This window comes from Haliotis rufescens, unplaced genomic scaffold, assembly GCF_023055435.1.
Source record: "Haliotis rufescens isolate VD_foot unplaced genomic scaffold, xgHalRufe1.0.p SCAF_23, whole genome shotgun sequence".
NCBI classification, from domain to species: Eukaryota; Metazoa; Mollusca; class Gastropoda; order Lepetellida; family Haliotidae; genus Haliotis; species Haliotis rufescens.
In genome coordinates, this window is record NW_025963924.1 from 842,076 (window position 1) to 957,790 (window position 115,715).

Genomic DNA, 115,715 nt, shown 5'->3' on the forward strand with positions numbered 1-115,715 from the left:
CAATGCTTGTCATACTGACTATAGGACTGATTATCATACTGATCGTGGGAACTTGTCGCACTGATTGTCTTACTGATCAAACTGATCGTGGGGCTGGTTGTCGCACTGATTGTCATGCTGATCGTGGGACTGGTTGTCGCAATGATTGTCATACTGATCATAGGACTGATTGTCGCAATGATTGTCCTACTGATCGTTGGACTGGTTGTCGCAATGATTATCATACTGATCATAGGACTGGTTGTCGCAATGATTGTCATACTGATCATAGGACTGATTGTCGCACTGATTATCATACTGATCGTGGGACTGGTTGTCATACTGATCATAGGACTGGTTGTCGCACTGATTGTCATACTGATCATAGGACAGATTGTTGCACTGATTGTAATACTGATCGTGGGACTGGTTGTCATACTGATCATAGGACTGATTGTCATACTGATCGTGCGACTGATTGTCGCACTGATTATGATACTGATCGTGGGACTGGTTGTCGCAATGATTGTAATACTGATTGTGGGACTGGTTGTCATACTGATCATATGACTGATTGTCGCACTGATTGTCATACTGATCGTGGGACTGGTTGTCATACTGATCATAGGACTGATTGTCATACTGATCGTGCGACTGATTGTCTCATATTGATTGTTTTCGGACCGATGTTTTTCTTTTGAGAAATACTTGTACCAGTATGTTTACATTTAATAGATTTATATAGTCATAACACATACACAAATCACCCAACAACTACAGAGACAATCAACATGCTCCCCGTCACTGCTGAGAGTCACTTCTCTTACCCTAGCACAGTCTCGGATGAAATGGCTGGATGATCTGGGTTTTGTAAGTTGCAAGATTGTGGCACATTATCAGTACCCGTTTTAAAGTTCTTGCGATGACTCGCTGAGAAGTGGGCACACAGCAATATACATCAATGATCTTAGTTCTAATTACATATATTGACAGGAAAGTGACTATGACTATTTTGAAGATTACACCAGAAGCACAAACAAATGTAAAGGCTAGTCTATTGTTAACCTGAACAAAGACGGTATGGTCAAAACAGAGAATTGTATTGGACATATAATAATTGTCACTGATGCTTCAAATTTGTGAATGTCCCCAACAAGTCTATCATAAAACATTTTCAAAGCTTTACCTAGGCTTTGGGTGCTCTAACCCTGATCAAACAATGTTTGGGCAAGAGTCGTTCAGAGCTCTAAGATATCTTCGTACAAAGATCATACTCGATTGTTCCTTAAGAGTTGTGAATACAGACACAAAAGCCTGGGGCTGCTGGAATAGAGCTCGACATGAAGGGAAAGCTTACTTTTGGAAAGCATAAGTCATCCCTCCTGTCGCTCCGTTACGTGCATACGGTATTGTCACTCTGAATCTCACTGAATAGATCTACATTTGAAACAGGTTGTCTGGGCTCTTTTATTTCTAGTTCCGGTGAATAAGTCTGCGGAAGGGAATTGGCTATTTTAACATTATTGAACAATATCAGATTATCGATATACCCGAAGCTTGAGTTAAACTTCTTGGCCAAATACCCTTGTTTTGATTTTGCCAATCCCAGCGGAATTCTGATATCTATGCATACAGATCATACAGATCATACAGAAACAGACCAGCAAGAAGGGGGAGCACAGTTGGAGCCCATGGGGATCCCTACTTCTTACCTCCCTTATCCCCTAATTACACAATTTCACATAAATGTACGATTGGTTGTATTAACCTTAATGAAATATTATAACCGTATGTGTATTTAAAGTTTATCCATAAGAAAACACTCTAATGTGCACCCGATATTCCACTGATAATGTGACTAAACGAGATTACAATTCACTGACGTCAGAGCTTAAAGAACAACTTTGGGCTTCCATCATTCACTTTTGCGGCAAACAGTATGCGACCTGTGGTAAAATGGGAATTAATAAAGCTCCAACAAATAATCCCCCAAACTAGTGATCTGTTAAATGTATTGTGACTGTGGGGACTCGTACATTGATGAAACCTCCCGCCCAGGTATTTCCCCGCATCAAAAGCCATCAGACGGTCGGATTTTGACGGAATTACTCGTGCTGCCCGTAACTGTCAGGAGATCACAAGTCAGCGGTCGGAAATGTCCTTCCGTAATTTTACATAAATCAGAGGTAAGGAAAACTGGTCTATACGATGCCCACAGTGAGGGATCTTTCACCTGGTTGTGGTACAGGTATAATTAAGGCATGTCTCTGAGTGTTTGGAACAGATCAACCTCAGAAGCTTATATTTGAAGAAAGGAACTTCTTTCCCAGTCGTTAACTTTGTTAGACATTTTGAAATAATGATAATTTTTTTAAATATAATTTTCACTGCTATGGTCTATGAACTCTGTTTCGGCGGATAATCTAGACTGGTTATTCTCTTGCATTGCCAATTTATACGTTTAATTATTGATAAGAAACTGCAGAGTGACGGATACTACAATGTTCAAAGTATGTGTGGCAATAGTTTTAGGGACAGAAATCGACTTAGAGAGGTTATTTCAAGTTTATTGGACGACATTGAGCTTCAAAATTTGCGCCTTTCTGTATCCGGCAGTGAGGACACAACTTGCGGTACAATGAAACAGTTTACAGTGTGACGTCATAATAGTGACGCGCGGTGCAGAGCTAAACCTATCAAGGCTTGCTTCACTTTTGGGGTGCCCATTTATGTTGGATTACGAAGTAGCTATATGCTTTCAATGTCTGTAATATATGCGAGTGAATATAATACGTCAACGCCAGGTAATTATCAGTTTCACTTATCCAGCGAAACAAAATCCATTGGAAGGCAAAATAGTTTTGAAAATTAAATGAATGGATCAATGAAAATAAGTGATGACACCAGGTATTCGCGAAAGGGGTAAGCATGTCCTGTCCTACCGGAAGCACCTGCCACTCACACAATTAGCAAAAAAAAGAATTGTTTTTTAATAATATAAAAATACACAATGCTTGAGCATACAGCGTCATTTTTTGTTTTAAGGCTGGTATCGGTGCTTCCTTAATTCGGATAGAAAACCATCTATCAAAACTTTGAACTCAATGGGACATCCATCCAATGCCGGGTCACTCATTGTCAGCACCAAAGAGTTCATGTTTTTTTTTTTAGGGTAAAATGGAGATAAAACTGAACTTTTGAAACCTCACGCTGCGTGTTCCTTTGAGTATGCACTTTTATAGAGTGAGGGGCAGCTTTATGAACTTTATCAACACCAATAAACTCATGCAAAGTGAAAATCAATGTTATATTTTTTATATCTCTTTGATGTATGTACACACGTTTATTCAGTATGTGTGGCATCATGTTTACACAGACAGTCGTACAACAACCAGCTGTATTGCGGAAAAGGAGTTCCTAGAAACGAGAAATGTATGAGTCTATGAAATTATTCTGAGGGACCGATCATTTGATCTTCTGCCTAAAGCAAACAATTATGCTTCAGACTGTTCGAAAAGAAGAAATTGCTCTGCCTGACTTGTTTTTTTCAAAAGAAAATTTAGTCTCATAGTCTCAATTAAAAAACAACAACATGTATCTGGTTTTGCAGCTGTAGCTAAATATCCAGTCCTCATATAATGGGCAATTGGAAGCCAACACTTAACAGTTAATTAGCGCTGATGGGGATGGACATCTGGAGGCCAGGACTTACACATCACTGGTTGGCAAAAAGGAAGTTGACGATGGACAGACGGGAAACAGGGGGTATTCAGCACTGATAGGTAATAGCAGTTGACAATGGACAGACGGGAAACAGGGGGTACTCAGCACTGATAGGTAATAGCAGTTGAAATGGAAGCCAGTTGGAATCAAAGTAATCAAAGTAATAAGATCCAAGCATTGGGCAGATAGGTTCCCTGGTCACGGTTCATGGATGGCTGGTGTCTCCTTATGTCATCATAAGGAAATGGATCTCAAGCTGCCAGTGTTGCAAGACAAGAAACCAAATCGTGGAAACAAGAAGTCTTTCAGGCCTAGGAAGCCTTATTGGTGTGAGGAGCTTCAGCAACAGTGGGACATTATGTCAAAGTGTGAACGGGACTGGCTGCAGTGCAAATACAGTACAAATGCCAAGGCCAAATTGAAGCAAACGTATTGTGCTGAGAGGAAAGTTTTTGACAGACTGAATAGAAAGCTGAAGCGGCGTCACCAAGTGGATAAACAGCAAAGCTTACTTGACAAGCTTAATCAAGCCGATGCAAACTTTTGGAAGGTCATTGGTAATATTGGAATAGTGAATGAGAGAAAGCCTAAGATTCCTATGGAAGTAGAACTACACGATAGCACGATTGTCAGTGATATAAACTCTGTACTGGATAGATGGCAAAGTGACTTCGAGGAACTATACTCGGGAACAAATGCTGCTCATTATGATCGCGGCTACCTTCCTGACGTTCAGCGTGAGCTAACACTGTTAACTAACGGTAACGCCATGCAGCACGAGGCGAGTGTGCTTAACAGTCCAATTACACAAGAGGAGGTTGTACGCGGTGTATAGAGCTAAAAACCGTAAGGCGGGGGGAATTGACAATATAAAAGCTGAAGTTTTAAAAAATGACTCATATCACTCATTTCAGTCCCTTCTAAGATCTACTGTGATGTACTGAATCATCGAATCTCTTCATGGTTGGACTCCAGAAATATTTTAGTAGATTCGCAGAATGGATTCCGTAAGAAGAGGAGTTGCTTTGACCACATATATAGTTTGAAAGGAAGGCGTGACTCCAAAAGCTCAACTTATGCCTGTTTCATTGATCTGAAGAAAGCCTTCGATAACGTTGACCGAAGTTGTCTCTGGCTGAAAATGTTAAAAGCTGGGATCAACGGGAAAATGTTTTCCACTATACAGTCCTTGTATGATAATACTACTAGCGCAGTACGTATTGATAACTGCCTAACACCATTCTTTAAAGTATCAACAGGCGTCAGGCAAGGGTGCGCACTGTCTCCGACTTTGTTTTCGTTATATATTAACAACCTGGCAAATGAACTTAACGAGTTGAATGATAGAGTTACAATTGACGCGATGTGCGTTTCTGTTTTACTCTTCGCTGACGACATAGTTCTGATTGCCCCTACTGAGGGGAAACTACAAAATATGCTGGATGTTGTATCAAGTTGGTGTAGTAGATGGCGTCTCAGCATTAACAGAGGAAAGTCCAAAACAGTGCATTTTAGACCGAATAGTGTTGGCCGTTCAGCCTTCCAGTTCAACTGCTGCAACGTGCTATTAGATTATACTCACTCATACAAGTACTTGGGATTGTGGTTTGAAGAACTTTTGAATTTGAAGTATACTATCAAGGAAATAGCTAAATGTGCTAGCAGGGCCTTGTCCCTTCTTATCACCAAGTACAGGCAGTTTGGAGACATGGCTTATGATGTTTTAAAAAAACTGTACGAGTCAACTGTACAGCCTATGTTATTGTATGGTGCGCCTATCTGGGGACTGTATGGACACAGGGAAATAAGTAATGTACAGCAAAGAGCATGTCGTTTCTTCCTAGGTGTACCTCGAACTACATCAAACATCGCAGTACAAGGTGAAATGGGATGGAAATCTTGCCTTACCTATCAGAGAGTTGAAGCCTTCAGATATTTAGTCAAACTATCTCGAACACCAAGTGACAGACTTACTTTTAAACTTTTTAACTGGTCTAAAGGTAGGAAAGGTTCCTTTGCCAGTAGTGTTCTCAAGCTGGGTAGCAATTACAGATAATGGATATTCTGATATCACCCGCATCCATCAAGAGAATTGTGTCCCAAATTAAACAGCGCCTCTACAGACTGGATGAAGAAAAATGGTTTACAGAATTGTGGAATGACCGGAGAAATGTTAATGGTAACAAACACCGCACTTACAGTCTGTTTAAGAAGGATTGTCGACCGGAGCCCTATCTACAAACCATTATATCAAGAAATAAGCGACGAAATATCACTAAATTACGTTGTGGTAATCTACCCCTCCACATTGAGACTGGTCGCTATAACAAACCTCCCACGCCACTTAATGAGAGACTGTGCCCTTTTTGTAATCATCTAGAATCTGAAGTTCATTTTTTTTTTTATTGTATCTTTTATGATGATCTTAGGTTTGAACTTGTTAATCTTTTAGATTTTAAATCATCTGATAAGAGTTTTACTATGTTAACTGATAAGACTTTTACTGTGTTAACTGACGTCATGTCAAGCTCTGACGCCTCTTTAATCCAACTTTTAATATCAACTATTAATGAAATGTTTAACAGGAGACAGCGTTTTACATAATATATGTCTTAGCCGATCGATATCTGTATATTTTAATACATTTTAATCTATTTTATTTTTCTATTAGGTAAGGAATTACTAGTTGAATCTGTTTTAAAATAGTGTCTCATAAGCCTAGTTAGGCTGGATGGTATGATAAATTTAATAGATGTACTCTAATTGTTTCATGCCATGTGACACTTAATAAACTATGTCTGTCTGTCTGTCTTTCTGTCTGTCAATGGCTTCACCAGGAGACACCAGCCAGCCATGAACCGTGAATCCCTGGAGTGGACGTTAAACACCTAAATGAGGATGATTATCAATCATTCATTCACCTATTTTATTTCGAATTTTGATTGGTGATCAGAAAGCCAAAGACGCACATTGTTTATTTCATACATGTTTGTGATCTTTACAAACAAAATAGGTTATTGCAACCGTAGTTATGGAGTAGCGGAGCAGACGATTCCGAACGCAGGTAGGTCTGATTATCGTAGTGCTTGTAGAAAGATTTCACAGCTAAAGTACAAGTCATGAGTGATAAACATGAAACCACACTTCTGTCACGAGAGTTTTCTGAAACTGAAATCAATGAAATAAAATCCATTCAGACAAAAAATCCAAGAACGCTTTGGAGGGATGTATTCAATAAAAGAAGTAATTGAGAAATCAATAATAAAAAGCCATTTGTATAAATAATATCTTTTATGGCGTCTAATACCCAATTCTGACTCAAATAAGAGATAACTCTTTGAATATCCTATTAGGAGTATTAAGTTAATACGAACCAACGCGTTTCAGTTGAGAATAAACACGTAACAAAAGACACACACACACACACACACACACACACACACACACACACACACTCACTCACTCACTCACTCACTCACACACAGTGATCAACTCATTAAATTGTACCATGTGTACTTGTAGTGAATATATTCTTCAATGTAATTTAATTTCCCAAAGGGAGAGCCTGTATTACAACAAACGAAGAAAAACTAGCCATATGGAAGCAGGTAGTGATTTGAGGACTGAGTGTGGGTTCTGGCTTGGATGTGCCGTCACATGAATGGTTTTACCATGAAACTAACACCTTGAGCTTCATTTAAAGTTAAGATAACCATAATACCCTCATAAGAATGTGTGAGTTTGGTTTACAGGTTTAACACATCATGTCAGTTTGATGTGTGTGTGTGTGTGTGTGTGTGTGTGTGTGTGTGTGTGTGTGTGTGTGTGTGTTTATGTGTGTGCGTGCGTGCATGTGTGCACGTGTGTTTGAAATAGCTTCCTGATTTCTCGTGAAATGAGAATTAACTAGGGCCCAATATGTGACCAAAGGGGACACTTATCTCAAAAAGTATGTTCGTACCACATAATCAGCAGTGATATGACCCTCGGAAGAAAGGAATACCAAGGGAAAATGTTTCTGCGTTTTTGATGAGAAACTTTGCTATTTGTTTCTCTTTAATTCATTTTGCATAGTAGGGTTCTGTTGTATGCATACGTTAGCATCCCTCTCAAAGCTGTGTTTAAATACTCGAGGCTTTGAAGCTATATCAACCGCAGATGAGTGTGCTAACCTACTAACACCACGTTGGATAAGAACATGATGCATTTTTAGTAGTGCTCATCACAAATGTTCTGTTTTCGCTATATTTAAAATGTTTACTATCTGACCTTTGCTCTTTGATCTTACTGGAAGCTGAAACTTAATATGGCCATTACTAAGCCATTTTAAAATGTAAATTTGACAATTTGACCATGCGCCTAAATTTGCTCGAAATGGACTTCCTCGCACTGTAAACATCGTTTCCCCAGAAAGCACTGGACTAATAAAGCTGAAACTTCACACGCCTGTTCCCACTAACCATGACACCTGATTTTGTCCCGGAAATTCGCATCCGATTTTGAATATGCCCGCCACTGCACGGTTGAATGTATTATACTTTGTAGGATGTATTGTTCTTCAACACCCGTGAAGATTCCGGGGTAGAATAGGTCTTCAGCAACCCATGCTTGCCGTAAAAGGTGACAATGCTTGTCGTAAAAGGCGACTAACGGGATCGGGTGGTCAGGCTCGCTGACTTGGTTGATGCATGTCATCGATCCCAATTGCGTGGATCGATGCTCATAATACCAATCACTGGATTGTCTGGTCCAGACTCGATTATTTACAGACCGCCGTCATATAGCTGGAATATTGCTGAGTGCGGCGTTAAACAACAAACCAACCAACCAACCAATCATTGTTTCACAGAAACCGTGACCAATGATGAATATTCGTGTAAACATGCATTCTATGTATTTCGGCCGACCCTGTAAAGGCCTAACAAGCAATAAACATAATACGTCCACGACAACGGTGATTATAATATAAGCTTTATATTTAGCCACTGTGGCCTCGGTTGCTTGATGTATTTGGGAGACATATGTTCCGTCCGTCGCGAAATTATATTATGCATACCTCTTTTAATTCACTCAAAATGGATTGCTGTGCGCTGTAAACATCTCCTCAGAAGAAAACTGTACCAATGAAGCTGAGGTTTCACATGCTTTTCTTCACAAATGGTGACGCCATAGTACCAGATGTTCAAGTCACAGGTCTCCTGTTTAGTATGATAGAAGGACACATTGTCCTTTGCACGGACTTCTTTGATTTAGGAAAAGCTATAATTGATTTAACCTCTGATCATATTTAGGCGGGGTGAATTATATTTGATTTTGGATGTATTTTCAGCAAACAATAACAATAAACATGAGTTCTAAAATGTCAGCATTTACCAATGACAAGAACTCTATTTCTTAGGTCAACATTTTAGGATTTCATCACGGAAAATTATCATTTCCATTGTCAATTATTAAAGACGTGCAAAGGACAATGTGTCTTAAAGTTTAAAAAAAATATTTTATTCTCAATTAAGGTGCATGACTGGCTGCATGTTTAATGTACACTGGATAAAAGAAATACAGAAAAATTCACAGTGATGGCGTGAGTCTTTTGTTTAACGCCGCAATCCGGTGATTGACATCATGAGCATCGATCAACGCAACTGGAATCGATGACATGCATCAACCAAGTCAGCGAGCCTGACAACCCGATCCCATTAGTCGCCTCATACGGCAAGCATAGTCGCCTTTTACGGCAAACATGGGTTGCTGAACATCTATTCTACCTCGGATCTTCACGGCTTGCTTCGTTGGACTGATCGTTAGTGTATTTATTCTTTACTGGGCATGTGTATGTTATGATTGTGACAGATTTAACGTCAGTTATCCGTTACATTAACGTACGCTTGACATTGAGCTGAAACATTACGAAATGTACGAAATTTACGGATCCATTAGTTTCAAATTCAAATGTAGAAGGGAAATCACGTGCACTGATCCACTGACCGGGGTAATGAAATGATCCGAGCACATTTGAGCAGATATAAATTGGAAAGTGCGCTGTGCAAATTAATTAGAATATATTTTATTAAATGTATGTTTATCCGTGATCGCAGGTTTCCAAAACTGAATATTAAATGATTTTCTGGATTGGTAACCTTTAACATTTTCCAGTGTACATTAAACATGAAGCCACGCATCTTGTTTGAGAATAAAATATTTTATTTTTAATTGATTCACAAACGGAACTTGAAACTGCACAAAAACTTTGCAAATTCTAAAAGTATTACCACTTAATTGTTATTCCAATAATGTTTAGTGGAAGCAAACAAATTATATTTAATAATTGATCAACTGGAACTGATTAATGTCATTGATGAAATCCGAACATGCTGACTTAAGAAATTAAGTTCTTGTCATTAATAAAAGCTGACATTTTAGAACTCATGTTTATTGTTATCATTCTTAAAGACATCACAATCACGATTAATTCATCCCTGCCAAACCAGCGGATCATATTAGTCGCCTCTCACGACAAGCATAGGTTGCTGAAGATCAATTCTTACCCGAGTCTTCACGGGTCTCTCAATCACTTATGTACTTTAGAGCATGTACATTTAATTCGAATTTCGAGGAATAACTAATTTCCCTTACAATTTTTCAATCAAGGTTTCACCATCAAATGCCTCGTCACGTCATTACGGAAATGTTATAGAGAAATTAATTAAATATGACAAGTCGCTTTTCTACATGATGCGCGATGCTATCCCATGCTATGCCTGGAGTTTCCACACCTCCTTTACCACTGCACTTACTTCTTAATTGAAAATTGCATGAGTGACGGGAGCTTACCCTTTCTGCACACTCATGGTGTCATCACTAATTTCTAGTCATCCATTCATATAATTTGTATCATTCTTTTGCTCTGTTTGCACGATGAAGTCTCTGTCGGCAGATATCAGAAAATGATTGATATCTGGCGTTGAAAGTTGGAATTTACGACGGACCGTAAATACTTGATTCTGGTCTGGACAAACCAGTGTTGAAAGCATGAACAACGTTGGTTGGTTTGTTGTTTTACGCCGCACTCAGCATATTCCAGCTTTATGACGGCGGTCTGTAAATGACAACGAAATCCTGGACGTCCCTGTACGCTGACACACAAAAAGCCAGAGTACATGTATTTACAAAACCCTTTCCGTATTCAGTAGAAAACTCTGCATAAAGCAGAGTCAATTGTACGATTCCGACTATATCATGAGCATGTGTTTATGAATCATTATCAAATAGTGATAATACCAGGCGTTCGCAAAAAGGTGAGCGTATCCTGCCCCACCGGTGGCACCCGTCACAAACACATGCAAAGGCAAGTCAATTGTTCACCTGAAAAACACTGCATCCTCATTGCAATAGGCAAGCACAATTGCAGAGAATCTTTTATCTGATATCTGCTCAGGGTACGGTAGCTTATGAAATCACATTTGAATATAACCTGGACCATTTTGACATGAAAGAGCTTCGATCACTTCGGGAATTATGAAAACGGAATACAATCATACACAATCTACTTTAATCTCTCATCAGAAGCTACAACACATCCATCTTCTATTGAGCAAGAACAATTGAACACTGCTACAGTGGCAATGTATTTTTTACAATGCATAGTACATATGCCTTTCGAAACAAAACACGTTTTGTCCCTCTGACATAAGCGTGCCCTCATACAAAACAAGAAATATTGCAACATATACGTACGAGGTGTCAACATGGGCACCTTATAGTTATATATACTAGTTTGTTGTTTTTCCCCGCACTCAGAAATATTTCAGCAATATGACGACGGTCTGTAAATAATCATCACTGGACCAGACAATCCAGTGACTAACATCATAAACATCGATGTACACAAAACCAAAAACAAGTACAAAAACGTTGTCCTCAAAACGATATCCCTTGTATAGCACCTACTGTCAGTCTCGCTCTCGTGCATGCAGGTAACATTCTCATATTCGATGCAGCTCCCGCACGTATTTCAGGAAATGGTGCCTAAACGTATGAAGTGAATGAACGCTATAGTACACTGAGTGAAAGCGAACTTATTGGGTTGGTTGGGATGGTTTGTTGTTTAACGCAGCACTCCATATTTCAGCTATATGACGGCGGTCTGTAAATGATCGAGTCTGGACCAGACAATCCAGTGATTAATATACTGAACCGAAAAAGAAACGTCATAATGGATAGATATATAAAGTGAAACACAACACTAGTCTCTGAGAAAATTGCATCACAAGTCAGTATCTCGTGTGTCCGCCATGTGCATTGATGACTGCCGTGCAATGTCGATACATGGAATGGATGAGGCGGTTGATGAAGGCCATAGGCACGTGAGCCCACACTCTGAGGAACGCCCGACGCAGTTCAGCTGCAGTTTTCGACCTTGGTCAGACGTCATTCAGTCGTCTTTGAATCTCGTCCCACAGATGCTCAATGGGATTTAAATCGGGACTGGGGGCAGGCCACTGCATGGTTCTGATGCCATTCTGCTGGAGGAAGTCTCTTGTTGCTCTCGCAGTGTGGGCACGGGCGATATCAAGCTAAAACTCGTGGTTACGGCGACGTGCCAATTGAGGTATGGCGAATAGTTTCAAGACTTGATCAATATACCGAGCTGCTGTGACACCATTGCCTCTCCCTGGACCGATGTTCTGGAAGACCACAGGGCCGACCCTCTGTGCAAGACCAATTCCACCCCACACCATGATGCTCAGACCACCCAACGAGTCGCTCTCAACAACACAAGCATCCGAATAACGTTCCCCACAGCATCTGCTGTTGAGATACAATAACGGCTCTCGTCTGAGAAGAGAACTCTTCTCCACTGCTGGTGGCGCCAATGCTGGTGCTGTTTTGCCCACTGAAGACGGTCCCGGCGATGGCGTGGTGTCAGAATGGGTCCTCGGTGGCCTGTGCCAGTGGCGGTGTTTCTTGTTTCGACTCGTCAATCGTTGACGCAAGGTGTCCGCACCAATGTGTCGCTGGTGTGTCCCGATGGTCTGACGAACAGTTTCCGCACCAGTAACAAAGCGATCTCGAAGATTCTGTCGCACAATCTAACGTTCCTGACGTCAGTTGGTGACCCTTGGTCTTCCACTACGTGGTCGTATGTAGTGTTGGTGGTCTCGTACCGTTGCCGCAGCCTGTATATGGTCCTTGCGTGGACTTGAAATACATTTGCTACTTGCCGGGCGGTTTGTCCAGCTTGGTTTCGCTGATTTCTTGTCAATCTTGGCATGTGGTGGCAATTCAATAACAAATAAATGTTATCCGATCTTGGTGGATTTTTATAGGGCAAGAAATGGGGCGACGCATGTGCATTTCAATTTGCACGGAACTCACGTGCATCGGGTTACCATGGCCATTGCTGTGATGCGTTTGGGCGATCGGTTTTATTGTCATCTGCTTTGTTTTTTCATCATCAAATTATTTTTTTTCCGGACAAGGTAATGTTAAATTTTAGAAACTTTGACAAAAATTCCCAAGATATTTAAATGACAGTTTTAAATGCAATGTGACTTGGGGTGACGTTTATTTTGCGGTTCAGTATATTATGAGCATCGATCCACGCAATTGGGATCGGTGACATGTATCAACCCAGTCAGCGAGCCTGACAACCCGATCCCGTTAGTCGCCTTTTACGACAAGCATAGTCGCCATGTTTGTCGTAAAAGGCGACTATGCTTGTCGTAAGAGGCGACTGACGGGATCGGATGGTCAGGCTCGCTGACTTCGTTGGTGCATGTCATCGTATCTCAATTGCGTGGATCGATGCTCATGATGCCAATCACTGGATTGTCTGGTCTGGTCTTGATCATTTACATACCACCGTCATATAGCTGGAATATTGCTGAGTGCGGCGTGAAACAACAAACAAACAAGCACTCCCTCTCTCGCTTTGTTTGATCGACTGAAAGTGACGCCTGAAGCGAATACTACAACCACAAGAATACCTACCCTATTGCCTAATACTGAGAATGCACCTGGTCAGCAACAGGGCCCTGGAGCATAGTTTCTTATCTTTATTTCTTCAGGCTTGACATTCCTGTGCATCTTATTCACACTGATCATGTATGGCCCTGTCCGTGGAAATGTGTCCCTGGTCTTTAAGAGAAGCCTGCCATCAATCAAAACCTGAAACCACATTCGAAATACAGTTTGTGATTAATCTGAAGAATGATAGAGTCTGTTCATTGCGTGAGATTGTCGCGTTGACAAATGGAAGTTGTACGACACATACTGACGTTTTAGTGAGTGAGTGAGTTGGTTTTAAGGCCGCTTTTAACAGCATTCCAGTTATATCACGGCGTGTCAGCTTAATGTGGGAGGAGAGCTCGAAGTGATGCAGGTCTTAAACGTTTACCACTTCGGTGAAACATAATCGGGACGAACCGGGATTCGAACCCACGATCAAAGGTTTCTTGCGTGTCCAAGGGACGCAACTCTGCATAGCGAATCGCGGTGCCACCCGTGCCCCCCCTACTGACGTTTTAGATTATACTGGTGTTATTTAACACATTCGAGTTAATAACCGAGTGTCATGTACAGACGTTGTGAACTCCGAAATCTACCACTCATGAAACCGATTGAACTTGAATTGTTGTTCTGATCTACTAGTCTCTCTTGAAGGTATATTTCTGTACAAAAACAGTTTTGATTTACCTAAATGAAAAACTAAACATCATGTTGTTAGGTGCCATCAGATAGCACACCACATCTACATGTCATGTATTTGCATATAATTTACTTCACCTGCTTGACCAAGATTGACTAAATCATATTTTCTTTGCGGCATAGCTCGAATTCCACATTTGAGAAGATTGGTTGGTTGGTTTGTTGTTAACGCCGAGCTCAGCAATATTCCAGCTATATGACGGCGGTCTGCAAATAATCGAGTCTGGACCAGACAATCCAGTGATTAGTATCATAAGCATCGATCCATGCAATTGGGATACAATGACATGCATCAACCAAGTTAGCGAGCCTGACCACCCGATCCCGTAAGTTGCCTCTTACGACAACCATAGTCGCCTTTGACGGCAAGCATGGGTTGCTGAAGACTTATTCTAACGCGGGTCTTGTGGGTCACGACAAGCATGGGTTGCTGAAGACGTATTCTACCGCGGATCTTCACGGGTCACGGCAAGCATGGGTTGCTGAAGACTTATTCTACCGCGGATCTTTACGGGTCACGGCAAGCATGGGTTGCTGAAGACTTATTCTACCGCGGATCTTTACGGGTCACGGCAAGCATGGGTTGCTGAAGACATTCTACCGCGGATCTTCACGGGTCACGGCAAGCATGCCTTTGGGTTGCTGAAGACTTATTCTACCGCGGATCTTCACGGGTCACGGCAAGCATGGGTTGCTGAAGACCAATTCTACCCCGGATCTTCACGGGTCACGGCAAGCATGGGTTGCTGAAGACATTCTACCGCGGATCTTCACGGGTCACGGCAAGCATGGGTTGCTGAAGACCAATTCTACCCCGGATCTTCACGGGTCACGGCAAGCATGGGTTGCTGAAGACCAATTCTACCCCGGATCTTCACGGGTCACGGCAAGCATGGGTTGCTGAAGACATTCTACCCCGGATCTTCACGGGTCACGGCAAGCATGGGTTGCTGAAGACCAATTCTACCCCGGATCTTCAGGGGTCACGGCAAGCATGGGTTGCTGAAGACCAATTCTACCCCGGATCTTCACGGGTCACGGCAAGCATGGGTTGCTGAAGACCAATTCTACCCCGGATCTTCAGGGGTCACGGCAAGCATGGGTTGCTGAAGACCAATTCTACCGCGGATCTTCACGGGTCACGGCAAGCATGGGTTGCTGAAGACATTCTACCGCGGATCTTCACGGGTCTTGAGAAGATGGAGTACATGTGTGCATGTCACGTTTGTGGATGGAAGTGCAGTTACCTTGCGTTTTAATAAAATAGAATTATTAAAACATTGTTATCAATACATAATTACAGACCTTGTATGCAGCGTTCTCTTTGATGATGTCAGTATTAAACTTTCTGTTATTCCTAGAGGGGAAGAATGTTGCTACTTTAAGAACTCTTCGCATACGGTGGTTATAGAACAGTGCCAACACTGTCTTTCTTTGTGATATGTCGACACCAAAGTGAAGAGTAGAATCGTCTCTGAAGTCCAGATTTACCGATTGTCTGAAAAGACAAGTGTGCTTTATGGACCGTATAGATGCAGAGTGGCTATGAATACAGCACTAGTTAAGCACTCAGTCGCTTTGTGCTGCTGTGACGTGTATGCTAATAAAATGAGGCCATGTATAACTCACCAAATTCTGATAAGCCTTAGCGCGTGCCATTACTGACATTGAAGCAATGTAATGGTCGTAGGGATGTGGCCTCTGTTCCCTTTTATTGTTTATACGATGTATATTGTTCAACACTTGCTAGCATCCTTCTCGCTGGACGCAGACTGAGACTTAATTCGTCGGGAGAACTTTGTACGTATACTGCACCACATGGTAAACCCATGTAATAACGGCTAAAGAAGGAACGTAAGGATTACAAGCCAGTGAAAAGTAATGAAGGGGTTACCGAGATGGTCATTACAATAATTACCTTCCTCGACCCCTTACGAAACCTTGATGGTCGCGAGGAGGTGGCCCATGTCATTTTCACGATGTATCTTGTTCAACAACACTTGCAAGCATCCCTCTCGCAGAGTGAGGCTTAAGTCGTTGGTTGAAACTTGTACTGCACTACACAACGCCTCGTGAAGTATTGGCTAAGGGAGGAACGTAATGTTTACAAACCCGTGAAAAGTACTGAAGATGTAAGCGAGATGCATATTCTTAACAATATTTACCTGCCTCGACCGCTCATAAACGTAGCCGTCATAGATAGTCGGAATTCTTCTTTTAGGTTTCGACGTGGTGGTTGATGAACTTTCCCATTCTATCAACAATATGAAATATCCAATAATTAATGTCAACACATGGAGAATATGCAAAAAACGATCATGTGAATATGATACGCGTGGAGAGACTTGCCGAAGTATAATACTGCTAAATATTTTTTTATGTCCAAGGTAACAACATTAGAAATATATATTACTACAAGTTCAAACTCTTCATTATGCAGACTGTGATTGAATCTTATCTATCAGCAATTTAGCAATTTCAGATCCCAAACCGGGATCGAATAGAGGTGAACACAGAGCTTGCAATCCCAATACCATATTTTAGGAAAATAAAATACAGACTATCCCTTGCCTCAGTCAGTCAATTATTATTATTATTAGTAGTATGTGTTTGTTTGTTGTTTTACGCCACACTCAGCGATATTCCAACTATATGACGGCTGTCTGTATATAATCAACTCTGGACCTGACGATCTAGTGATTGACATCATGAGGGTCTATCCACACAATTGGGAAACGATGACGCGCATCAACAAAGTCAGCCAGCCTGACCACCCGATCCCGTTAGATAGTAAAATAACTTTGATATCACAGACTATTATTAAAAACTAGAACGTAATCATAAAAACATACTACTCTATATAACAATACGAAGATCCGGGAAGAATAGGTCTTCAGCAACCCATGCTTGCCGTAAAAGGCGACTATGCTTGTCGTAAAAGGCGACTAACGGGATCGCGTGGTCAGGCTCGCTGACTTGGTTGATGCATGTCATCGATATATACTCAACAACAAAAGTTCCTGTGACACCAATATTTTAGTGTATTTTTCAAACGAGTAAAGTTTGGTTTTAACATTGTAGTATATGTATGAAATCAAGTCACAAAAACGCAACTGCTACAGAAAAGCATGCATTCCATGCAAAAGTTGACTTTTATGCAAGCCCCATGCATTTCTCTACCCAAGAATGGGTATAAAAACATGTGCGTTAACGGGATTCCATATGCATTGTTTAGCATCGTGCTGACAACAACCACTCAGAAAAACGACAAAGTTAAGCAATTATTCAACATTACGAAATGCCACGCCTGTCCGAAAATGAGCGTCTGCGATCCATTGGTATGCCTGAAGCAGGATCGAGTTAACGTGATGTTGCAAGACAATTTAACGTCCACATGGCAACGTTGGCAACAGACGAATGCAGTCAGAGACCATCCTCGGAGTGGCAGGCCACGCGTAACCAATAATCGACAAGACAACTGGATTCGAACAACACACCTACGAAATCGATTCCAGCCAGCAACAGTGACTGCAAGAAGCATCCCTGGCCTTCGACGAATATCTTCACAAACCGTACGTCGTCGCCTCAGATGTGCAGGGATTGGCGCCAGAAGACCCGCCAGACGTCCCATTTTGACAGGAAACCACCGTCAAGCACGTCTACAGTGGTGCAGGCAGCGTCTACGCTGGACGGCCATGCAGTGGGGACAAGTTCTATTCACTGACGAGTCTCGTTTTCACCTCAGCCACAGCGATGGACGGATTCGAGTGAACCGACGTCGAGGTGAACGTTACGTCAATCATTGTGTCATGGAAGAAGATCGGTTCGGGGGCGGCAGCATTATGGTATGGAGTGGGATTACAGAAAGACAGAGGACAGAGGTTTGATAGTGGTAGAGGGAAATCTCAATGGACAGCGCTACTGCGTCGAGATCATTGGCCCTGTTGTTCTACCGTTTTTGCGTCGTCATGGCCAAGGCATTACCTTTCAACATGACAACTCCCGGCCTCATATTGCTCGACTTGTTCAGGATTCTCTTCAACAAAACAACGTGAATGTCATCCCCTGGCCGGCTCGCTCCCCTGATCTCTCACCAATCAAGCACATGTGGGATGAGATTGACCGGTATGGAGATATGGACAGATATCCCACAGGACTTTCTGCGACGCCTGGTCCATTCCATGAGACGAAGATGTGTTGCTTGCATCGCAACCAGAGGTGGACACACAGGCTAATGATTTGTAAATTGACATTTTTGGCATGTTCATGTGTTTTTTTATGAAATCACACATTTTCTGAAGTCAGTATGGCGAATTAAACCATTTGAACACTAACGGGAGTCTTTTATCTGTTGCAAACCGAAATTGTTTCAGATTTGGTAAAAAAACTTAACTTTGCATTAAATCTTATTCAATGTCACAGGAACTTTTGTTGTTCAGTATATATGAGTCTTCAGCAACCCAAGGCGACTATGCTTGTCGTAAGATGCGACTAACAGGATCGGGTGGTCAGGCTCGCGGACTTGGTTAATGCATGGCATCATATCCCAATTGCGTGGATCGATGCTCATGATATCCATCACTGGGTTGTCTGGTCCAGACTCGATTATTTACAGATCGTTGTCATATAGCTGGAATATTGCTGAGTGCAACAATAAACAACAAACATACAAACGATATATGAATGATAATTAGACTTAATTTGTTCTTTTCAACAATTGCATGTTTCAAATTAATAACAACTCAGAATGAAAAATGCGTCGAAACGCGGGTGTTAATGTATTACGGGATAAATATTGTCGAATATGTGAACATGAAGCTAATTGTTTAGCAAAGGGAAAGAGCTTATGTACAAACTATGAATGGATGTATCTCTGGTCATGAAGTTTGTTTGTTGTTTAACGCCGCACAGAGCAATATTCCAGCTATATGACGGCGGTCTGTAAATAATCGAGAGTGGACCAGACAATCCAGTGATTGACATCATGAACATCGATCCACGCAATTGGGATACGATGACATGCATCAACCTGACCACCGTTAGTTGCCTCTTACGGCAAGCATGGGTTGCTGAAGGGTCATGAAGTTCAAGAAATCTCCCCCATATTTCGTTGATATTTTCTTACTGTAGAAATCTGCCATTTTATTCCTACCTCGACCAATAACTGTCACTCTACATTTACAAAGTGCAATGATGCAGTATTACTGTTATTTTCCAAGTCGTCCTGAAACACGTTTTCCCAGGTCTGGTCCATTTCCAAGAGTGGCAACACTGTGGTTTTGATTTAGATCCACACAGGAACTTTCCAGTTTTGCAGCTGTCATCACTGCCTTTTTCCTTTGCTGTAACACTGCTTGGACGAGTAGATTTCACGCCAGGTGGCGTAACGTCCTCTCGGTTATCTGGAACATAGGGTATTAGTGCAAGTTCAAATCCCGTTACGTGGTAGTTAAGGAATAACACACCCATTATACTAGACTCACCTAACATGTGTGAGTTTGATTAAACACCATTACGTTATTATGATTAGTTGTTGTTTAACGCCGCACATTGTTTGAATCCGACGTATCGGTTCAGGTGATAGTTTTGTTTGTTTGTTTGCTTTTGTTTCCTCAACACCGCACTTAGCAATATTCCAGCTATATGACGGTGGTCTGTAAATAATCGAGTTTGGACCAGACAATCCAGTGATTGACATCATGAGCATCGATCCACGCAATAGGGATACGATGACATGCATCAACCTGACCACCGGATCCCGTTAGTCGTCTCTTCCGACAACAATAGTCGCCTTTACGGCAAGTATTGGTTACTGAAGACCTATTCTACGTTATCATGTGTTAACAAACAAAGGTACTTGCAAAAACAGAATCAGCCCTAACCAAACCATTTCCCGAATGCCCAACTTTCCAACCAGTTACATGTAACATGAACCATTTTGACATTACACCTGTTGACCTGACACATGCCCCAAGCTACCTCATCAACGTCCGGTTTAATTATATCACTTCTGGTTTGGTAAAACAGACGCCAAACATGATGAAATTTTCCTCAATAACTAACAAAGTGTACGAGTCCATATCAAATTCCGCCCAAATCTCAAAACTCAAAACAAGACAAATTCCTGTTTAAAATATAATAACTTTATGAAGTACTTTGGAATAGTTTTTGTTACTGGGTTGACATTATTTCTTTACGATGCAGCTTCGCTGTTCAGAGTTGCCTCCCCTATGGGCACATCAGAAACCTATGTTCCTGGGTTCGAATCCTGGTTCGCCATGATTTTGTTTCTAGGTTTTACAGCACCAAGCCTGAGCTCATGGGCTTCGCCGAAGTGATAAATGTCTCAAACTTCGGGCTCTCCTCCCACACTAAGCTGACACGCCTTGATATAACTTGAAAACTGTTCAAAGCGACGTTAAACCGATACCACCCAACCACCTACTCACTTACTGGCGACATTCTCTTGGACCGAGGCATATTTTCCAGATCGCGTCTTCAGACATCTCATTATCGGACCACCAGCCTCCGAGGAACAGGTGCCATTTCGGACCTTTGGGGGAAACGTGCACATGGCGTGAGTATTGAGATATATTGAGATAGAAATTGATGCCAAATAATTTATAAAGGTAATTGAAAGAGTAGGTTCTCGTCAAGCAGGATGAGTGCCTACATTACTTTCATGTTTACGGTAGACTGTACAGCTACATGCAACGCATCACAGTATGCATATAAATGAGAAACAAAATTTTCAAGTTTTTCAGTCACAATATCAAATTCCACTTTAAACTGAAAAATCAAATACATAAAATATTAGACGCTGATTATAATCAAATATTCAGTTGGAACAAAACTAATTATATTCACTTGGATCAGTTTCATAACATAACTTTTGACATTAAAAAAGGCTGACATTTTAGACCCCGTCTGAATTGATCAGACGTTAAATTAGGAAGGGAAAGTTGGAAGTGACTACGAACTTTTTTAACTTTCCTGGAACGCAGAATGACTGATCACAAACGTGATTAGCTCTTTCCACCTGGACATATTGGTCTAATGTTCACACTCCCATTGCGACTAAAGGGATGTATTTTTTATTACGTACCACCTAAGTCAATTTGGCTCCATTCAACAAATTGTACGTTGCAGGTTATGGTGTTGAAGTTGGAAACTGTTTGTAAATTATAGTGATATCAAGTATTGTCTCAACAGAATTTTTGAAACTTTGAAAGACCTTGGTTATCAATTATAAGGAAGCGCTATCTTCAGAAACAATATGTACACACTCAATCAGTTACAGGAAGTATCAGACTGTGAGTTTCTGCTGTTAGGTAATAACCCTATTATATTGTTGGTGTACAGACGTAACAAGTGGGGAGAACGATTCACAAGTTTTTTAACCTTTTTTCAACAGATGATGTATTAATCTAGTATCATATTAGATAGTCACGCGTATTTACACATATTTAATATTGTCGTTATATAGCAAAAACATGGATACGTTTCATTGATACCAATGTTGTGATTTTCCAGTGTTGTGTTTTGACAATAGAAAACGTTTAAACTAAAGTTCACAAGCTACAAAGGCTTTTTTTTGGTGAAATTATTTCGTAATTCTGTGACAATGATACCTTACCTTTACTGCCCTCAAAGTTCTAAAAACAATTATAGTATACTTTTCCTATTCTAAAATATTTCTTTTTTCCGAAAGTAGTATTAAAGAGGTAATTAGTTGTCCATAAATCAAACACATAAATCATAAATATTATATTTCAATAAAACCATGTAATTTAACATAAAACAAAATAGTGGATAATAATTTTATTTTGGTCTGTTTGAACAAGCACCTTATAAAACAATTTGTTAAATTAAGAATCATCCTAAGCTTTATTGAAGTGCACACTCGCGATATTCTCAGATCAACAATCTCGTGTCTACAACACGTATTTTGAAGCTTCAAATATACTCTCAATGAACTGTCAAACCGCAAGAAGCTCATATGGTCACACTGATAATGTTAAAATAAGTTATTTGGACTCAATATCCGTTTAAAAAAACCATTTGACACTCGTAAACATTAAGGTGGTTGTGTTTTGATCCGATTCTGTAGTTAAAAACCATACTGCTAGAACATTCATTTACAATGTATCTTATATGTCATTTACATCTCATATCATGGTGGATGCATGTCATCGATCCCAATTGCGTGGATCGATGCTCATGATATTAATCACTGGATTGTCTGGTCCAGACTCGATTATTTACAGACCGCCGTCATATAGCTGGAATATTGCCGAGTGCGGCGTTAAACAACAAACCAACCCACCAATCATATCATGTAATGTGTTTCATACAATGATTTCATGAAACACAAATGCACAACTTACGTCATAACCCACACGAAGGACGGTGAATCCATTCCTCTTCCCTAACTTACGAACTTCACTTGATAAATGACAGGTTAAATTATCTCCATTATACGCAATACTCCTGCAGAAACCATACTCCATACATTTGGTTTGGCTCATGCTGATGCCAATGTTATGCATCGCGAGCTGCTTGGGTTCTTTCACCGTTACCAATACAAACATCAAATGAAGTGTAAATGCAAGACAAAGGTTTTGGAAGTACTTCAGCTGCTTCATGTTTTCAACCAAATTCTCCGTTTCTACCAGGTACTTTCAGATAGACCGCGACACTGCACAAACAGACGCTAGTAACTCAGTGGCGGAGATTTCTGACGAGGAGGCGTCTGTGTCCATACATGCACCAAGATCAATAATGCCAGGCATCACCAAGACTTAGTATTTTGTTGCAAATGAGTGTTGTCACCTGAATTAAAAGTTATACTTCGTTTGCTATTAATTGTGTATATACTAACATATATTTCAGAATTTTACACGTATAAATTAGAAAAGTATTATGAAATATATGTAATATAACAGCAACAGCACCACCTCCAAGCCTAGTGGTTAAAGCGTTCGCTCGTCACGCCGAAGACCCGGGTTCGATTCCCGACATGGGTCCAATGTGTGAAGCCCATTTCTGGTGTCCCCCGCCGTGATATTGCTGGAATATTGCTTAAAGCGGCATAAAACCATATTCACTCACTCACCACATCCATGATGCCATTTCGCCTTCAACCAGTTGCCAACAATGTTTTACCGTAGAAGTCATTATCATTCTGGGTTATTGGTTGGTTGTTGGTTGGTTTGTTGTTTAACGCCGCACTCAGCAATATTTGCCCTTTGCCATCATATGTGTTTCACATGTCAGGAAAATATAAAGGTTTGGAAAAAAAAATTGTTGCAAGAAGCTTTTTAGGCTCATAGTTTTATTTATTAAAAGTATCTGTTTTTACAGATTTGGCTGACATCCCTATCTTCATACACAATTCCAGGTCCCGCCCGGTGTATCAAATGGTCGACCTCAAAAGAGTGGTCAAAAGGCTATTAGTTGTTTAACGCCGCACTCAGCAATATTCCAGCTATATGACGGCGGTCTGTAAATAATTGAGTCTGGACCAGACAATCCAGTGATTAATATCATGAGCATCGATCCACGCAATTGGGATCGATGACATGCATCAACCAAGTCAGCGAGCCTGACCACCCGATCCCGTTAGTCGCCTTTTACGACAAGCACAGTCACCTTTTACAGCAAGCATGGGTTGCTGAAGACCTATTCTACCCCGGAATCTTCATGGAAATACAACCCAGAATGACCCGTGAAGATTCCGGGGTAGAATAGGACATAACAATTGATAGGTTTATAGTGTCGAATACGACATTTTTTTCCTTTGGACAAGTGTTACAAGATGAAATGTAAAATTAATGTAACTGCAACATGTACGTATTTCTTGTGATGTGTAATAGTTCATATGACCAATGTCCATGAATAGCCGTTTCATTTTATTTTATATCTAAAACTAAATATATAACTTTAACAATATGGATATTATCTTTCGTTAAAATGTATGCACACATTGCTGGAAGAATTGTCTTGGTCTTGGAATTGTTTTTTATGTCGTTTGATACACAGAAAAGTGATATCCAACGATTCACCAGGTGCGCGTTAGTCACAAACAATTTACGAATTATTCCTCTCGTTTTGCATTATATAATCAATGGGTTCATTCTTTTTTCAATATTGTGATCACAGGATCTTAAACTGTTAACTTTTTTCTCTCCAGGAATTGTAAAAAGTATAAAAACAAAACCCATGCCAGGTACTCCGTTGGTTCAACCTTAAACGATTATCCTGATAATTCTATACCAATAGAGCTTTCTTCGCATCTTTTATTGTGTGATTCTTGAGTCGAGATGAAGAGAAATAATAACATAATAATGAACAAATATATGTCTAATATTGAATATAATTTTGGTTGTTTTGAAATATTCTTTTGGGTTTTTCATTACGTAAATTGATGCCAAACAGGTGCGTGTCTTGTCCAATTAAGATACACGATAAACTATCTAATTTTTTACATATTCAAGACATTATTTACTAAGTGAAAGCAGTCATTTTATGTTGTGTCGAAAAAGCGTCAAATTCCGTTTTTCCACATCGAGTTTTCCATACCATGAACGAAGATTAGGGGAGATATATATTAATCAAAATACCAGTGTCGTCTTTCTCCGACGTTATCAAAGACATAAAACCAGCCATGACGTCAAAAGGAATGGTGTTATTTTTTGGGGTATTTCTTTACATTTGATAAGGCTGGTGTTCCATTAATAATGGTGCAACATTAGTCAAATTACACTTACACAATCAGGAGAATGTTGGAATCTAAGGACTAAGTTATAGGTTAGATATCGTCGCGCAGTACTTTTATTGGTGTACGATAAAAAAGCGGAACAATTTACAGCTTTTCAAAGCAAGATAAATTCTCGGACAACACTTAGAAGTGTCTTTTTTTTAAACCAGTTTAATATTTGCCGTTACATTTACACCGTCAAATAGGAAATTCAATATCCTAACTTACTTATATTGGAGATTTAACGTGCGCTTTCCGACTGCAAGCGTATGTCGCACACGGTCAATATTCTCCACCTCTGCGTAATTTTAAAGCCAGAGGTAGATCCAGTGTCGCGTGAGCGCAATTCTCACACAACCTTCACTTTTCCAATCTTCGGAATATGTGCGTCAGAAAAAATACTCGGCATCCAGAGGGTTAAAGAAACTAACTGGACAATAGCCACGTATATTCAGAAAAGTAGTTTTACCCTAGGGTGAATTTAGTTAAAATAAACAACTTCTTTAAGAAAAAAGCATTCATATCTTGAGTGGAATATATATTTTCATCACCTAATTTCGAAAATAAGTTATAACATGTTAATCCTTCTTTACTTTTACACCTCTAAATTGAAAACACAATATGTCTGTGGTGGCACGGGTGACCTCGTCTAAGGTGCCGCGATTAGCTGTGCACAGTTGCACGCCAGAAACCTATGATTGTGGGTACGAATCCCGGTTCGCCCCGATTATGTTTCTAGGTTTGTCAGCACCATACCCGTGTTCTTGGATTTCACCGAATTGGTAAACGTCTGAGACCTGCATCACTTCGGGCTTTCCTCCCACATTAAGCTGACACGCCGTGATATGACTGGAATTAAGTTAAAAGCGGCGTTAAACCCAACTCACTCACTCACTCACTCAATAGGTCTGTGTGCACCAAGGATTTAGAAGTTTTGCCAATTTCAATAGCCCAATCTGATTAAAAATCTGATTTGGCGGATGAATCACTGCAGAAGCTAATACATATGTATGACACTTTGAAACAAATGATATCTACATTTATAGGTCACGAAATGTAGTGTTGTGGTTACTACAACGGTCAAAGTGTGTGTTGTGATACATGTTGGACAGAAAACATCATAGAAATAGATTAGGATTGTCTATTGCAAGTTCTGAAGGGCAAGTTCACACGAAAATGAGCCAACATTTCTTGTACCTTTTACGAGATGAACTATACACTTCATTTTATCAATTCATTAATCTGTAAGGTTAAATGGTGTCGGGGTGGTACTGTGACTCAATGCCTATCACAATACGTGTGAAGATGCAAAAAGTATAAATGAAAGAACTGGATTAAAAAGGCTGCTCACATGGTCCGTACTAGATTCGTTCATATACGAGGCTTTGCCTTGGAACCTTAGAACTTCGAAGACCTCTATAGCCAAAAATCATCACTTATTCCACCACTTGGCCTAAGAATACAATCTTCTATTTCGGCTGCTAAAATAAATCTTGCAAATATAGCCCCTACTTAACTTTTGACTTCCCCTCCATGGCAGTTAGTGAAACCAGAGGTGGATCTAACCGTAACTAAATTTAAAAAATCTGAAACAGATCAACTAATTTGATTATAATCAGTTAAGAAACAAATATGATACTTATAAATCTATATTTACCGATGGATCAAAGGATGGTGACGCAGTTGCCAGCGCCACTATCATTTGATCCAGGACTATATCGTCTAGAATACCAGATAACTGTTCCATTTTTACAGCCCAACAAAGCCATATTAACAGCACTAGAATACATTCGTAAACAATCAAAGCATAAACAATTTATTATATTTTCCGACTCTCTTTCCTGTCTTCAGGCAATTACAAATCAATCTACCAAACATCCACTTTTAATCGAAATTCTTGAATTATATAATGAACTTGCTACTGGCCAATACGACATCGTTTTGTCCTGGTTACCAAGCCATGTTGGCATCCAAGGTAACACAATGGCCACTTCTTGTTCCATGCACTGATTACAGGCCTGTGATTGGATCATATATACGCGATCTGATGCAAAAGAAGTGGAACACCCAAGTAGGTATCAATAAATGACATGACATTAAACCAAATATCGGTTACTCCTACTTGGGTTGTCAGTCCAGATTTGAAGAGGTCATTTTACGACGATGTCGCATTGGCCATTCGCGTTACACCAATGAATATTTATTGAAAGGTGAGGATCCTCCGTTCTGCATCCCTTGTGATGAGAGAATCACGGTCAAGCAGGTCCTGCTTGACTGTGTTGATTTTTCCATCACAAGGGATAAATATTTCAAGGTTAAATCTATGAAGGATCTTTTCAACACTATTAGTTTTCATTTAATGATTGGCTTTTTAAAAGAGTTGTTTAATAAATTTTGTTTAATTGCTTTGTATATAATGAGTGACTTTTTAGCATTAGTCGAATAAATCAATATCTGTGATTGATCGTGGCTGTTTCCTCAAAGGGGGTTAAAGTAGTGTAAAATTATTGTCCCCCAGAGAGGTTATCGTAAGTCCTTATCATTCAAAGTATGTTATTCCAACTCCAGTTTTAATCGTAGAATATGTGTTCTGTTAAGTTGGCTAAATTTGTCAATAATCGCCAACACCTGAAGGAATGATGTAAATCCGGCGGGGGTCCATGCAGGCAGCAAAAGTACTGTAAGTCCCCATGGACCCTAGCATGGTGAGCTACCTTCAGATGCTGGCGATCTATAGCCCTTTTTTATATTGTATTGTAACAGATAGTGATTTCTTTTTATGGTTATATGCTAGTTTTAATTGATATTCTAGTAATTTTACTGTCCATCGATGACAGGTTTTTATTTAGTTTAAAGATATGTATTCATAATGAATAACTTCTCGTCACGATATGGCGGAAATATTTCCGATGTGACGTAAAGCATAAACTCACTCACTCACTCGCTTTGATTAGATAGACGATACATATCAATAATATTTTGCTTATGACTAGTATATCCTGGCTACTCTTGCATTGAATTCATCTGAGATGGAAGTTATCATACTGAAATATAAAAGCAAGGTACTAATACATTTCATGGACAAATAGATTGTCAACTAAACGATGATGAGGTTCAAGGTACAAAAACATCATGTGTAAGAACATTATGAATTATACCATGAAGATCCAGGGTAGAATAGGTCTTCAGCAACCCATACTTGCCGTAAAAGGCGACTATGCTTGTCGTAAATGGCGACTAACAGGATCGGGTGGTCAGGCTCGCTGACTTGGTTGATGCAAGTCGTCGTATCCCAATTGCGTGGATCGATGTTCATGATGTACAGACAAACAATCAAATGTTATGAATTGACTATGCGGGTTTCTGACTTGTGCTCCTATGTTAAGTTGAGGCAAGGGTCATGGGTCATCCACCAGGTCATAGCATGAAAAAGCGTTGTTTACCGCCTGTAATTCAAGGAGGATTCCTTGTACATGTACATGCCACATCCTCCTTGAAGTATAGGCGGTAAACAACGCTTTTTCATGCATTCTACCATGACATTGATGAATGCTTGATTCTGATTGGTTAAAAACAGGTTTACTTTCAGCTACGGAAACCCCTTTCAGATATATTAAGCCTTTTCACAAAAAAAACGTGCGCAAGTATACATAGAACGCCTACATATCGATTCATAAAAAATGGCGATCACCCCCATATAAACTGTAAAACGAATCTTTATTTCCTTTAATACCAGCCAGGGCCCTGGGCCCCGTTCCACAAAGCGATCTTATAATTAGGGCTAAGTTGATTGTAACTCACTAAGTATGCGATCTTAAATTTTTGTTACGATCAGCCGCCCGTTCCACAAAGCAATCTTAACTAAGAGAGTTGTAAGTTAAGATCAAAATGCTAAGTTGCCCCGGACCAACTTAGGATTGCTAAAATCGATCTTAAATATTGTACCATAACAACAAAGATGGCGACTTTTATTATGGTGTGCAAGGAAATGCGTCGTCTGCTAAACATGACCAAGGGAGGCCACTCCAAGGGAAAATTTCGTATCTTTATGGCTGAAGATTCCGATCTTTGTTAAGATCGGCTACTTAAGAACTTGTAAAGTTACAATCACCCTAAGATCGCTTTGTGGAACGGTTGTAAGCTTTAGCTAAGACAATATTAAAATCGACGTAAGTCTCTAAGATTGATTGTAGTTATGATCGCTTTGTGGAACACAAAGCGATCTTAGCGCTAAGTCGATCGTAACTCCCTTTCTTTAACACTGACTTACGACACGCCGAGTCAAGGGCTCTCGCGAAGTTATTGGACGGCGTAGCGGTAAATAGAGGAAATACGGTAGTTTGATATCGGATGTTTGGGGCGTTCTTGGCCGCAACCCTGACTGCTTCGATGATGACATTAAAAGATTTAACGAAAGCATATCTTTTGCATACAAATGAACTGTTTATGAAACTGTTAGAAAAATGTTCTATGGTGGTCAGAATCAGAACAATTTAAGCTATTTCCTCATTGAAACAACCGACAATGAAAGTAAAATATAACATTATAAAAATTGTTTGAAAAAACTTTGTTCATGACAACGTGTTGTTTACAAACCTTTTTCTGATCGATATTGGTTGCCATCTCCGTGAACCACCACCGTTAGAATTTGGCAGAAGGGGATTTGGATGTACCAGCAGGCTCGATCTATCCCAGATAATCTACATGTTTATGTTGAACCACATCATAGATCGGGGTTGTTATCTTGCTTCATTCTATAACTCGTTACGGAGAATGTAAACACAAGATTGTCAGCCATTGACAGCTGTGAGGTGTGAGTAACCGTGATGTAGGTCAAGTTCTGCCACATCCATGTTCGGGGTGGAGAGGTATTTATTTTGATTTTATTATTGTTTACTGGGGGTAATTGCCAACTACCTAATAACACTTACACATGTTAAATGTATAATAGAATGTTAATTCATAAAGTTTGGTGCAGAAATGTATTCGTTTAGCATTTTAAAACATTTTTCTATAACCCGCCATCCCTACAATAGAAATGATGGCATGTTCGATTTCCAAGAAATGACCTCTCTCGCAAAATTCCGAGAAATGACAGTCAGTCCACTGTGTACAACATTTTGGTAGAAATTAAAACATCTCTCTTTGGACTAAGTTTGGAGTGTTATTTGTCAACTTCTTTTGATGGTTGGTTGGTTGGTTGGTTGGTTGTTTTACGCCGCACTCAGCAATATTCCAGCTATTCTAGTGATTAATATCATGAGCATCAATTCAGGCAATTGGGATCGATGACATGCATCAACCAAGTCAGCGAGCCTGACCACCCGATCCCGTTAGTCGTCTTTTACCACAAGCCTTTTCGCAAGAGAGCACCGTTTTCAAAGCGTTGTTGCCGTCATGGTAGAATGGAGATAAACCTACTGTGTTTTGAAATTTGATGTAGTCCCACTCTAGAGTAGATACCTCTTTAATAAAATTTGGAACATCGCGCTAAAGCGCTCGGTTCAAAATTATAATATAGAGGTATCTACTTAATACGTTTCGTATTAATACCTTTAGTTGAAACATGTGCCAGCAAACACTATTGCAAACTATTCAGATGACAACACTCACTGGCAAGAGAATAAGTCAATCTTAACGTGCATGGTATTATTGATCTTGGTGCATGCATATATACAGACGCCTCCTCGTCAGAAATCTCTGCCACTGAATCACTGGTGCCTGTAGTGTAACGATCCACCTGAAATTGAAAGAGAACATGAAGCAGCTGAAGTACTTCCAAAACCTGTGTCTTGCATTTACACTTCATTTGATGTTTGTATTGGTAAGGATGAAAAAACAACAGCAGCTCACTATACACACCATTGGTATCAACATGTGCCAAATTAAATGTATGGAGTATGGTTTCTGCAAAAGTATTGCTTATAAAGGAAATAAGTTAACCTGTCATTTATCAAGTCAAGTTCGTAAGTCAAAGAAGAGGAATGGATTCACCGTTATTCGTGTTGGTTATCAAGTAAGTTGTGCATTTATTTTGTATGAAATCACTGTTTGAAACGTATTACATGATATTAGATACATTGTATATGATTGTTCTAGAAGCCTTGTTTTCAGGACAGATCTGAAAACACAGCTGGACCGCCTCCGGGTGTAGTGGTAGAGCGTCCGGGGTTCGATCCCCGGCCGCGTCACACCAAAGGATGTTAAAAGATGGTACTTGTTGTACCCTGTCTGGCGGTAAAGACTGGTCGGCTCTGAGTCTTTGTCTGCGTGGGGTATTCTTGTTAATCTGCGGCATGGTATCTCAGTGGACCATCTCTATAAAATCGGTATTAGCCCGGACTAGCACGCACACACACACACACACACACACACACACACACACACACACACACACATGCACGCACGCACGCACCAATGCACGTCGCCATATAAGTACAATTATCTTTGAGGCGACATTAAACCCAATTTCACCTCACCTCAACTCAAACTCAACCGCCGTAATGTTTACGAGTGGCAAGTGTTTTTTTAAACGGAGGTTGAGTTGTCTCAATTCTCATTTTCACATCACCAATGTGAGCGTGTGACGTTTTTGTAGTTTGACAGTTCATTAGCAATACGTTTAAAGCTTCGAAAAAGGTTCAGCATTCTTGAATTAAGCGACTCAAAGTCAAATCTCTGCTGAGTATGTAGTGATCCTACAGTCAAAATTCAGCTCATAGTGAATCTTATATCACTATCTGTTTTATAAGGTGCTGGTTCGAAAATACCAAAAACTAAGTAACCTTTGTTTTATTATAGTTTTTTTGTGATAAAATATTTAGGATTTATTCATTTTATTGTGAAGAAACTAATTACTGCTTATTATTACTTTCGTATAAATATATAAAAAAAATCAAAGGAAAAGCACATGTATGCCATAATCGTTTATAAACTACCTTGGTAACGAATTGAAAGAACTTTGCAATTCACACAAATAAATACATATTTTGAGTAAGGTTTAACGGCTACTTAGACATTTGTTATATATTTGAAGGCCATCAATTTGAAACTTTGAATATATTATCGGTTGTGTCATTGTTGGATTATAATAATAAGGATTTGGGGTACACAAGGCACCAGTGTAGGGTGAGGGTGTGGTGCAGGACAGGCAGCTAGATGTAGGTAGGGTATCATTGTCAAAGAACTATGAAATATTCTCATCAAATTTTAGTCATTGTAACTTGCGAACTTTAGTTTAAACATTTTCTGTTGACAAAACACAATAGAATTGGGCAAACGTGATCTACTTACGAGATCCTATCCTTATTTGAAAATCAAGATATTGACATCCATAAAATTTATCCATGTTTGGCTCTATAACAACAATGTTTAATATGTGCAAATATGTACAGTGTGCAGTGGAACTAACATTTAGCAATCTGATAGCTGTAGCAGTGATAATGTACATAAGGGCGTTACTATCGAATATGATAAAATGAATACAGTATCTGTTGAAAATGGTCATACAATCTTCTGAATCTTAGTCCCCGATAGTTAGACCTACCATAAACAATAGGGTTATTGCCGAACAGCAAGGGCTCCCATTCAAGTACTTCCTGTAACTCATTCCATCTTAGGAGAGAGTTTCTTATCATAGCTCATCCTTAAAATTTATTACCACAGATGCCAGTCTTTGAAAGTTTCAATAAGTCTGTTGAGACAATGTGTGAAGTCACTATAATGAACATACAGTTTCCAACAATTACACGGTAACTGCTATGTACCATTTGTTGGAAGCAGCCAAATTTGACTAAATTGAGTACGTAAAAAAATAAATCCCTATTTTCGGAAGAAATGTCTAAACATTTCACCAATACGTCAAAGTCGAAAGAGCTAACCACATCAGTCCTTCTGTGTTCCAGGAAATCGAAAATGTTTAGCCTCTTTCAACTTTCCCTTCCTTTTTTATCGTCTGATCAATTCAGGTGAGGTCTGACATGTGAACATTTTTCAATTTCAAAAGTTAACATGTTAAGTTGTTATAAATGAAATTGATAAGATCCAACAGAAACAATATAATTGGCTTTGTTCCAAATGAATAATTGATTACATTCAGTTTGTAATATTATATTTATTTGATTTTTTTCTGTTTGAAGTGGAATTTCATATTGTGATTGACATAGTTGAAAACTTTAGTTTGTTTTGTTAAGATGCATGATTGGTTGCATGTAAATGTTAATCTACCATGGATTTGGAAAATGCTCTTTCCTGATTGGTCACTCTGAGGTTTCAATTAAACCCCTCTGACCAATTTGAGGCCGATGAGGCGGCCTCAACACAGAAGCTAATTTTGCAGAAAATAACGCAGTTATTTGGAAGGCATTTTGAACATAAACAAAACTGTTTTGAGATAGATTCCATTGGGCGTATAAGGCAAAATAGTGTTATAAATTATATGAATGGATCATTGAAAATAAGTGATGCGGCTAGCATATCCTGCCCTAGCAGTTACAAGTTACACCTGTCACTCAATAGTGAGAAAGTGAGTTTGGTTTTACGCCGCTTTTAGCAATATTCCAGCAATATCACGGCGGGGGACACCAGACATGGGCTTCACACATTGTACCCATGTCTGGAATCGAACCCGAGTCTTCAGCGTGACGAGCGAACGCTGTAACCACTAGGCCACCCGATCGCCGCTTCACTTAAAAAAATGCACTTGCACCTGCATTAAAAAAAGGAAATGTTTGTTTGTTGCCTGTCGCCACACGGCAGATTATGATGTACAAAACAATGCTTAAGCGTATGTTTTTAGACTGGTATCGGTGCTTCCTTAATTCAGATAGAAAACACGATCAAAATATTGAATCAAAACAACAGCCAATGTTGCTTAATTTACTATCTTCGCTAACACTAAAGAGTTCATGTTTCATATTTTCCACATGGGAATGTACTTGAACATGAAATTTTGAAACCACCCGATTCATTTGAGTGTTCATTTGAGCATCAGCTTGTAGAGTCAGGGCCAATTTTATGAACGCTGGAGTTGGCGGCCATCGTATGGTAAAGGTAGATACCCTAATGAACAGAAAGTAACAGAAAACGTATATAGTTCACATCATACATGTTTGGGATCTAGACAAGCATTAAGGAAGAATCGTTTTTAAGAAGTATGTGATCAGGGTGATTCCAGGCACTGTTACGCCTTACTCCCAGTGCTTGTTGAAAGAATGCGCAGATAATGTCGTTAGAGATAAATAAAAAAATAAAAAAAGACAATACTTCAATAATTAGTTTTCAGAACGTGACATCAATGAAATAACATCCATTCAGACAATAAAATCAAGAAGAGTGTTAAATTCAATAAAGTAGCAGGTGAATCAGAGAAATATATACCATTTGTATACAAAAATAGCTTTTAAACTTATACCGAAATGTGACTGCTTTTTGAACGACCTATGTGGATTCGAATCTTTGGTATAAAAGATTTGGTTTCTATTTCTGTTTGGATTTTATACTCACATGTTGTGCACGTGTTCTCAAAATTGATGATCTTGTTGAAGACCACGTCAAACCACCAGCCTGCATTTTCTACGTTTCTTACTTCTGACCAAAGGTCCGAAATGGCACCTGTTCCTCGAAGGCTGGCGATCCGACTATGATATGTCTGAAGACGCGATCTGGAAAATATGCCTGGATCCAAGAGAATGTCTCAAGTAAGTGAGTGAGTGAGACACCGCATTAAAAAGTACTCAAGTTATTTCACGACGTGTCAGCTTGATTTGAGAGGAAAGCCCGAAGTAAGGCATGTTTTGGACGTTGTTGTACATGACGGTGATTTGGTGCGATCTGCTGGTCACCCACGATTTCGCAGAAATGCCCAACCTGAAACAGCAAACCACAATCAGACATAAGACATTTGACAACAATTTGTCTTGTTGTTTTTTTATATTGACTATAACTAAGGCAAACACTAAAGTTTTCTTTTCAGAGAATACCCTTCGTATAACATGCTGGTGTTTAGGTGAGTCCTAATTATAAACTAAGTCCATACAGACATGCAGTATTTGAAAAGCACTTATATCCTTTTTGTAGATGCCACAGAAGGTGTCACTCCAGCTGACATAAAATCTACTTGTTTGGGTATTGCTACATCAGCAAGAAAAGGCAGTGATGACAGCTGCAAAACTGGAAAGTTCCCGTGTGGATCTAAATCAAAACCACAGTGTTGCCACTCTTGGAAATGGTCCAGAGGAGGGAGAAAGTGTTTCAAGTCGACTTGGAAAAAAACAGTAATACTGCTTCATTACACTTTGTAAATGATACTAAAGTTATTACCTTTTGTTTGGTGTTTTACGCCGCACTCAGCAATATAAAGTTATTAGACGAGATGTCATCAGGATGCTGTTAGCCTGCTCGAAATAGCAGATTCGACAGTAATAAAACAAAACTTCGTTGAAAAATACTTTAGTAACAAATATTTATTCATCTATTCTGAGTAAGTTTTTGACATAAGCCATGATTAAGTCCATGTTTGCATCTTTTCATGGTAAGTGCATTTCAAAGCATTCTACGAAACATTTCCTCAAATACATAAATGCCAGCTGTTAGTCCTTGAGCCTATAGGCTTGAGATTTTTTTGGATATAACTTCAAACGCTTGGGGATCATGGTGAATGTTTTGAAGAGCTTCTCGTCACTGGTTCTTGAGCTATGATTGAGAAAAAAATTAATAAATAATTATAAACAGAACGATTACAATAGGGCACGATTGTATTCATGACCGGGTCCGGCGGCTAAAGCTGTACATGCGTCGTGAACCTGGTGAGCTAATTGCCCACACCCATCAGGCAACTTTGCATGAACCCGAAATTGCGAATAAACGTTCGCATTATTCTTCCTCAATGACCCCATCAACATGTCACATATGGGCTCACAAAATGAAATCCCTGATGTGGGCCTCGAAGATGTTGAGTTCTCTCCCCATTCCGCCCCCTCTTCTGTAACTGAACTTTCTGATGATCCGTTGTAAATTTTGTACGCTGTCTGGGATGCGTTTACAGGGGCCAAGGGCCCTGAGCTGTTGATGAGCCTAACCAGACTGACTGTGCTATGAAATAATCATATCAAGGAAAAACTTCGGGCAGAATTCAAATGTAGAGTTCAGAGCTCAATGCTCGCAATTAGGTTAAATCCCCAAATACTTATGCTGTACCTGTCCTTTCATATTCGTTTGGTGTTGTTAAATGGACGAAACAAAAAATTCAGGGTATGACATAATCTCAATGTCAGTTTTTATTTTGTTGATGGTTCTGTACTGCTGCACTGAGTGTTCACAAAGCGAAGTGCAATTTCAATTCGGCCCAGACACAGAGGCTATCTGAACGACCATTGCATCGAGTTTACGTGCAGTGTGTTGAGAAGATCAGTAACCCTGCAGAGTAATTTGCTTGGATGAAGTCGGCTGGTCTGAAAAGTGAAACAGAAGGCTTTCCTTTTGCTGCACAAGACCAGTCACTTCCCACTCGGAACCGTCAATCTGTGACATTGCACCAAAATGTAAATATGAAATATAAATATTTAATGAGAATATTCATCACATTGTCAGTGGTGCCAAGCTTTGGCACAAACACAATATCTCAAGCGACTTGGTGGAGTTGCTCGACCCTTCGTCATGCTTGTTTTTTTTACACAGAGGTCTATCTATGGTACGACCCAGAATATCCAGAGGGCATCATGGAAAATGATCAATACAAGATTCTTGGCCAAAAAATCTGATCTTGTCCATTTTAATGAAATCATTTACATAATTGAATTTTCTGTCCCTTTTGACACTAATGTGAGACACTAACGACACGAACGAGAAAAAACATGACAATTATGCGGACCTCGCTTTCGTAATGTCACGCTTGCATCCAAAGTACAAAATTGTCAGACTCCCCATGGTTCTCGGTGCCTTAGGTTTGGTACCTCCCAATCTCATGACTGATATTTGAAGAGAACCCGGGTTTGCTGCCAGGACTACAGCCTTTCTGGCAATCTGGGTAATGCAGAAGACTACAGTGGTGTTGCAAAAATATTGCTCAAATTGGCGTAAAACAATGATCACTCATTATATATGAGTGAGTATGGATTTCCGCCGCTTTTAGCAATATTCCAGCAATATCACGGCGGATGACACCATAAATGGGCTTCATACATTGTGCCCATGTGGGGAATCGAACCCGGGTCTTCAGCGTGACAAGCGAACGCTTTAACCACTAGCCTACCCCCCCGCCCCCGCTCATTATAGATCACAATGTCATGGTATAGGGATTGCAAACTTTCTGTTCATCTGCATTCGATCCATTTTTTTTAAAGATTGGACAAGGACGGTTTTTGTTCAGTCACAAGCTAAACAGATTGAACTTGTACTATATCTCTGATGTTGTGACCATGGGCACAACAATATTATGCAGTACTTTACTTCGGCAAGTCTCGATTAATCCACTCTCAACAGTTATTATATAAACGTGTTATCGTTTTTGTATATCCTGTGTATCTTATGATCTCATGTGTTAACATTGATTCATGTATCTCATTTTGTTGATAGGATCAACCACATCGTAACCTCAAAGAAGAATTCCGACTATCTATGACGGTTAGGTTTATGAGCGGTCGAGGCAGGTAAATAATGTTAAGAATATGCATCTCGCTTACATCTTCAGTACTTTTCACGGGTTTGTAAACATTACGTTTCTCCCTTCGCCATTACTCAACGAGGCGCTATGTAGTGCAGTACAAGTTTCAACCAACGAATTAAACCATTGTCTGCAACAAGCGAGAGGGATGCTTGTAAGTGTTGAACAGTATACATCGTAAAATTGACTTGGGCCCCATTCTTGCGACCATCACATTGCTTCAATGTTGTGGGGCGTCTTGATTTCATCAGCGTGACACGCCTCATAGCAGCACAAAGCGGCCGACTGTTTAATGGATGATGGAGAAACAAGAGAATTCATATCCACTCTACATGCTTATGATTTATAGTGCACACTTGTCTTTTCAGACAAAAGGTATTTCTAGACTTCAGAGACGATTCTTCTCTGCTCTTTGGTTTCGACCTATTAACGAGAAGGTCAATTTTGGCATTGGCGTATAACAACCATATCCAAAAAAGACTACGAAAACTAGCAAGGTTCCCTTTTAGGAAAAACAAAAAGTATATCATTGACATCATCAAGAAGCATGATGCATACAAGGTCTGTAATTGCGTATTCATAACACTTTTTGGGTTGAAACGTAAATGTTTATCATTACTACCAGGATTATCACTACTACTAATAGGATTTTATCTATGTCAATCAAAACTGATTTTGTTACAGAAATATATCCTCAAATGAGACTTGTAGCTCTGTAAAAACAACTTCATTCAAACATGAGTGGTAGATTTGAAGAGATGTGTGCACATGACATTCGGTTTTTAACTCGAAAGTGTTAAATAAATTTGAGCAAATCTAAAACGTCAGTGTATCTCCAAAACAATTTTCATTTGTCAACGCGACAATGTGACGCAATGAACAGTCACACTGTATAATTCTTCACGTTAAATACAAATTGTATTTTCAATTGCGTTTCAGGTTTTTATTAATGGCAATCCTTACGTACAGACCAGTTACACATTTCCACGGACAGGGCCATACATGATCCGTGTGGAGAAGATGCACAGGACTGTCAAACCTGTAGAAGTAAAGATAAGAAACTATGCTGCAGGACCCTGTTGCTGACCAGGTGCATTCTCAGAATTAGGCAATAGGGTATTCTTATGGTTGTAGTATTCGCTGTGCTTCAAGCGTTACTTTTGTTTGATTTAAACATAGAGGAGGCGGGTGTATAAAGCTCAACATGTACAGCTTATGTTTGTATGATTTTATTTCTTTTTTGAGTACATAAACAATATGTTTACAGAATATAGTCCTCATGCAATCATAAATACATACAAGTTACAAAATCATCTATAGATGATAACAAACAAAAACTATTCCAGTGTCATATTGTTGGATAGTGCAAGTTTTAAACGAATAGGTGGTGACAGAGTGACCAAAATGTCATGAACTGTGTGTATTCACATTGTGAATATGATATATTTCTGTCGATATAATATGAATCGGTTATTTCTTGTTTGATGTGCGGGAAATTTGGTATGGAGTCGGAAATGTTTGATTTGAATATGTTTGCTTTGTTACAGTTATAATATGATTTAATACATATATTTCGTTTTTGTAGATATACTATTAAAATTGTCAATTTTGAAAATTCTAGTTCTGTTCCAGTTTTGTCTTTGATCCATTTTGCAAGGTTGTTCCAGATATGTTTTAACAGTTTTGCACTCAAAGAACATGTTCACTAAGGTTTGTTTTTCTCGTTTACAAAAACTGCAAAGAAATTATTCTTTATATCCCATTTTGTACAGTAACTCGTTTGTTGGTATAATTCTATGAATAATACTGTATTGAAACCATTTTTGTTTTGAGGACACATTATATCTGTAGGTGCTACGATTAATCGTTTGCCAATCTTTTTCCGTCATGTTAAGGCCAAGATCTAGTTCCCATCTTTGAATGTATTTTTGGGATATCATATTGTTGGATACTTTATTTAATATATCATAAAATACCCTACATCCCCCCGCTCCACTATGTTTTCAAGGAAATAGGGTATTAAGGGCACATGTAACTTAGATGTTAGGGCTATACTCTTACGCTTTAGATATTGTTTTATTGCTTGGGTAAGACTAGAATATTCCAGAAAATGTGTTTTACAGTCGTATACATGTTTTAGGTCTATAAGATCTAGAAAATTTCCGTTCTCGTCTATCAAATCATTTACAAGATTAATGCCTTTTCCCGAGTAATGTTTATAGTATACCGGAGTGTTCTCGATTCTTATATTCATATTTTGCCATAAAGGTTGTGATAATATATCTTTTTCCTCTTTGATAGAATTTCCTTTTTTTCTATTAAGTTTCCCCATGCACACAGAACATCTTTCCAGAAAGCATTGGTCCCATCATTAATAACCTTTTACGAAATATAGAATTGGCATTTTTGCAGAAAATCAATTTGTGTAAGAGTTATATTATTAATCAAAAGAATGTTAAGTTTCGAGTGTGGATGTGAAATGAACAAACGTTTAATCCAAGATATCTTTTGAGCATTGATTGTATTTTTAATATCAGGCACTCTTAAACCTCCCTCTTCATAAGGTTTCATCATAATATTTCTACTGATTTTGTCTGGTTTACTTTTCCATATAAAACGAAAACACAGTGTTTCGAATTCTTTTATAAACCTTTCACTTGGATTAGGTAGGGTTGAGAAAAGGTGGGTTAGTTTAGGTAAATAAGACGTTTTAGTACAGTAATGGGGTACATGCTAACCAAGAGTTCATGATGATTTTTAAACTCTTAAGTTTGTCTTTGTAATTTCTTTCTACCATTTCTGCCAAATTGTGAATAAAAATAATACCGAGAAGAGTAAAACTTTTTCTTGACAAATCTAAATTCCAACTTTTGCACATAGTTTTATCAGAGAAGCATTGTGAGCCAATCCACAACACTAGCGTTTGCTTGTGTTAATTTTTAGGCCTGAAAAAGACGCATATGTTTGAAGAGTTTTCATGGTGTTTTGGAGACAATTTTCAGTTCCATCTAATATGAGAGATGTGTCGTCTGCGAATTGGGAAATTAGACATTCTATCTCATCGATCTTAATTCCGTTTATATTTTTATTAGTGCGTAGCACTATTGTCAAAATTTCTGCGCATAACAAGAAAATATAAGGAGATAACGGGTCACCCTGTCTACATCCTCTTGTTATTTCAAAAAAATCTGAAGCAAAACCGTTAACTTTTTAACACTAGATTTTAAATCGTGATAGAATGGTGTTATCCAGTGATTAACTGAAGGTCCAAAATTAAAAGAGGTCAAAGCTTCTCGGATGAAAACCCAGTTTACTGAATCGAGCGCCTTTTCAAGGTCTTTAAGTAACAACAACCCTGATATTTCCATGCATTCAGTAAAGTCCATAATATCATAAATTAATCAGGTGCATTCTCCAATGTATCGTTTTGACATAAAACCTCTTTGATCTTCGTTAATTATTATTAGCAGAACTTATTTTATTCTATTTGCTATTGTTGCTGATGCTATCCTACAGTAGACATTTAATAGTCTCCACTTTTTAAAGTGCTGCATTGGTTTATCTTTTTTTTTAATGCATGTTATTAGACCCTGCTTTTGACTAACTGATAATTCTCCTCTTTTGAAACTTAGGTTTAATTATCGTATCAGATATTTATGCAGATCTAGCCAGACATCTTTTTAGAATTCTACAGTAAATCCATCAGGAACCGGACTTTTTTCATTTTTCATATTTTTCAAAGATGTTAAAACTTCCAGTTATTGTAAATCCCCTTCGAGGCCTAATTGTTGTGGTGTGCTTAGTTTGGGAATATTAAGGTCTTTAAACATATCATCTAGGTCTACGTTTCTACATGTCTGTTTCGTGTACAACTGTTGGTAATATCTCTGGGTTTCGTTGATGATATCTTTTGTTTCAGTTATGGTATGCCCATTCTTTGTTTCTAGTTTAGCTATTGCCTTATTCAGATAGTTCTTTTTTTATATAAGGATAAGAAGAATTTGTTGGCTTTTCTCCCATTTCTCTCCATTCTGCCCGAGATCGCATGGTTATTCCTTCTGTTTTTATGTTATTTATTTCTTCCAGTTCAGTATTTTCCTCTTTAAATTTCTTTAGTATTTCGTTTTGAATTGCTATATCCTTCGAGATGTCTAGATTGATTTGCAATGCTTCGATATGTTTTTGTAAGTCGTTTTCTTTCTGTTCTCGCTTTCGTTTCCTGTCCGAGGATTATTATATAGTTTGACCTCTTATCATCAACATAAGTGTTTCGAAAAATATGTTGGCCGTCTATATTAAATATGTCATTGCCTTGTTCATCGACAACTGTTTTATATTGTTCTATTGTATTTTTAATTACTTCTTTAGTTTTTTCAACAAAGGTTTGTTGTTTAGTAGGGAATTATTATCCCCCGCCACGAAGTGGAAGGGAGATATAGGAATGGGTGCCGTCCGTTTCGTTTCCGAAGCAGATCTTGAAAACCGTACCATATTTCTTCACCAAACTTGGCACATAGATAGATCTAGTGGTGAAGTGGTGCCTTTTGATAGTTTGGGATTTTTCAAAAAATTATTTTTTGAGTTTCCATGGCAACGACTTTGATTTAGACTGAAAATGGCGGTAGTCCTCGTTTCCGGAGCAGATCTTGAAAACCGTACCATATTTCTTCATCAAACTTCGCACATAGATAGGTCTAGTGGTTAACCGGTGTCTTTTGATAGTTTGGGATTTAAAAAAAATATATATCTTTTGAGTTTCCATGGCAGTGACTTTGATTTATACTGAAAATGGCGGTAGTCCTCGTTTCCGGAGCAGATCTTGAAAACCGTACCATATTTCTTCACCAAACTTGGCACATAGATAGATCTAGTGGTGAAATGGTGCCTTTTGATTGTTTGGCATTTTTCAAAAAAATATTTTTTGAGTTTCAATGGCAGTGACTTTGATTTAGACTGAAAATGGCGGTAGTCCTCGTTTCCGGAGCAGATCTTTAAAAATACTTATTGGGTGTAAATGTAAACACCTCGTAGATGTAATATCTAAGTTGTTCATGTTGTAATATGTTTTGTTTGGCAGAAAGGCACACATCAGAGCAGATGATGCGATCGTTAGAGGGAAACAACGTGTTCTATCTCGCACGGCATATGTACTGTGCATAGTAAAGATTATCTGTGAATTGTTAGTACCTGTACAGAAGAAAATATTCCTTCTTGAATGTAAAAAATCACTTAAGTAGTGTCATGGTTGAGTTGATTGTTTCCGCTTATATAATACTGGATGTGCTGAGGTTATTATTAATGTTGATTGTGCATAATTGTGTTTCGCTTTCAAGGCCGAATGGATTCAACCTTGCTCTTTTTCAATGTTATAAAGGTCAATGTTATATACAAAGTTGTTGTTTTTTACACATTACCCAATTTGGATGTCAGGATTAAAGGTTTAAGGCGCCCATGCTTACCTATTGCAAGTGTGTTTGGACTAACTGTGTGTCATCGTATAGGAACATCCAGAACGTTGTTGATACTAACAACACCAGTTTGTCCAGTGAGTGAGTGAGTGAGTGAGTTAATATTTAACGTCACATCGTCAATATTTCAGCCGACACCCTGATCCTGACGAGACAAAATTTGATTTTAATAATATTTTTGTAAACTTTATAAAATCCTGTCGACGAAAGACAGTAAAACAACTAGATTATCACAGATATATAACCATAAAATATGACTATTCATAACATTACAATAGATAAAATTGGGCTATATATCACCACCAACTGAAGTGAGGTCACTATACTGGGGACCATGGGGACTTACAGTACCTTTGCCACCTGCATGGACCCCAGCAGGATTAACACCATCCCTTTTGTCACTGGTGATTATTGACATGGTTTAGCCGGAGATTTAAAACAAACAAATATTCTACGATTAAAACACTGGTAGACATAAAAATACTTTGATTTATGTGGGCTTACATACCCTCTCAGGAGGACCGTGTCCAGTAAGTGAGTGGGTTAAGATGTTACATCGCATGGGCAATATTGCAGCCATATTGCGATGAGAACAAGTTACTTATTATTGAATACCTGTCGACAAAGGACAGTAAAACAGTAAGTCATGTATCACAGCTTAGGTATAAAACAAACCAGTTCACCATTAAATCAAAGAATTCTTCAGTAGATTAGGTAGCAGAAGATAAAACTAGGCTATATACCACTGGCAACCAAAGCTAGACCACCTTCCTGGAGATCACGGGGACTTATGGTGCTTTTGCTTCCTGTATGATTCCCAGCAGGATTTATGTCATCACTTTGGTCACAAGTGGTCATATTCAGTGATAACTCTTTTTCTCTAAAAAAAACGCGAATTAAACGAACGTTGATATTATTAAAAATATCCTTTAAAGACGAAGAATGATAATAAGTATCCCTTGTGAGGGAAATGTTTGTACAGTTTTCTGTGACTGATGTTGAAAGAAGTCCAAGGCTATTTTTATAGCTATTGCCTCAGCAGTGAAAATGGAGCTATTGTCTGGGATTCTAGTAGATATGATTTTTGATCCAATGACAGTGGCACTGGAAACTTTGCCACTATCCTTGGATCCATCCGTGAAGATTGAACGATGGGAATCATATTTGCGTCGTAATTGTAAATATTCCTGTTGGTATTTTAAATCATTTGTGTCAGATTGTTTTAAATTGAGTGAGTGAAAGGTCCACTTCTGGTCTGACCAACTGCCAAGGAGGAGTAGACAGAAGTCGATAAGAAGTGATTAAATCTAAATCTATATTAGCAGCAATGACATGCGGTTGGATACGAATTCCGAGTATTCGGCTTACGATTGAACAGTTCCTCATAAAGAGGATTGAATACACAGGCATATGCTGGGGTTGAATGATTCGAAGGCAATTAAGTGATATATTGTAGTGATAATTTTATACGGCGTTGTTGAGGGAAGGTTCATCAGCCTCTGTGTATCAACTGTCAACAGGAGATGTTCTAAATGCGCCAAGGCAGAGCCGTAGTCCTTGATGATGTATTGTATTTAAATTTTCTAAATTGCTTTTGCAGGCTCCACCATAAACAATGGAGCCATAATCAAGTTTTTACCGGATAAGTGAACGATATAAATGAAGGAGAGTTGTTTGATCCCCACCCCAATTTGAATTAGAAACAACTTTTAGTAGATCAAGAGCCTTCAGGCACCCTTAGCTTTAAGATATTTACTGTGTGATAGAAAGGTTAAATATCTGTCAAATATTAACCCCAAAATTTGGCTCCCTCCACAATTAGGATTGCAGTACCATCTAAATACAGTTCCGGATCCTTATGAGGTTTATATGGATGCATACAGTTTGTCTTGGATTTGGAAAACCTAAAACAATTTTCAAGACACCATTTCTGAATTTTGTTAAGACTTTTGTTGCAGCTGTCTCTCAAGGCTTTGCATTTTTTTACCACGACAAGATATATTAAAAACATCCAAAAGAAGTGTTCCATCAATTGAATTATTTAAAACCTTTGAAAGACTCTTTATTTTAATACTAAATAAAGTGACGGACAAAATACTGCCTTGTGAGATAACCTGATCCTGATTGTAATGATCAGACAGGGTATACCCCACACGAACTTGAAATTGTCTGTATGTTAAAAACTGGGATATAAAATGAGGCAAGCGGCCTCTCAAACCAAAGTCATGATGCCATGCTTCCATGTGGTACCATACGCTTTTTCTAAATAAAACAAGAGTCATTCCGAAGATGACATATCCCCCCGACGTGGCATGTCGGGACACTGTGTGTATCTTCAAATGTATTTAGATTGGCAAGGAAATCTTTTTCCTTGATGCAAAAACTAGAAATATAATGAAGGTTATTAAATATTGGTTCATGTAGCTCACTTTCTGATGATCTCATGAAATTGTAATAACAATAACTTCGCAGATTCGCATAGCTCCATAGTACCAAGTTTTGGGAAGCTAGGTTGTATGGTTTAGGAAATATGCTCCGGACAAGAGCACTACCCTCAAATTTCCTAAGTTCATCATACTTCCATGGAAACAACAAAAATAAAAAATTCTAATAATCTCTAAATTGCAAAAGGCACTACTACTGGGCCTGATTTGTAAGTGTACCAAGTTTTGTGAAGCTAGGTTGTACGGTTTAGGAAATATGCTCCGGACAATGATTACAGACGGACGGACAGACGGACGGACGTACAGACGTACGTACGGACAGACGGACATACTGATGGCTATATCCCCCTGTCATTATATGTCGGGGGGATAAAAAGTTAGATACAGAATGAGTTTGTCCAGTAGGTGCCCGTGAGGAATGAGGTGTGCTAACTCAACGCAAAGGTCATAGCATGAGTTAGCCTCGCGCATCATGTGACAATCGACGTGTCAAATTTGATCAAGTACTCTGAATATATATGAATGGCAACAATAACTTTTCTCCAATGACTTCACCAGGGGTTGTTTTTATCGTGAAACCTTTATGAAAACAAAATACGTCTCTATGAATGCGATCGGGTGGTCAGGCTCGCTGACTTGGGTGATGTATGTCATCGCATCTCAATTGCGTGGACCGATGCCAATCATTTATAGGACTGGGCCCATCCTACCATCAAGGCAAGGTGAAGTAAGGGTCGAAGTGGTGTGTTGGGCAAAAGGAACACCAGACTCCCGCCCTCCACCGACACAGGGACACAACCCACGACAAACGGGTTGCCCAATTCGGTTGCATCTTACGACCAGCAATTTGGTGCTGGGGACACATTCTACCCCGGGTCCCCACGGGGGATCATACTTGGTGACTTGGTTGATGCATGTCATCCCAACCGTGAAGATCCGGAGTAGAATAGGTCTTCAGCAACCCAAGCTTGACGTAGGAGGCGACTAACGGGATCGGGTGGTCAGGCGCGATGACTTGGTTGATGCATGTCATCCTTTCGTATACTGTGCAGACCGATGTCAATCACTGGATTGTCTGGTCCAGACGCAAATATTTACAAACCGCCCTCATATAGCGTGAATATTGCGGAGTCCGACGTTAAACGTCAAACAAACAAACATCATGTCATCCCAATTGCGTAGATCGAGGCTCATGATGTCAATCACTGTATTGTCTAGTCCAGACTATTAATTACCGACCGCTGTCATATAGATGGAATATTACTGAGTGCGGCGTTAAACAACAAACAAGGAAACACAATTTTGCCACAATATTAATTTAATCACTAAGGGAGCATTTAGAAAAAAAAAACATGTACATATTCACTTAATCATTAAGGGTTTAACATTGGAAAAAGTGCAGTTCCGTCTTGATGTAATCGTTCTCCCCTTTTATGACTCCGCATCGACGATATGATCGCAGGTTTTCAAAACTGAATAATAAACGCCTTTTCTAGACGGTTAACCTTTTACATTTTCCAGTTTACATTAAACATGTAGCCATGCAACTTAACTGAGAATAAACGGTTTGAAAGTTTAGTCACAATAAGAAAAGGCACTTGAAACTGATCAATGTTCCTTATGAAATCCGAACATGATGAGTAGAGAAATAGTTATTGTCATTAATAAATACTGTCATTTTAAAACTCATGTATATTACTTTTGTTTGCTGCGAGGGCATCACAATCACGTGTGATACATCCCAGGTAAACAAAAAAGGCATCACAATCACGTGTAATACATCCCAGGTAAACAAAGGCATAACAATCACGTGTGATACATCCCAGGTAAACAAAGGCATCACAATCACGTGTGATACATCCCAGGTAAACAAAGGCATCACAATCACGTGTGATACATCCCAGGTAAACAAAGGCATCACAATCACGTGTAATACATCCCAGGTAAACAAAGGCATCACAATCACGTGTGATACATCCCAGGTAAACAAAGGCATCACAATCACGTGTAATACATCCCAGGTAAACAAAGGCATCACAATCACGTGTGATACATCCCAGGTAAACAAAGGCATCACAATCACGTGTAATACATCCCAGGTAAACAAAGGCATCACAATCACGTGTAATACATCCCAGGTAAACAAAGGCATCACAATCACGTGTGATTCATCCCAGGTAAACAAAGGCATCACAATCACGTGTGATACATCCCAGGTAAACAAAGGCATCACAATCACGTGTGATACATCCCAGGTAAACAAAGGCATCACAATCACGTGTGATACATCCCAGGTAAACAAAGGCATCACAATCACGTGTAATACATCCCAGGTAAACAAAGGCATCACAATCACGTGTGATACATCCCAGGTAAACAAAGGCATCACAATCACGTGTAATACATCCCAGGTAAACAAAGGCATCACAATCACGTGTGATACATCCCAGGTAAACAAAGGCATCACAATCACGTGTTATACATCCCAGGTAAACAAAGGCATCACAATCACGTGTAATACATCCCAGGTAAACAAAGGCATCACAATCACGTGTGATTCATCCCAGGTAAACAAAGGCATCAAAATCACGTGTGATACATCCCAGGTAAACAAAGGCATCACAATCACGTGTGATACATCCCAGGTAAACAAAGGCATCACAATCACGTGTAATACATCCCAGGTAAACAAAGGCATCACAATCACGTGTGATACATCCCAGGTAAACAAAGGCATCACAATCACGTGTGATACATCCCAGGTAAACAAAGGCATCACAATCACGTGTGATACATCCCAGGTAAACAAAGGCATCACAATCACGTGTAATACATCCCAGGTAAACAAAGGCATCACAATCACGTGTGATACATCCCAGGTAAACAAAGGCATCACAATCACGTGTAATACATCCCAGGTAAACAAAGGCATCACAATCACGTGTAATACATCCCAGGTAAACAAAGGCATCACAATCACGTGTGATTCATCCCAGGTAAACAAAGGCATCACAATCACGTGTGATACATCCCAGGTAAACAAAGGCATCACAATCACGTGTGATACATCCCAGGTAAACAAAGGCATCACAATCACGTGTGATACATCCCAGGTAAACAAAGGCATCACAATCACGTGTAATACATCCCAGGTAAACAAAGGCATCACAATCACGTGTGATACATCCCAGGTAAACAAAGGCATCACAATCACGTGTAATACATCCCAGGTAAACAAAGGCATCACAATCACGTGTGATACATCCCAGGTAAACAAAGGCATCACAATCACGTGTTATACATCCCAGGTAAACAAAGGCATCACAATCACGTGTAATACATCCCAGGTAAACAAAGGCATCACAATCACGTGTGATTCATCCCAGGTAAACAAAGGCATCAAAATCACGTGTGATACATCCCAGGTAAACAAAGGCATCACAATCACGTGTGATACATCCCAGGTAAACAAAGGCATCACAATCACGTGTAATACATCCCAGGTAAACAAAGGCATCACAATCACGTGTGATACATCCCAGGTAAACAAAGGCATCACAATCACGTGTGATACATCCCAGGTAAACAAAGGCATCACAATCACGTGTGATACATCCCAGGTAAACAAAGGCATCACAATCACGTGTAATACATCCCAGATAAACAAAGGCATCACAATCACGTGTGATACATCCCAGGTAAACAAAGGCATCACAATCACGTGTAATACATCCCAGGTAAACAAAGGCATCACAATCACGTGTAATACATCCCAGGTAAACAAAGGCATCACAATCACGTGTGATACATCCCAGGTAAACAAAGGCATCACAATCACGTGTGATACATCCCAGGTAAACAAAGGCATCACAATCACGTGTGATACATCCCAGGTAAACAAAGGCATCACAATCACGTGTAATACATCCCAGGTAAACAAAGGCATCACAATCACGTGTGATACATCCCAGGTAAACAAAGGCATCACAATCACGTGTGATACATCCCAGGTAAACAAAGGCATCACAATCACGTGTGATACATCCCATGTAAACAAAGGCATCACAATCACGTGTGATACATCCCAGGTAAACAAAGGCATCACAGTCACATGTGATACATCCCAGGTGCACAAAGGCATCACAATCACGTGTGATACATCCCAGGTAAACAAAGGCATCACAATCACGTGTGATACATCCAAGGTAAACAAAGGCATCACAATCACGTGTGATACATCCCAGGTAAACAAAGGCATCACAATCACGTGTGATACATCCCAGGTAAACAAAGGCATCACAATCACGTGTGATACATCCCAGGTAAACAAAGGCATCACAATCACGTGTGATACATCCCAGGTAAACAAAGGCATCACAGTCACATGTGATACATCCCAGGTAAACAAAGCCATCACAATCACGTGTGATACATCCCAGGTAAACAAAGGCATCACAATCACGTGTGATACATCCCAGGTAAACAAAGGCATCACAATCACGTGTGATACATCCCAGGTAAACAAAGGCATCACAATCACGTGTGATACATCCCAGGTAAACAAAGGCATCACAATCACGTGTGATACATCCCAGGTAAACATAGGCATCACAATCACGTGTGATACATCCCAGGTAAACAAAGGCATCACAATCACGTGTGATACATCCCAGGTAAACACATGGATCATAGCAGTCTCCTCTTACGACAAGCATAGGTTGCTGAAGATATTACGGGAGTCTCCGTTACTTATGTTCATTTAATTCAAATGTATAGGAAATACATGTTCCTTACAACAAGGCTTTTCGATCAAGGTTTCACATCAAACACCTGGTCAAATAATTCCAGAAATGTTATAGAGGAAATAATTAAATATGACACGTCGCTTTTCAACATGATGCTCTATGCTATCCGTGCCTGGAGTTTCCACACGTCCTCCAATCTCATTAAAATCAGATCTCAGTTCTCGCTACTGTTTAGCGGTAGCGAGAACTGCGATCTGATTTTAATGAGATTGGCATTTGTCCAGATTATGTTTTTCATTTCATCATTTTCATAACCAAAGAATAAAGGAGAAAATGTAAATTTTATATGCCTTGGTGAATAATACCGCATATGTTTGTGATGGACCACCATCCGGTAACTGGCGGGACACTACATAAGCTGCCGACCTAGACTTCACACCTATATGGCTGAGCCATATTTTTAGGATGCGAAATAATACATGTGTTAGCAGTGGATCGACAAACGTCCTATTTGAATACCTATCCTTAAATGAATTAAATTATCATTAAGATCATATACATTACATTACCACAGTGACAGATATAACACTAATAACAAACCTTACCTCTGTGACTCAATGTCTATCACAATACGTGTAAAGATACAAAATAATATAAATGAAAGAATTGGATTTTTTTTAAAAGGCTGCTCACATGATCCGTTTTAGATTTGTTCATATACATTACAGTAGCAAATTTGTTATTTTATTATATCTTAATTTCAGTTAAGTGTTTAAGTGTCTCACTTTTATTAGTGAGTGAGTGAGTATGGTTTTACGCCGTTTTTAGTAATATACAAGCAACATCACGGCGTCAATGGTGGTTACCTGATCGTGCACGTTGTTGCTGTAAATAACAATGATATGGTGCGATCTGCTTTTCTGGTCACCCACGATTTCGCCGAAATGAATGTGAACAATTCTGAATAAAATTCAAACGTCAATCTAGATATACAATGAACACCTTTTATAACCAGATTGTGTAAAAAGAAGAAAAGTGGTATTCATACCAACCAAACTGGAGATGGGACTTGTCCCAGGGGGAGGCACAGAACCCATCCAAGAATATCTTGGACGCACCAACTAAAGTTCACACTTCTTGAGTGTGCGAATGCAGCAGGACGGCCAGACATACCACGAATATGTGGCAAATTACTGAAGTAGCATTTGTACAGAGTCATGCCAATGAATGCATAGCTGACAGAGCAGAATATAGCTGTACATGCGCCGTGCACCTGGTGAGCTAACTGCCAACAATCGTCGGGCACCTTTGCAGAAACCCTCAGTTCCAATAGTAGCAAACCCGAAATCACAAATAAACGTGGCATTATTCTCACTAACTTACCCATGCAGTTGTCCCTGATGACCTATCACAAAATAAAATCCCTGATGTCGGCCTCGAAAATTTTGAGTTCTCTCCCGATTCCGACCCGTCTTCTCTCAGTGATCTTCTTCATGATCCGTTGTATATATTTTTCATGTCATTTTATGATAAAATGTGTGATTTATCGATTGAGAAACGTAGGCCAATTTAACAATTTAACCAATCATTTCCACATCACCAACTTGATAAATTATATAACATTATTTCTGTCACTCTCAATGCGGACTGATGTTTGGATGACATTAACTGTTGTGTGTGTATGATGCTGCTCGAACACTGGAGGACCTCCATACAGTTTCCAAAGACAATGAACCAAAAAAGAGGAATAAACAAAACCACCAAGAGAAACCCGGTTCCATATAAAAGTAACTGCAACAAGGAAATATATATACTGAATAGAACTTTACTTGAAATTACCTTCCTCTGAGCAATAAATGTCAAAACGTCAAAAATGAATTTGGAAGAAACTGAAAACAAAGGGTAAGCCAATAAAAGAGAAAATTCTAAATCAAACATCATAATTTTACTGTTTAAATTCCCTTATGGATACAGGGGATATTCCGCTTTGGTAGTGCAAAGGTCGAACAATACTTCTCCCAAAGAAAGGTGACTTGACCCTAATCCTTGTCTGAAATATTTACAGGATGTCTTACAAATATTGTGTCATCATACTGCGCATCCAATGACATTATTTACATGGAGCAGAAAGGAGCCAGAAAGGGATATTGGGGTTGCAAGGATCAACTGTTGGTTCAAAAAAGTATCCTTGACGAGTCTAAAACTTACCGCCGTAACCTCTCAGTGTAATGGACAGACTACAGAATAGCTTCTGATTCTGTAGCTCACGAATGAATGCATTTTCCTCGCCATGTTTTCGCATGGACAGGTAGTAGTTTTGGAATCCATATTTCAGTGAGATTACTAGAGATTACTGAGATTTCAGTGAGTATTTAAGGCATCTTGTATAATGTCAGTCCAGCCTTTGTTTTGAAGCATTGCAGTGACTCATTCCTGTATGAGCGAGTACAACCACAAACGGTGGCAGAAACTGAGGCTGATCCACTTGAAATATATCTCAGAAAGCTACCATTATGTCTTGATCACAAGATTTGCAATCTATCAAACGAGGGCAATTTTCAAAATCAGTGACACACCATATTTCTCAGCAAGATGAGTTAGCTCTTAAGCTTCTTGATAAACTACAGTGCAAAACAAGTGAAAAGCGTAATGATACAACCAGTTGGTTTCACGAAACCCAAGAAGGGAAGAGTTTTCTATACTGGGCTGCCCATGGACATAATCCACATTTGTTTACAGACATAGAAAACAGAACTGGAGAAGCCTTCACTCAGCTGGTAATCGATATGCACAAAACAACAATGTGACAGCACTGAAATTGCTTCACAACAGGGGAATAAAAGATAACAGGAAACGAAAATTGGACACTCTTCTTTTGCAAGCTGTTGAAAACGGAAGCTTTGAAACATCTTGTATCTACACGAGGAAAGAGCTGATTTAAATGCCAGTAAAGTGCAAACTTCAAAGCTGACATCTTACAATGACATGGAAGATGAACATACAAATAGTGTAATTCATCTTGCCTGTCAGGGAAGTAACACAGCTATAGTGAAACATGCCCTGTCACCCTCTAACTTCAACAGTCGTGGGCAACATGGGTGGACACCTGTGATGAAAGCAGCTGCCAATGAACAACAAAGTGTGTTTGACCTGCTGGTATCAAAGCAAGCTGACCTAACACTGGTGTCTACATCGGGTGATAGTTTACTTCATCTTGCCTGTCAGGGAGGTAACATAGCTATAGTGAAACATGTCCTGTCACCCTATAACATCAACAGTAGGGGGGGGGGGGGGGGGGGGGGGGGGCATGGATGCACACCTGCGATGAAGGCTGCATACATGGGACATACAGGTGTCATCGACCTCCTTTACAAGAAACAGCTGACCTGACATTATTTACAGATGGTAGTGAGGATATCTTCAGCATATCCAGCAGGGGAGAGAATCCTGACATGGCAGGTTATATTCAAACGCTGCTGCCTGACAGTCATGCCAAACATTCCCCTATTGTACAAGATACAAAGATCTGTTGGCTATAATAACCTGTCAGCTTACCATGGCACTCAGAGAGACACAGCAGAGTATTACTTTTAATGACATTAAAACATCACCTAATCACACTGTCAGCTGCTACAACACATGGGATATGATTAAAACCTCTGACCAGTACTACTGCAGTATATCATATAGTACTGTTTATATCATATTTGATGAGAAAACATCTTAGCTTCTATCAGGTTTGAGCATTCACTTCTCCATTACTTGGAGGAGGCACGGGTGGTCCAGTCGTCTAAGGCGGCGCGATTCGCTGTGCAGAGTTGGGTCCCTTGGGCACGCCAGAAACCTATGATTGTGGGTTTGAATCCCGGTTCTCCCCGATTATGTTTCTAGGTTTGTCGGCACCATACCCGTGCTCGTGGGTTTCACCGAAGTGGTAAACGTCTGAGGCCTGCATCACTTCGGGCTTTCCTCCCACATCAAGCTGACACGCCGTGATATAACTGGAATACTGTTAAAAGCGGCGTTAAACCCAACTCACTCACTCCCCATTACTTGGATGGATGGGGATGTGGCTTCATGAAGTGTATTATCCATGTAACCATATTGTGTATATATATTACCATGAACCTATCATGATGTAGAATGTGAGTAGACATAGAACACATTTGACAGTCTGAACATAACCATGCCACAATGTATTAATCTTACATGCATATATGCTAAAAGATTGACCATCAGTTTGACAATTAAAGTATATCCTATTTTAATTCTCTAGTTTTGTACAAATGCTACAAAGGAGGTCAATTTTCACATCTACGTAACATAAATTTGTTTACAGACATAGAAAACAGAACTGGAGAAGCCTTCACTCAGCTGGTAATCGATATGCACAAAACAACAATGTGACAGCACTGAAATTGCTTCACAACAGGGGAATAAAAGATAACAGGAAACGAAAATTGGACACTCTTCTTTTGCAAGCTGTTGAAAACGGAAGCTTTGAAACATCTTGTATCTACACGAGGAAAGAGCTGATTTAAATGCCAGTAAAGTGCAAACTTCAAAGCTGACATCTTACAATGACATGGAAGATGAACATACAAATAGTGTAATTCATCTTGCCTGTCAGGGAAGTAACACAGCTATAGTGAAACATGCCCTGTCACCCTCTAACTTCAACAGTCGTGGGCAACATGGGTGGACACCTGTGATGAAAGCAGCTGCCAATGAACAACAAAGTGTGTTTGACCTGCTGGTATCAAAGCAAGCTGACCTAACACTGGTGTCTACATCGGGTGATAGTTTACTTCATCTTGCCTGTCAGGGAGGTAACATAGCTATAGTGAAACATGTCCTGTCACCCTATAACATCAACAGTAGGGGGGGGGGGGGGGGGGCATGGATGCACACCTGCGATGAAGGCTGCATACATGGGACATACAGGTGTCATCGACCTCCTTTACAAGAAACAGCTGACCTGACATTATTTACAGATGGTAGTGAGGATATCTTCAGCATATCCAGCAGGGGAGAGAATCCTGACATGGCAGGTTATATTCAAACGCTGCTGCCTGACAGTCATGCCAAACATTCCCCTATTGTACAAGATACAAAGATCTGTTGGCTATAATAACCTGTCAGCTTACCATGGCACTCAGAGAGACACAGCAGAGTATTACCATACTGCTGCTGATGGTAGAGAGCATGCCAGACATTCTCACTGTAATGTCACAGACAGAAGTACTGTCCGGTAGCTAGAGGTCTCTGTACAGACACATGATATCATCACATGGTGTCCTGGAAGAATCGCCATTACCTGGCTTCATGGTCATTCATTTCACACTTGTAGTTTTACTGTTGTCATGTAGATCTGTTGATGCTGTTTTCACCATGGTGACGCAATCCTACAAAAAACAGTTGGTAATCAATGTTCAACAGGGACTGGCCAGTGCTATGGAGCAGGAGCACAATGAACATAGGGATGTGAAAGACCCTACCAACAATAGCTTGTTTCAAGACTGCCGTGGTCAAGTGGATAGAGCGTCTGCCCAGAGAGCAGAAGATCAGAGGTTTGATCCTCAGCTGTGTCACACTAAAAGACGTTAAAAAATGTTTCTTGTTGTTACCTGCCTAGAGGTTGGATAAAACAAGGACTGGTCAAGTCGGAGTCAGTATACTCAGTCTGAGTGGAGTTTCCATGTTAAACTGCAGTATGGTGTTCCAGTTGGCTGGCACTATATAACTGGGATTGGTCCCAACCATTACACGCAAATGTATTGATATATATATACATAAAATGATCTTGTAAACCCCCATTTCATCTCACCTCACCACCTCTTGTCATAACACTGTTAAAAACACACCTGTTTGTGATAGCTCACAATATGAAACCTCTACTCACACTCAAGACTCTTTCAGCAGTGCGTTCTTGATATTGATGTAATGTTAATGTCTACGTTCTTATGTTTGATGGGTTGTTTATTTTTCTGGGATTTTGATTGCATACAATATGCTTTAAAATCATAGCAAATTTCAGTAATCACAATAATATTACTGATTAGAAGCATCCTTATGGTATAAAGTGTGAAAAGTGTATTAATTTTTAGATTCATTTTACTTCTACCTGATGTAATTGTAATAATTGTGAAAAAGAGAATGAAGCAAATATCTATAATTTTCTCTTTTGATATATTTTCAAAGTTAAAGATACTTTTAATGACATTAAAACATCACCTAATCACACTGTCAGCTGCTACAACACATGGGATATGATTAAAACCTCTGACCAGTACTACTGCAGTATATCATATAGTACTGTTTATATCATATTTGATGAGAAAACATCTTAGCTTCTATCAGGTTTGAGCATTCACTTCTCCATTACTTGGAGGAGGCACGGGTGGTCCAGTCGTCTAAGGCGGCGCGATTCGCTGTGCAGAGTTGGGTCCCTTGGGCACGCCAGAAACCTATGATTGTGGGTTTGAATCCCGGTTCTCCCCGATTATGTTTCTAGGTTTGTCGGCACCATACCCGTGCTCGTGGGTTTCACCGAAGTGGTAAACGTCTGAGGCCTGCATCACTTCGGGCTTTCCTCCCACATCAAGCTGACACGCCGTGATATAACTGGAATACCGTTAAAAGCGGCGTTAAACCCAACTCACTCACTCCCCATTACTTGGATGGATGGGGATGTGGCTTCATGAAGTGTATTATCCATGTAACCATATTGTGTATATATATTACCATGAACCTATCATGATGTAGAATGTGAGTAGTCATAGAACACATTTGACAGTCTGAACATAACCATGCCACAATGTATTAATCTTACATGCATATATGCTAAAAGATTGACCATCAGTTTGACAATTAAAGTATATCCTATTTTAATTCTCTAGTTTTGTACAAATGCTACAAAGGAGGTCAATTTTCACATCTACGTAACATAAATTAAAAGTTTATACAAACCTGTTTCATCCCTCTATTTAACCATTTTAATGACGGGGGATGTTATTGTTAGTTTGCCCAAATACTCATCGTCTCTTGTATTTGTAGGCTGTGATGCCTTCTACAATATGAAAACTGGCATTTCTAGAGATGAGTGTAACCTTTCTGGTGTGAAGAGAGACATGGACCCTTGTTGAATAATATTATATATTATATTATAAGATCTAAGACTGGCATTTTGAGAGGTACCTTTCTGGTTGCAAGAGATGCAGGATTATACCCATGTTTAAAATAGTATGTTTTATCACAGTGGCATCACTTCATCACTGGCAGGGGGGGGAAATGCGCTGTGCAGAGTTTTGTCCCTTTGGCTCACCTGGATTCTGTAATCAGATTTGAATTCTTGGTTTGTCAGCTAATGGCCTCATTTTGGGCGTACTGCTCCATTTAGCTGACATACTGTTATGTTGCTGAATCAAACTTATGATTATAGCAACATAACACTTCAAAATCCTTTGAATATGATACATCTAAACTTCCAAAAGGATGTGTGGGTCTTATCTGAGATTTGAGTTGGTCAATCAGATGATACTATGTTCGAACATACTCCCACTGGAAGCTTCCTATATATTGTGTGCTTCAACCTTTCTTGTGCTTCAACCTCTTTTGTGCTTTAAATAAAGTTTTAATCATTTCTGATAACAGATGTTTTAGTTGTTTTTATTGCATCTGATGCTTTGTCATTGTTGTAGAATAGGTTTGCAGCAACCCATGCTTGCCATAAAAGGCGACTATGCTTGTCGTAAGAGTCAACTAACGGGATCAGGCTCAGTGTCTTGGGTGACATGTCATTGTATCCCAAATGAGTAGATCAGTGCTCATGATGTCACTCACTGGATTGTCTGGTACAGACCCTTATTTACAGACCGCCATCGTCTAACTGGAATATTGCTGAGTGTGGCGTTAAAGAACAAACAAATGAACAATTGTTCTGAAGTTGTGGAATGTGACATGTTCTGGCAGACAATATATGCACATGTTCAAAGAAGATGCCAGAGTTATGAGTGCAGACATGAACAAGTATCTCATTGACAGTTTGTACTGTCTGTTGTGTTACGCCACACTCATCAATATTCCAGCTGTGTGACAACCCGAATTGATTGATATTGTTGTTAAAGATCCATGCAATGGGGGTACGATGACACACAAGTTGACTGAGCCTGATCACCCTATCCATTTGGATGGCTCTTACATCGTGTCCTGACTCACACAGACATAAGAATACTTCTTAAAGATTTGTTTCAAGAGGAAATTGAGCACTGTTCAATTTTGAGATTTGAAAATGATTGATGTGAGAACTCATTTGGTTTTCTTACCTCAAACATTTCTGTCAGTCAGTATTCAACATGCGGCAGGAATGCACAGCCCTGTGTCCTGTCTCCTACTCTCTTGGGGTCCTCAGTCATGTCAAACAGACTTCAACTGGAGTGTGTTCTGAGCCACTGAATGCTGGTCAGACAACGTGCCCATTAGGACGCAATACCTGATGTGTCAATAGCTGGGTCTCACGGGTCAGTGGTGTACAGTAATATCATCCAGATAAACACAAGTTGTCTAAGTAACTATACAGAGCGCAGGTTCTCAACATGGTTCTGCTGAACAATCCCGGTTTCATCCGTGTCCTCTATACTTTGTTGGAGTTTAAAGGCACTTTTTACATTATACCAGCCACCAAGGGGACACCAGGAGTGGTCTTCACACATTGTGCACATGTAGCAATCAAACCCCACACTTCAGCTAACAGGCAAACACTTTAACCACTAGACTACCTCACAGCCCTGAGTACTTCAGTGAAAAGTTCAAAACTCTTGTTTGTTCTTGGTTTAACATTGCACTCAGCAATAGTCCAGCACTAAGCAATAGTCCGGCACTAAGCAATAGTCCAGCACTAAGCAATAGTCCAGCACTAAGCAATAGTCCGGCACTAAGCAATAGTCCAGCACTAAGCAATAGTCCAGCACTAAGCAATAGTCCGGCACTAAGCAATAGTCCAGCACTAAGCAATAGTCTGGCACTAAGCAATAGTCCAGCACTAAGCAATAGTCCAGCACTAAGCAATAGTCTGGCACTAAGCAATAGTCCAGCACTAAGCAATAGTCCAGCACTAAGCAATAGTCCGGCACTAAGCAATAGTCCAGCACTAAGCAACAGAGTCCCCACAACGTTCCTGTCTGCAGAATCAACCACACTATACTACTGTGAACTACTACCCACCAATCCACACAGAAACAAGGACAAAACACATCACAACAGAGTATTTTTTATTTGTATCTAAATACGTCAGGAAGAAAATAAATTGCTCACAATAACAATAACATACAGAGCTATAAATGAAAAAAAACAACCTACAGAAGTCTGTCATGTTCTAATTTAAAAAAGGCAAGCTACAAGCTATCTGCACAGGGCTAACAGACATGGGTTAAATGAAATTAACTCTATGTAAAGTCTTAAATTTCTTAGAAGATGTTTTGTCAATTGATTCAAACACAGTGTGAATGTCAAAATATTACAGAAAATACATATATCAAAATTATCTCCAAAATGTATCCTTTACCATAAGTCCCCACTAAAGAAAGAGCATTTCTTTACAGCTCTCTGCAGTCTCAAGAGGAAAGAAACAGATTTGTGGATTCCAGACTTTGTTTCAATACTATGTTTTGTAGTCCTGAGAACATAGGTAACATAAGCAGATAGACAGAAGGTCATATGTTAGTGTGTGGTTTAAGTGTACTATGAAAGGACCTGGGTAGCATTAACTTTTACATGATGACATAACAATAAGATAACATGCACTTACAAATACAAGTTACAAGATAACTACGTACATGTATTTATCACATAAGTTCAGGTTTAAGGCACATGTAACATGGTCTTTATTTTTCAGAATAACTCTGGCAGTTGTTATTTTTCATTAAAGAAATACCTTTCTTTCAGATCTTAATTCTTCTCTTCCACAAGCCTTAAATATGCAATGCATATTATTTATTACATGACTGAAATATGCAATGAATTCAACAATAAAGTTCTTTCAGTCAGGTTAAGCAAACAGCACTTGAGGATGACTATCAACAAGTTATGATCTATTGCACAAGTACAGTAGGAAACAAATCAGATATGATCAAGTCAATGATAAATTCTTATGCAAATCCTCCGAAAATACCCAGTTTGTTGTTTAAAGAGCGTTTCATGCACAATGCTTACGCTATATGTTTGTGGCGGCAGCTACGTGGTACGTTAGACTATTAATACAGAAAATGTTCAACACCAGAATCTCTCAGTCAGGCCAATGACCTTCACAAAAGATCATTTCTGTAAGGTCGGAAGGTCATTTCCAAAAAACGGATATGACCTTGCTGTAACATCAGTATTCCCAGAATCAAAGTTGATCAGATTAATTAAACAGTTCTTTTGCAAATATTTTAGTCATGGTGATCTTGAAATTCCAATACCATGGTTTGGTTAGTGTGAGAACATGGATGATAATGCTTCACACTTTGTAGATCCTCCTTCTGGTCCTCCAACTGACAAGAATCTGGGTTAGAGAGTATCTGTACTCATCCTTAGCCTCGTCCCAGCCTGTCCAAGAGATCTGGTGTCCAATATGGCTGTAGTTGTGGTTTATGCAGAGATCGCCACCTACAGGAGAGAAATGAAAACTGATTGCAAGTGTCCAATAACAAAACTATGTAAGTGAAACAAGGAAACAAAGTCATGAATATGCCTCCCTGGAGCTGTATTTAAGAATTTAATCAATAAAGTCACTGGTGGAAATCAGACACGTAACCGGTAATACCTCTTGAATTACATGCTATTTGTTTTGCCTTTGGGTATGTTTTTTTTTTTCTTAAAAAATCTAAAATCTAGCAAGAAAACAGCGTTATCACTATCCCTCTCTATGCGGCACATTAGATTGATTTTTGTTTGTTCATGTGGTAGTGAATATACATGGAAAAAGGAAAGTAACTCCTGAACAAAAACATCAGGGCATCAGTCTTGTCAAGATCACTGGAACTTTTTGTGAATGGCCAAATTGGAAGCACTAAAAAACCCACTGCGAGGACGTAGGCTGGTTTGGGTGCCACTTGTAAATTGTGGTCTGTGGTTGTTTTTTTTACCTTTCACCATATACCATATACTAGAACACTAGAACGAATCTGATTTTTACGTTATGCCCTGGTAATGAAAGTAACCTGTATTTGGTTTAAGTCCAACTAGTTGCCAAGGAAACAGCAAAAGGCACCAGTTCAGCATGTGTTTGATACATATGCAAAGTTTCATCATTAAATATTACACAAAACGTGATGAACAGACGGACAGCACCCATTCCTACATCCTCATCCCACTTGTAGGTGGGAGATAATAGACATCATTGAATATACAGGTACATATTCACTGGCCCTCATTGTTGCATATCATTAAGATATGTATAACAAGATGCTGGTCACCAGGCCGGAATGCTGGAGTTATATTTTGGCTAGACTAATGAGTCTATGCATAGTTCAATCTATTGGTATAACAAACTAGACATCTGGTTCATAAACAACATGGATTTCAACATGCAATTTTCGGTCAAACAAAACAAGAACATGTGTACTGTCACAACTGGGCGTGGACAGATATTTTCAAAATATTTTCATTTTTTAATCAAGGTGCTCAAGTGATTTCGATATACTTCATGAGGTATGACCAGTTTTATTGCAAGGAAGATCTTGATTATCGATCAGATCATCTTATATGTGATATGAGGGAGGAATCTGACTGGTGAATAGGGGGGACATAGAAGATAACTTGTAATAACCACTGGTGGCGCTACGATCAAGCCACCAGATTCCAGCCTAGTTTGGCAAGTTTGGAAACCAGTCTTTTATAGTCTGTTAACTCCCTTGCCTTGGGAAGATGGTGGTCAGGAGTTATCTTATACCAAGTGCTGACTAGACGCCTGTGGTATACATAGACAACACTCTGGTGTATAGATATATACATATACCTATTTCTCATAATTAATGCTGTCAAACAAAAAGCTCCTGATCCGTACACTTGACAGCTGTGCAATGTGGTTGTGCTTATTTCATGTTAATGTTCGACCAAACTGGGACTCCACAGAAAACATAATAACATTTTAAGACAGGCTTCACTACCCTTATTCTACTTGATCTGTACAACCATCATATTCTAGAAAACAACTTCACCCCCATCTTCTTAAAGCAAGGAGTTAACTGAATATAAAAGTCTAGTTTGCACCCTTGCTGTACAAGGCTGGAATTTCTTAAACATATTTTGGCTTGAGTAACAAGTCTATGCATAGTCCAATCAAATTTGCGTAAACAACATCATGGCAACTGCTGTGCAGATTTTGCTCGAATGTCTACTGTCGACATATAATTTCCAATTCTTTTCATGTTTATAATCCACATGTGCATGTGTTGTGCTACAATCCACATGCACTGGGTGTCTGAGACAGGAACTGTGAAGCTTTTTTTCTATTACCTTGATCTGATTATCTTGACTGGGCACTGCCATATTGTGCAGGCCAAATACAAGTTATTAAGAGGTGGAATCTTATGGGTTAATAGAAAGTACATAAAAGGGTCATAACTCATTACAGCCACAAAATTCCAGTCTAGTTCAGCAAGGGAGGAAACTGGACTTATATAGTCAGTTAACTCCCTTGGCCCTGGTAGATGCTTCACCTCAGACGATCCACGACTGGAACATTGTCCAGCTGGTGTGTGGGGGCCACTTACCTCGAAGGCTGCTGACTTCCCCCCTTCCTTGATGACTGTCAGTGGGGTGAACACCTTGGGCCTGGTCTTCATGTAGTCCTGGAAAACAGGAATAAGGCCACGATATAGAGACTATTTGTGAGGATAAAGCCATTTTGAGAAATAACAATATTTGTCATTATTAAAATTGTTTCAGTGGGACATGATGTCATAGTTTAGGGTATGTATTTCTTCAGAGGCTTTAGCTAGGCAGTAGTTAGATTCCTTGCAACTTAGCTCACTTGTACTTCCCTGTAATATTTGTAAGAAAAGACAATAAAAGTAATAATACATAATAGCAGAACTTTTGGTCACAGCAGGATCAAAAATAAAGACACACCCAAATACAAACTAGGTATGTTTATTTCTAATATCAAATTTCATAACAATACATATAATAAGGGCTGAGTGAAAGGCAAAACTGACAGATTCAATATGGCTGCCATGTCAGCCATGTTTAAAATCATTCTCTAAGCAATTTTACATTTACCATGGATTATTTATTCAGAACTTTCAGTACAGGTGAGATAGATGAGTATTCTAAACAAAACTATTTAAGAGAGAGAATGAGATATTATTTCTAGGTCAACATGTCATCAGGGAAAATTCATCTAGCCCATAAAGCAAGTATTGGATACGAGGTACTTATTGTAGCAAGAGCACATTTAGATCCATAAAATTACTCCCCTTTGATTCCTGACTTCAGATAGAACCAGGAAGCTTTACAGTGAACAATAACACATAATGTAGCAGTGAGTGAGTGAGTGAGTGAGCGAGTGAGCGAGTTGGATTTTACACCACTATCAGCCATATTCCAGAGTTGTACACCATCAGCTTGGCCATCTTGGGAATCCAACCTTGACATTACGAGTGAACACTTTAACTGCTAGACTACCCCACCGCCCAATGTAACAGCAACAACCCTGGTACAATCACTGCTTAGCTTACATGTGCACGAGGGAAACCGTTCTTCTTCTCATCTGGAGATGCACCGGAGCCGATCCAGATGAAGACATCTGAAGGGGTGTCGAGGAGGAACACATCCTGTAATATTGAACAGGATCATAACACCACAGTCACCATTCTCCTGGCTTTTGTTTGTTTGTTTGTTGTTTAAACGCCACACTTAGCAATATTCCCGCTGTATGACGGCGGTCTGTAAATAATTGAGTTTGGAACAGACAATCCATTGATTGACATCATGAGCATCGATCTACGCAATTGGGACACGATGTCAAGCTTCAACCAAGTCAGCGAGCCTGACCACCCAATCCTGTTAGTCACCTCTTACTACAAGTATAGTCATCTCTTGCGGCAAGCATGGGTTGCTGAAGACCTATTCTAACCCAGATCTTCACCGCCCCCAATCTCCTGTGACACCTTTCTCACACAAATCATGGGGTGGTGTAATGATGAGGGAGTCAAACCTGGGACTCTGCTGGACCAACCAACACACCAACTACTAGGCTATCCTAGATCTCCCTTTCAAAATATGACCTCCTGTTGAGAGAAAGTTTCTTTGTGACTTGAAATGTGATAAACTCATTAATTAGTGACTGAAATATCTGGTGATATTCTAGCTCTAAAAACATGCTACAGTTAAGATGACTGACAGATAAACATCTTCCTAAGTAACTTAAGGCAGAGTCTTGCTGAGTGTGCGACTTACCTCAGAAACAAAGTCATCTTTACTGATATCTCCTGTCTTGACTTCATCAAAGGTACCTTCAGCATTCAGTCTGGAGAGGAACAGACACATCATTGCACACACATCAATATACTGTCAAGACATATTCCCTAGGTGATGTCCAATCCCTCTTTCACTGATGTTGTCTACAGGAATAGGAAGAGTGACATTGCACACACATCAATATACTGTCAAGACATATTCCCTAGGTGATGTTCAATCCCTCTTTCACTGATGTCGTCTACAGGAATAGGAAGAGTGACATTGCACACACATCAATATACTGTCAAGACATATTCCCTAGGTGATGTTCAATCCCTCTTTCACTGATGTCGTCTACAGGAATAGGAATGGCGGCGCCTTAGATGACTGGGCCACCCGTGCCCCCCCAATCAAGTGTGACTGAAGGGGATTTGACATCTTGTTCACCAGCAATCACCCATTTCATACCTCTCGCTGTTAAGAACTGACAAACCCTTTAAAATGGCAGATGGGATAGTCAACAGCATAGCAGCTGCTTGCTGGGTGTATCAGGACTGGAGCAATGATTCAGTCGAGGTGAAATTGGGTCTAATATGTGTGGCTACTGGTATTATGCCTGACTTATGCCAGTTTTACAGTGCCAGCCAACTTATACCGCAATCATTTATGTTGTTGAACGACACACGATCATCAGAACATTTTGACGACCATATCACCAGTTTAGTCGGCCCTATTTCCATATAAAGGCTCCAGATAAAACAGGTCAAACAAAACATAGTATATGCCTGTCATCCTTCATATTCAACCTAAAGAAACATATTTCAGAATGCAGACGAGCATTGCTTAATCCTGCCAAGTTCTGCTTCACCTACTTCAAGAGTTTCTTGTCTCCATCCCCATCGTCCTCGTCATCACTGTCATCGTCAATATCATCCTCAGACAGTGCATCGAAAAACTCAGGCTGCAACATGAAAAGTTATAAGATCAGTGATCAAGACTGACTCACCCAATAATACAATCTGTGATACAGTACTGAGTCACCAGAAAAGACAATCTGTGATGCAGCACGAGTCCCCCGAAAATTTGTGATACAGCAATGAGTCACCAGACAATCTGTGATACAGCACTGAGTCACCTGACAAGACAATCTGTGATACAGTACTGAGTCACCTGACAAGACAATCTGTGATACAGCACTGAGTCACCTGACAAGACAATCTGTGATACAGTACTGAGTCACCTGACAAGACAATCTGTGATACAGTACTGAGTCACCAGACAAGACAATCTGTGATACAGTACTGAGTCACCAGACAAGACAATCTGTGATACAGCAATGAGTCACCAGACAAGACAATCTGTGATACAGTACTGAGTCACCAGACAAGACAATCTGTGATGCAGCACGAGTCACCTGACAATCTGTGATGCAGCAATGAGTCACCAGACAATCTGTGATACAGTACCTGAATAACCAGACAAGACAATCTGTGATACAGTACCGAATAACCAGACAAGACAATCTGTGATACAGTACTGAGTCACCAGACAAGACAATCTGTGATACAGCACTGAGTCACCTGACAAGACAATCTGTGATACAGCAATGAGTCACCAGACAAGACAATCTGTGATACAGTACTGAGTCACCAGACAAGACAATCTGTGATACAGTACTGAGTCACCTGACAAGACAATCTGTGATACAGTACTGAGTCACCAGACAAGACAATCTGTGATACAGCAATGAGTCACCAGACAAGACAATCTGTGATACAGTACTGAGTCACCAGACAAGACAATCTGTGATACAGTACTGAGTCACCTGACAAGACAATCTGTGATACAGCAATGAGTCACCAGACAAGACAATCTGTGATACAGTACTGAGTCACCTGACAAGACAATCTGTGATACAGTACTGAGTCACCAGACAAGACAATCTGTGATACAGTACCTGAATAACCAGACAAGACAATCTGTGATATAGTACCGAATAACCAGACAAGACAATCTGTGATACAGTACTGAGGCACCAGACAAGACAATCTGTGATACAGCACTGAGTCACCTGACAAGACAATCTGTGATACAGTACTGAGTCACCTGACAAGACAATCTGTGATACAGTACTGAGTCACCAGACAAGATAATCTGTGATACAGCAATGAGTCACCAGACAAGACAATCTGTGATACAGTACTGAGTCACCAGACAAGACAATCTGTGATACAGTACTGAGTCACCTGACAAGACAATCTGTGATACAGCAATGAGTCACCAGACAAGACAATCTGTGATAGAGTACTGAGTCACCTGACAAGACAATCTGTGATACAGTACTGAGTCACCAGACAAGACAATCTGTGATACAGCACTGAGTCACCAGACAAGACAATCTGTGATACAGTACTGAGTCACCTGACAAGACAATCTGTGATACAGCACTGAGTCACCAGACAATACAATCTGTGATACAGCACTGAGTCACCAGACAAGACAATCTGTGATACAGCAATGAGTCACCAGAAAAGACAATCTTTGATACAGCAATGAGTCACCAGACAAGACAATCTGTGATACAGTACTGAGTCACCAGACAAGACAATCTGTGATACAGTACTGAGTCACCAGACAAGACAATCTGTGATACAGCACGAGTCACCAGACAAGACAATCTGTGATACAGTACTGAGTCACCAGACAAGACAATCTGTGATACAGTACTGAGTCACCAGACAAGACAATCTGTGATACAGTACTGAGTCACCAGACAAGACAATCTGTGATACAGTACTGAGTCACCAGACAAGACAATCTGTGATACAGCACGAGTCACCAGACAAGACAATCTGTGATACAGTACTGAGTCACCAGACAAGACAATCTGTGATACAGCACTGAGTCACCAGACAAGACAATCTGTGATACAACATGAGTCACCAGACAAGACAATCTGTGATACAGCACGAGTCACCAGGCAAGACAATCTGTGATACAGCAATGAGTCACCAGACAAGACAATCTGTGATACAGCAATGAGTCACCAGACAAGACAATCTGTGATGCAGTACTGAGTCACCTGACAAGACAATCTGTGATACAGCACTGAGTCACCTGACAAGACAATCTGTGATACAGTACTGAGTCACCTGACAAGACAATCTGTGATACAGTACTGAGTCACCAGACAAGACAATCTGTGATACAGCACTGAGTCACCGAACAAGACAATCTGTGATACAGTACTGAGTCACCAGACAAGACAATCTGTGATACAGCACGAGTCACCCAACAATCTGTGATACAGTACTGAGGCACCAGACAAGACAATCTGTGATGCAGCACGAGTCACCTGACAAGACAATCTGTGATGCAGCACGAGTCACCTGACAATCTGTGATGCAGCAATGAGTCACCAGACAATCTGTGATACAGTACCTGAATAACCAGACAAGACAATCTGTGATACAGTACCAAATAACCAGACAAGACAATCTGTGATACAGTACTGAGTCACCAGACAAGACAATCTGTGATACATCACTGAGTCACCTGACAAGACAATCTGTGATACAGCAATGATTCACCAGACAAGACAATCTGTGATACAGCAATGAGTCACCAGACAAGACAATCTGTGATACAGTACTGAGTCACCAGACAAGACAATCTGTGATACAGTACTGAGTCACCAGACAAGACAATCTGTGATACAGTACTGAGTCACCTGACAAGACAATCTTTGATACAGCAATGAGTCACCAGACAAGACAATCTGTGATACAGCACTGAGTCACCAGACAAGACAATCTGTGATACAGTACTGAGTCACCAGACAAGACAATCTGTGATACAGCATGAGTCACCAGACAAGACAATCTGTGATACAGTACTGAGTCACCAGACAAGACAATCTGTGATACAGCACTGAGTCACCAGACAAGACAATCTGTGATACAGTACTGAGTCACCAGACAAGACAATCTGTGATACAGTACTGAGTCACCTGACAAGACAATCTGTGATACAGCACTGAGTCACCAGACAAGACAATCTGTGATACAACATGAGTCACCAGACAAGACAATCTGTGATACAGCACGAGTCACCAGGCAAGACAATCTGTGATACAGCAATGAGTCACCAGACAAGACAATCTGTGATACAGTACTGAGTCACCTGACAAGACAATCTGTGATACAGCACTGAGTCACCAGACAAGACAATCTGTGATACAGCACGAGTCACCAGACAAGACAATCTGTGATACAGCACGAGTCACCAGACAAGACAATCTGTGATACAGCAATGAGTCACCAGACAAGACAATCTGTGATACAGTACTGATTCACCAGACAAGACAATCTGTGATACAGCACTGAGTCTCCAGACAAGACAATCTGTGATACAGCACGAGTCACCAGACAAGACAATCTGTGATGCAGCACGAGTCACCAGACAAGACAATCTGTGATACAGTACTGAGTCACCAGACAAAACAATCTGTGATACAGCGCGAGTCACCAGACAAGACAATCTGTGATACAGTACTGAGTCACCAGACAAGACAATCTGTGATACAGTACTGAGTCACCAGACAAGACAATCTGTGATACAGCACGAGTCACCAGACAAGACAATCTGTGATACAGTACTGAGTCACCAGACAAGACAATCTGTGATACAGTACTGAGTCACCTGACAAGACAATCTGTGATACAGTACTGAGTCACCAGACAAGACAATCTGTGATACAGTACCGAATAACCAGACAAGACAATCTGTGATACAGCACTGAGTCACCAGACAAGACAATCTGTGATACAGCACTGAGTCACCAGACAAGACAATCTGTGATACAGTACTGAGTCACAAGACAAGACAATCTGTGATACAGCACTGAGTCACCAGACAAGACAATCTGTGATACGGCACGAGTCACCAGACAAGACAATCTGTGATACAGTACCGAATAACCAGACAAGACAATCTGTGATACAGTACTGAGTCACCAGACAAGACAATCTGTGATACAGTACTGAGTCACCAGACAAGACAATCTGTGATACAGTACCGAATAACCAGACAAGACAATCTGTGATACAGCACTGAGTCACCAGACAAGACAATCTGTGATACAGTACTGAGTCACCAGAAAAGAATATCTGTGATACAGTACCGAATAACCAGACAAGACAATCTGTGATACAGTACCGAATAACCAGACAAGGCAATCTGTGATACAGCACTGAGTCACCAGACAAGACAATCTGTGATGCAGCACGAGTCACCCAACAATCTGTGATACAGTAACGAGTCAACAGACAATCTGTGACAAACTGCTCTTAACCTGGGCCATGTCTAGGCCTACTGTGGTACATTGCTACGCCGATATACTATCAACAGGCCTACTGTGGTACATTGCGACGCTGATATACTATCAACAGGCCTACTGTGGTACATTGCGACGCTGATATACTATCAACAGGCCTACTGTGGTACATTGCGACGCTGATATACTATCAACAGGCCTAATGGTCCTGTTCCAGCACTGTTAAGCCACCAATGTCTGTGGTGGCGTGTAAACACGTCACTTCGAGCTCAATTTACAAATATATTTGGTCAACCCTATAATCTGCAACTCATTTAGTAGACAATTCATTATTCTCTTCAAATCTGCATTCCAACCTAAATTACAAATCACATGGTAAGGTATGAATGTATATACAAAGACATGGAGCTGCCAGTCTGCCCGAACCCCTTTAACAGGTTTATGCACCAAGTGACATAGGATCTCTCCCCTTCATAATATGTGGCCAACCAGGGGAAAAGGGACCCAATGGTTGCTAGGAAACAACTGTGCTGTGACGTCATAGAGGGACGTTTGATGTCAACTTACTTCTGCAAAAAATGGTGCGGACTGTGCAAAAATATCTTATTTTTCTCTCATTAGTTTGTAATGTAATAAAAACATTTCAAAACATTTCAGCATACACGTCTACATTTAATTAATCAGACATTATATGTAAAACCTGCAATTATTACATAAACAGTTAAAAGTCTGGACTTTGCAGAAAAGGAATCTAAAGGTTTGAGGTCATGTATCTCTGTAATAAATGTGAGTGAGTGAATTGGGTTTAAAGCCGCTTTTAACATTATTCCAGTTTATCACAGCGTGCCAGCTTAATGTGGAAAGAAAGCCCAAAGTGATGAGGGTCTCCGACGTTTACATAATGGGGACGAACGAGGATTCAAACCAAAAATTATAGGTTTCTATCGCAGCGCCTTAGACGCCTGGGCCAACTGTGCTCCCGTAATAAATATGACTTGAAGCTTGTGAGTTGTATATTTGTATTCCTAAAATACTGTAGTTTTAACATGTAATGAGAGTCAAAATGTGATGTTTCCACTATAAGGTCCCTTATCTTCCACTTGGTCACATATGAACAAGCTACCAATCTCACAGCCAGAGTTGAGCTGAGAGTTAACAGTGCATTATCTCCCCTTTAGGTTCTACTACACCAAATCAGAACCAGTTTGGACAGTGCGGTTTTCGTAGGGAACCTTCAGTGCAGAACGAGAAATATCTGCAGGCTGTGATTGGAGGATATTCTGTAAGATTTTTATGTCTTTCAAATGAACATCCATCCAGTTATTAAAACTGACCATGTTTTTCTATATTTAGTACTGTCTTTTTCAACATGATGTCTTATGCTGAATGTGACCACAGCTATTTTCAAGTAGGTGACATTTGGTGCAAAACTGGGGGTGGTGTGTTTAGCTTCCTGTACTCGGAAAAGGAGCTGGCTAAGCTAGTCATTTTTTATTTTTTTGTTGCTGCTCTAAGGCCAAACTGTGCACACGCATACAGGTAATAGCTGTTTAAAAAAAATATAACGTTACTATAGAAGTCTATGGGAAAACATTTGGTTGTGTGTAACCTGTACCACCTGACTATTCATTTACCGCGGAGTGAACATAGCCATCAGTTGCTGTCTACTGATATAGTCTGCATCCTAGATAACCAAGTATTATTGCTAGTGCTTTGCTTTCATGAAGTCAGCAAGGTTTTACATGATGCACACGTGGTCGTCTAGTACGCACAAATGTAGAGAATGGATGCAGAAAAATATATACTTGCTCCCGACTCCTGAGTGCCACATAATAATATTCAGTGTAGCTACATCACATCAAGAGCAGTGTTTGGTAGCTGGTATTTCATCAACAATCAGGACCACTGTCCACATAATCACTGATTCATTCCAGGCTCTAAATTAATTATCTGAACGTACAGTTCACTACACCATTCCATCACTTTACAGCACCCTCATATTGCCGGCAAGGACTCTCAACATAAATTATTGGGAGTCCCCTGGACCCCCACTTTTGTAAGGCAAGGCAAATTCCTGGTCAGGCTTTTATCTCTTATATTTACGGGAAATAATCTGTGAGATATATTTGTGAATGCTGAAGTCTTAACTCACACATCCATCACCCTCGTCAATGACAGTGTCATCACTGGATCCTCTCTCGTTCTTCAGTTTACCCAGGAACTCCATCGCCTGCAAACACCAACGTCCTTATTATCAACATCACCACATCATCATCATCATCATCATCATCATCATCATCATCATCATTGCCATCATCATCAACATCACCACATCATCATCATCATCATCATCATCATCATCATCATTGCCATCATCATCAACATCACCACATCATCATCATCATCATCATCATCATCATCATCATCATGAATACATGCATTGACAAAGTGACTTGCTAATCATCTGAAGTCAACTGCAAAAGTTGTGTTGTATTCCTCCTGGTCTACAATCAGCACCAGCAGCCTCACACTACTGCAATCAGATAACTGTGGGATGATCCAGCAATAGGCTCAACAATCAGGGACATAATACTACACAAACATACTTTCTTCCAGTCAACTCACTTTGGACTTCTCCATAATGTTACATCCACTGCCATTGTATTGGATAAACCTCTTGCCAAGGTCAAGGATGTACACATCACCAGTCCTGAGAGATTTCTTGCTGAGGGGCACCTACAAGACAAATTGGCACTGATAATTGGAACGACATTTCCTGTAAGGAAGAGAATTTATGGATGTCAACTTATTATGAGGAACACAACGTTTCAGAGTGTAAACTTACTCCCTCATCAAGTAAATTGAAGAATTCTCCTGATGAAGGAGTAAGTATATACTCCAACACATTGTGTTCCTCAAAATAAAGTTCACATCGATACATTCTTTTCCTTATGTGTATCACCTCTGAATGACATTCAAAGACTTAAAATTGACGATATATATCAAAGTATGTCAGCTTAATGTAGGAAGAAGCCAAAATTGATGCAGGTCTAGATGTCTGCCATTCGGGTGAAACCCACAAGCATATGTGTGACGCATACATGGGCGAGGCACATTCGTGTTTAACGTCGCATTCAAAATTATTGCACTTACATAACGACATGCATGCATGTGTTTGTGTGTGTGTGGCTGCTTGTACAAGTCCGACTAATGCTGATATTATAGTGCCAGCCCACTGAGATACCATGCCGCAGTTTAACATGAATACCCCATTCAGACTGACTCCGAGCCGACCAGTCCTTGTTTTATCCCCTAAAATACTGATCATCGCAGAGTAACATCTCTAAAAGTTTTCTGGCATGGCACGGCCGGGGATCCAAAATCTGACCTTCCACTTCCCAGATAGATGTTCCACCACTAGACCACGATGGTGGTCGACGAATATATAGACCGTAATGAGTCAAACCTTGGACTTGAACACAAGATCATCAGATCCTGGCACGTTTACAGTGCCTCAGCATTTATACATTGCTGCACTCCTTTAGAAATTAATGTGAAATTAAAGTCCCACCAGGCCCCAGCTCTTTCATCAACTTTCTAAGATAGAGGATCCATGGCAACTGTCCAAGTAGAATTCACTCACCTCCCTGACAGAGATGTTTCTTCCTTTCCCATTGAAGTGAAGGAGGCGAGGTTCGTAGGTCTCTGGCTCCACATGGTTGAAGCCGGATTCGGCTCCACCCTCCATCGTCCTGTAGAATAGATATAACAAATGAGAAACACACAGGAAGAAGGCAGAGTTGACAAACACTTTGTTAGTTGAACCTAAAACCCTGCACATCAGCAAAATGTGGGAATCTAATTTCTCATATATCATGACTTCATAAAACCGCAAATGCTTATGTTACAAATGATATACTGTAAATCCTGAAATTAACATGAGCGTGAATTAAATATGAAATATCAACAATAAGACGGCCTCACTGCACACTTTGGATAGCGGAAATACCAACTTGAATATAAACAAAAACACGGTTTATTTAGCAGCACTTGAAACAAGTACATAACAATGTCATTCAAAGAATAGGAGTTACACAATAGGCATCTGGTGAGTTATCACTGCTGGGGTCAAGAGTTCTACCCACTTGTGTCAAACTAGGCATCATTGACCACTCCAATCAGTGAACTGATGTTGGTTCAATTGTGTTATTGCCTTTGAACTTCCTTAATGGCAGTCAACAGAATAAACTTATAAACTGTGTTTTGATTTTAGAAAACACTATTTATTGTTATAACGGCAGTGCTATACTCAGTGCTAATAAGCGGTGCTATTTGTGTTAGATTGGGTTACGGTAACGATTTGTATCATTCCACTTGGGATGAGGTGGGGAGGGTCGCATTGATTCTGAGTCGCATTTTTGGCGAAGGGACAACAGTTTTATTAATTTGGAGACGCATTAATTTCAAGATTTATAGTAACACGTTTTCTGTAACAGAAGAATATCACTAATTCCATTATCACTTTGGATCACAAATACAGCTTCGAGTCACTATTGACCACTTTATTCTTCCATAGTTTACTTGCTTCTTGTTTAGCGCCGCACTCAGCACTTTTACAGCCTTATCGGAGTGGCCAGTATATAATAAAGTCTGTACTAGGCATTCCCATGATTGAAAACAGGAGCAACGATCCATGTGGTCAGGGTACAATGTCACCAGTTATTACATCAGCAAGCATAGGAATCCTCACAGGACCTGAAGTTTGGTTTACACCTTTGAACAATAAGTTACTATGGTAGCGGGGTAGTTTTCACAACAAACTAATAAATGTAAAATAACAGTCATCCATACAACAGAAACCCAGTGTTCAGAAACTGTTGTATAAAAATAGTGATCAACATACATTATGCCAGCAGGGAAGTAGGACTTGAAGAGGGATGATTCATGACCTTGAACTTCACGATGCTGTACAGGAGCATCGTCCAAGAATGTGTCAAGTTCAACAGTCTTGTAGGCAACGGTTCCATATTCATCCTGGAGAGGAATCATGTATTACAAGTCTGTGTTTGAAATAATTATAAAATCCAACAAGACATACCTTCTCAGTTAAGAATACATGACACTTTTTATGCATAACAACTTGTATCATTCTTTGTATAAAAAGTGTCATGTATTCATGTTCTTCCAACTTCTAAATGCCCATCAATTTTCATCCAAGGTCAGACACTCTGTCCACATGACAAAAGAGGTTAACCCCCTCAACAAGGATGTGATGGGATTTGAATCACTAATTTCATTAAAATCTGATCTTGCAACCGGTTAGCAAAGATCTGAGGACACGACGTCAGACCGACCTTGTGTGAACTTTGACCGACCAATGGAATGACTGACAAGAAGTCGACATTAGCCAATCAGAAGGCAGCTTTCTCACGCTTTACGGCACTAATTTCAAATTGGCGACTACGCTTCAATACATATTTTGACAAATTCTCGATTAAAAATTTGAAATCTGAACTAAAGAACATTCTGGAATGGCTAATAGATGGTCTAGATTGTATTGATTCAGTTGTTAAGGCCGTAACTATCGTTGGGAATACCCCATGTGAAAGTTTTTGATGTTGCATGATTAGAAATCACATTCCAACTGTCACTTTCATGATCTGGTAAGCGATGGTAAGAGATTGTTTGAATTCCAGCAATGTCACGGTGGGGGACACCAGAAATGGGCTTCACACATTGTACCCATGTCAGGAATCGAACCTGGGACTTCGGCATGACGATCGAACGCTCTAACCACTAGGCTCCCCGATCACCCCACACGACCAAAGAGGTTAACCCCCTCAGTAAGCTGATAAGGTAAGGATGTGATGGGATTTGAACACTGACCTTCATAGTCATAGGCTTGTCTATTTTTCTCTTCATATTTTTTTTAAACATTTGAAAGAGAATACTGTTTACTTAGGGATTAGATATCAAATTAACATAATGAGTGAGTTGAGTTTAACACCGCTTTTAACAGTATTCCAGTTATATTACAGCGTGTCAGCTTAATGTGGGAGGAGAGCCTGAAGTGATTCAGGTCTCAGACGTTTAACACTTCAGTGAAACCCACGAGCACGGGTATGGTGCTGACAAACCTAGAAACATAATCAGGGTGAACCAGGATTCGAACCCACAATCATAGGTTTCTGGAGTACCCAAGGAACGCAACTCTGCAAAGCGAATCACGGTGTCTTAAACTGGGCCACCTGTGCCCCCTTAACATAATGACCAACATTCACGTGCAGAATTACTATGACACCATTTTCCCAAATGCAAAACAACAGAGTTCTACATTTCCATTCCATAGTTCTTATCAAGGTCTACCTGAGTGCTGTTCTTGCCGATCCAGAAATGGACATCAAATTTGAGTTCCTCCGTCTCCTCCTCCTTGTATGTCTGAAGCACAAGAGAACAGGGTGGGTCACATCTCGCCTCATGCCACAGCATCACTTCAAGTATTCCAAGCTACATGTTTTCTCCACACTGCCATGGAACAAATCCATTGGGGTGAAAATTAATATCTGTATGAGTGCGTAAGAGACTGATCATAAATGATACATTTCCTCAGTGAGTTTTCCAAAAGGTCCTCCTCCTAAAATAATGTCCTATCCTTAGCAACCCAACCCAAATGCTTATCCAGATTATCATGACCTTTCTCAAGGCCCCAAATGAGCCAGCTGATGCAAGCGAGAGAATGTGTTTGGTTTAATGTTGAACAATATTTAGTTACATGATGGCATGTCAGGTTAATATGGGAGGTAAGCCTTAAGAGATGCACATCTCAGAATTTTCCACGTTGCAGAAACCCGTGTGCACGGCTGTGCTACCTGATAAACCTAGACACATAATCAAGGTGAATCTTGGATTCCTACCCCTGATCATAGGTTCCTGGCATGCCAAAGGGATGCAACTCTGAAAAGCAGATTTTGAGCCAAAAGATCACAGTGGCCCCTGAGTTTGGATGACACCTAGCTACTCACAATGAGGATAACGCACCTATAGATGACAGCTAGTGGCTTCTGAGTTTGGATGACACCTAGCTACTCACATTGAGGATGATGCACCTATAGATGACAGTGGCCCCTGAGTTTGGATGACACCTAGCTACTCACAATGAGGATGACGCACCTATAGATGACAGCTAGTGGCTTCTGAGTTTCGATGACACCTAGCTACTCACAATGAGGATGACGCACCTATAGATGACAGCTAGTGGCTTCTGAGTTTCGATGACACCTAGCTACTCACAATGAGGATGACGCACCTATAGATGACAGCTAGTGGCTTCTGAGTTTCGATGACACCTAGCTACTCACAATGAGGATGACGCACCTATAGATGACAGCTAGTGGCTTCTGAGTTTCGATGACACCTAGCTACTCACAATGAGGATGACGCACCTATAGATGACAGCTAGTGGCTTCTGAGTTTCAATGACACCTAGCTACTCACAATGAGGATGACGCACCTATAGATGACAGCTAGTGGCTTCTGAGTTTGGATGACACCTAGCTACTCACATTGAGGATGATGCACCTATAGATGACAGTGACTTCTGAGTTTCGATGACACCTAGCTACTCACAATGAGGATGACGCACCTATAGATGACAGCTAGTGGCTTCTGAGTTTCGATGACACCTAGCTACTCACAATGAGGATGACGCACCTATAGATGACAGCTAGTGGCTTCTGAGTTTGGATGACACCTAGCTACTCACAATGAGGATGACGCACCTATAGATGACAGCTAGTGGCTTCTGAGTTTCAATGACACCTAGCTACTCACAATGAGGATAACGCACCTATAGATGACAGCTAGTGGCTTCTGAGTTTGGATGACACCTAGCTACTCACATTGAGGATGATGCACCTATAGATGACAGTGGCCCCTGAGTTTGGATGACACCTAGCTACTCACATTGAGGATGATGCACCTATAGATGACAGTGGCCCCTGAGTTTGGATGACACCTAGCTACTCACACTGAGGATGATGCACCTATAGATGACAGTGGCCCCTGAGTTTGGATGACACCTAGCTACTCACATTGAGGATGATGCACCTATAGATGACAGGGGCCCCTGGGTTTGGATGACACCTAGCTACTCACATTGAGGATGACGCACCTATAGATGACAGTGGCCCCTGAGTTTCGATGACACCTAGCTACTCACACTGAGGATGATGCACCTATAGATGACAGTGGCCCCTGAGTTTCGATGACACCTAGCTACTCACACTGAGGATGATGCACCTATAGATGACAGTGGCCCCTGAGTTTGGATGACACCTAGCTACTCACACTGAGGATGATGCACCTATAGATGACAGTGGCCCCTGAGTTTGGATGACACCTAGCTACTCACACTGAGGATGATGCACCTATAGATGACAGTGGCCCCTGAGTTTCGATGACACCTAGCTACTCACATTGAGGACGATGTAGGAATCACCATTGTAGAAGCTGCCATAGTTTTTTTGGTCCCAGTCTTTGACTTCAAATTGCTGGGGACATAAAACATGGGGCAAATTATTACAAACAATGTACGACAAACTATGTAATCAAACCTTTACCACACAAATCCTAAATCATGATAATGCAACAATAATATTTAGTCTGTACATTTGCACATGCTTACATCTAATCATAATACAAACTACTGCCCTTCAATCTCCAACAAGTTCCATAGCAATCTACTGTTCTTAGAAAATTACTTGACATTATGTCGAATATAGCTTAGGAATCTGCATTGTTGCAAGGTACAGATGTTCTGAATACACTTGCAATATATTATTGCAAAGGTCTCACAATGACCATAATAACTATCATAATACTACTGCATTAGTCATCCCCTCCCCTCAGTGAACCCTGATTGTGTACTACCCGCATCAACCTCCCTCCTTGTGACACCTGATTGTGTCCTAGCTACCCCCCTCAACAACCCTAGTGACACCTGATTGTGCCCTACCCCCCTCAACACCCCTTGTGACACCTGATTGTGCCCTACCCCCCTCAACAACCCTAGTGACACCTGATTGTGTCCTACCCCCCTCAACAACCCTAGTGACACCTGATTGTGCCCTACCCCCCTCAACACCCCTTGTGACACCTGATTGTGCCCTACCCCCCTCAACACCCCTTGTGACACCTGATTGTGCCCTACCCCCCTCAACACCCCTTGTGAAACCTGATTGTGTCCTACCCCCCTCAACAACCCTAGTGACACCTGATTGTGCCCTACCCCCCTCAACACCCCTTGTGAAACCTGATTGTGTCCTACCCCCCTCAACACCCCTAGTGACACTTGAGTGTGTCCTATCCACCTCGACCCCCCCAAGTGAACCCTGAGTGTGTCCTACCCCCCTCGACCCCCCAAGTGAACCCTGAGTGTGTCCTACCCCCCTCGACCCCCCAAGTGAACCCTGAGTGTGTCCTACCCCCCTCAACACCCCTAGTGACACCTGAGTGTGTCCTACCTCCCTCAACACCCCTAGTGAACCCTGAGTGTGTCCCCCTAGTGACACCTGATTGTATCCTACCCACTTCGACCCCCCAAATGAACCCTGAGTGTGTCCTACCCCCCTCGATCCCCCAAGTGAACCGTGAGTGTGTCCCCCTAGTGACACCTGATTGTATCCTACCCACTTCGACCCCCCAAATGAACCCTGAGTGTGTCCTACCCACCTCGATCCTCCAGATCTTCAGGCCTGGCTCTTGCCCCGCTCCCTGCCATGCTGGTTCTGTCTCTGCCGACTCCTCTGGAATATGAAATAGATCCTGACAAAACTCTCACTAAGCAAGTCTTATCTAAATGCAATACAAGCTGGAGAAAGGCCAAGCTAGAGGAGAACTTCTTCAAATTTCAAACTTCGGATTTCAACTGCATTTAGGATGTAGTATCTTGCGGGGTGTCTAGATACTCGTGGCTACTGAATTTGGGGTAAACTGCTACATGTTCCATCTCAAATGCATTCATGCTGTAGTGTTTCATGAGGGTATCACGATGGGCCGACCTCACATGTCCATAATATCTCGATACTTGGGTCATGGCATGACACATATTTACTTAATTTGCACCACATTTGTGAAAAAACTTTGTGTAAACTTTTGTGTAATGAGTCATGTCAGAACGACCTTCAGTGAATTTTGACCAACCAATGGAATGACTGACAAGAAGTGGACATTTGCCAATCAGAAGGCAGCTTTCTCGTGCTTTACGGTACAAGTTTCAAACTGGTGACTATGCTTTGAAACATATTTTTCAAATTTCTCATAATTATTTTAATTAAAATTGAAAACGGATCACAGGAACATTCTGGAATTACCAATAGATGGCCTAGATGTATGGATTCAGTCGTAAAGCCCGTAACCAATAGATGGCCTAGATGTATGGATTCAGTCGTAAAGCCCGTAACTATCGTAACTGCCTTAACTATGACATCAAATTAAGGAGAGCCCCCCAATTTCATAAGAGTAACCTCCCTTTGAGAGCTTTTTCAAAATGGTGTACATTGGACAGCAAATGCTCCAGTTTTGGAGGCATTTAGTTGACAGTGGTTATGCTCAAATACCAGTGTGCACAACTATTCAAGATAAGAAAAGGTAATAACATAGCAAACATGGGACAATTCATGCAAAACTTAATTGTCCAGGTCTAAACAGTAATTAAAGAAATAATCCAATACATTTAAATATAAGCTTATGTTGAAAATACTTCTTTTTTTTACCTGTGAAATTGTAGCTATGTGATGCACTGCTTTATTATCCACACTTACTGGTCACTAATTTATCTGAATCCTTCGTATTGTTACACTCTTATAGAGTCCGGCACCGATAACCCTTTACAAGCACTGTAGAAGTCCACGTTGAAGAATATCTTGACATTTCATTATCCCCGTGTTATGGGTTTTCAGACGCTTAAGAAACATTCATACTTTTCTCTCTAATCACATGGAAACTGTAAAACACCCCATTCCTTTATAAAAACCTTTTTTCTTAAATACAAGTAATCATGTGAGTATTTACAACATCTGTGTGATGCTGCAACCCTGTTACAGTGCGAGTAACTGCGATAAACATGGCTGCAAAAAACTACGATGTCCGAAAAACTATGATACAACGATCATTCCAGTCCCAAACTAACTACTGGTGCCTTTAGTTCACTACTTTTCGATACAAAATGACTATTGTGGGTAATTGAAGGGAAAACCAACTGGAGGACTCTCCAGGCCCTGGCTACTATTGCTGCTTGTGGAGAGTTTCAGGGCAAAAACTAGTTCACATTACTTTTAGCAAACTACATTTGTAATAGAATTACATAAGAAGTTTTTATGGTGAAAAAAAATAAAATTTTGATATGAGAACCCTCAACAAAACTTGTAATGACCAACCATGCCTCCCTCGTAAATGAAAAACAAGTTTATGTGGACAAACTTGCAACCAGAATGACTGGATTAACAACATATGACAGTACATGTTTAGTCAGACTTACTTTTGACCTGCTTTTCCGTGTCGGAGCCAAAGAGGGCCATGTTGGAATCTTTCCAGTCATATTTCTTGGCTTTCACTAATCCTGCAAAATAACATGTTTGCACATACTGAGGCACAATTACATTGGACCAGTGTTTTACTTCTTGTACATGAAAAATAATGCCCATCATGATCCGGGTTAGAATAGGTCTTCAGCAACCCATGCTAATGCCGTAAAAGGCGACTATGCTTGTCGATTGCTCACTGACTTGATTGATGCATGTCATCGTATACCAATTGCATAGATCGATGCTAATGATGTCAATCACTGAATTGTCTGGTCAATTATTTACAGTCCACCTTCATATAGCTAGAATATTGCTGAATGTGGCATTAAACAACAAACAAACATCATGAGAAATAAATATAACAATTCCCTTACATCAACTAGGTCTACTGCCATCTCAAAATAAAAAGGCTTAAAATGAAAATAATTCAAAACTTCAAACATGATATCAATAATTAGTATATTTTCATGTTTTATCGCTTCCTAGTCCTTATAATATTATGGAGATATCAAATCTGGAAATTTCATCAAGAAACAGGACCACACAATATCTCAATATAATGTCACAAAGTTACAGCTAATTCAAAGTGCTAAAATGATGCTTAATGAAACAGGTGTGGGACGTGAAATTTACACTACGCATACAATCTCAATATTATCAATCTCCATAATTACATGATCAACATGATGAAGGTCATAGAGAACTACACACTATGAATGAGAGTTTACCTTTAGGCATGGTTGTGTCGGGGATGAAAGACTTCGCTCAAAACAGTTAACAAGAGAGCTGGAACAGAGAGACAAGTCAATCAAACATTTACTCTACACAGTCAACAACGAAATCAATGGTCAAACAAGAGCAGTTCCACGTTTAGGACTCACAGGGTACTCCGTCAAGTAGAGCCAGAGGTGTAGTGATACACCTGACCTCATTACGATGAAGTGACCACGCCCCCTCTGTCTGAGTGAGGTCACATGACGTTGATGGTGGATGTGGGCTGGTGAATGAATCACTAAGCAAACTGTCATTGAGGAACAAGCCCCGGGCTACACATTTCACACAGACGACACAGACAGTACAGAATCCCATCATTGCTCACACCTTGATGTGTGTCGCCAGAGTGCAAAACTCTTCATTTAGCTAGCTATTATGAAAACAGGGATTTCTGAACATGTGAGTGAGTGAGTGAGTGAGTGAGTGAGTGAGTGAGTGAGTGAGCGAGCGAGCGAGTGAGTTGGGATTAACGCCACTTTTAACAGTATACCATTTATATCACGGCGTGTGGGAGCTTCATGTGGGAGGAAAGCCCGAAGTGATGCAGGTCTCCGATGTTTACCACTTCGGTGAAACCCATAAGCACGGGTATGGTCCTGACAAACCTAGAATCATAATCAGGGTGAATCGGGATTCGAACCCACAATCATAGGTTTCTGGCGTGCCGAAGGGACGCAACTCTGCACAGCAAATCGCAGCGCCTTAGGCAACTGGGCCACCTGTGCCCCTGAGAGAATAAGTGAAGGAAATAGAAATATATCAAATATTTCAAAAACATATCAACATTAAAACAAAATATTCCCACGTTTAGTAAGCACACCACATATTTAGGCTCTATTGTGCTTCACTGACTTATCAAGTCCCATGTATTGCAGTAACCTGTAGTGTTCAGATGTCTGCCAATAAGTACCTGGGGGGGGGGGGGGCCTTGCAAGCGACGAATCGCTTAGAGTAAGCAAATTAATCGCTCATCTCGGGGTCTGCAACAGTTCGAAGCTCTTGCGCACCTCCAAAATGGCGTCGTAACTACCGGTTGGCTGCCTTGCCTTAATGAAGAACGTCATAGAAGAGGCTCGTTGACGAACTGATGAAAAATATAACTACTTTGAAGACGTGGAGCAGACTGAGGATGATGGGGTGTTAGCTGCCTTTGTTCATTTCCCCGTTTATCCAGTCAAGAATTCCTTGGTCAAAATCAGCCGCCATTTTGGTTTGAGAATAAAGCGACCTCAGCCAGCAATTGTTTCGCTTGCAAACGGCTGAAAGTTTAGCGCACTGTTGCACGCTTGCAAGCGATTGGTGCTTTGCACTGCACCCCAAGTGTGAACTCCACTTCAAGCCACCCTTTGCATCAGGAAGATATGATCATAACAATACCAACAACTGGCAGGGAACAGAGGCCACAAGGAAGTGTTCCTTGAAGATCCAAAAATTGCACATCAGTGATGCATCCTTAGATGTTGGAATTGTAGACACCTGACTCTTTTCACCCCCAAAATACATCAGAACTCACAACCATGAATTTCACAAAATGAATGAAAAGAATATTGCTTAGTTTGTTTGTTTGTTTGTTGTTTAACCCTAAATTCAGCAATATTCTAGCCATATGAGAGCGATCTGTAAAGAATCAAGTCTGGACCAGACAATCCAGTGATTGGCATCATGAGCATGAGCACCCATCTGATACGATGATGCGATGACATGCACTTACCAAGTCAGCGAGTCTGACCACCTGATCTTGTCAGTCGCCTCTTACGAAAAAGCATGGGTTGCTTTACCTGATTTTCATGCAGTTCATGAATTAACATGACAGCTTTTCTTTTGAAGACCCATATTCTACGGTTCAGAAAGGTTTGAACATGTGGTGAGTAATTTTCCCTGAGGGGTCAGTCTATCCAAGACATACCATGACACAACAGTTCGCCGTGAGGCAGTTACTTATGGATTTCATAATCGTGGGCATCAAAAGGAAAACTTTGTCAAGTTCATGACAAAAATGTCCAAATAGTCAGCTGTGAGGGATCAGTACTGATTTCTAGGGCGGGGACGAGTATAAGTTTACTACCTGGGTACCAGATCCCCATTGACTGACCCTACCTGGGTACCCACTGTAGGTCTCAAGATTGGGAATTGTTGGGATTGCCCTGGCCAAAACTATTCAGATACTTGCATAAAATGATTTGATTTATACTTACACTGATGTTGAAGTTAAATCTTTACTCAAACACATAAAAGTCAGAAGGAATGCGTGCATAATCAGAAAGATATGTGAACATTAGTGACTTGTAGTGTAAAATTAGTGTTCTCACTCCACAACTAACACTAACATGCAATGTTATATTTAATCTCACACGTAATTTACTTATTTGTTTTGTATATATCCATCCTGAAAATACTTCAGTAATAACAGACAATAGAATCCATAAGGATATAGAGTACTTAGATAAAAGCTTGCCTGCTGTGTTATATGAACATCCAGACTGCGAAATTATTCTTCCTGGTGACTATAATGCACGGTGTGGTAATTTGAAAGATTTTATTATCTACGACAACAACAGATTTATTACATGTTTAGAAGACATGGAGTATTATCGGACGTATTTGACGTGCACCGCAGTACCAGAGATGATGTGTGTAATGAATACGGGAGGGATCTAGTAGACTTTTGTTGTACGTTTTCTGTCCATATCGTAAATGGACGATTTGCTGGGGATAAGGAAGGATCATTTACTTGTTTTAAGGAGAGTGGCGCTAGTTTGGTTGATTATGTACTATGCTCAACTTGTTTATTTGACAACATTTCCAACTTTAGCATACATACTCGCTGTGAATCAGATAACTTTCCTATCATACTTACCCTACATGGATGTGATAGACAGGTCGGTAATGTTAATGAAATGCATGTAAATAATATCCCTAGATATACATGGAGAAATGAAATGTGATGCCTTTAAACATAATGTTTCTGAGTCATTGTCTGCACTTCACATGGAGGAGTTGATGCATTTATTGTCTTTGAATGTTGATTTAGCTGTTGAAGCTTTGACCAATGCTGTACATAATGGTTCTATTTCATGCGGATTACTTTCTAGAGCTAGAAAATCGAAACGTAAATCTGGAGAAAAATGGTACGATTTATGCAGGAAGAAAAGATTAGAATACGAAGAGACTTGTGTTCATGAACTTGTAGACAGTAGTGGAGATAGTAAAACATTCTGGAAAAAGATAAGTGCATTGACAAAGAAGACATGTTGTAGTCCTGTTTCCAACAAGATTTGCCAAGAAGATTGGTTTGATTACTGTGATACTTGTGGACTCGGATATTATTGAGCAAGTAGATGATGTTATAAATAATCATAATGAACAATTGTGATTTCTGTACTGATGATGATGTAAATAATATTCTTAATGGTGATATTACACAGGAAGAGATCGAATCCATAAGAGATCTGAAGCAGGGTAAGGCTGTGGGACCAGATGGTATTAAGGCTGAGATGATCAAATGTTGCAGTATTGTTTTATTTCCATATTTGTTAGTTATGTATAATAATATTTTGTCAACGGGTAATTTTCCATCCAAATGGGCTAAGAGTGTTATTGTACCACTCCATAAACAAGGAAGCTTTGACTGTGTTAACAATTATAGAGGCATAACTTTGATGGATATTTTTCGGAAGTTATTCTCCTCTATTCTGAATGCGCGTCTTAAACGTTTTTCTGATCACTTTAACAGTATACCTGAGGCCCAGGCAGGATTTAGGAAAGGTTATTGCACAACGGATAATATTTTCACTCAAATAAACTTCTTTCTAATGTTATTATTGTCATTAAACAATATATCATGTCACTAACCATAGTCCGGTAGTCCTGTGGGTACCCGGAAGGCCTTGACAAGAAATCGCTACGTGCTACACCAACATGTGGTAGACGTATACAACATTATACTTATAGAGGTGACTGTCAGGCCTGGCGACTTGGCTGATTGTATGACAATGTGCCTTGAGTACATGGAAAGTGACTCATATCGATCACTGGTTTGTCTGGTCCAGACTGGATTATCCACAGGGTACCGTTGCATACCCAGAATAGTGGTCAGTGTGTTGTTATAACAGACACAAGGGAATGACCATTTGATATTCTGAGGAAGGCCTGGGACTTTATATCAAGAATAGATACTTTTTAGCACAGAAACCAGATATTTTTACACAAAAAACTATGAGCCTGATTTTTTGTTGTTTTTTGTAGTAAAACCTTCAGGCAGCAGAGCTGGCTCGGTCCCTGCTTCCCCCTTGTTTTACTCTGTCTACCAAAACCTCAGTCACGTTTTATCCTTTACATATGATTAACTCCATCTACATTTTTCACTGTAGAAAAATCTAATGAAACTAATTTGGCCACTGGCCATATCCTCCAAAACGAAATCTATCTTAGTCAGAGGCCTCATTGGCTGGAAACAAGTGAAGTGGGAAATAACTCATGTATTTGAGGGTTTTTTATTTTCTGCATTACACATCCTTCATTGGTTTTATCAAAATTCAAACTGGATCACCTTTCAAATTTTTAAAGCTTATAATGTGAATGTTTGTTAGGTGTGCCAAACCTTAGTCACAACAGCTGGGTTGTTTGCTGAACAATCTTCCTGCATCCTTGACCTCCAGTTGGCTGGGGCACCTACACTACACTGGGAGCCAGGAAAACTCTTAAAGAGCACTGATGTCAGGACAATGTTGAAAATGGGTAACACATAAAATAAATTGTTCCTTATGCACTCTGTTTGCAGGGTTCATACTGTGTTAGTAAGTAATTTGAATACAGTTTATTTTATAGTTATTCAAAATCTCTCTGCTTAAGATGAGTGAGTGAATGATTTGGGTTTGACAGTTCTTTGAACAGTTTTAAGTGGTAGACACCTACCTGTTTGTTTGTTTGTTTGTTTGTTTGTTTGCCGCAGTTAAACATGAATACCCAAAACAGACAATCCACAGACAACAGACAATCCAGTGGTCGATATTGTGAGCAGTGACCGACACCATAGTGGTACGATTATAATCACAATCTGTTTGGTCACCTCTTACAACAAGAGTGAGTGAGTGAGTATGGTTTTACATCGCTTTTAGCAATAATCCAGCAATATCACAGCGGAGGGACTCCAGAAATTGGCTTCACACATTGTACCCATGTCGGGAATCAAACCCAGGTCTTCGGCGTGACAAGCCAATGCTTTAACCACTAGGCTACCCGACCTCCCCCTTACAACCAGAAGATGTTGCTGGGAACCTATTCTAACCCTGAATCCCTAAGAACTATGATGGATAGCTAACTAGTCCATATTTCTGACCAGTGTTTTGATCACACAGTACATTTATAATATCAACCTCCATGTGTGTTCATTGGTAGTTCATCTTCCCTAGGCAAGGGAATTACCTGACTGTAAAAGTCCAGTTTCAACCCTTACCGAACTAGGCTGGAGTTTTGTGGCTTGATGGTAGCGGCACCAGTAGTTATTACAACTTATATCATGTCTATGATACTCCTATTGACCAATCAGGTTCCACCTCTCTTATCACTTGCATTGCATCTAACAAAATGGCAGCGCCCAGGCAAGGTGTTCTGATCGATAATCAAGATCTTTTTCAGCATAAAACTGGTCTAACCTTGTAAAGTGCATCAAATCACTTGAGCACCTTTATTAGAAACATGAATATATTTGGCAAATATGTGTTGCTGCCCAGTTGACGCACACATGCTCTGCAAATCCTGTATGGCAGTCACTATGTTCTTTATGAACCGGATGTTCATTTCATTACGCGATTGATTGGGCTAAGCATAGACTCGTTAGTCCAGGGAAAATTAACTCCAAAATTACTGCCAAGTTTATACTCCCTTGCCTCTGGAAGATTGTGCACGTTAATCTAAAATATATTGTTGGAAAGCAAATAATCGTAAAGCATTCAAAAAGGTATTTACAATACCTAATGAAAAAAAGAATAAGAGAGTGAACACAAAAACTCTCACCTTCCTTTCTTGCAATAGAAGAGATAAGATTCAAATGTTAGCGGTGCCGATATTACCTGTACATACTCCCCATGTAATAACTACAGTGTAAACATCTCAACAGCAGTATACATGCGGCATAACACTGGTCACTCTGTGAAGGGCGTGTCCCATAACAACACCGCAAAGTATACCGAACATGCAGTCTCCAGAACTACATTCAATAATCTTCTCATCAATAATCAGTATTGTATGTGCTTTGTACAGTAGGTGGGTCTGTATATTTGACAAGGTTACGCTATTCATGATGTAACACTTAGACATACCGTATTCGACGTAATAAGCATCCAGGGCGCTGTCAAAATTAGAAATAGGGGGCTCTTATTAGAATATTATCTTAAGTGAAAAAAAAAACACTGGAAAGATTGTAAATTTCGTGGTTTATGCTGACAGCCTGAAATGTTTATATACAACAAATATATTTTGCCAGGATTTAAAAGCCCATAAATGGGTGCATATAACACACGAGTGTGTATCATACTCGAATGAATAAGTCTTGCGTAAATTGATCAATCGGAAAGGATGCTAATTGGGATTGTTCACTAGCCAATATATTAGCAAATATCGCTGTGGGCCCTTATTGGAGCGGGGCGCTTATTACGTCGAATACAGTAATACAAAACCACTTCCTTGGTTGATAAACAAACAATTATTGCTGTCCCCTTTATTTGGTTATTTAATGCAGTGTGAACATTGCTTGATCATAAAGTCATAAAGTCATGATCAGCATGGCAAAGTGATCAGAACTATACACACATTTCTTTTAAGGTCATATTTCTATTATTTAATATTTCTTGAACATAAAACAGAGTTATATTATAGTGACAGCGTACAATGGTTAATGCCCCTAAAATCAGAACTGTTGTTTAAGACCTTCAATGACAGAAGAGGCTATAATTGCAAATTTTATGCAAAAGTCTGTGTAACCTAATGATTTTAGAAGTCATACAAAGATTAACTGAGCATGCACAGATAAGAGTTTTACAGTAAGATTTTCAGATCAGTTTATAAAATTAGTCAATATGAAAAAAAGAATTATTAAAATGTTGACTAGAAATGCAATGACATATAATACTCATGACATATAATAAACTATAGTTATATGAAAGAATTAGTCCTTAACATTTTTAGAAGCATATGTCACTTTAACTGTATCCAGTTACCATGGTTACAATGATGAAACGAACAACTTTCTTCTTTAACACTACGTTAATACTGTGATAAGTTTCTTTACACAGAATAATAATGCCAAATCAGTTTGCAATATAGGCGTATTGTATGGCTGAAAACTAGTCACATACAGACGCATCGCAAATTACAACAATATCAAACAATACAATAAGCTCTCATGATTAGTTGTTACCATACTTTGTCAATTTATTCTCAAACTGTTTACCATAGCGGACATTACCTTCCACATAACATGCACGGGAATATGTGTTTTCGGGTAGCACTAAATGGATTTCCTCCAAATCCTGCATTGTGATTGGCTAATAATAACACACTTGAATTCTTTCGTTTCGTTTATGTTTACCTTACTTTGGCACCCAAATCCGATTGTACAACACAAGGTCCTTGAATGATGGTGGTGTACTATTATACCAGTACTTGTCAATTTCTACGAACAAGCAGTACAGTACAGTACTTACTGTTAAAAAATATGTCTGTTTATCATCAGTTCTGTTAAAGACCAGCACTGTAGTCGTATCTGAAGCCCGTGACCTTATCTATTCATTCTACAAGGCATTCTATCATTAACTGAGCATGCACAAATGTGTATTGTTACTTTCAAATATCCAGTTAACCTGCATCAATGAGTTTCTTCCCCAAACAATAAAACGTTTTGAAACATTTCTTGAGCCAGAATACGAAGCAACATTATCTATTCAGAAAGATAAATTGGTTCTATTTTTCAAGGCTGGCAATTTAAATCCATGCATTTTGTCCTGTGATAAATATATTCACAAGCAGAACATCTCCCATCATGCCTCACTTAACCCATCATGCACTATTCCACATGGCGTCCAGGTAGTGCAACACCTGTTGTGAATGTGATATGACTCACTGTGTCAAGCTGATATTTTACTTATCAACTTGAAAAAATATTTGTACACATATTTCATAAAATGTCATTTCGACAACTGATAGACTTGATGATTAACACTGCATAATATTCAGACATCAGTATGTTGCCCTACATATATCAATCAAAGGTCATCATCAATTTAGCCCCAATGGCTGGAAGACATGCATCACATGACCTACAAATGCCACCCAGTTCACACTGTAAGAACTAACTACATATTGGTTGAATACTTTGTCTACTTTGTCATCCGTCAACTTCTAAGTAATGCCTATCAAACAATTCAAGCAGAAAATGTAGTAACTAGAAGGCTCTTAATACTAGCGTATGTAGTAACTAGAATACTCTTAATACTAGATGCAATAACTATAATGGTTTCAATATTAGATGCAGTAACTAGAATACTCTTAACACTAGATGCAATAACTAGAATGCTCTTAACACTAGATGCAGTAACTAGAATGCTCTTAATACTAGATGCAGTAACTACAATGCTCTTAACACTGGTAGATCTCTGCTGTAGCTCTAAGCCTGGGATAAAACAGACCAGAGGAACATACTCAGCTGACACAATCACCATCAATATTGATTTCATATAACACCATGTGCAATATTGATGACTTCATTTTAACTTCACATCCCTATGCGTTGAAATTGTACTTCTACAGTTCGTGCCTGATGTAAAAGATGGCACAAAGGTTAAGAGGCACCTGGCACAAAAGTTAAGTCAAAATTTTCACCACAATCACCTGAACCACTTCACCACTCAAAAACACCCGCCTTGACAAATGACAGTTCTGTGATGTTAAAGGGGAACTCTGATTGGGCCAAAGGGCAGTACCTGTAAATTTCTATGACATTCATTAAAAACACTTCATTTGTCAGCCAGTTAATCAAGCAATTACTAATGGCCCTAATTACACTTACAACAATGTCTAGCTAACAGTCAACATAAACAGAGTCCCTCTTTAACACAATGTCTAGTTGACAGCCACTATGAACAGAGTTCCTCTTTAACACAATGTCTAGCTAACAGTCAACATAAACAGAGTTCCTCTTTAACACAATGTCTAGTTGACAGCCACTATGAACAGAGCTCCTCTTTAACACAATGTCTAGCTAACGACCACCATAAACAGAGTCCCTCTTTAACACAATGTCTAGTTGACAGCCACTATGAACAGAGTTCCTCTTTAACGCAATGTCTAGCTAACAGTCAACATAAACAGAGTTCCTCTTTAACACAATGTCTAGTTGACAGCCACTATGAACAGAGTCCCTCTTTAACACAATGTCTAGCTGACGGCCACTATGAACAGAGTTCCTCTTTAACACAATGTCTAGCTAACGGTCACTATGAACAGAATCCCTCCTTAACACAATGTCTAGCTAACAGCCACTATGAACAGAGTCCCTCTTTAACACAATGTCTAGTTGACAGTCACTATGAACAGAGTGCCTATTTAACACTATGTCTCGACGCTGCGACAGATAACCAGTGTTGTCAACAAAATATCTGAATCAGATTAATCAAGTGGGCGAGGGAGTAGTGAACAGTGATAAAACATGACTAATATCCTACTATTGGTCTGAACACTGTGAGACGCCACCTCACAACCACAGAATGTACATGTATTTATTGACAACAATTATTTCACGATACCAAATCACTCATACATCTTCAATTTGCTTTTCAGATCAACAGTCACATTTAGTGCCTAAAATGGCTAAACATACCATATTACATGCAACTAGTTCACTTAACCAAACCCACCCAGGGTTAGAATTGGTTTTCAGCAATCCATGCTTGTCGGGATCGGATGGTCAGGCTCGCTTGACTTGGTTGAATCATGTCATCATAATATAAGTTGTAGCAGTATCCCCTGGGGTATACATGGTTTAGTGAGGAAAACCACATGTACCCTAAGTGATACTCAACTACAACGAAGTTATCAACATGTTTCAATCTGCCGTTGAATGAAAACAAATTGAAAATTGATGGAAAACAGGTCGATTGAGCTGAGGTGAACTTGTGCTGTGTCACATGACTTTCATTGACCGGGAAACAGCATGCAACTCTTTGTGTCGAAGCGGGGAATAAGAGATTTATTCTTCCACTCAGAAATCCACGTGCAACCTGTTTTCTTCATGGAGGGGTGTAAGGGATTTACCCTCACACCCAGATGGTATTTTTATCAACACCAATCAAATGTCAACAATCATGGAGGTTTGATAATCCCAATTGCATAGATCAAAGCTCATGATGCTAATCACTGGATCACAATTTTATATAATTGTGAGTCACTGAAAGAGTGTAATTCTCAACAGCATTTCAGTCACAGATTATCAGCTAAATTTGGTCAACAGCTCAAAGTGATGCAGGTAAAACCAGTTTACTTTTTCTGGCATGAATGACCACCCATAATTTGTCGTGAACAAAACTCAAAGACACTCTAAGAAAACAACTGACTTGTCCCAAACATGCTTGAGGCCATGACCCAGTTGTTAGGGCAACATGTTGCAGGGTTCCATACACAAGGAGGATGGAATCGGTTCTTCCAGCAGAATGGCCTTTCTCAGTACACATGGTATTGCTCTAACATTCCCCATTCTGGCAGCGTCATCCATAGCTTGTTTACCAATACCACCAGACTCGTAGACTTTCTCACAACCTGTTAATCATTACCGGTACTACATACGTCAACGTAATGAAGAAACAAGATATGACGACAACAGTTTCCACCTCTCACATGATCAAATTATACATCAGTAAAGTTAAAATCTATGCCAAAAGTCAATTTTACAAATTTCAAGAGAAATTTTAATTATGAGCAAGTCTGTGATCCAAGATGAGTATTTGACCATGTTTGTATAGTGATAATGTACTGGGGTTGGGTTGGGTATGTTGTCTCAGGACCCGAGTATACTCAGATACCCACAGGACTACCCAGTCCTGTGATCAATCATGTGATTTATTGTTTATGACAATAATCAAATTCCATGGTTACACCACAAGTTGTTTATATTTGCTTTTTGTATTGACTATGCACACATTCTTTCTGACTTCCGTATGTTTGAGTAAAGATAAAGCTTCCGCCAACTTCTGTGTGTATATGACTAGATTGTTTTAAATGTTTATCTAATAGTTTTTGCCAGGGCTTCAGCAAAACAGTTCCCAATAGGACATTTTGTACCTACCCGACCTACCCGGGTGAGCAGAGACTAGTAAATAAGAAAATCAACTTTGGCCAAAGATTTTCTCATGTTCAAATAATAAAACAAACTTTTACAGTAAAACTCTCTGAAACATTGCAGCCTCACACATTTTTGTGTTGTGCAAAGTACGAAACATGAAAAACATGAAATAACTGACAGGAACTAAGTCTTATTGATAGGAACACAACTAATTATTTGTTTCCAGGTTAAAGAGCAAGTGGTTGATGGTAAAATCCTCAAATCAAGTCTATATCCTTGAAGCATGATGCTTACATAGGCAAGACTCAACAGTCAACGGAGTGCAATTTCCCTCACAGCCAGAACCCCTGAGTTGAGCTACCTCATTAACCAGGAACTGTTCCTAATTGCCAGTTACCCCTTGCTTCATGTAGCAGTGTTTGTCAGGGTTACGTGAACTCCGGTTACTTGATACAAGTATGGAAGGAATTCACATATGATACACTTGCATGAGTAAACATATTCCCTTGGCCTTGTCTTTGAAATATGATATTCTTCTGCATGCACTTATCATTTTGTTAGTTTGTTTGTTTGTTGTTTAACGCCGCACTCAGAAATATTCCAGCCATATGACGGTGGTATGTAAATAATCGAGTCTGGACCAGACAATCCAGTGATGGACAACGTGAGCCTCCATCCACGGAATTGGGATTGATGACATGCATCAACCAAGTCAGCGAGCCTGACCACCCAAACCCGTTAGTCGCCTCATGATCAGTCTTACGACAAGCATAGTCGCCTTTTACGGCAATCATGGGTTGCTGAAGACCTATTCTACACATGCACTTATAGAATTTATTGTAATTGAGTTCTTTATTAATTGTAATTGTTAAAAGAGTAACATTCTTGATACAGTACTGTGATTGTAAAGTAATCACAGCTGTGAAATACTTTATCTGCTGCACATACAACATGCAAGATGACAGCCACAGAATGCTCCTTGTCTACGAGAATTTCTCATTTTCAGGTCAAAGCATACACATCAAGGTGAGGCGAAATCATGTTTAACGTCGCTTTCAATAATATTGCACTTATATAGCGACGTGCACGCACGTGTGTGTGTGTGTGTGGCTGCTTGTACTTAGCCCGGGCTGATGCCGATTTATAGTGCTAGCTCACTGAGATACCATGCCGCAGTTTAACATGAATACCCCACTCAGACACAGTATACCAACTCCAAGCCGACCAGTTCTTGTTTTATCCCCTTAATGCCGAGCGCCAGACAGGGTAACAACAAGTACCATCTTTTAACGTATTTTGGTATGACATGGCCGGGGATTGAACCCAATACCTTCCGCTCTCCGGACAGACGCTCTACCACTAAACTACGGAGTCGGTCCATAAACATCAAAGTATCTAAAGTTCTATTGCTGCTACTACTGCTTGTGTTATGCTTAACTGCTACTTGTGTTATGCTTAACTGCTACTTGTGTTATGCTATCACTGCTTGTGTAATGTTACTACTACTTGTGCTATGCTATTACTGCTTGTGTTAAGCTACTACTACTATCTATGTGTTATACTACTACTTGTGTTATACGGTACTACTGCTGCTTGTGTTAACACTACCAGTTGCAAGATTATATATATATGTCATATATATATATACTTTTAGCAAGAAAATTATCTTTATTTAAACTGAAACAACATCAAAGTATGCATTTGTTTGTCAAAGATAACACAGACACAACTATCTCAGCAAAATCGTCAGATCAACATCAAAGAATGTATGATCTCATATTAGCCAGCAGAGCTGTCATTCTGCCATGTTGCCATGGTAACATAATACCTATCAATATCAAACTGTTCATTTGGCAGATGCGTTACTAAGTATGTCAAGAACCTACTGAGCTGTCTTGAGATAAAAACACACCACTTAACCAAGGCATAGACCTACATCTCATGTCATTAAATCTTGATAATTTCAAAAAATGTCAATAATTCACAACAGCTAAATACTACTGAGATACGTTTTTTTGTGATTCTTTCCTCTTAACATGATTGTCAGCGTCTTAACATGATTGTCAGCGTCTTAATATGATTGTCAGCCTCTTACATGATTGTCAGCGTCTTACATGATTGTCAGCCTCTTACATGATTGTCAGCCTCTTAACATGATTGTCAGCCTCTTACATGATTGTCAGCCTCTTAACATGATTGTCAGCCTCTTAACATGATTGTCAGCGTCTTAACATGATTGTCAGCCTCTTACATGATTGTCAGCATCTTAACATGATTGTCAGCATCTTAACATGATTGTCAGCGTCTTAACATGATTGTCAGCCTCTTACATGATTGTCAGCGTCTTAACATGATTGTCAGCATCTTAACATGATTGTCAGCCTCTTAACATGATTGTCAGCCTCTTACATGATTGTCAGCCTCTTAACATGATTGTCAGCGTCTTAACATGATTGTCAGCCTCTTACATGATTGTCAGCATCTTAACATGATTGTCAGCCTACATGCAGATCTTAAACATATTTTTACTGCTGTAAGATAATAATTCAATCTTGAGATTCCAGGTTATTCATTGGCTTACAAGCAGTAGACTCGATGACTCATCATGTGCCTACTCAGACAACTTTAATCTGACAAAAAGATATTTTGATCCAACCTACTACATAGATCTCTCATTGAAGAAGCATGTGGAATGGACGTCTACATACATACAATATCTTCCACTTTACCTTGACTTACAAAAGTGGGGGTCCAGGGGACCTCAATGGTTAGATACCTGCCGAGTCAAATGATTGTCAGTGTGTTGTGAACTTGTGAGCAATTAACTGTGTCAAACTTTCATTTGAAGAGACTTACAATATACCCACACACCAGCATGAAAGAGTTATCGAATCAGAAAGCTATTTTGAACATGAAAACTGAAAACATTCAACAGAACATGTACTGAATTTTACTGATATGTACAAGGGAAACACAAAGTCACTGAACCATGATCAACTTAAGGCAACATATCTTATCAGGTGTTGACACTTAAAGTGTGTCAGTCAAGTAAATGTAAACACACTGATGTGTATGTCAATATTAACGTTGAAAACGAAGATATATTTTACCTTTTATTATTTACAGAAGAACACGGATAGAGCGAACAAACGGATACAACAAACTGTTAAAAAATCCCTGATTTATCTTCTATATATTATCATATAAAATTTACATACATAACAAACTCTCTACAGCGAACTAGCGGATATAGCGAACTGATATCTGATCCCCCGACAAGCCCAAATACCACTAATTAATGATGTGTATAGCAAACTGAGAAATCCCACTCAGTGTCAAGTGTCACTGACAATTGGCTGTCCATGTAATTGGACTAATCTTATCTGTAAAACAAACAAATCTCATTCAATAATGTTTACATTAATTTTGGTAAAATCGTGTGTGAAGTGATTGGTAGATGGCACAACTCACCGTTATTTACAGCAACCATGGTCAGATTACCGCTATTGACGCCTTGAAACGAAATTTAGTTGCAAGAGAATGGATACACATATCATAAATGCCATACTTAAAAGACTCGTTAAAAGTCAGGGGAAGTCCCTACGATGACTGGTCAAATTGTTCCATACGTAAAAATATCTGGCAATAGCAATCTGGAACCTGTCAAATATATGAAGATAAACATAAATATCATTTGGGCTGTGACGATACACCATCTATGCTGTTATCAATAATTGTACTGAAAAGTAAAAAAATCACGATCCACTCATGCATTGGTGTATCCTCCCACCACTAATTATTATAAATAAATAAAGACAAAATAATTTTATTATTTTCTGTTGGTACTTTTGGCTCATGTCATTCCATCGGAAACACACAAAAGTGTCCCCTTTATCTACCAACCCTCCATCATAAGTCCTGCTACAACAGCCTTCCTCATGGCCAGTGATGACAGCCCTCTTCACGTTGCTTATTCACAAGAATGTAGTGGAATTCTTGAGGCTGACTCAACAGCCACACTCCTTGTTGGGGGATATGATGTTACTATGACCCATGGGGCACACAGGGGGCATTGGTGACACACCAACATCCACCAGATAAGTATCAAGTCATGGTGACTTACGCCAGGACACAACTTATGGAGGAAGCACTTAACATACAACATGACAGAGGAATGCAAATAATTTGTGCAAAAAAAAATGTTTTTCTTCTTTTTTTAAAATGTAAAACATCATCAAATGAGTTATGTTTTTTATACAAAGCTCTGCTCTCCAGCTCTGCCTCACTGGACTTGTGTGACCGAACCGGCCCATGGTGGGTGTGTGGGTGTGAGGGTGTGAGGGTGTGTGGGTGTGAGGGGGGTTGGGGGAGAAGAAGAAGAAGAAGCTGTGTCCCCAAGTATTACAATGATTACCGGTAGTCTTACAAGTTGTATTTTGAAATGCATATCAAATTTTTGTTTTTTGTCTTTTTTTGTTTATCGCCACAACATGCACAAACAGCAATTGATATATGACGATGTTCTGTAAATAATCGAGTCTGGACCAGACCATCCAGTGATTGATATCATGAGCATTGATCCACACAATTGGGATACAATAACTTGCATCATCAAAGTCAGTGAGCCTGACTACCCAATCCTGTTAGTCGCCTCTTACGACAAGCATAGTTGCCTTTTACAGCAAGCATGTTCTAATGCGGGGCATATCAAATACTAACAAAAATATGCAACCCCACCATTCACCCCTCATACACTCATGACTAAGGAAGTTGAGGCAACTATATTTCAAAATACCTCCATTTTCCTTCCTCAATCTTAAAATGTAAAGGAAAATTGCAAAAGGCTGTTGTCCCATCTGTCAAACTGTTTACATTCCTTTTGTCTGCTCTGTCTACAGGCTAGTTTGGAATCTTAAATTGTTCTTTGTCATTCATTAAACATATATAACTACATTTTATGATCATGATTATATGAACAGATGTTTAACACACAATACCACGTATACAGTTTGTAAGATCTATTTTGAAAACATTTCTCAAGTAAGGTTTGAAAGCCTTCTGGAATTGATGTCTGAAAATACTGAAACTTGATACCGTTACTTTTTTTATACCATGTTTATAGGAAAAGTGCGCTGTTCATAGCACATGATATCGACATTCTGGTACATCACAGCAGTATTCTGGCAGTTGTAATTAAGATATCTCAACATGGAATAATGTTGATGATGAACCTAACTTCAAAATAAACATTTAGCAGACATTTAAACTCTTCAGTCTCAGACATCGGCTAGACAGGTCGAGATGATCTAGGCCCTAAACCAAGACACAGGCGAAAAGTCCACCAAATTGAATGCACCCAGTTAAAACCGATGCCTTCGAAGAACAAGGGATATATATCTCTTCTGGATTAATTAAAACAAGTCTTAAACTGTGATATCATAAGTAAGAGCCGTTTGAACGACAATTCTTCTTTGTAAAATATGGGGCACGCTTGACTGAGCAAGACAATTTGAGAAAACTATCAAAGAACCATAGCACGAATTTGTTTCGGAATGGGCGTGGTCGCTACGACTGATTCAGACTAATACTCACGTGTTTCATGCGCTAGGGGGTATCGCACGGGTTTGATAAAATAATGACAAGTATCATCTAGAAACTAGCCTTACCTGCGTGCTGGCGACAGAACGTGGAGTGAAGTAGGCGTCGGCTCGCTTTAACCTCGCTTCATGCGTTAGCTTCCGGATTCTCCACTTGACCCCGGTGCTGCCATATAAGGTAGCGATGAGAGGTCGGGGTCAGAGGTTACGGTGGCGATACGACTGACTGGGTAAATAGTATCATCGTGAAATATTTCGTGGGCGTTTTTACTGTACACAGTCAAATGGTACATAGTTTATATGCACAAACTTCAGAATGGGATCTATTAGCGTGTAGAAAACGTTCACAGGTGTATCTATCTAGCTTAATCTAGCAAAGACATAAGCGTGTGAGTTTAGGGCCGGGTGATATATATATATATATATATATATATATATATATATATATATATATATATTGCTTTGCGTATATGCTTTAAAAATAAAAGACAAATGGGAGTTGTTATATTACGCCACGAGGCGTTTATTTCTTATATGAGATATCAACAGTACGTACGGCCTTTTTAAGGATGATAAAATGTACAAGCTTTAAAAATATTTAGCCGTATCTTAATAATGATGACTCCTTCAATAGAATCCCACCTGTCCATTTTATGCACAGGTGGGTATTTCCCGCATATCCTCACCATCCTCAAGTCGATTACCTGTACCTCTTCTCCCAGTACCGATTGTCATGTGTATTCATTTTTCTTTTGCGTATATGTATGTAAATAAACAATCGTTCAACAACCCCTCCGTATTGATAAACAATATTGTAAGAAATATATGGTAAATACGCTGAACATTTATTGTAAGTAACAATATTTGAAAATAAATAAATTATCGTTCAATATGTGTTGCCAATGAACACAATGCAAACAATTTTTAGACGATGGATTTCTTCATATTTATTCCAGCTGCATAGCGAGTCCGGGCCAAACAAACCAGTGACTTATAGCATGAGCAAATCGTCCTGCACGCCGTCGGGGTTGGATAACATGCAGATCAACCAATGACCTATCCATGTAATCGCCTCTAACGACTAGCATAGAATGCTAGGATCATAATCTAACCCGCAGTTTGTTATCATGGTATAATACCATCCCATAAACCTAGAAATATATTATTTGTTTGTGTGTGTTAATGACTCAAGGGATCGCGCACCCTCTGTATTATCTATAATACGTTATAAAGCCAGTCTTTCATCATATTCTAACAATTTTCAGGCACATTATGACAACTTATCATATACCTATCAATGATGTTTGGCATGTGCGATAGAGTTAACATGGAGATGGTCATATCACAGGGGGTGTAACCAGACCCGTACGACACCCTGCCAGGCTGAAAAGGCTTATCACTGCATTTTGAATGGGCGACCGCTTCAGCCGGGATGGTAAGAAGTTAGAGTTACGTTCCTTAGTGCATCGTCTGCTCGTCTGCTCATCTCTCCGCTTGCCTTCCAGTGACAATGACTTCCAAACAAGGTAAAAATGTTTTGCATTCACTTGCAAACAGATACATTTTACAATTTTATTTTATGGTATATGATAAAAAAGATTATTATATGGCAGTTTTCATATCATACCCCATATCAACCCTCGACCCTTATATCACCTTATGTCAACGGCTGTCATGTGTTCGAGTCTTGGGTATATCACCTTATGTCAACTGATATCATGTGTTCGAGACTTGGGTATATCACCTTATGTCAACTGATATCATGTGTTCGAGACTTGGGTATATCACCTTATGTCAACGGCTGTCATGTGTTCGAGACTTGGGTATATATAGAATACTAAACTCGCTCCCGTGTAATACCAATTTTATGAAACGAGTGAATAGTTGTGGTATCTGACTCGCTTTCGCTCGTCAGATACCACAACTATTCACGAGTTTCATAAAATTGGTTTTACACGGGAGCGAGTTTAGTATTTTATTTATTACTTGCCATTGATAACGTTTTTAGAATTATACTGTTGAGTATGAATAGGCTGACACCTACACGATCCACGGCATAGTCCAATTGAGTTTAACAGAATAATACTTCAAACACGTCAAACGTTGAAACGTATGAATTTAATACCATACAACGGTCCACCTTTAGAATTCAGGCGTCCGTTCCACAAAATTATCGTAGGGCTAATCGCAACTCACATACTTTAACTTAGACTAACGACTGTCGTTGCGCTACAATACGATCGCCTTGTGAAACGGGCCTTGCACCTCAAAGTTTACAATCACGTCACAATACCCGATGACGTAAATTGTGGAATTTTGTTGCAAGGTCCATCGGCGAAACAATGCCATGTGACGTCAGCCTAGCAACAAGGTTGCTGGGGTCATCGAGTGTGCATAAGCTCCTCTCAGTGATCTATCAACTCCATACGCAATGTCGTTGAATAAGCCAAGGGATGTTGAGAGCTTTCAATATTTGTTCGTGAAACGTGTTCCGAGAGTACATAAGCATGCGTTTTGGTATTACACAATGTGTAAAACAGCTGTATGTTTATTAAACGGGTGATCTCTTCACGGGCAAGTAATAAATCACCTTATGTCAACTGATATCATGTGTTCGAGTCTTGGGTATATCACCTTATGTCAACTGCTATCATATGTTTGACACTTGTGTATATCACATTACGTCAACTGCTGTCATGTGTTCGAGACTTGGGTATATCACCTCATGGGCGTGTCTCAAAATATGGACAGGTTTGACTAGTAAAGTTGGATGGGTTTTCTTGGTAAAATTCATTTGTTGTTTTTTCTTTTCATTTTTAAACATTATCTATGTCCACTTGAAACAGTGAGGTATATCAAAGATAAACAGTAAATGTTGGTGAGATATATATAAGAGTGAATGTCTATACAAATGCTTTGCCCATAGTGAAGAAATTATTACAAAATCAATGATATAAAGAAGTATTTTTCTTGTCTAGGTTGACATTGCCAAACAGGACGGTTCGAAGGTCATATCCATTAATTATGTGTTATTTGGCAAACAACAACATCATATTCTGACCCATTGACCGGGGTAATGATACAACGGGGCAATACACTTGGTGAATGAAATCTGGCTCATTGTAAACGACTTCATGCGTTGTTGTCATGGCGATACTGCGAGCCTATCGACACAGTTCTCGCTTTGCAGCACGCTACTTCTCCTTAACAGCTGTTAATGATTATGAATAATAAGTTAAAGTTCTTACATACATTCTATGTGTACTGCGCCTGTGCGTGGGCCCGTGGCAGGTAGATCTCGTGTCGGATCCGTAGTTTCAAACTTGTATGGGTCCTTAGGGTATGTAGTAAATTTACATGTCCATATATTTAGAATAAGCTGCAGTTTCTTAAATTAGGGCCCGAACAGTTTAGTCAGGGCCCTCAGCTTCTTAAGCATGTGGGTCCTGATAGCAGCCTGGCATTATTAGTACCGTGACCCATACATACTGAATTCATGAATGTCAACCATTATCGCCCGTGAAGTACAAACATTCTGGCACTCGTTTCGAAAAATCAGAAAGACACACGCTCATGGTATTATTTCTATATCATGTGTGTGTACGTACAAGGCAACACACGAATTAATATACCTTGGAAAGTGAATCGCTCGTAAAATCCACCTAACGTCGCTTTATCTGTGTGAAGCATTTTGGACATATCACGGTATTTAAAATAGGCTTATTTATTTATGGATCGAGTTACAGTTTGTTTTCATCAAAAATCGTCTAAAAACACAAGACAAATACCTTGTTTCTTTGTTTCAGTGACGGACCCAAAAGGGAGGGGAGAAGATCCACCCTCCTTTTTAAATGTAAACTTTTTGATTTGGTTGTTAAAGTTAAATTACTAAAGGTTTACATATGGTGTTTGTAATGTTTTTGGGAAACCCTGGGCCAGCAATCCCGTGGATGACATCATGAATCTTGATCGACACATTTGGAACACGATGACACGCATCAACAAAGTCACAGATCCTGACCACCCGATCCCGTTTGTCGCCTGTTACAAGCACTGGCCGACCGGCGTCCCGTGAAGATCCGGGTTAGAATAGGTCCTCAGCAACCCATGCTTGCCGTAAAAAGCGACTAACGGGATCGGGTGGTCAGATTCGTTGACTTGGTTAGTCATTGCATTCCAATTTGTGTAGATCGATGCTCATGATGTCAATAACTCGATTGTTTGGTCCAGGCTCGACTGATTACAGATTGCCGTCATATAGCTGGAATATTGCTGAGTGCGGCGTTAAACAACAAACAAACAATCACGCACTGGCTGCTGGGAATCTATATATTCATGCTCAGAAACCCACGGGTGCGTAGTTCGTATGTATACACTATGGTACTAAAACTATTACGTTCTGGGGGATATCGAATATTCGAGATATGTATAGTTCGAATTGATAGTTATCTCGAATAGTTATCTCGTCTTAAACGATGCATCGAGATTATGAAGTTCGAGTTAACCTGATTATACATATGATTCCGATGTTTCATACAGTGATATTTCTCATGATAATATATAATTTCCTGACAATCAAGATAGCCGAAAACAGAAGATCAATATTAATACAACTAATTCTTTTCTACTCAATATTATGGCATAAACGATGTCCTGAAAACATATGCATAGATCACCTTTGCACTTTGCCAACTTAACGTTAAGGTGTTATTATGTGTAGGATAAAACACAAAAGAGGGTTTTTATGAGATTTAAAACCGAAATCCAAGGGATAAAACCTCATAAAAACCCGATGGTAAGTGTTTTATCGCACCAAAAAAAGAAACTTAAAACAACGTTTATCAACATAATTATTTTTATGTTTCAAACATACTTTCCATGAACCTTAGGAAACAGGCGGATAATATCTGTTGCTGGCGTACGGTACTTGAAAAAGACATTCTTAAAAGCATTGTGAGCGCGTCTGTTGCCTTGTGGTACACTCACTGGGCTACAGATACGAAGGGTGCTTTTTCGTTCCGCGTGAATATAAAGAAAACATTTGTCACTGATTTTACATTACGTTACATTGTGTTCAAATGCAAAATATATTTCTAGAGAGATACGGTAATATGTTAGAATATAAACGGAAGTTGTATTAACATCATCCCGGGGACATTAATACATCCCTGTTTGTGATATTTAACCAGATTGGAGAACAATAGGATGTCGGTAAGCATGGGTTGATGAAGACGTAGTCTAACCCGGGCTGTACTTCAATGCATGCATATCTTTGTGCCTGTCGGTAGGTTTGTTTAATTAATGTATTATATAGATTTGAAGCTTTTCTTATATCGGAACTTGAGAAACCCTGTCATAAAATAATGAAATTGTCTAAATGTTTTTGTTTGTTTTGTTCTTAAATACCCCCACACGTATATAAATACCAACTACTTGAAATCGTTATACTGAAAACGTCGTTTACATTGTACATACTTTACTTGAAAGGAAGAAAATCTATCAAAATCTTTGTTGCAAAATAAACATTTAAGTGAGCTATCATACAACTATCATACCCTGGCAGACATACAGGCAGATACAACATTAACATCTCACAATATGTACAATACATTAAGGAACAAATATAAGATATACATAAACGTATCAAAAACTTTACACAAACGCCATTCCAAAATAGAATTACGAATCCACAGGGAATTTCGTATACACAATACAGCACAACATGTTAAGGATAGTGAGTGAACAAGGACATAGGTAAGAAAACTAAATGAAACTACAATAGGATATTAGGGCCTAAAATAGGTTATTGGTAGAGAATCCATATGCGTCCTTTTAAGATTTTAAAACAGGTCTTGTCAGGTCACAGTAGGCAACATTGGCGACAAAAGTTAATCTTGAACAGCACTTAACATATCTTAATCTGACGGCGGATTTAAATCGGTACAGTTAGACTAAGCTTCTTGTAAAATTACCTATCGCATATCGACACATAATTCTACGTGGCTATATTAAAACGTTTGACAGGCCCATAACAGCTGTAATTGTTAACACAAATTACTTTCTACTCAAAACGGAGCAAAACAAACAAGATTATAGAAAACCTTATTAGTCTCGGGTAATCCTTACTACTCTCACCTCTCTAGACTAACACATACTCTATGAAATCTTTTATTACACAATACATTTCTCTCATCTAAAATATATTTTTTTCCTGCCTCTGTTTTCATATGTGGAATAGAGTTGGCTATAGACTTGCTTGTTTACGATCTAGATTTTGATTTCATAAAAAAAACATACATCCCACAGTCATGGCTATGTCCTATCTGGAACCTGCAAGACGCCGTCCGGCTTGTCACGAGTTGCACGACTGTTTCTGTGGGTTGAACCCGAACAAGCAAAGCAAGTGCGACACAGATAATTGGTTTTTTCTATACATGATATCCCCGTGGTGACTCCGAGAAAACGTCAACTTAGGTCAGTCCCTTTATCGTGAGTTGTGTTCTTGTGATCCGGACGCAGCTCCTTGTACCCGGGAGGAGAGACTGGCAGATGGGCCTTGATATACTGTCTTGTCAGTGTGGAACCTGTCTTTTGACGTCGCCCAAATCGAATTCAAATCAGGATCTTGTGTTGACAAGTTGTTTGTTCATGTGTGGAACAATCATTTTTCAACAGTGATTGTTTGTCTGATGTTTAACGCTGCTTTCAGAAAGAGAAACCGAACTGTTCCAAGGAAGTCCAGCCATTTGGATGCGTGGTGCTTTGATCGAGGGAGGAATCTGTGGAGACCTGCAACATTAACTCCAGAAGTATCGGAATAAAGTTTTGCGACGCGTTGTGCTATCATTTATCCACCAACCACCCCGCGGTATAGTCGTCGAACTTGATAAAGCTAGACCCCTAACTGCAAGGCTGACACGGGGCAACCTCAACGAGATGAACGCCAATGTTTGCCATGTCCTGCATGCTCTGACATGAACTCCATCGACCATTTGCGGGGTCATCTTGGCATGCAAGTCAGAAGGCGACCAGTAACACCAGTCAACCGTCAGGACCTGGAGCGATGTTTCCTCGAACGGATTTCCGCTAACGTCATCAGGCGTTTGACGTCATTGACGCGGCGACGTGTTGTGGCCTGCGATGATGCACGGGATGGACATAGTCAATATTAAACCGGTGATTTGTGACTTTGAAGTGACTTACAAGTCTGTTGTTACATATTGTGTTTTGGCAATGTGAATTATCTCATTCTGTATGTTTTGTCATTATTACTAGTAAAGGTTTTTCTTTATTAGAGTGTGCACGTGATGCTAAACGCCACTCTCAATTAAATATGTTTTTCCTTCCAATATGTTTTCGCTTTGCTTCAATCATCTCTTGGTGTACTTTCTTGTGGACGTCAGTTTAGTTGTTATATAGCTGTGTACGGTTATATAGCTGTGAACAAACAAATCTTCATCATTGATCACTTTATGACTCAGGTTTAGGAAGATTAAAGATCGATGCATAAGACCAAGCAGTAAAATAATTTCAAAGTCAAGAGACTGGGATTGGCTTCACCTTTGCCAACAGGGCGCTCCAGGCATGAATCGCCCAATTCACTTTTGTTTTATATGTAATAGATAGGTATTACCGCTTTACTAACGTCAAGCTCGTGATCGTTATCACCAAGTGGTATTCTTAATGACCAGCCATAAATCCTGGCCCTAACGCGCACTTAAACTGCTCGAGGCGTGTCCAGCAACGCGTGTAGCTATATGACTGTCTGGTGCGGTAACGCTGGTAGGGAATATATGACCTTATAATTCCATCTGATGTTGGCGTGAACACATTACATACCTGATGCTGTTGGAGTCACAGGTATAAGTATAAGCTGCTAATTACAGGTGATAACAGGTGTTAAAAATGTCGAACGCTGACTACTCAAACTGGATGGGGAATCTACCTGAGCGTCTGACTAAAGTCCCCCTCGGCCACCTCGCAATACCAGGTTGGTTGATATTGATTATTCGTATTTGAGAAGTTTTCGTAATTGTATGATTAGCTTTTCAATGTTAACATTGAAGGGTTGAGCATAGCTACGCCCATCTACTGGCGTTTAACTCAGTGTGTTTTGTCTTTGTGTCAATAAGCTTTGTCTACATTGCCTATTGCTGAGTGACACACGAATATATCCTTAGTGATCGCATTGATCGGTATTGATTATTCTTTACCTGTATGGTTGACAAGATTCTCTAGCTAACATTAACCAGATGATTATTACTCTTATTTATGTGTGTGTATTCTATAGGCCCAATAGCATCACCATTATTATTATTATTATTGTTGTTCTTGTTCTTATTGTTATCGTATTCATGTAGGACTTCATGACAAATATACAGTGTAGCATCTTTCCGTGTACACGCGTTAGTTATTGAACTATGATGTTTATTTGTTTGTTGTTTAAATTCGCACTCAGAAATATTTCAGCTATATGAGGCGTTTTGTAAATAATTGAGTCTGGACCAGACAATCCAGTGATGGACAACATGAGCATCGATCCACACAATTAAGATTGTTGACATGCATCAACCAAGTCAGCGAGCCTGACCACCCGATCCCGTTAGTCGCCTCTTACGACAGGCATAGTCGCATTTTACGGCAAGCATTGGTTGCTGAAAACCTATATTCTACCTTTCGCGGGTATATTGAACTATGACAAAACCAAGTAACGAGGTGTGGCTTCGCAAATATGCTTTAGGTAGGACACAAACGCAATGTCCTCGCACAACTGAATATATGCGTGAGCACGGTATGTATGTCACAGAGCCCACTCTGAAAGTCGGAATGTGTTGTGAATGGTTTGTCTTTGCGTCATGAAATATACAAAGGCTGTATATGTTACAGTCAATGTGTAAAATGGCTGAAATGTTCAATTAGGCAACTTACAAAAAACGCCAAAATCTTTCAGTCATTTTACAATTGTATTTTCTGTTTATTATATTTTGATCACGAATTCCGAACATTTTAAGATATATTTCATCACCCAGTGACGGAAAATGATAGGATTAAAAGAAAACGAAAGTCATTGTATGATTGTTGTTGTTTTTTTATTTTGTATATGTATAATTATTCGACTGTGATGTTTTTAAGCCTTTTGGAACTTCTTAATACTTTTAGTCAATCTAACTGAATATAATGACTGAAATATTTTGGCGTTTTGTAAATTGCCTAACTGAAAATTTCAGTGATTTTACACATTGAGAGTAACATATACATGTTCACATGGCGCGACTTGCAACACTTAACTTGATGTGCTGAAACTGAGAAATTCAACGTCCACAATAGATAAGAGTGCTCAAGGCTTTCTGCACGGCACACGTATATCACTCGCTGTGAAAAGAATAAAAATAATTATAACATTGACAAATGACAGTGTGTATGCCAAATTACATCAATAAATGTATATTAAATTAGCTTGCAGTATGACTAAAACCTGTTATTTTCAATATTAGTCTGTTGCAACGAAATTCTTTGAAATTTATTTCAATAACTTTAAAAATTGTGTTTTAGATAAACACTTCCGTGTTCTGTCCATACCGCGGTATCTGTTGACAACACATGAGACTACATTCTTGTCACATACGTAGTTCAATTACGCATGCGCAGACCGATCCTGGATCATGTAACAGATTAGCCATCCCAACATCCATCATGTAAAGATACTTCCTAGACAATTAGTGGCTTTGAAGATGGTATTTCATATATGTGTGTGACGTAACGCTATCAAGGAAGAATTCGTCACCTCCCTAACTGTAAATTTTAATTGATCTTTGTATGTGAAAGGCTTTACGAAAGTTTGGACATATAAACTTGTGTGAATATTAAGGATGAATTTACAATGATGTGGTGTTTTTTTGTCAAATCCAAAGAAATATCTGCCAAAAGACGTGAGGTGTGAGATGTCGCGTTCAAGATTTATGCACTTATATAGCGACGAGCATGCTTGCGTGTGTGTGTGTGTGGGGGGGGGGGGGGGGGCTTCTTGTACTGGTCCGGACTAAGGCCGATTTTATAGTGCAGGCCTACTGAAATACCGTGCCGCAGTTTTAACATGAATTCCCCACTCAGACACAGTGTACTGAAGCCAAGCCGAACAGTCCTCGTTTTAGACCCTCAATGCCGAACGCCAGACAAGGTAACAACAAGTACCATCTTTTGGTATGATTTTGCGGGGAACATGTACCAGTGCTCCGTGCTACTATTCTGCTCAAATAGGTTTTGCACTAGTCTTTTGAACCACCTGAAGTCATAAAAAAAGTACATAAATTCTTCAAAAAAAGCTTTTAGTAAATTTATTGCACCTAATAAAGTCGATATATTTAATTGAATATCATAGATACAAATATGAAATTTTGGAGCTCGATAGTGACATGGAGTCGTTGTACAAGGGCATTGAAAACTGTTCGTTGTCATGTCAAATAAGGCCGCAAGTTTGCGCTGAACTCAGTATCTCGTGTGGCAGCAATCACGGGTCTGCATCTCCTCAGCGCTGACTGGATGAGTGCGGAATTCTGTATCATTCTGCTTGTAACGCGTTGGTCAGTTGTGGGAGTGTCTGTAGCGTGTTCTGACGTTGACATACACGTCGATCGAGTTCATCCCAGAGGTGTTAGATTGGGTTGAGATCTGGAGATCTCGACGGTCAGGGCAAGCCGTTGATGTTGGCATTATGAAGGTAGTCTGAAGGTAGACACGAGCTGTGTCCAGTTGAAACAGCTCCCTCTGGCGGTCAATGATTGAAAGAAGATGAGGTTGAAGAATTTGATTCATGTAGCGATTTGCTGTCAAATTTCCCTGAACCACAACCAAGTCAGATCTCGTGGTGTCGGAAATGGCCCCCATACCATGACACTTCCGCCACCGAATTTGTCGAATTCACGTACACAATGTGGGACAAAACGCTTATTTCGACGACGATAAACACGCTGTCTTCCATCTCGCCGGTGAAGAAGAAATCGTGATTCATCGCTAAACCACACTCGTCTCCAGTTTCTCAAATTCCAAGGCTGTAAGGTATGGCACCAACGCTAGCGTCACTGACGATGGGTCAGTTGCAAAACAGGAACGATAACTGATCTTCTGGGTCGGATTCCAGCTTAGCGAAGATGGTTCCTGACAGTCTAGTCCGGTATCCTCCACAAACCAGGGATGCGTTGTGCAGTCTGCGTAGCTGTGGCATTGCGATGACGTAGATGGAACAGTCGAATGTAGCGATCCTGTGCAGGGATGCATGGTAACTCTTGGTCGGCCGGTTCTCGGACGGTCGGCAGTGGTATTGAACTGTGTGTATCGGTCCCAAAGGCGGCAAATGATGCTGTGGTGGACGATGAATTGGCGTCCAACAGAAGATTGCGATTCTCCTCTTTGGATACGTCCTATGGCGATGTTCCGAGTCTCGGCATTTTCGAACTTGCGTGTGCATTTTGCTTTACTGTTTTCCTCCATAAGATTTTTTAACAAATGTGAAAATAATGCCGTTTAAGACATTGCAAATCGACAATGGCTGCGTTTTGACTCAGCGTTTGTCGAATATCAGGCCACCAACATTTTCCAATATCATATGACCCGTGAAGATCCGGGCTAGAATAGGTCTTCAGCAACCCATGCTTGCCGTAAAAGGCGACTATGCTTGTCGTAGGAGGCGACTAACGGGATCGGGCGGTCAGGCTCGCTGACTTGGTTGATGCATGTCATGATTGTCATCGATCCCAATTGCGTGGATCGATGTTCATGATGTCAATCACTGGATTGTCTGGTCCAGACTCGATTATTTACAGACCGCCATCATATAACTGGAATATTGCTGAGTGCGGCGTTAAACAACAAACCAAGCAACCAAATCCAATAACATATATCCAATTTATGTACCGGATTTTTTGTGTAGTAAGTTTACTCCCTGTGCGTTTCTTCTTCTTTTTGAAGAGTGTATATCCTATGTACTAATGGCGCTCGCTCGTCACGCCGAAGACCCGGGTTCGATTCCCGACATGGGTACAATGTGTGAAGCCCATTTCTGGTGTCCCCCGCCGTGATATTGCTGGAATATTGCTAAAAGCGGCGCAAAACCATACTCACTCACTCACTCACTCACTCACTCACTAAGTACTAATGTGTGGATTTCTGTGATGTAAACATGTAGTCACAAGTCAAACGAATTCCGTTCGACCAAGTACGATTTATTTGCAATTAGTCTCATTGTGAACGAACGCTTTTACCACTAGGCTACCCTACCATACGGATACATGAATAAAACCGATACAAATTGAATGTAGTATAATAAATGATTTATATTAAACTTTGGTTGTAATTTGAAAACATATTAAGCTATGTTTTTGAAAACGGTTGTCTCGGGTATGAAGTGTGTTGTTGTTTTTAACTTTACATTTTATAAGGCCTACTTAGATTAACATGTTTTTAGCATAATTTCATTGTAAGTTGCTACTTTATGAATTAATTTATAATGATAGTTTGATAAATGAAAAAGTCATTGATGAATTGGATATATTATATATAAGATAAATTAGTCGATTGCATGTAATTAATGAAAAATAATTGAATAAATAATCATTTAACCTAACGGACAGTATATACATAGATTACCGTACCATGGATAATGTGTATAACTGTCTGTCTGGGTGTCTATTTGAATCTTCTTTAATTCATTTATCTATCATTTATTATTCATAACGGTCATATTGATTCGACCTTGTCATCTCTACTGAAACCACAATCGACAGAAGAATATCATGGTCATTCTAACTTTTCATTTCTCGAGCAAAATTAATCTTACATCTTACAGCTACAATAGGGAAGAGGGTCCTATCGCTACATGTAAATAGCGATTCAGCTGCAAATAGCTTTTTTGCACTTCCCATAATTTTTATGATTTGCAGGTTATAACAGCAATCGATGTTAATGCGGGTTTCATAAATGTTTAGTTTCCATTTTTTTCTGTTCAAGGTTCTCACAATTCGTTCACGTCTACACTCGACCCATCGCTTGGTGTGGCGGTGGACCAATCAGAATCGATCCAGAACCTGGGTTCTTCTTGCTGCGGAGCTGTCACGAAAATCATCCAGCGATGGTCAACCAATCAAAGCATGGCAATGTTGGATCAGCTCACAGCAGGGATACGGTATTTCGACTTACGTGTGTGCAAGAAACCGGACACAGAACAATTCCACTTTTTACATGGGCTTTATGGCGACAATGTCAAATCCTTACTTGGTACCATTAAGACCTTTTTCGAAGACAACCCGAAAGAGGTCGCCATTTTAGACATGAATCATTTTTACAACATGGAACCATCAGACCATGACCGGTTGCTATGGGAGATAGAGGACATAGTTGGCGATCTTCTGGTTCCAGTGAATGGGTACCAATACAAACTATGGAGTCTCACTCTCGCCAACATCTGGAACCACCCCGGTCGGATTATACTAATTTATCACAACCCATTTAACGCAGCCACCTTTCCAAAGATCTGGAACAAGAATGTCATTCAGTCTCCCTGGCCCAATACATCAAGTAAGGAATCTTTGGTTGATTTCCTGGAGACAAATTACACCGAGAAAAAACGACCCCCCGGATATACTTTCTACGTGTGGCAAGGTTGCCTTACACCCGGCACAGGAACAATTGCTCTCCGTTTGTGTTGCTCTCTGGAGAATGCTCTAGCTCGCCCTGCCACGACTGCTTTTGTCAACTGGGTGAAGAATAAAGCCCCAGGTGAGTATAGGATCAACATCTGTCTTGTAGACTTTGTGGAAATGGCAGATTTTATTCCTGTAGTCATAGGGATTAACAGTCAAAGTTCGGGGTCATTTCGGGAACAGATGACAGAGGACATTTTTGCCAAGGAATATATGAGTGACCATCAACATACTAAATTGTGAATTCATGACTTGTGATTTATTAAAAAAATAGACTCCCCTGTTAAATGACCTAAAGTAAAGGTGACCACATTTGACATTTGACATGAACCAATATAATGAAAATGAACTGTGATGAGGCCAAGATTTTTATCATCTGGATGTAGTCATATGAACAAGTATTGTCGTGTCTCAAATGGTCAAGGATAAGAGCGATTTACAAGAGAGTTGTCATCGAACCTGAGACGTGGCACCTGTTAGAGTGACTGCTTAGTGACCATTTAAAAAGGAATTTGGAAGAATAATGAAATTCCATATCCGCTTTACAGGCATCAAAATGATGTATTCCAATCGATACCCCAGATGGCACCTTGCCTTGCCTTGGTCACATGGAAAAGGCCAGCCTCGAACCAGAAGGTCTGTAGTTCGAATCCCAGATCTTCAACTTTGTGGTCTCTTCGCAAATGATGTTCAAGTTTACGAATTTTAATTTGCAACAAAATTTACAAATGTTACAAGTTTGCATGGGTATTGTTTCTATATATTATATGTTTTATTCAATCTCGATACGAACCAGGCGTATAGCTCTGTTAAACACACCTTTTCAGCAGAATAGATTCAAAGGTGTAGATACTCACGGTTTCTTTGATCTAGTGGTATTGCCGAGCTGTATGATATGGTGAGAAGTCAGTGGTCAAGTTACATCATCACATACCTTCAGGTTACATTTGAATTTCAGCCTCAGGCATCAAACTATAACATATCCCAGAGATGACCATCGTCGTGTAATTATGACGTCTTTGACGTATATATGTTGAAATATCTACAGGGTTTCATAATAACGTCAGTGGGACATGACGTAAGCTGTGACTCAGTGATATAGTCGTTACTTCCATCGGCAATCCAGTGGTCATTCACTTGGAATGAGTTTAGGTTTAACGCGGCGCTGATGGCCAAAACGGCGCTGGTCATAGAATTTACGCAACGAGCATGGGCATGGTGCTGATAGGGAGCATTCAAACCAATGGTCAGCGGATCCTAGTAGAGCGAGCTGCGGCGTCTTAGACTACTGTGCCACGTGGGCCCCGCTCATCGTGAGACAGGGGTGGTGGGGTAGTCGAGTGGTTAAAGCGTTCGCTCTTCACACCGAAGACCCGGGTTCGATTCCCCACATGGGTACAATGTGTGAAGCCCATTTCTTTTGTCCCCCGCCGTGATATTGCTGGACTATTGCTAAAACCATACTCACTCACTCACTTATTGTGAGACAAATTGCACCCTGCCGTACATTTGATTGTTGATCGCTTAAGATTGAATAAGCGCCCGTACAATGTGTGTCTGTGTTGTGTTAGTTGAGCTCAACGATGTGTTGTGTATCTCACAGTGCCGAAACATTCACGAGTGTAGGTCTGAACAGCTTTTCTTAAAAGTGCAAACACTGATTTGACGTCACATTTTTACAACACAACATATTTATTTTGAGGTATTTATATGTCTACGTGTTCGTTTGTCTTCCATCATCATATTAAATATATGTGTTTTTGAAAATAAAGTAATGAAATAATTCTTGTCTGTGTAGTTACATATATAAAGGTCATTCATTGTGTCTCAACACGAACAACTGCTGTGTAAATTATGCGATGATATCTATTGCGATATTTCGGAAATCTTCTAAAACTGCGCACGCACGCACATACGAACGCACCGCATGCTTACTTTTATTTACTATTACTTGAAATGAAGCTTAAGACGCGTCAGTTAGGACGAATAGAATGCGATTGGAGATGGAGATTTATTCCAAGTAATTTGGGAACCTACAACATAATTTGGACCCGGACATCTAGTTTACAAATGTAAGACACAATTAGGAACACGACAGTCATCCTGTAAACAAGTGCAACAAAAATTGGATAAGAACATCCCTTGAACAGATGTAACACAATTTGGACCAGGACACCCTGTGAACAGATGTAACATGTTTTAGGTTTATATTTCGGTACTACGGACCGACCATTTGATATTCGAGGATGGGGTGAACAGTAAACATTTACAAATGTAAACAGATGTAACACAACTTTTGACCAGGACTCCATATGAACAGATGTAACACAATATGGATCAGGATTCCATATGAACAGATGTAACACAATATGGACCAGGACACCCCTTGAACAGATGTAACACAATATTGATCAGGACACCATATGAACAGATGTAACACAATTTAGATCAGAACACCATGTGAATAGATGTAACA

The 115,715-nt window shown here is 39.8% G+C and overlaps 2 protein-coding genes and 1 long non-coding RNA gene across 6 annotated transcripts; 2 read left to right on the forward strand and 1 right to left on the reverse strand.

The window, feature by feature from the left end:
- Positions 1–59,742: 59,742 nt before the first annotated feature.
- Positions 59,743–99,743, reverse strand: LOC124140134 (gelsolin-like protein 2). Of its 3 annotated transcripts, none has more exons than XM_046507526.2 (15): positions 99,615–99,743; positions 82,571–82,628; positions 81,797–81,877; positions 79,990–80,063; positions 78,735–78,809; positions 76,627–76,698; positions 75,164–75,294; positions 73,904–74,012; positions 72,886–72,996; positions 72,413–72,490; positions 65,798–65,886; positions 64,926–64,995; positions 64,205–64,300; positions 63,239–63,316; positions 59,743–61,130 (listed from the first exon to the last, which is right to left on the reverse strand). In XM_046507526.2, the coding sequence occupies exons 2-15, from the start codon at positions 82,578–82,580 to the stop codon at positions 61,113–61,115; spliced, it is 1,092 nt and encodes a 363-aa protein (XP_046363482.2). In that variant the 5' UTR covers positions 82,581–82,628; positions 99,615–99,743; the 3' UTR covers positions 59,743–61,112. The 3 variants fall into 3 exon arrangements, with proteins under 3 accessions (XP_046363482.2, XP_046363485.2, XP_046363483.2); XM_046507529.2 differs by lacking the exon at positions 99,615–99,743 and adding an exon at positions 88,632–88,655; XM_046507527.2 differs by lacking the exon at positions 99,615–99,743 and adding an exon at positions 82,724–82,747.
- Positions 99,744–100,303: 560 nt separating this feature from the next.
- LOC124140194 lies at positions 100,304–103,623 on the forward strand. The gene is made up of 3 exons (XR_006861895.2): positions 100,304–100,609; positions 100,894–101,071; positions 103,352–103,623. It is a non-coding gene; the product is annotated as an uncharacterized LOC124140194 (long non-coding RNA).
- Positions 103,624–107,289: 3,666 nt separating this feature from the next.
- LOC124140195 (PI-PLC X domain-containing protein 3-like) lies at positions 107,290–114,985 on the forward strand. Of its 2 annotated transcripts, XM_046507610.2 has the most exons (3): positions 107,290–107,535; positions 112,548–113,315; positions 113,788–114,985. In XM_046507610.2, the coding sequence occupies exons 1-3, from the start codon at positions 107,451–107,453 to the stop codon at positions 113,946–113,948; spliced, it is 1,014 nt and encodes a 337-aa protein (XP_046363566.2). In that variant the 5' UTR covers positions 107,290–107,450; the 3' UTR covers positions 113,949–114,985. The 2 variants fall into 2 exon arrangements, with proteins under 2 accessions (XP_046363566.2, XP_046363565.2); XM_046507609.2 differs by having other exon boundaries at positions 112,548–113,909.
- The last annotated feature ends 730 nt before the right edge of the window (positions 114,986–115,715 follow it).

Excerpts from the sequence above, each read along its gene's own strand:
- LOC124140195 (XM_046507609.2), top strand. The coding sequence starts at position 107,451 with ATGTCGAACGCTGACTACTCAAACTGGATGGGGAATCTACCTGAGCGT. Across the intron at positions 107,536-112,547 it reads CGGCCACCTCGCAATACCAG|GTTCTCACAATTCGTTCACG; the intron begins GTTGGTTGATAT and ends TTTCTGTTCAAG.
- LOC124140134 (XM_046507526.2), bottom strand. Across the intron at positions 76,699-78,734 it reads ATTCCTACATCGTCCTCAAT|ACATACAAGGAGGAGGAGAC; the intron begins GTGAGTAGCTAG and ends CTTGTGCTTCAG. Across the intron at positions 64,301-64,925 it reads AAGATGACTTTGTTTCTGAG|GATGTGTTCCTCCTCGACAC; the intron begins GTAAGTCGCACA and ends TCAATATTACAG.